This window comes from Taudactylus pleione, unplaced genomic scaffold (assembly GCF_031769625.1).
Source record: "Taudactylus pleione unplaced genomic scaffold, aTauple2 ptg000003l, whole genome shotgun sequence".
In the NCBI taxonomy this organism is placed as follows: Eukaryota; Metazoa; Chordata; class Amphibia; order Anura; family Myobatrachidae; genus Taudactylus; species Taudactylus pleione.
In genome coordinates, this window is record NW_028284406.1 from 1,793,907 (window position 1) to 1,938,085 (window position 144,179).

A 144,179-nucleotide genomic window follows, 5' to 3' on the forward strand; every position below is an offset into this window, starting at 1 on the left:
CAATCTTATATTGTCAGGTTACACTAATTGTTTTTTAGTGTTTTCTTTTGTTTGAGCTATATTTCCTGGAGCACTGTACATGGAAATTCCACCAGGACGTCTTTGAAAGATCATATGGACGCTCTATGAACATTGTTGTTGTGAAGCATTTAAATTAAGAACTGGTGCACTGAAGGCGCCGCTCCTTCATCATTTCCATTATTTCTTAATGATTGTCTGAATAGATCATCCTGTGGAAGGATTGGCAGCCACCTTATAAGGGAGTGTCCTGTATTTATTCTGATTTAGTATTTGATTTATTATTGCATGAGCTTAGTGCGTCACTTACATTACTTATATATATATATATATATATATATAGAGAGAGAGAGAGAGAGAGAGAGAGAGAGAGAGAGAGAGAGAGAGAGAAGTGATGATGGACGGCACTCCGGTATGCCAATAATAAATCAGGCCACTCAATGGTGGTGGTCAATGTTTCAGAGGCGTGACCTCTTTTATCAAGACCTTATAATAAGGTCTTGATAAAAGAGGTCACGCCTCTGAAACGTTGACCACCACCATTGAGTGGCCTGATTTATTATTGGTATACCGGAGTGCCGTCCATCATCACTTCTCTACATTATACCTGTTCCTTATGGAGTACAGCAGGAGGGGCACCCGGACCGTTGAATGTGCTTTTGAGTGCCGGACATCCCAAGTACTATTTATATATATATATATATATATATATATATATATAGCTTTATCCAGTAACTGTTTCTTTTTATATTATATCCGTCTGAAGATAATTACAAAAGATCATATAAAATAAAGTTTGCCCTGCTCACAGGTGGAGCAAGCCTTGGCAAGAAGTCTGATAATTTTAACAAAGGCTTTCCTATGCTTATTTAGAATACAATTGTTAGTTCTTCTTAAACACATCAGCAATGGACACAAGGCAAACAATTGCTAATGTTATTCAAACTTCTGACAATTATTTCTAACTCTACATGCAGAACACTTCAATTGTGCATATCAGTGTCTGGGTTACATTTCAATTGCCACAGACATACTGTATCTGTATGCAGAGCTTCTCAATTTATATGCAAAACACTCACAGTATCTTTGTGTATTTTTAATTTATTTTCTCAGACATACTACTGCTTCTCACACACTTGGCTAAACCTTGAATTTTATATATATATATATATATATATATATACGCATTTGTGCCCATCGGCTTGCTTCCAAAGCAGAGTAGCATCCGACCGATTTTACTCTTTATCAGCCCATAAACGACTAGATCATCAGATAATACTTACAAATGGTCGTAACCAATTATTTGACTTTGACAGAATGAATGGCAAACAACCAGCGTCCACTCGTCTTAGGTGAAAGATATCACAGCTTACGAGGGCCAACTATCCCAGACAAGGGTAAGTGTGATCTTAAAACTTGCAAGGGCCAACTATCCCTTTCAAAGCAAGTGATGTGGACCCAACACCCATGCCAAGGCACCATTCATCCTACTCGGTCAAGAGGTGCCGCTGACCCCAATAGAGTGAAATCAACCTAACCAGTGCATTGAAGGGGTGCGCACCACTCATACTGCCGCAAGATGGATGCTTCAATATTGCCGGTCTTTCCTTGTTATGAAATAAAGCCGACACAAGACACAATAGGGGAGAGTGGGTGGGAGATCAAATTCAAAGAGGCAGATTTACAACAGTAGATTCCCCACACAACCTCCCATAACACGCCCCCCAACCTCTCATCCTCTGCAGCCACTTGCAGATACCTTTCCAATATATGATATACGCATAATATGTATGCACTAATAGGCTAAAGTAAATACTCCTGTATTTACGTTTCCATAGGCTAGATAGGTATCTTAATAAATAGTATATGCCAGTGTTTAGCATGCCTGGGTAACAGAAATTATCCCTGTACTGATAGAGCAGTAGTGATGTGGTGAAGGGTTAATGGGGTTAGCACTATTCACAAGAGATAACAACGCTGCTGCTGTTACCCAATGGCTGGACTCGGTGATATCAAATTAGCCACACCCCTCATTTAGTAGCAGTCTTTGGGCCTGATTCAGGCCCGTTCGCTATCTGCGTACGCTCGCTCCCTGCGTATGCATATATGTCAAAGTGACGCCACGGGAAGCGATCGCTCGCCAGGCATAAGCACGCCCACCATGTCTTAGCGAGCGGCCACTTTATGTATGCATACGCCCAATCGCACAGGCAGAGCCGCCCACCAGCAACATATCATCTCCAGGAAGTGTATTAAACCATTGGTACATCGAGGACCATCAGATGCAAACGCAGTGCTTGCGGTTGCTTTACCCTACCACAAGCAATGTGAGGAAATCAGTGAAAAAAAAAAAGCAAGTGACGTGTACTATGACGCTGTCTGTTAATTATGCACGCCTCGAAAACTGCGTTGAAACAATCAGGCCTGTTTTATCCAACTTTATTAGCCCATATTATACTTGGGCTACATAAAGGTGAAAAAAACGGGTGTTTTCACACCCTTTTCACATTATTTTAGTTTCACATAAATTGACTAAAGGGCAATTGGAGAAGAATTTGTAAAATTCTACTCCAAACCCTAATTATCACATATTTTTAGTAAGCAGATTGCATTTCTCATAATTGTAATGGGAAATGTAATCTGACCAAAGTTACTAAAAATATACTGTGAAAAAATACCGGGGGAAGCCCTGTGATAATAACGCCATCTTCAGATGGCGTTATCCAGGGTTTCCCCTGGTTCCCTGACTCCTGCACTGCCCTAACAGGCGGAGCAGAGCCAGGACTCAGGCCCCAGTGATCAGCTGTGTGGTCTAAAGTTGATTACTGCAAAAAAAGAAAACAATCACTTACCTGCATCCAGGTTGCTCGATGATGTCCTCTAAGGCTCCTGTGCTGTGACCCTGGTCAGCTGCTGCATAGAACAGCCTGGTGCATAGAACAGCTGACCGAGAGCACAGTGCAGGATGGGAGACCAGCTGACCGGAGCCTTGGAGGAAGGACATCCACCGAGCAACAATCACCGGAGGTAAGTGAAAGTGCGCAGGGAAGGGGTTGTATGGTGAGCCGGTCCGCGCATGCGTGACACCTTCTTACTGTATTTTTTGTGAAAAATACAGTGATAAGACTGTGGAGGTGATTCGTAGGGACAGAGGGTCTCATTCAGAGCCGCTCGTAAGTGGCCGCTCGTTCACTCCAAGCGATGTTCGCACATCTGCGCATGTGTATGGGTTTTAGTTAGGAGTGAGCGGGTTCGGATTTCTGAAATCCGAACCCCCCCGAGCCCCCCCGATCCGAGGCCGATTCGAGTCAGGCTCAACTTTTCCCACCTGACTCGGATCTGAAATCGAGGCAAAACGTCATCATACCGCCTTCCATGTCTCGCGGGTTTTGGATCCTATATAAGGTACCCGTGTCGGCGCCATTTTCTCACTCGGCTGTAGACAGTGAAGAGGGAGGGTGGGAGTTAGGGCTGGCTGGGCTGTGTAGTGTAGTGTAGTGCAGAGTAGTGTTGTGCTGTGCTGTGCTGTGCTGCGCTGTGCTGCTGTTGTCCATAGGGGCTGTGTCCACTACTTCAAAGTCCATAGGGGCTGGCTGTGTTGTGCTGTGCTGCTGTTGTCCATAGGGGCTGTGTCCACTACTTCAAAGTCCATAGGGGCTGGCTGGACTGTGTTGTGCAGTCAGTTGTTTATAGGGGCTGTGTCCACTCCAAAGTCCTGTGCAGTGTCCCAGTCCTAAAGGGGTGCTGTAGTGTTGTCCAGGGGGTGCTCTGTCCATCAGGGGTGCTCCCCCCAAGTGCTATAAAAAATATATTTTTTCTGTGTTTGTGAATTGTGTGCACTGTGGCTGCACGTGCATCAACAAAGGAGCAGCGCCAAGCGTGCGTCTGTGTCCCATTAGTAAAGGGCCAGCTGGCTTGTCCGTGCTGTAACCCCCAAAGTACACTCCAAACAAAAAAAATATATACAGTCAGGTCCATAAATATTGGGACATTGACAGAATTTTCATATTTTGGCCTCTATTCACCACCACAATGGCTTTGAAATGAAACAAACACGATTAGATTTAACTGCAGACTTTCAGATTTAATTTGAGGGTACTTACATCAAAATCAGGTGAACGGTGTAGGAATTACAACTGTTTCTGTATGTGCCTCCCTCTTTTTAAGGGGCCAAAAGTAATGGGACAAACTAAACAATCCTAAATCTAACTTTCACTTTTTAATACTTTGTTGCAAATCCTTTGCAGGCAATTACAGCCTGAAGTCTGGAACGCATAGACATCACCATAGATTGTAAGCTTGCAAGCAGGGCCCTCTTACCTCTATGTCTGTCTGTTATTACCCTGTTTTGTTCTATCAATGTTTCCAATTGTAAAGCGCAACGGAATATGCTGCGCTATATAAGAAACTGTTAATAAATAAATAAATAAATAAATCACCAGACGCTGGGTTTCATCCCTGGTGATGCTCTGCCAGGCCTCTACTGCAAATGTCTTCAGCTCTTGCTTGTTCTTGGGCATTTTCCCTTCAGTTTTGTCTTCATCAAGTGAAATGCATACTCAATCAGATTCAGGTCAGGGGATTGACTTGGCCATTGCATAACATTCCACTTTTTAGCCTTAAAAAGCTCTTTGGTTGCTTTTGCAGTATGCTTCGGGTCATTGTCCATCTGCACTGTGAAGCGCCGTCCAGTGAGTTCTGAAACATTTGACTGAATATGAGCATATAATATTGCCCGAAACACTTCAGAATTCATTCTGCTGCTTTTGTCAGCAGTCACATCATCAATAAATACAAGGGAACCAGTTCCATTGGCAGCCATACATGCCCACACCATGACACTACCACCACCATGCTTCACTGATGAGGTGGTATGTTTTGGATTATGAGCAGTTCCTTTCCTTCTCTTCTCTTCCCATCACTCTGTTGATCTTTGTCTCATCTGTCCATAGGATGTTGTTCCAGAACTGTAATGGCTTTTTTAGATGTTTTTTGGCAACTCTAATCTGGTCTTCCTGTTTTTGTGGCTCACCAATGGTTTGCATCTTGTGATGAACCCTCTATATTCACTCTTGTGAAGTCTTCTCTTGTTTGTTGACTTTGACACATATACATCTACCTCCTGGAGAGTGTTCTTGATTTGGCCAACTGTTGTGAAGGGGTTTTTCTTCACCAGGGAAATAATTCTTTTGTCATCCACCACAGTTGTTTTCCGTGGTCTTCCGGGTCTTTTGGTGTTGCTGAGCTCTCCGGTGCGTTCTTTCTTTTTAAGAATGTTCCAAACAGTTGATTTGGCCACACCTAATGTTTTTGCTATCTCTCTGATAGGTTTGTTTTGGTTTTTCAGCCTAATGATGGCTTGCTTCAATGATAGTGACAGCTCTTTGGATCTCATATTGAGAGTTGACAGCAATTGATTCCAAATGCAAATGTCACACCTAGAATCAACTCCAGACCTTTTACCTGCTTAATTGATAATGAAATAACGAGGGAATAGCCCACACCTGTCCATGAAATAGCTTTTGAGTTGATAGTCCCATTACTTTTGGCCCCTTAAAAAGTCGGAGGCACATATTGAAACTGTTGTAATTCCTACACCGTTCACCCGATTTGGATGTAATTACCCTCAAATTAAATCTGAAAGTCCGCATTTAAAGCACATCTTGTTTGTTTCATTTCAAAACCATTGTGGTGGTGAATAGAGACCAAAATCTGAAAATTCTGTCAATGTCCCAATATTTATGGACCTGAATGTATTTTCTGTGTTTGTGAATTGTGTGCGCAGTAGCCGCACATGCATCAACAAAGTAGTGCCAAGCGTGCGCCTGTGTCATAAGTAAAGGGCCGGCTGGCTTGACCGTTAAAGGGTGCTGTAACCCCCAAAGTACACTCCAAACTAAATAAAAAAATATTTTCTGTGTTTGTGAATTGTGTGCGCAGTAGCCGCACGTGCAACAACAAAGTAGTGCCAAGCGTGCGCCTGTGTCATAAGTAAAGGGCCGCTGGCTTGACTGTTAAAGGGTACTGTAACCCCCACAGTACACTCCAAACCAAATAAAAAAATTTTTTCTGTGTTTGTGAATTGTGTGCGCAGTAGCCGCACGTGCATCAACAAAGTAGTGCCAAGCGTGCGCCTGTGTCATAAGTAAAGGGCCGGCTGGCTTGACCATTAAAGGGTGCTGTAACCCCCAAAGTACACTCCAAACCAAATAAAAAAATATTTTCTGTGTTTGTGAATTGTGTGTGCAGTAGCCGCACGTGCATCAACAAAGTAGTGCCAAGCGTGCGCCTGTCTCATAAGTAAAGGGCCGGCTGGCTTGACCGTTAAAGGGTGCTGTAACCCCCAAAGTACACTCCAAACCAAATAAAAAAATATTTTCTGTGTTTGTGAATTGTGTGTGCAGTATCCGCACGTGCATCAACAAAGTAGTGCCAAGCGTGCGCCTGTGTCATAAGTAAAGGGCCAGCTGGCTTGACCGTTAAAGGGTGCTGTAAAACCCAAAGTACACTCCAAACCAAATAAAAAAATATTTTCTGTGTTTGTGAATTCTGTGCGCAGTAGCCCCACGTGCATCAACAAAGTAGTGCCAAATGTGCGCCTGTGTCATAAGTAAAGGGCCGGCTGGCTTGACCATTAAAGGGTGCTGTAACCCCCAAAGTACACTCCAAATGAAATAAAAAAATATTTTCTGTGTTTGTGAATTGTGTGCGCAGTAGCCGCACGTGCATCAACAAAGTAGTGCCAAGCGTGTGCCTGTGTCATAAGTAAAGGGCCGGCTGGCTTGACCGTTAAAGGGTGCTGCAACCCCCAAAGTACACTCCAAACCAAATAAAAAAATATTTTCTGTGTTTGTAAATTGTGTGCGCAGTAGCCGCACGTGCATCAACAAAGTAGTGCCAAGCGTGCGCCTGTCTCATAAGTAAAGGGCCGGCTGGCTTGACCGTTAAAGGGTGCTGTAACCCCCAAAGTACACTCCAAACCAAATAAAAAAATATTTTCTGTGTTTGTGAATTCTGTGCGCAGTAGCCCCACGTGCATCAACAAAGTAGTGCCAAGCGTGCGCCTGTGTCATAAGTAAAGAGCCGGCTGGCTTGACCGTTAAAGGGTGCTGTAACCCCCAAAGTACACTCCAAACAAAATAAAAAAATATTTTCTGTGTTTGTGAATTGTGTGCACTGTGGCTGCACGTGCATCAACAAAGGAGCAGCGCCAATCGTGCGCCTGTGTCCCATAAGTAAAGAGCCGGCTGGCTCATTTCTTAAAGGGTGGTGTAACCCACAAAATGCACTACTCTCCAGCAAAAATAAAAAAATATTTTCTGTGTTTGTGTGCGCCTTAGCCGCATGTATATATCAATATAACATAAATGGAGGACCAAACTTTCTCCGATAAAAATAAAATAGGGAAAGATCAAGAACCACTTCCTCCTAGTGCTGTTGCTGCTGCTGGGAGTTGTTCATCATCCCAGAGAGGAAGTAGGAACACCACTACTTTTACTAAACAATTGACCCTCCAACAGTCCCTAGCGATGAGGATGAAGTACGACAGCATTCATCCTGAACCAAAACGTATAACTGAGGCCTTGACTGCTATGTTGGTGTTAGACGTGCGTCCGGTATCCACAATTAGTGCAGTGGGATTTAGACAATTGATGGAGGTAGTGTGTCCCTGGTTCCAAATCCCGCCTAGATTCCACCTGCATCCTCAAAGCAGCAGCGACAAGCATGCGTCTGTCTGTTAAAGGGTGGTGTAACCCTCAAAGTGCGCTCCACAAACAATAAAAAAATTCTTCTTTTTTTTTCTGTCTTTGTGAATTGTGTGGGCTGTAGCCGCACTTGCATCCTCAAAGCAGCAGCGACAAGCCTGTGTCTGTCTGTTAAAGGGTAATGTAACCCTCAAAGTGCTCCAAAAAATAAAAAACTTTTTTTTAATGTGTTTGTGACTTGTGTGCGATGTAGCCGCACGTGCATCAACACAGTAGCAGCGCCAAGCGTGTGCCTGTGTCATAAGTCAAGGGCCGCTTTGGACATCTGGTCCGGACTGAAGGACGTGCCAACAATTTCTGACAAGTCTACTGTCACTGCATTTGATACTGTCCTCAAAGCAGCAGCGACAAGCATGCGTCTGTCTGTTAAAGGGTGGTGTAAACCTCAAAGTGCGCTCCACAAACAATAAAAAAATTCTTCTTTTTTTTCTGTCTTTGTGAAATGTGTGGGCTGTAGCCACACCTGCATCCTTAAAGCAGCAGCGACAAGCGTGCATCTGTCTGTTAAAGGGTGGTGACACCCTCAAAGTGTGCTCCACAAACAATAAAAATATTCTTCTTTTTTTTTCTGTCTTTGTGAAATGTGTGGGCTGTAGCCACACCTGCATCCTTAAAAAAGCAGCGGCAAGCATGCGTCTGTCTGTTAAAGGGTGGTGTAACCCTCAAAGTGCGCTCCACAAACAATAAAAAAATTCATCTTTTTTTCTGTCTTTGTGAATTGTGTGGGCTGTAGCCGCACTTGCGTCCTCAAAGCAGCAGCGACAAGCGTGCGTCTGTCTGTTAATGGGTGGTGTAACCCTCAAAGTGCTCCAACAAATAAAAAACTATTTTTTTTATGTGTTTGTGACTTGTGTGCGATGTAGCCGCACATGCATCAACACAGTAGCAGCGCCAAGCTTGCGTCTGTGTCATAAGTCAAGGGCCGGTTTGGACATCTGGTCCGGACTGAAGGACGTGCCAATAATTTCTGACAAGTCTACTGTCACTACATATGATACTGTCCTCAAAGCAGCAGCGACAAGCGTGCGTCTGTCTGTTAAAGGGTGGTGTAACCCTCAAAGTGCGCTCCACAAACAATAAAAAAATTCTTTTTTTTTTTTCTTTGTGAAATGTGTGGGTTGTAGCCGCACCTGCATCCTTAAAGCAGCAGCGACAAGCGTGCGTCTGTCTGTTAAAGGGTGGTGACACCCTCAAAGTGTGCTCATAAAAAAATTCTTCTTTTTTTTCTGTCTTTGTGAAATGTGTGGGCTGTAGCCGCACCTGCATCCTTAAAGCAGCAGCGACAAGCGTGTGTCTGTCTGTTAAAGGGTGGTGTAACCCTCAAAGTGCGCTCCACAAACAATAAAAAAATTCTTCTTTTTTTCCAAGCGTGCATCTGTCTGTTAAAGGATTACATCGGTGACAGCATCCAAGTAGGCATGTCAGACAGTCCGTACATGTACTGGCAGGAAAAAGAGGCAATTTGGAGGCCCCTGTACATACTGGCTCTATTTTACCTGAGTTGCTCCCCCCCCCCTCCAGTGTGCCCTCCGAAAGAGTGTTTAGTGCAGCCGGGAACCTTGTCAGCAAAAGGCGTAGGAGGTTGCTTCCACAAAATGTGGAGAAGATGATGTTCATAAAAATGAATTATCAACTTTTCCAGGGAGACCAGCCTCCAGAACGCACAGAGGGACCTGTGGTGGTGGATTCCAGCGGGGACGAATTAATACTCTGTGAGGATGAGGATGTACACAACACTGAAGAGGGTGAGGAATCGGTGAATGAGGAGGATGAGGACGACATCTTGCCTCCGTAGAGCCAGTTTGTGCAGGGCCAGATTAATTGCCAGCTTGTTTTGTGGGGGCCCAAACGAACCAATAATTTCAGCCACAGTCGTGTGGCAGACCCTGGCGCTGAAATTATTGGTTTGTTAAAGTGTGCATGTCCTGTTTATACAACATAAGGGTGGGTGGGAGGGCCCAAGGACAATTCCATCTTGCACCTCTTTTTTTTCTTTGCATTATGTACTGTTTGGGGCCTAGTTTTTCAAACTGCCATCCTGTCTGCCACTGCAGTGTCACTCCTAGATGGGCCACGTGTTTGTGCAGCCCACTCGTGTCGCTTAGCATAGTCATCCATCTACCTCGGTGCAACCTTTTGGACATAAAAACACTATTGTGAGGTGTGAGGTGTTCAGAATAAACTGGAAATTAAGGTTTTTGAGGTTAATAATAGCATAGGAGCAGAAAAATCAACACATTCTGTGATTTTAGCTGTTTTTATGCTTTTTTTAAAAAAAATACAGATCCAAAACACAAAACCCAGAACCCAAAACACCGAAGGGTGGTTTTGGCAAAACCAATCCAGATCCAAAACACGAAGAAAGATCCAGATCCAAAACCAAAACACAAGCCACGAAAAGTGGCCGGTGCACACCCCTAGTTTTAGTACGCATGCGCGAACCAGTCAGTGTGGTCGAAAATCGTGTGCTCGCAAAATAGCGAATGCCTGCTAATTTGAGTGACAGAATGAGGCGTTTGTGGGTGGTAACAGGGGAAGGTGCTTGAAAACGGGGAGTGGAGATCCGAACGCAGGCGTGCCAAATGGTTAAAACGGGCATTTAATGGGAGTGCATAATTAACAAAGCAGCGTCATTGACCACGTCACTTGGTTGTCTTTTAGCCTGAACTGCTCGCATGATTGCGGTAGGAAAATCCAACCACGCCTTTCGATGTACTCGATTAATCAAATAAATAGCGGAGATGACGTAGGATGCGAGCGGCCAGGGGGCGTTTTTTCCTAAATAGCGCATGTTTCGTTCGCTCGTTCAGACATAGAGGCGTCAACAGACCGCAAAGAGCGAGCGCTTAATTTAAATAGCCAGCCCCTTTTTATGAACGAGCGTCCGCAAATAGCGTCCAGCTCTGAATCAGGTCCAGAGCCTTATCGCAAGCTCTGTCCCTACAGGGGAGTTTTGCTAAATCCCTGTGATATTGCCTAAATTCGCAATTTGAATTTAGGTGAAAATATCACACTACAATGGAAGTATGGCTGTTTCAGTATACATAAGAGATTTGTTAGCAGAATATATGCACTGTTGCACCAATCGCCAAGAAATGTCTGTTAATTCTGGGACACATACAGTAAATTGCCAGGCACATGTCGTCATCAAGTTTAGTGTTATTACACTCCCTTAGGGGCTAACATGGCCCAATCCTACACTGCTAAGTAATATAACAGAGGTTTGGGCTAGAACCGAGGGCACATAAACTTCTAGTCAGGGATAGAATGGGTTAATAAAGTTAAAGATGTTTGTGCTTGTTTAACAGTGGGTCGGCAGAGCAGGTTTTCTTATTACATATACACTTGCATTGTGACATTGGGGGTCATTCAGACCCACTCGCGAGCGGCAGAAGGAGGCGTTCCCATGGGAACGCCTACCGTCTGAGTCTGGCCCCACTGACATCACTAGTGATGTCAGTGGGAGTGCTTTTGGCTCTGATAGAGCCAAAATCACTCCAGGACTTGTGGCTGGGAGACCCTACCGCAGGGTCTCCTTCGCAAGTCCGATGGTCGCGATGGTCAAGACCATCGCGACCATCTTTTAGGACGCTCGTATATGCTGTGGGTGGTGACCCACAGCTATACGAGCGTCCAGGAGGACGCTCCATTTTAATGGAGGAGGGCCCTGATTCAGAGCGTGCGCTCTGGTCAGAGCGTTCGGCTCTGAATCAGGCCCATTGTGACTACTCCCCCACAGATGTAAGTCCAATTTCTACATTTACCTTATCCTGAGTTTCCCCTGTCTTATAAAGAGACCTTGAGATGCACAGGATTACCCTAGGAATAAAGAAGGGTTTTTGCAGGGCTGGTTCACTATTTCTTGTTTTGAGATGATTGTTTTGTGAGCTTTGGGTGCGCCCACTCTTACAAGCTGCTTCCCTATGCAGCGCAGATGTTTCATTATATATATACTTGCTTTGTGACCTTTACATCGTTTCACCTGCAGCTATAACGATCTAGTTATATTTTGTCTAACGATAGAAAAACAAGAGGAGATTTGCTTAAATATATGTATGAGGAAGAAGAAACTAATCTAGTTGGAGATGAGAGTCTATGTGGAAATTAGAAAAATCTTTATTAAAAGAAGGAACGGTATGGTGGGAAATCACTGCACTAGAAAGACATCTCAAAGAAAAGATAATTCCTAGAGGTTTACATTTAGATAAAACCCCTTCTTTTGAAGTAGAGACAAATCTGTTTAGAAAGGAATGGTAACACATTTTTGATGTTTGATCCTTTGTTGTAATGGAACACAGAAAGGAATGGTAACACATTTTTGATGTTTGATCCTTTGCTGTAATGGAACACAGAAAGGAATGGTAACACATTTTTGATGTTTGATCCTTTGCTGTAATGGACATTAAAGAAAAAAGTAAAACACTTGAAAGTATCATTCAAGAAATTGAAGTCCTTGAGACTCTCGCTAAACCCTATGAGGACTCAGAGGGTTTTAGAGAGTATGAGACGAAGATATCCCACAAAGTTGAAAAAAATTAAAGGGATCTCATGATCAAAAAAAGAAACAAATTCTTAAGGGATAAATCAGATTATGAGGGTGGGAATGAATATCAACAACAAAAATATGAGGTATTTGAGGAACCTAATTATCCACCTATTGCTAAAACACCTAATTATCACAATATGAGGAATAGAAACTTTAAGAAAGTCACTTATCAAAGACAAAGAGATTATAGCTCGTATAGACCGGAGAGGAGAAATAATTATCATAAATCTAATTGGAGGAGGCCTGAAGATTATGAGGACCGAGAAAAATGTCCAATACATGTTGATAACATCAAAATTAGAAAACATTTAAGCTGCATACACACACGATTTTTTGAACGATTATCGTTAAACGATATTGTTTAACGATAATCGTTTGAAAAAATCGTTCACTCTAGGAGTCAAACGATGAACGATTATCGTTCATGCGCGTTCAAGTTTGTAGTTTGTAGTTCAGTCAGACTTGTCAACCCAACGATTTTCATTAAGGGAATATGCAAAAAATTGTTTGTAGTTCAATAAAATTGTTGATTACACTTTAAAAAATCTGACAGATAATCTGACAGAAAATCGTTCATAAAATCGTTGCTAACAAAATCGTTGTGTGTGTATGCAGCTTTAGATTACCATCATGAGGATAAAAGGGATTATGAATAACACAAGGATGAGACAAGGAGGCACTCACCTTATATAGATAATAGTAGAGAGAGATTCACCAATAATTGGAGAATTTTTTATGGCAGGAACAAAGACAAAGAAGGGACAGGTAACCAATACCCTGATATCTACTAAACTTAAATACAATAAAAGAGGTAGAAGAGCTGCCATATATTGTGGTATGTCAAAGAAAAAAAGATTAAGGGAAAAAAAGAAAAGAAAAGAAAATAATGACAAAGGAATTTATATCCAGACCTCCTTCAAATGTGGAGATATTATTGAGAATAATGCAACCAAGATTTATAATTTGAGTGATTACATGTTAAAAAAGGAAGAAAAATAAATCTTAGAGAGAGGTCTCAAATTTGCCCCCTAAAATAAAATAGACAAATTTGAGGTTTTTGTGGATCTCCAGAAGTTTGTAAGGAAGTTACTGTATGTCTAAAAAAATTCTTTAAAGAAAATTAAAAAGATAACGGGAGTATTCCTATGGGGGAAATTAACACCTACCGAAAAAAATCCACCTTTTTCCCAAAACATAAAAAAGGGTGCTTCATTGAAGCCTTTGAACGGTATGTTAAAGAAGATTTAGAGAAAACCGATTTAAAAATACTAAAGAACAATCTAACGATTGCACAGAGAAAAGCTATAAAATCACTGAAAAATAACACTAAAATAGTGATTAAGCCAGCCGACAAAGACGGAGGAGTAGTGATCCTTAATCAGGATGACTATCACAGGGAAATGATGAACCATCTTAATGATAAGAATAAATACAAAAAATTAAGAGGAGACCCGTCGATTAACATCCAGAAAAAAATTGATGTTTTTCTGAATCTATATACCACTAATTTAGCGATAACTTTAGAAACAGACGGTTACATTAAGATAGTGGATTCCTCAATCCCTGTGATTTATCTGCTACTTAAGATTCATAAAAATCTTGAAAATCCGCTTTGGCGTCCGATGGTGGCAGGTATTAATTGCATTACCTCAAACCTATCCAGTTGTATTCAACCCATGGTGCGCAAAACTAGTTCATATATTAAAGACACCATTGCCGTTATCAATATAATTGAAAAGATTAGCTGGCAGCCCACTTTTACCCTGGTAACTGCGGACATCAAGTCCTTGTATACCATCATACAGCATGCCCAAGGCCTTTCGGCCCTGGATTATTATGTGTCTAAGGAGGAAATAGGTGAGAATCTCAAGAATTTAATTTTAGAAGGTACTGCATTCATTTTAAATAATACATTTTTTTGGTACAATGGTGACTTCTATCTCCAGACAGCTGGATCAGCGATGGGCACTAGGCTGGCACCAAGTTACGCCAATTTATTTATGGCGCACTGGGAAGACGAGACAGTATGGTCTCATCACCAGTGGAGTGCCAGCCTAGTGCTATGGATTAGATATATAGATGACGTGCTGTTTATATGGAGTGGAGATGATAAAAGTCTTGATGAGTTTTGCACATTTCTAAACCAAAATGAACGAAATATTGAACTTTCCTTTAATAGGATTAAAATAGAAGTCACTTTCCTTGACTTGACTATTTATACCAATGAATCAAAACTTTACACTAAGAATTATTCCAAACCTACGGACTGCAACTCCTATATAGACCAAAACAGTAATCATCAAAGGAACTGGATATGCAGCATCCCCAAAAGCCAGTTCCTACGGCTTAGGAGAAATTGCAGTACCTTGGCTACTTATGAAGAACAGGCAAAATGGATGGAACAGCAATTTGCTAACAAAGGATATGACATTACTAATGTTAGGGAAACCAAGAATAAAATTAAAGAAATACAGAGAGACCATATTAAAAAGGAATGAGACCATAGACGATGATCCTAAAAATATGGGTGTATGTTTCATCACCAAATATTCTTCTCAATATAAACAATTGGAATATATAGTGAAGAAACATTGGAAAATTTTAGAAAGAGAGCCCGGACTTAAGGAGTTCATCAAAGAGAAACCAAAATGTATCTATAGCAGTTCAGATAATCTAAAATATCTTTTGGTTACTAGTGCCCTTCCTATAGAAAAAATTAATACGAGAATAATCTCTAAAGGTTTTTATAGATGGGGATGCAATCAGGAAGCCGGCTGACATTATACCAGCAGCCGGCATCCCGACTGTCCTATCCCGGTGAGGGTGAAATGCCCGGCATCTAGATGTAGACGCCGCTCATTTCCCCGACCCTGGGAGACCGGCGCCCGGCATCCTGATCGAAGGGATGCCGGGCACCGCGATTGGACAGCCGCGGGGGGGGGGTAGGTTTAGGGCTCCCGGGGTGGACTTAGGGTTAAGCACCCCCCGGGAGCTTAGGGTTAGGCTGGGGGGTGGGAGGGTTAGGGTTAGGCACCCCCGGGGGGAGGTTAGGATTAGGCACCCCCCCAGGGGACGTAGGTTTAGGCAGCGGGGAAGGGGGGGTTAGGTTTAGGCACTTAGAGGGGGAATTAGGGTTAGGCACTTGGGGGGAGGTTAGGGTTAGGCACCCCTAAGGGAGGGTTAGGGGAGTAGGTTAGGTTAGTTAATAATTACCTAGGGACGATCGGAATTTCCAGCGCTGTCTGGCTGCCACTGCCGGGATCTGTTCCAGTGTTGGGCTGCCGCTGCCGGGTATCAAATGCAGCCGGCGGTATTTCATACCGATTCCTTATAGATGTGGCTCTTGAATGAACACCACAAAAAAATTACTGAATATGCATCAAATCATACTAAAAAAATATATCCTATTAGAGATTTCATCACTTGTGGGACTAAAAATGTGGTGTATCATTTAGAGCATCATTCTGGAGTACAATATGTCGTCAGAACCGGCAGAATGTTGAAGGAACGTCTGTCAGAACATGTCCGCAATATGAAAAAAGGTTATAACCTACACAGCGTGTCACTGCATTTTAAGGATAAGAGTGCAATATAAATAAATTAAAAAGTTTTTGTGGCATAAAAATTAGCAAAGGTAGCTGGCGTACAAAAAATCAAGAGTCACAATTAGCCGAGTTGGAGATGAGGACTATTTATGACTTACATCGTTCGCAACATTAGGTTTAAATATGGATTTTGAAACCAAATGGTTTCTATGATTGTTTTTATAACTGGTTCTAGAATTATTCTGTACTAATCTATTGCTTTTTGTTTTCTCTCTACCTTCATTTCCTCCGATCCCTTTGAGCTTTTTCCCCAATCATATTAGATTCTGTGGATATTTGTGATTTTATATATTTGACACCATATATACATCTGTTGTACATATTTTTATATATTCATTACATTGGAGTGTTTTTCTATATATTCATGTTCATTGTAACAAATAGTTACACTTTTTAATGGATGATTTTAATACACTGCTTCTATATTATATTTTATTGTGGGAGAAAACCCAGTTTTTAAAGTCTGTTACTATTAGATTTGTTGTTCTATACCTCACATCACATGGGGTTAATTGCAAGTCCATTAAGCTCTTGTCACGATCCGGTGTAAGTGTTCCTCTGGAGGACGGTGAGCCGGGAGGTCGGGTGACTAGGGGAGTTACTGGACTAGGTCTCCTAGTTGCGGCTGAACCCAGGTTTGGCTAGACCTGCCCAGAGGCGCGGTCTAACTCACTTGGTGGTTTTCTCCAGTGACCCCTCCAATTGGAATTTGGTTTTCCGCTGCTCCAAGTGAGCAGGTCGCGGCCCTCTGGACAGGTACCTGGGAATGGCAGAAGACCAGAACTATATTACGTGAAGTTATTGCTAGAACACTGGAGATAAACTAGGGATGTGCGCCGGACCATTTTTGCCGGATTTGGATTTGGATTTGGTTCTAATTCATCGTCCGGCTTTGGATTTGGATTTGGATTTGGATTTGCCAAACTGCGGTGACTGGCTTTGGATTTGGATTTGGATTTGGATTTTTTTACAAAAATTTACAAAAAAAGCTAAAATCACATAAATTGGTCTTTTTTTTCTTCCTAGAGTATTATTAACCTCAATAACATTAATTTCCAGTCAATTTAGACCATATCACAGCTTATAATATTGTTTTCAACATTATTGGCCAAAGGTTGCAGTGAGCTGACTGGTTACTAAGCGACAAAGCAGCGGCACAACGACACAGACACCACAGTATAAAGCACATCTATAACACATTGCCACACAGCAGTGGCAGAAATGAAAAGTAGTGCACCCACCCAGTGGGGTACGGCCAGCAGAGTCACAGTACTTGTTTACAAAGTGGGCTACGGCCCTAGGAGTCACAGTGCACAATCTTATTAGCATTACACCGCACATAGGGCCTGATTCACATTACACCATAAAGTAGTGTCTCTTATTTATGTTACGACACACAGTAGTGCCCCTTTTACACAATGCCCACAGTAGTGACCCTTTTACACAATGCCCACAGTAGCGGTGTCCCTTACACAATGTCCCCCAGCAGTGGTGCCCCCTATGCAGTCCCCTTAGTAGTACGGTCCACTATGCAGTGCCCCCAGTTGAATGCTCCCCAGTAGTATGCCCCCCATTAGCAGGCCCCCCCAGTAGTATGTCCCCCATTAGCAGGCCCCCCCAGTAGTATGCCCCCCATTAGCATGCCACCCAGTAGTATGCCCCCCCAGTAGTATGGCTCCCCCAGTAGTAGGCTGCCCCAGTAGCAGGCCCCCCCAGTAGTAGGCTGCTCCAGTAGTAGCCCCCCCTGTAGTATGGGCCCCCCCCTGTAGTATGGCCCCCCCTGTAGTAGGCCCCCCCAGTAGTATGGCCCCCCCCAGTAGCAGGCCCCTCAGTAGTATGGCCCCCCCAGTAGCAGACCCCCCCAGTAGTATAGCCCCCCCCAGTAGCAGGCCCCTCTGTAGTATGGCCCCCCCAGTAGTATAGCCCTGCCCAGTAGCAGACCCCCCCAGTAGTGCAGACCCCCCCAGTAGTATAGCCCCCCCCCCCAGTAGCAGGCCCCTCTGTAGTATGGCCCCCCAATAGTGCAGATCCCCCCCAGTAGTATGGCCCCCCCAGTAGCAGACCCCCCCCAGTAGTATAGCCCCCCCCAGTAGCAGGCCCCTCTGTAGTATGGCCCCCCCAGTAGTATTGCCTCCCCCAGTAGCAGACCCCCCCCCAGTAGTGCAGACCCCCCCCAGTAGTATAGCCCCCCCAGTAGCAGGCCCCTCTGTAGTATGGCCCCCCCAGTAGTATAGCCCCCCCCAGTAGCAGACCCCCCCAGTAGTGCAGACCCCCCCCCCCAGTAGCGCCCCCGGACCTTTGACAAGTAAAAAAATAAAAAAAATAAAACTTACCTGTATCCCCGCTCCCGCGCCGTCCGCTCTGTCACACGCTGAGGAGGGAGCCGGAAGACGGAGCTCATGTGTGAGCTCCAGCCGGCTCCCTCCGTGCAGCAGCCAATGAGAGTCTGTGTGACTCTCATTGGCTGCTGTAACAAACACACAGCTGCCGCTGGCGGCTGTGTGTCTGTGTCTGTGTAGGGCAGAGCGCTATCACTGCGCTCTGCCCTACACGCGAGGAGACCTGATGTCGGATTCTCTAGTGAGAATCCGACATCAGGCGGCCGCCGTTCGGCCCCGAACGGGGATCCGAGTCAGGCGGTGAACACCCGAACAGGGTTCGGGTGGACTCGGATCCCCAATGTTCGGAGCGGTTCGGATTCCACAGAATCCGAACCGCTCATCTCTAAGATAAACTGGAACACAATTAGAAATCCTGATCACCGGCTTGCATGAGATTACTGAGAAATGTACTGAGATTCGCTGAGATAACCAGGAACTGAGTAGCACAGCAGCTCAGGAAGATGTGGACACTGGCAGGTACTGGAGTTTGCTAAATATGCAGGTGCTGGCTGCACAGACAAACACAGAGCAGAATGGACAAAGGCTTATACTGGGAAAACTAGAAATGCTGGTGCAGGCTGCACGGACAAACACAGAGCAGAGTGGACATGGGCTGATACTGGGAAAACTAGAAATGCTGGTGTTGGCTGCACAGACAAACAGAGCAGAGTGGACATGGGCTGATACTGGGAAAACTAGAAATGCTGGTGCTGGACAAAGGCAAAATACTGGGAGAGTGCTGGGAGGTCCAGCTGTGAGCTAACTAGTGATTAGCACAGTGAGACACAGAGAGGTAGACAGGCTGGGAATGCTAAAAGGTGCAGCTGGGAGCTAATAGTAATAGCAGGTAATCTGACACCTCAGTGACACAGGGTAATAGCCACAGAACTAACAGCACTTAACAAGACACACAGACATAGAAAACATGAAAGACAGGATACTGGGAGAGAACTGATCTGAGAATAGCATGGAAGCTAATACAGGAGACTGGAGAACTGTAAGCAGGCTGAAGCAACACGCTGAAGGATTTAGCACAGAGCAACAGTGGGAGTATCACAGGCACTGGAATAACGAAGTTGAACAGCATCTTCCTGAAGTTCTGGGGGTGGATTTATACCCAGGGGTAGTAGATTGTTGGAGCACAGTGTCAGCTGACTGAGATCATGCTACCATTGGTTAGGACTGTCACATGAGAAGAACTGTCATGGTGGCGCCCATGATGGGAACTCCGATCCCCAAAACACACAGCCGACCATGGAAGTCTGCAAAAGCACCTAAGGTAGAATACTCAGCATCTCACCCCTCACTGCACCAGGCGTCTGACCACAAGGAAGTCAGGGGAAGCCGGCACGGAGGTAAGAGATAGCCGATCCTAGGCTGAACCCTGACAGCCCTTTAGAACATTCCCCGGATGGTTAGAAATGAGCATGTGACTGGAGGATACCTGCTTTATATATCGACAACTACAGATATGACAGCACTCCTTGACAAAGAGGGATGGACCCTTGAAACGTGTTGAAGCCGTCAAACCGCGCTCCTTCTATATTCATCTACACAGCATCATCATCGGTGTTTGTTAACCCCTGTTTTCCAGATCTGCAGACTGGTGGAATAGGCTGGGACCCTTTACACCCTGTTTTGGACTTGTTGGTGATGTGGATTTTTTCTTTTGTTTTACCTGACTTTTCATTAAATACTGCTTGCTTGGAAATTAAGATTGTCTCCCTTCCACCATCATGACCGCCTCTATCTGAAAGATACCTTTATGGGAATGCATGAGAGAACGCAGATGTAAGTCCAATTTCTACATTCACCTTATCCTGAGATTTCTCTGTCTTATAAAGAGACCTTGAGATGCACACGTGACAGGATTACTATGTAAGTGTGGTCGGTTCAGTCTGTGATAAAGTGTGAGAGGACTGCACCATCTATTCAGGATTACCCTAGGAGTAAAGAAGGGTAGCTATTGTAATAATGCATATATGTTTGAGAGGTTCTTATCTATATTGGAAGATTTTCATGTTCATACTTCTGGTAGGGCCCGGACCTGGCACCGCCCACCCTTTCTAACATCGCAGCAGCCCAGCACATGCTGCTGTGTGCTGGGCTGCACTGGGAGACTGCTCGGGGCCTGCTAAGCACAGCCACAGCAGTATCCTATGCCTGGGGGGAACGATCCCACTGATCGCGCCCCCCACTATCTATGCGCTGGGCCAAGGGACTCACAGGAAGGAAGGAAGCCTCCAAACGCTTCAGAGGCCAGCGTTCCCAGTGATGCAGTGCGTCATGACATCACCCGCACGCTGAGTAGCCTGTGTGGCCGCGCCTGCTGGATCTAGTTAGATCCGGTCATCGCGGCAGCAGGAACAACAGCCCGGGTGACGGTCGCAATGGATCAGGTAAGTACTGGGGGGGAACTACAGTGGCACTACTTTAAGGGGCACCTATACAGGGGGCTCTGCATGTGGGCACCACTACAGGGGGCATTGCATGTGGGCACCACTACAGGGGACACAGAATATAAGCACTACTACTAGGGGTGTGCACCGGACACTTTTCGTGTTTTGTGTTTTGGTTTTGGATCTGGATCTTTCTTCGTGTTTTGGATCTGGATTGGTTTTGCCAAAACCACCCTTCCGTGTTTTGGGTTCTGGGTTTTGTGTTTTGGATCTGGATTTTTTCTTAAAAAATAAAAAAAAAACGCTAAAATCACATAAATGGGCCTTTTTTTGTTCCTACGCTATTAATAACCCCAATAACATTAATTTCCACTCATTTCCACTCTATTCTGAACACCTCACACCTCACAATATTGTTTTTAGGCCAAAAGGTTGTACCGAGGAAGCTGGATGACTATGCTAAGCGACACAAGGGGGCGGCACAAACACGTGGCCCATCTAGGAGTGGCACTGCAGTGGCAGACAGGAAGCCAATCAGCGTTATGGTGCCCATTTGCATGTAGCACGAACCCGGGAGATCGTGCTACATGTATCTGTGTGATTGGCACAGAGCAATGACAGGTCCGTGAGACCCGTCTGTGCTGCTGTGGTAAAAAAAAAAAAAAAAACCTGTGTAAAAAAAGAAAAAAATGGCGTGCACCCCCCCAAAAAAGAGCAACCAGCCCCGGGCATTAGTAACCCAGTGCTGGGTGTGCTTAAATACAGGGGACAAACGACGTAGGGGTCCCCTGTACTTAAGCACAACCAGCACCGGGCTAGTCAGAACCAGCGCTGGTTGCCAAAATACGGGGGACAAACGACGTAGGGGTCCCTGTATTCTGCGCAACCAGCTCTGGGCTCTGATCCGGTCCTGGTTCTGGAAATATAGGGGACAAAAAATGAGTAGGGTTCCCCTGTATGTTCCAGAACCAGCACTGGACTTTTTCTAGCGGGGGGCTGATGCCACAGCCAGGGGAGCCCTTTCACCGGGCCCCCCAGCCGCAGCATCAACCCTGACCGCTAGTCAGCCCAGGCCGGGGATCCCTGGAGAGCTGGGGACCCCCCCAATAAAGGGGTCACCCTCTCCAGGGCACCCCAGGCCAGGCTGATAGCCCCGGGGCTATCCCCGCCACCCCTGAGTGGCGGTGGTGGTGGCGGGTTGATTGTTGTGGTGTGGTGTAAATAAAGAATATCAAACATTGTCTTTACAAGTAGAACTGCAAGTCCCAGCTAGCCTGCCCCGCATGCTGGTACTTGGAGAACCACAAGTACCAGCATGCAGGGCATTAAGGGCCCACTAGTACCTGTAGTTCACCTGTAAAAAAAATGTTTAAAAAAACACAGGACACACACACCGTGACAGTATAAGTTTATTAAACATACATACACACACACACATGTCACATACTCACCTATGTAACCTGTAGCATCGGTCCACTTGTCCCGGTAAAGTATCCCTAGGGGACCTGTGAAAAAAAACATACTCACCATCTCCTATGCGAGGTTCTGTCCTCTTCGTTCCAAAGTAGGCATCCCCGGACTTGGCAAAAAAAAAAAAAACGAAAACGCGATCCACGAACTTAGTACTGTTCTATAGAACGGTACTTCCCGAATGAGAGCTTAGCGGCGGGGTATCACCATGGAAACCCCGCTGCTAAGCGTTCATTGGCTGAGAGAGGTCATCTCCGTCTCTCAGCCAATGAACGGCTCCCTCCATTGTAGTCAATGGTGGAACCGCAGGGTAAACTTTAATAACCTTGCGGCTCCCCAGCATTGACTACAATGGAGGGAGCCGTTCATTGGCTGAGAGAGACGGGAGATGGCCTCTCTCAGCCAATGAACGCTTAGCAGCGGGGTTTCCATGGTGATACCCCGCCGCTAAGCTCTCATTCGGGAAGTACCGTTCTATAGAACAGTACTAAGTTCGTGGATCGCGTTTTCGTTTTTTTTTTTTTGCCAAGTCCGGGATGCCTACTTTGGAACGAAGAGGACAGAACCTCGCATAGGAGATGGTGAGTATGTTTTTTTTCACAGGTCCGGTAAAGTATCCATAGGGGACCTGTAAAAAAATGTTTAAAAAAAACACAGGACACACACCACCGTGACAGTATACAGTTTATTAAACATACACACACACACACACACACTCACACATGTACACATACTCACCTATGTAACCCTGTAGCATCGGTCCACTTGTCCGGTAAAGTATCCATAGGGGACAAGTGGACCGATGCTACAGGGTTACATAGGTGAGTATGTGTACATGTGTGTGTGTGTGTGTGTATGTTTAATAAACTTATACTGTCACGGTGTGTGTGTCCTGTGTTTTTTTAAACATTTTTTTACAGGTGAACTACAGGTACTAGTGGGCCCTTAATGCCCTGCATGCTGGTACTTGTGGTTCTCCAAGTACCAGCATGCGGGGCAGGCTTGCTGGGACTTGCAGTTCTACTTGTAAAGACAATGTTTGATATTCTTTATTTACACCACACCACACAATCAACCCGCCACCCACCGCCACCAGGGGTGGCGGGGATAGCCCCGGGCTATCAGCCTGGGCCTGGGGTGCCCTGGAGAGGGTGACCCCTTTATTGGGGGGGTCCCCAGCTCTCCAGGGATCCCCGGCCTGGGCTGACTAGCGGTCAGGGCTGATGCTGCGGCTGGGGGGCCCGGTGAAAGGGCTCCCCTGGCTGTGGCATCAGCCCCCCGCTAGAAAAAGTCCAGTGCTGGTTCTGGAACATACAGGGGAACCCTACTCATTTTTTTCCCCTGTATTTCCAGAACCAGGACCGGATCAGAGCCCAGAGCTGGTTGCGCAGAATACGGGGGACCCCTACGTCGTTTGTCCCCCGTATTTTGGCAACCAGCTCTGGTTCTGACTAGCCCGGTGCTGGTTGTGTTTAAGTACAGGGGACCCCTATGTCGTTTGTCCCCTGTATTTAAGCACACCCAGCACTGGGTCACTAATGCCCGGGGCTGGTTGCTCTTTTTTTGGGGGGGGGGCACGCCATTTTTTTCTCTTTTTACACAGGTTTTTTTTTTTTTATTTACCACAGCAGCACAGACGGGTCTCACGGACCCGTTAGTGCTCTGTGTCAATGACACAGATGCAAGTAGCACGGATCTCCTGGTCCGTGCGTGCATCTGTGTCATTGAAATACACAGCAGCACAGACGGGTCTCACTGACCCATCTGTGCTCTGTGTCACTGTCAATCACACAGATGCATGTAGCACGGATCTCACGAGTCCGTGCTACATGCAAATGTGCACCATAATGCTGATTGGCTGAGAGCCGTGACAGACGGCTCTGTCAGCCAATCAGCACTTTGCCCATTAAAGGCAAAGGCATTTTTTTTTAAATGGCCGCTCGAGGCAAAACCTCGAGATCCGACAGCAGATCTCGAGGTTTTGCCTCGGGAGAGGGATCCGGGGCAGACAGGGAGATCCGAGCTTGGGCTCGGATCGCCCCGGATCCCCGAAGTTCGGGTGGGTTCGGTTCTCAGGGAACCGAACCCGCTCATCCCTAACTACTACAGGGGGCATTGCATATGGGCACCACCACAGGGGGCACTGCATATGGGCACCACTACAGGGGGCACTGCATGTGGGCACCACTACAAGGGGCAATGCATATGGGCTCAATTACAGGGGGCACTGCAGATGGGAACCACTACAGGGGACATTGCATATGGCACCACTACAGGGGGCGCTGCATATGGGCACCACTACAGGGGACATTGGATATGGGCACCACTACAGGGGGCACTGCATATGGGCACCACTACAAGGGGCTATGCATATGGGCTCAACTACACAGGGCACTGCAAATGGGAACCACTACAGGGGGCACTGCAAATGGGAACCAATACAGGGGACACTGCATATGGGCACAGCTACATGGGGCATGGCATATGAGCACAGCTACAGGGGCAATGCATATGGGCATAACTAGAGGGGCACTGCATATGGGTACCACTACAAGGGGCTATGCATATGGGCACCACTACAGGAGGCAATGCATATGGGCACCACTATAAGGGGCAATGCATATGGTCTCAACTACAGGGGGCACTGCATATGGGCACCACTATAAGGGGCAATGCATATGGGCTCAACTACACAGGGCACTGCAGATGGGAACCACTGCAGAGGGCACTGCAGATGGGAACCACTACAGGGGGCACTGCATATGGGCACAGCTACATTGGGGATGGCATATGGGCACAGCTACAGGGGGCAATGCATATGGGCACTACAGAGGGCCCTGCATAAGGGCTACTACTACAGGAGCTGACGACTGGAGTGATACAGAACACCATTACCGCAGCTGTAGGCAGTGCTGCACATGTGCTGGTATTACGGATGTAACAGCGCATGCGCAGCACGGGTTACAGCTGCGGTAAGTTAGTGTAGAGAGGGAAAAGTATCCATTTCCCGAAAAGTTGTCGTCACAAAAATGACAGCTTTTCAGAATAGATACTGATGGAGAGGAGGAATGATGAATTCCTCCGGTAATTAGGTAGATCTCCATGCAAGTTCTAAACCTAATTACTTCCAGAGAATTTTATGTGTTAATGAATAGGCCCCTAAGTGAGATGGGAATAACTTTTTAATGCATAACAATTAAAAGTTATATTTTATTATCTTCTACATTACCTTTAATATTTCTTATCCAGGAGTGCGCCACAAAGGGAGTCATCTTTCTCTTTGTGAATATAAACCTCAGGTTACTCAGGATGCCTGGTTAAATCATGCAGCCGGGCCCAGTGAAGCTGCGTCCAAAGACGCAGCCACTGCCTTTGGTGCACCCAGAAAATAGGGCCTGTTCCTGTAATGCTTCCTATCCTCTCCCCAAATGTCAATCATGCTGCAGCGGTGTCAGGCACTGCGAGCAACATCTCAGTCCCAGTTTCACCGACCACTGTCTCACAACTATTTAATAGGTGAATTACACAGGTTCTGTGGCTGGTTGAATTCAAGTCTCCATTCCACTTGGCTTTAATCAGCCACAGAACCTGTGTAATTCATATGTGTCTCTTATTCATACATGCCTACTCTCCCGGAAGTCGCGGGAAGCTCCTGATTTTTCAAGTAAGCCCCCCCACAGCCCTGGCAGAGTCGGGTTCTCCCGGGGAGGAAAAATTAAAGGTAGGCATGTATGCTCTGATAACGCAGGAATATGTGGTCGTACATATTCCTTCAGCAATTCACGAATATATGCATTTTTATGTTCATTTATTTTTCCCTATATTGCAATGTATAATATATAAAAATGTTTAAGATGATATTCAGAATTAGTATAGTTGTGTGAGGTGCAGCTGGGTCGCATTTGTCGAATGGTCTCAGCCCTGGAGAGGATTAAGGCCTACCCTTTCCTCTCTAAAGTAAAACGAGTCCCTGTTGCATTAGTCATTTTTGTTTAATATCTTATCCAAAGGTATCTTAAATGATGTATTAATAAGTATATAGAGATTAGTGTTTATTTCTATGTAGGTGTGATTAACTGCGGAGATATGGATAAGGTAGAACTGGTGAAGCAGCCATTCTTTTTAATGGTTCAGCAATAAACATTTGTAGGTTTAAATCTGTGTCAGTTTTAACATGAGCAAATTAGCAGACAGCCACTCAGATTTTAAAAATAAAGAGGGCTAATCAAGATAGCCTTGGCCTACAAGAAGCAGGAACTAGAAGCTACATGGGAACAGAACAAGACGATAACATTATATTATGGTTAGGACATATAACCAATTAGTGTCTAGCATGTATGAATATTAATTTAATTAATATTCACCATTTTTGTATTGAGGGTATGGACAGATAGTATAAAGTATTGACGAGAGACAGGGGGGGAGATCGGTCAGAGAGCAGCCATAGTACAGGAGAAGGAGCAGGTTGAGAGTCGGGGGTGCTGATACGTATGTATAATTTGGCTGTCTGTTGCCTTGTAAGTCCATGCTAGGCAAAACTTCATGTATAATTAAGAAATTGTCTCTAAGTAAAGCATTTTCATTTATTTTAGAATCTGTATTTGTGTGTATTATTTCTTTCCTTTTTATAATAAGTAAGGTTTATAAATAAATATAAGACAGATCGCGTTATCAGCTCTTATTAAAGGGATGATCTGGCAAGTCTAACTGTGCTACTTACTAAGGCCTGGCAGAGGCTGCACCAGCAGTCATGGATACAGAACAGGGTGAAACTAAAAGTGCCTCTTTTGGCGGGGAGTCCCGCTATTCACATACGGCACCACTGTCCCACATGTAGACCCAGTGGCGGTTCTAGGGGTGGGCTAACAGGGCTGTCGCCCGGGGTGCCGGCCCCTAGAGGGCACCGCTGAGTCCCCAGAAGGTAAAAAAAAATTTAAAATCCCATAATGAAAAAAAAAACAGCGCCGGTCCCCCCCACATTGCCAGGCGCCCGCTGATATTTGTTATCAGCGGGCACCCGGCTCCCTCCCTGCAAAGGCAGTCGAAGCTCACACCAGAGCTCCGGCTCCCGCATACAGCACTATGGGAGGGACGTCATGAAATCATGACATCTCTCCCATAGATCTGTGGGAGGGACATCATGACGTCTCTCTCATAGATCCGCGGTGGAGCCGTGGTCGGACCAGACGGCAGCGGACACAGGAGCGGGGCCTAAGGTAAGTATTGTGTTTATATTTTTTAGTTTTCAGAAGGGAGGCATGGGGGCATTACTACTAGGGTCATGTCTATAAGGGGGCATTACTACTGGGGGCATGTCTATAAGGGCCATTACTAGTGGGGACATGTCTATAGGGGGGCATTACTACTGGGAGCATGTCTATAGGGGGGCATTACTACTGGGAGCATGTCTATAAGGGGGCATTACTACTGGGGGCATGTCTATAAGGGGCATTACTGCTGGGGGCATGTCTATAAGGGGCATGTCTATAGGGGGCATTACTACTGGGAGCATGTCTATAAAGGGGCATTACTAAGGGGGCATGTCTATAGGGGGCATTACTACTGGGAGCATGTCTATAAGGGGACATTTCTACTGGGGGCATTACTACTGAGGGCATGTGTATAAGGGGACATTACTACTGGGGGCATGTCTATAAGGGGGTATTACTACTGGGGACATGTCTATAAGGGGGCATTCCTACTGGGGGCACTACTATAGGGGGCACTAATGGGGGCATTCCAACTTTGGGCACTACTAAAGGGGGCATTCCTACTGTGGGCACCACTATAGGGGGCATTATTACTGTGGGCACTACTAATGTGGGCACTACTACTGTGGGCATTGTATTAGGGGCACTACTACTCAGTACTGTGGGCCTTGTGTATAAGGGGCACTAATTTGGGCATTGTGTAAAAGGGGCACCACTGTGTGTCATAACATGAATAAGGGACTAATGTGTGGCGTAATTAGAATTGGGGATAGTGTATTATAAAGGGAATTACTGCGTGTGGCATAATGTGTTATACAGGGCATTACTGCATGTGGCATAATGTGTTATACAGGCATTACTGCGTGTGGCATAATTTGTTTATAAAGGGCATTACTGCATGTGGCATAATGTATTTATAAAGGGCATTACTGTGTAAGGCGCATTACTGCACATGGCAATTATTCGCCACGAGGGGAGAGCTTGGGGGAAGCCCAGCACCTTCATAAAGTGCTGGGCACGCCCCACAGTTTGATGAATTGGGGGTGTTCCGCAAGGACACGCCCCCTTTCCGGAAGCGCGCGTGCTTTCAGCGCGTGCATAGGAACGTCATCTACAAAAGTTGTTTTTTTTTTTTGGGGGGGGGGCGCAACTGTGAACTTTCGCCCTGAGCTCCACAATGTCTAGAACCGGCCCTGTGTAGACCACAGTGTCCCATGGTGGTGGGGAAGTTTGTGGAGATCACTCTGAATGCTGCTCTGCAAAGCACAGCAGAGCAGCAGGTGAATAGATACAATGTGCTGTGCACAGCATCTCTTCACTGTGAGGGGAGAGCCTGGAGGCAGACCAGCATCTCCGGGAGTGCTGGGCTCGCCTCTGAGTGATGTAAAGAGGGGTGTGCCTTGAGGCCACGCCTATTTACCAATAGGCCATGTCCCCTTTTAGGACACTCCTTTTAGATCCCGAATCTTAAATGACAAATGTTGAGAGGTACAGTATGCCGGTGGCAATGCACAGTACAGCTGCTTGTAATGCCGGGAAGCCACCAGAGGCTTTGTCTGACCCAGCGGCAGCTGCAAACAGCAGGCTCCATATGTGCATTAGAAGCACTCTAGCCCCACAATTCCATTTCCTGGAATCAGTGGTGATGTCATGGCGGGAGGAGCCATAATGCTGTAGCTTCTCTGAGAGACAGACCCTCCTTCTGGACCGGTAAGTGCCCCTGGAGGTGTGACAAATGTTATCTACAGGGGAGGTATATTTATGCAATGGTGGGGGGAAGTGGGGGCTCCAGAGGTGGGGCTGAAGTGCAGTCCACGATTGAAATAGGGGAGCCATACCAACTGCCAGTGAGTCCTGGCTGGCAATGTTTGGCACTGTTTGGTAGAGTAGTTGGTGTGACTCCCCTATTTGAATTTTGGACTGCGCTGCAGCCCCTCCTCTGGAGCCGCCACTGGTGGGGAGTGTATTTGTATTTTTCTGGGGGTGGTCTGTTTTAACTCTGTCTCAGGTGGAGGTGGTGTATGTGGGGATATTAATATTGTGTGTATAGTTTTACTGTATGTGTGTTAGGCAGGGGCGTTTCAAGAGGAAGGGACCCGTGTGCAGTCTCCGTCCGGGGCCCCCTCCTCTCTCTCCAGCAGCCAGAAGCGCACTGAGCACAGAGCCGCAGCAGTAGACTCTGGGCGCTAGTCTGTGCCCAGAGTCTAGAGCGCATGTGCTGGTCACCAGACTGCGCATACGCAAAACACAGGGAAAATGGCCGCTGCATCCATTTTACAGGGATTTTTTACAGTGCTGACACTGGCAGAGACGTGGGACTTTGAAGTGGTAGTATAGTATGGGTGCAGGATGTGTGGTGTGGGCAGGGGCATTTCTAGAGAGGAGGGGGCCCGTGTGCAGTCTCCGACACGGGCCCCCTCCTCTCCACCCGGCGCCCGGCAGCGCACTGAGCTGTGTTCTGCCAGCACCGGAGTTGTAGACTCTGGGCACTAGAGTGTGCCCAGAGTCTATAGTGTATGCACAGGTCACCGGGAAAATGGGCGTGGCGGCCATTTTCCCTGTACTGAGCATGAACAAACGACTTGAAAATGGCCGCGGTGGCCATTTTCCAGTCGTTTTACAGCGCCAGACCCCCGCGCCGATGTGGGACTTTGGAGACATAAGTAATATTATGGGTGCAGGGTGTGCGGTGTGGGGCCCCCCTGGACCCAGGGGCCTGTTTTCCCTGCACACCCTGCACCCATTATAGATACGCCCCTAGGTGTGGGCCCCTCCGGACCCAGGGGTTCGTGTGCACCGCACACTCTGCATCCAATATAAATATGCCCCTGTGGTGAGGGGTATATTCATATTATCCGTGGGTCCCTGATGGTCTCTGAATTATCTGCCAGTCACTACAATACTCTGCATTAAATAATTGTCACTGTAATATACTGTGCATTATATGGCGGTCATTGCAATGCTCTCTGTATAGCATGGTAGTCACTGTAATGCTCTGTGATGGGTAAGATAGGGGCCCATTTATGAATGATCGCATTTTCAATGTGATCTGAGCATGACATTATATTATGTGATTATAACACCAGAATGTATCATCCGGCTTATGCAAAAGGAACCCGTCCCTGTGATGTGCCCGTAGTGCTGTACCGGCTACTGCACATGCGCAGTCCCACTGACTGCACAGGCGCAACCGTCATTGGCGGGGGAGGATTCCTAAGTTTTGCAATGTGTAGCCCATTGGCTAGCTGCAGGGGCGAATATCCGGAATGCATCGCATTCCGGATGTTGGTAAATTTGGCAGGGCAGCATTGCATACGGGGGTATGTACCTACGGGGGAAGCGGCTGCCAGCGGGAATGGAAGGATCGCCGCAGTCTCTCTTTCATACATCTGGGGGAAACTTAACATTTGCAGTTAACCCGCACAAACTGGTGTTTTCGGGGACGAAGCCGCAAATATGCAATGATAAATAGACCCCATAGTCTGTAGTATAGGCAGCACTACTTAGCAATAGACTTTTCAGACAGTTGAACCTACATGTAAAGTGTAGATACCCCAGGACCTCAGAAAAAACATAGCAGGTGCTGGTACCAGGGCCATAACTAGGGGTACTGTATATAGACAACAAAAAAATATAGGACCTGCGCAATGGAACTTAACACATAACGAGGGTGTCACGTATATAATTTAATAAATAACAATTCTAAAAAATTTTACAATACCACACTTACTAAAAAAGAAACTGTAACTAAAAAGGTTCTAATTATAGATAATCACAGAAGTAATGCACATTTAGGTCAGGGACAGTCTAGGAAGGGGGGGGGGTGTCCAGTGTTAGTTTTGAATAAATAATCCACCATAAAGGGATCAAAAAACAAAGTTCCAAAAAGAGAAAGGTGCAATAATCTGCTAAAACAGGGATATCCCTTATTCCAATTTTCAAACACCCATGAGCCAATAGTTAATAGAGTATCATGAAACCATCCAAGGCAATGATATAAAAATTCCTCACTTAGATTAGGAGGTATAAATTTGTTGGTCTGTGGCAATGGGGAGATCTGTCAAGTGATGGCGGGTAGCCGATAACTCACGGTTCCTCCGTATGATCCTGATATTAGCGGCAAGCAGCCTGGCACTTGCTGTGACAAGGAGAAGTGCGCAGAGAGGTAAGCACAGGTGAATATCTAGTCTGTCCGAGCGACCTTGGAATCTGTGCTGGGCGGTTCTCCCACTGATGGCTGTTTAAAAGCTTCTAGGTCAAGATAAAAACAACAATCAGGTTCTCCAGTGTATGGGGTAATTAGGTAGTGGAGCCCTTAATGCGTTTCTCAAAAGTGTGGACTGCACTGCGCTTTCTCTAGACGAGCGGTGCCAGAGCATCTGGCTAGCAGGGTGCTTGGAGTGGCACTCTGCAGACAGAATCTCTGCTGCAGTCCCTAGGAAGCTTCGGATGTGTACACAGGGCCTGCAAAGAGCTGCGGCGGGAATGGTTAACAGGGGGCATGGCCTAATCGTGGGAGGCGTGGCCACATCCCCTTCCCAAAAAAGAAAGTTTTGCCGCGCCGAAGGGTGGCATTCTAAGCCCCCTGAGCCCGGCTCAAAGCCAAGGGGGGCGCGATCAGGGTGATCGCTCCCCCCACATGCATAGGAGACCACTGCAGCTTAGTACATGCTGTGTGCTGGGCTGCTGTGAGAGAGGGGGGGGGGCGGCACCGGACCCGGGCCTCCGCCGGGCCCCTCAGGAAGCCCGGGTAATCTGTACCCGCTCCCCCCCCCTCTCGGTGCTCCTGTGTGTACACCGCAGCCTATACAGCCACCCGAAGCATCCTTAGAATGCTCCGGTAATTACTGCCACTCCTGGCGATGATGGCCCTGTCCTCAGTCAACATGAGATGGCTGGCCACCCAGGTACGGCGCTTACTGGCACCTTAAGGTAACAGGACTAAAAATGGGGTTTTCCCTCACCCTACATATATTTCAATATTTACAATGCTGACAGCTGTATCCAAGCTAGTCCAGGGTGGCCAGTACTACAGCTTCTAATCTCTATCCCTTCTGGAGCCTGGACATAAAATATGACTTAACCTGGTTTTATGCTATAAGTAGAACACTGCATTATTGTTATTTGTATTCTTATTGGCTCTGGAGTGACCTGTGCAATTTTCCTATTCTATTTATGCTCCTCTGGTAGCTAGCCACAAGCAAAAGGTGTAACCTGTGGTCAGGAGGCCCAGAGCACGTGTCCAGCAAGTGGGGTTAAATCAAAGGGAAATTAAAATAAACATTAGGGGCAATATTGACCTGGGGCATGGAGGGTTACATATATTCCAATCAGGGGTTAAAGTGGGCCAGAATGGGGTAGAACTGCGTTCCATCAGTTCTATTTGGAGACGGAACCAGTTCCGCCTCCACCGGCTCACCTTACCCAGCCAGTCAGCATGGCACTGCACAGAGACTCCATTTGCCGGATGCCCGCTAAGATTTGGTTACCAGCGGGCACCCTGGCTCCTTCCCTACAGCAGCAGCCGGAGGCTGGAGTTCACTCCTGAGCTCCGGCTTCTGGCTCCCGCACTATGCGGGAGATGTCATGATGTCTCTCCCTTAGTTCCGAGGAGCTGCCAGTCAGACGGCAGGTAAGTATTGTGATGGGGATTTTTGTGTAAGGGGCACTATTAATGGGGGCACTGCCTAAGGGGTTCCACTCCTGGAGGCACTGCAAAAGGGTGCAGCACCCTGCAGCCACTAGCGCTGAGCATCCAAGGGACGCTATGGCAGGCACCCTGCAGTGCAGTGCTCTACTTACCAGAGCCACCTGCCCCGCCCCCTGGACATGACATCATGACGTCACTTGCAGAGGCCGACATAGAGCCCGGTTACAGCATTGAGGGGTATATTTACTAAAGTGCGGGTTTTTAGAAGTGGAGATGTTGCCCATAGCAGCCAATCAGATTCTAACTATTATATTCTAGAAGGTGAAAGCTAAATGTTAAGTAGACTCTGATTGGTTGCTATGGACAACATCTCCACTAAAAACCCGTACTTTAGTAAATATACTGCTGAGTGTCACTGCAGTGAGGACATTGAAGCTTATATTTTTCTTCTGCATACCAGGGGCATTTCAAGACATGAGGGGGTCCATGTGCTCTTGCTCTTCTGAAAATATGGCACTGGCACAGGCTCTAATAGAGCAGGAAGTTCACTGGGGCTTGAGATGCACGAGACCCTACCAGAAGGGTCTCGTCGCAAGCCCGATGGTCACGATAATCGTGACCATCGCCAGGCCACCCGCTAAAGCTGTGGGTGGTCACCCACAGCATAGCGAGTGGCCTGGAGGCAGGGAAGGGGGGGGGGTAAAAAAAAAATGCCCTGATTCAGAGTGAGCGCTCACAAAGAGCGTCCGGCTCTGAATCAGGGCCTGTGTGCACTGTGCACCCTGCACCCATTATGGATGATATTCAGCCATTGCCTTTTGCTGCCATCATCAAAATGACCTCTAAATCACATAAATTCCAAATAAAGTATTGCACCAGCATACTTTGATTAATGAATAAATTGGTTATGTTACCTTCTAAAGTATGTATATCATATTCATATAGCCGTATAAACAGATAATCTAAATGCAGGTATAAGTAATGTCAGTCTAATAGTGCCTGGGGATAATCATATCACATGTAAACGGCATTTATATAGTATTCATATGATTGTACATGGGTATGCAAATCCCATATGTTTCGGTAGGGATGGTGCTAATTTATATTCCCCTAGAGCACTAGGCAGACACTATACATTTTAACCAAACAATACATAGCATAATTTGTATTATTAACATGAAATACGGATGTACATTGAATAAGCCATCACATGGTCACAACACACAGAGTGGTAATAATAAAGAAAAAAAGAAAGCGAAATGTACAGTATTGCTAGTGTCCGTTCCCCTAAGTCAGCGGGGCAGAGACCGGGCGCCAATGAAGTCCTCATATAGGGATTGTACTAATCTGTATTCCCCTGGAACGTTTAATAGATAGCATACATTGGCCCTGATTCAGAGCCGGACGCTCTGACCAGAGCGCTCGCTCTGAATCAGGGCCCTCCTCCATTAATATGGAGCGTCCTCCTGGACGCTCGTATAGCTGTGGGTCACCACCCACACCATATACGAGCGTGCAAAAAGATGGTCGCGATGGTCTTGACCATCGCGACCATCGGAATTGCGAGGGAAACCCTGCGGTCGGGTTTCCCTGCCGCAAGGCCAGGAGTGATTTTGGCTCTATCAGAGCCAAAATTACTCCCACTGACATCACTAGTGATGTCAGTGGGGCCGGCTTCAGACGGTAGGCGTTCCCATGGGAACGCCTCCGTCTGGCAGGCACGCCCCCAACATCGACAGCACGCCCCCTTTGGTGCGAGACCCGGAGTGATGGAAAGTCCTTCGCTCGCCAGGTCTCGCGCATGCGCACGACGGAGCTCCCTCCGTCGTGCGCATGCGCAGTGGGGACCATCGACCCACTTGCGAGCGTACTGCCGCTCGCGAGTGGGTCTGAATGACCCCCATTGTTGCCAAGTAATATAGTTGTACACAGTGTGTTTTGCTATATTTACAATGGATACAAGTGTGTCTCAAAATCATCACACAGTGATAGTAAAAAAGAGCCAAATAGGTTATTCAAATCTATTCCCCTGAATGATGGGGGAAAGAAAGCTGGGCGTAAATCACGTCCTCATGTGTGCAATGAAAAAATAAACATGAGAAATAACATCAAATCTACCCCAACTAAAAACTGGGGAGTTTACAGCAGTACATCCACTGTGCTGCCAGAATAGTCAGATCATACATGAGCCTGTGTAATCAGATGCCTGCAAGAAAGCATGAGCCATAGGGCAGACAGGTCTCCAAATGATACTATAAGAGATCAGAGTGCTGTATCTCCGTTCATGCGGAGTGTAATAAGCTGAACCGACGCGGCGGCCAGACAGCAAGTGTACATACGTATCGGGGTCACCGTGCGGGGGTCTTGTCCGTGCACTGACCGGACCTCCTGTGCTGCAGAAGGACGGCCGTTTCGCCTGGTTAGTGGCTTGATCACCTCTCCATATATCCATTTATTCTATTAAAATGAGGAGATCCCCAGTTTTTTAATAATTACTAATAAAGGTTACATTTTATTAAATTTGATTTAAGAGTGCCCCAACAACTAGCCCTTCTTGGCTCTTTGGGCCTGATTCAGACCCACTCGCAAGCGGCTGTCCGCTCGCAAGTGGGTCGATGGTGTGCACTGCGCATGCGCACGACGGAGGGAGCTCCGTCGTGCGCATGCGCCAGACGTGACGAGCGAAGGACTTTCCTTCGCTCGTTGTGTCTGATCAAAGGGGGCGTGCTGTCGATGTTGATTGACAGCACGCCCCCTTTGGTGGGCGTGCCGGGGGCGTGCCTCCCAGACGGGGGCGTTCCCAAGGGAACGCCTACCGTCAGAAGCCGGCCCACTGACATCATTAGTGATGTCAGTGGGAGTGATTTTGGCTCTGATAGAGCCAAAATCACCTGGGCCTTGCGGTTGAGAAACTCAACCGCAGGCTCTGGCTCGCAGTGGCGATGGTCGCGATGGTCAAGACCATCGCGGCCAACAACCTGCACGCTCGTATAGGCTGTGGGTGGTGACCCACAGCTATACGAGCGTCCAGGAGGACGGCCCTCATTCAGAACGTGCGCTCTGCTCAGTGCGTCCGGCTCTGAATGAGGGCCTTTGTTGTTTGTACATGTTATATTTTGGGCTTTGGGAGCACCACCAACAACATCCAAATACAAGATGAAATATGGTTGGCTGTAAATAAATGCCGTAATAAGATATGGTTCTGTGCGGCACCAAACCCCCCCTACCAAAATTCCTGTAATAAACCTCTAATCTAATGACCAGATAGCTATATATGGCAAATCATTCAGAGGCATCCTTGTGTAACGCTGCTGTATATACGGTGCTGGAGGCAATCATTGTCCGACAGTACAAATTTGCATCGTTTGCGTTCATTAATTAACGACAATATAAATACATTCCGGACGTATACAATAAGTGATTTATTTCTGTTTGACTTTTAAGAAAAAATAATAGGAGATCAGAAAGGTATCTGCCCTTTAGTTTCGCCTTATAAATAATAAATGCTGAAGGGGGTGTCTGTTTCCTTCTTAGGAGCTTCATTTGTCTAATGATACTGGAGAGAAAGCTCCTGTGTTTGGTTATTTTCAAAAGAGGAGGGTCCAGCCCAGTGACATCAGTTACCTCCTGCTCAGAGTCACCTGAGAGCTGGTCCCAGTAGCTGCTCCCTATCATTCTCCCACCATGAGCCTGGAGAAATGTGAGTTCCTCTAACAATAGCTATAATCAAGCACAGTATTGTATTGTATATTAGTAATATTACATAGATCAGAGCCGTGTCTCTTATGAAACTTATAAATTAATAATGAAGGATAACATTTGGGCAGTTATTGGCCAGATCAATGTATCTGTTTTCTAAGGTGTCAAAGTGAAATTCATCATCCCTTATATTTTGCATTTTATTGTTATTATTTCTATTATATAGTGTAATGTTTGTTATGTAGAACTGTATTCGGTAACCATTTGGAATATAATTAATTCCTGCCCACAGGGCTCATGTTACTAGGGACTAGGGGTGAGCGGGTTCGGATTTCTGAAATCCGAACCCCCCCGAGCCCCCCCGATCCGAGTCCGATCCGAGTCAGGCTCGACTTTTCCCGCCTGACTCGGATCTGAAATCGAGGCAAAACGTCATCTTCCCGCCTTCCGAGTCTCGCGGGTTTTGGATCCTATATAAGGTACACACGTCGGCGCCATTTTCTCACTCGGCTGTGGACAGTGAAGAGGGAGGGTGGGAGTTAGGGCTGTGTAGTGTAGTGTAGTGTAGTGCTGCTGTTGTCCACTACTTCAAAGTCCATAGGGGCTGGCTGTGTTGTGCTGTGCTGCTGTTGTTAATAGGGGCTGTGTCCACTACTTCAAAGTCCATAGGGGCTGGCTGGACTGTGTTGTGCAGTCAGTTCTCCATAGGGGCTGTGTCCACTCCAAAGTCCTGTGCAGTGTCCCAGTCCTAAAGGAGTGCTGTAGTGTTGTCCAGGGGGTGCTCTGTCCATCAGGGGTGCTCCCCCCAAGTGCTAAAAAAATAATATATTTTCTGTGTTTGTGAATTGTGTGCGCAGTAGCCGCACGTGCATCAACAAAGTAGTGCCAAGCGTGCGCCTGTGTCATAAGTAAAGGGCCGGCTGGCTTGACCGTTAAGGGTGCTGTAACCCCCGAAAGTACACTCCAGTCCAAACCAAAAAAAAAATTATTTTCTGTGTTTGTGAATTGTGTGCGCAGTAGCCGCACGTGCATCAACAAAGTAGTGCCAAGCGTGCGCCTGTGTCATAAGTAAAGGGCCGGCTGGCTTGACCGTTAAGGGTGCTGTAACCCCCGAAAGTACACTCCAGTCCAAACCAAAAAAAAAATTATTTTCTGTGTTTGTGAATTGTGTGCGCAGTAGCCGCACGTGCATCAACAAAGTAGTGCCAAGCGTGCGCCTGTGTCATAAGTAAAGGGCCGGCTGGCTTGACCGTTAAGGGTGCTGTAACCCCCGAAAGTACACTCCAGTCCAAACCAAAAAAAAAATTATTTTCTGTGTTTGTGAATTGTGTGCGCAGTAGCCGCACGTGCATCAACAAAGTAGTGCCAAGCGTGCGCCTGTGTCATAAGTAAAGGGCCGGCTGGCTTGACCGTTAAGGGTGCTGTAACCCCCGAAAGTACACTCCAGTCCAAACCAAAAAAAAAATTATTTTCTGTGTTTGTGAATTGTGTGCGCAGTAGCCGCACGTGCATCAACAAAGTAGTGCCAAGCGTGCGCCTGTGTCATAAGTAAAGGGCCGGCTGGCTTGACCGTTAAGGGTGCTGTAACCCCCGAAAGTACACTCCAGTCCAAACCAAAAAAAAAATTATTTTCTGTGTTTGTGAATTGTGTGCGCAGTAGCCACACGTGCATCAACAAAGTAGTGCCAAGCGTGCGCCTGTGTCATAAGTAAAGGGCCGGCTGGCTTGACCGTTAAAGGGTGCTGTAACCCCCGAAAGTACACTCCAGTCCTAACCAAAAAAAAATTATTTTCTGTGTTTGTGAATTGTGTGCGCAGTAGCCGCACGTGCATCAACAAAGTAGTGCCAAGAGTGCGCCTGTGTCATAAGTAAAGGGCCGGCTGGCTTGACCGTTAAGGGTGCTGTAACCCCCGAAAGTACACTCCAGTCCAAACCAAAAAAAAAATTATTTTCTGTGTTTGTGAATTGTGTGCGCAGTAGCCGCACGTGCATCAACAAAGTAGTGCCAAGCGTGCGCCTGTGTCATAAGTAAAGGGCCGGCTGGCTTGACCGTTAAGGGTGCTGTAACCCCCGAAAGTACACTCCAGTCCAAACCAAAAAAAAAATTATTTTCTGTGTTTGTGAATTGTGTGCGCAGTAGCCGCACGTGCATCAACAAAGTAGTGCCAAGCGTGCGCCTGTGTCATAAGTAAAGGGCCGGCTGGCTTGACCGTTAAGGGTGCTGTAACCCCCGAAAGTACACTCCAGTCCAAACCAAAAAAAAAATTATTTTCTGTGTTTGTGAATTGTGTGCGCAGTAGCCGCACGTGCATCAACAAAGTAGTGCCAAGCGTGCGCCTGTGTCATAAGTAAAGGGCCGGCTGGCTTGACCGTTAAGGGTGCTGTAACCCCCGAAAGTACACTCCAGTCCAAACCAAAAAAAAAATTATTTTCTGTGTTTGTGAATTGTGTGCGCAGTAGCCGCACGTGCATCAACAAAGTAGTGCCAAGCGTGCGCCTGTGTCATAAGTAAAGGGCCGGCTGGCTTGACCGTTAAGGGTGCTGTAACCCCCGAAAGTACACTCCAGTCCAAACCAAAAAAAAAATTATTTTCTGTGTTTGTGAATTGTGTGCGCAGTAGCCGCACGTGCATCAACAAAGTAGTGCCAAGCGTGCGCCTGTGTCATAAGTAAAGGGCCGGCTGGCTTGACCGTTAAGGGTGCTGTAACCCCCGAAAGTACACTCCAGTCCAAACCAAAAAAAAAATTATTTTCTGTGTTTGTGAATTGTGTGCGCAGTAGCCGCACGTGCATCAACAAAGTAGTGCCAAGCGTGCGCCTGTGTCATAAGTAAAGGGCCGGCTGGCTTGACCGTTAAGGGTGCTGTAACCCCCGAAAGTACACTCCAGTCCAAACCAAAAAAAAAATTATTTTCTGTGTTTGTGAATTGTGTGCGCAGTAGCCGCACGTGCATCAACAAAGTAGTGCCAAGAGTGCGCCTGTGTCATAAGTAAAGGGCCGGCTGGCTTGACCGTTAAAGGGTGCTGTAACCCCCAAAGTACACTCCAGTCCAAACCAAAAAAAAAATTATTTTCTGTGTTTAGCCGCACGTATATATCAAATCGATATAACATAAATGGAGGACCAAACTTTCTCCGATAAAAATAAAATAGAGAAAGATCAAGAACCACTTCCTCCTAGTGCTGAAGCTGCTGCCACTAGTCATGACATAGACGATAACATGCCATCAACGTCGTCTGCCAAGGCCGATGCCCAATGTCATAGTAGAGGGCACATACAATCCCAAATGGCAAAGTTCAGGAAAATGACCTTGAAAAAGACATTTAAATCAGCTGAAGAGAAACGTAAACTTGCCAATATGCCATTTACGACACGGAGTGGCAAGGAACGGCTAAGGTCGATCCCTAGTATGTTCATGACTAGTGGTTCAGCTTCACATGACGATGGAAGCCCTCCTCCCACTAAAAAAATCAAAAGAGTTAAGCTGGCAAAAGCACAGCGAAGAACTGTGCTTTCTAAGAAGATATCACAAATCCCCAAGGAGAGTCCAAGTGTGGTGGTGGTTGCGATGCCTGACCTTCCCAGCACTGGACGGGAAGAGGTGGCTCTTTCCACCATTTGCACGCCCCCTGCAAGTGCTGAAAGGAGCACCCACAGTCCACTTGCTGATATGCAAATTGAAGATGTCACTGTTGAAGTACAACAGGATGAGGATACTGGTGTAGCTGGCGCTGAGGAGGAAGTTGGCGAGGAGGATTCTGATGGTGATGTGGTTTGTTTAAATCAGGCTCCGGGGGAGACAGTTGTTGTCCGTGGGATGAAAAAGCCCATCACGGTCATGCCTGGGCAGAAGACCAAACATTCCACCTCTTTGGTCTGGCAATATTTCTATCCAAATCCGGACAACAACTGTCTTGCCATATGTACCATATGTAAAGGTGAAATAAGTAGGGGTAGGGACGTCAACCACCTAGGAACATCCTCCCTTATACGGCACCTGCAGCGCGTTCATAAAAAGTTACTGTCAAGTTCAGAAACTTTGGCTAAGACCGTAAGCAGTCCAGGGACACCTAAATCCCGTTGTCCTGTTGTATCCAAGCGCCTGCAAACCACACCGTCAACTCCCTCCTCGTCAATTTCCTCCTTAGTCAGGATCGGAAGTAGTCCTGCAGGCCATGTCACTGGCATGACTGACTCTCCTATCCGGGATTCCTCTGGAGGATCCTGCATTGCTACGCCTACTGCTGCCGCTGCTGCTGTTGCTGCTGCTGGGAGTCGTTCATCATCCCAGAGAGGAAGTAGGAACACCACTACTTTTACTAAACAATTGACCCTCCAACAGTCCTTAGCGAGGAGGATGAAGTACGACAGCAGTCACCCTGAAGCAAAACGTATAACTGAGGCCTTGACTGCTATGTTGGTGTTAGACGTGCGTCCGGTATCCGCCATTAGTGCAGTGGGATTTAGACAATTGATGGAGGTAGTGTGTCCCCGGTTCCAAATCCCGTCTAGATTCCACTTCACTAGGCAGGCGATACCGAGACTGTACAGAAACGTCAGAAAAAGTGTCCTCAGTGTCCTGAAAAATGCCGTTGTACACAATGTCCACTTAACCACGGACATGTGGACAAGTGGAACAGGGCAGACTAAGGACTATATGACTGTGACAGCCCACTGGGTAGATGTATCACCTTATGCAGCAACAGCAGCAGCGTCACCAGTAGCAGCATCTCAGAAACGCCAGCTCGTTACAAGGCAGGCTACGCTGTGTATCACCGGTTTCAGTAAGAGGCACACCGCCGACAACCTCTTAGAGAAACTGAGGGAAATCATCGCCCAGTGGCTTACCCCACTTAGACTCTCCTGGGGATTTGTGATATCTGACAACGCCACCAATATTGTGCGGGCATTACATCTGGGCAAATTCCAGCACGTCCCATGTTTTGCTCACACAATAAACTTGGTGGTGCAGAATTTTCTGAAAAGCGACAGGGGCGTGCAGGAGACGCTTTGGGTGGCCCGAAAAATTTCTGGCCACTTTCGCCATTCAGCGACTGCGTGCCGAAGACTGGAGCGCCAGCAAACACTCTTGAACCTGCCCCGCCATCACCTGAAGCAAGAGGTTGTGACGCGGTGGAACTCAACCCTCTATATGCTTCAGAGGATGGAGGAGCAGCAAAAGGCCATACAAGCCTATACATCCACCTATGACATAGGCAAAGGAGGGGGTATGCACCTGACTCAAGCGCAGTGGAGAATGATTTCCGTGTTGTGCAAGGTTCTCCAGCCCTTCGAACTTGCCACACGTGAAGTCAGTTCAGACACAGCCAGCTTGAGTCAGGTCATTCCGCTCATCAGGCTTTTGCAGAAGCAGCTGGAGAAAGTGAAGGAGGAGCTAAGACGGAGCGATTCCGCTCGGCATGTGGGACTTGTGGATGAAGCCCTTCATTCGCTTTGCCAGGATTCCAGGGTGGTCAATCTGTTGAAATCAGACCACTACATTTTGGCCACCGTGCTTGATCCTAGGTTTAAAGCCTATGTGGTGTCTCTCTTTCCGGCCGACACAAGCCTGCAGAGGTGCAAAGACCTGCTGGTGAACACACTGTCAGCTGAAGCGGAACGTGACACGTCAACGGCTCCTTCTTCATTTTCTCCCGCAACTGGGGCTGCCAGGAAAAAACTTAGGTATCCTAAGCAACCCGCTGGCGGTGATGCAGGGCAGGCAGGACCAAGTTTGGACATCTGGTCCGGACTGAAGGACCTGGCAACAATTTCTGACATGTCTACTGTCACTGCATATGATACTGTCACCATTGACAGAATGGTGGAGGATTACATCGGTGACAGCATCCAAGTAGGCATGTCAGACAGTCCATACCTGTACTGGCAGGAAAAAGAGGCAATTTGGAGGCCCCTGTACAAGCTGGCTCTATTTTACCTGAGTTGCCCCCCCTCCAGTGTGTACTCCGAAAGAGTGTTTAGTGCAGCCGGGAACCTTGTCAGCGAAAGGCGTAGGAGGTTGCTTCCACAGAATGTGGAGAAGATGATGTTCATCAAAATGAATTATCAGCTCTTCCAGGGAGACCAGCCTCCAGAAGGTACAGAGGGACCTGTGGTGGTGGATTCAAGTGGGGACGAGTTAATACTTTGTGAGGATGAGGATGTACACACTGAAGAGGGTGAGGAATCGGTGGATGAGGAGGATGAGGATGACATCTTGCCTCCGTAGAGCCAGTTTGTGCAGGGACACATTAATTGCCAGCTTGTTTTGTGGGGGCCCAAACAAACCAATCATTTCAGCCACAGTTGTGTGGCAGACCCTGGCGCTGAAATGATTGATTTGTTAAAGTGTGCATGTCCTGTTTATACAACATAAGGGTGGGTGGGAGGGCCCAAGGACAATTCCATCTTGCACTTCTTTTTTTTCTATGCATTATGTACAGTTTGGGGCCTAGTTTTTCTAACTGCCATCCTGTCTGCCACTGCAGTGTCACTCCTAGATGGGTCACGTGTTTGTGCCGCCCACTCGTGTCGCTTAGCATAGTCATCCAGCTACCTCGGTGCAACCTTTTGGACATGAAAACACTATTGTGAGGTGTGAGGTGTTCAGAATAGACTGGAAATGAGTGGAAATTAAGGTTATTGAGGTTAATAATAGCATAGGAGCAGAGAAACCAACAAATTCTGTGATTTTAGCTGTTTTTATGCTTTTTAAAAAAAAAATACAGATCCAAAACACAAAACCCAGAACCCAAAACACGGAAGGGTGGTTTTGGCAAAACCAATCCAGATCCAAAACACGAAGAAAGATCCAGATCCAAAACCAAAACACAAAACACGAAAAGTGGCCGGTGCACACCCCTACTAGGGACAATTATACAAAGTCTTGCGTTGCTATTGCAAAGTGTCAGCTCTATGTAACACAGTGCCATGAATATTCACATTTAAGTGTAATTTTCTTTCAACAATTGCCACTGCTATTAATGTGAACGAGTGTTGAGTTATGATGTCGTTGTGGTTTATGTTAAGATTAAGACCAATCGCAACACATAGAGAGAGGCACAAGGGTAGTAAGAAAGATAAGGGTGTAACATATGTCAGACAAGAGGCGATATAATGTATTGTATTGTAGGAACATCATCCGTAGTTCCACCACAATCGCTTGTAAATCTGGACGGACGTATAAATATTTCCTAGTCTGAAATGTGAATTCCCGATGTTTCTGTAATGATGATATAATATAATCTCTATGGAATAATTTGTTTGCAAGAGTATAGGGGAGTATTATTAGTGTTGTAAAATGAAAGCAGTATGTATATGTTTCTTTATTGTTTCTAATTAATGTGTAATTAACTCTGTATTTTTGGAATGATATACACCAGTGTTTCCCAACCCTGGTCCTCAAGGCACGCTAATGATGCATACACACGGTCAGATTTTTCTTCAGATCTGAACGATAACGATTTAAAAAATCGTTCAATAGTTCATATCTGAAGGAAAATCTGACATATCTGACATACCTGTCAGATCTGTCAGGTGAACGATTTGAACGATGCGCGTTCCCGATGGTCAGATAACGATATCTGACATCTGATGTGTTTGCAGTCAGACTTGGACGATTCCATTCATTTTAATGCAGTCAAAAATCGTTAAAATCTTTGGTAAAATCGTTCAATCGTTCATCTGATAGATCTGACAAATCTGACCGTGTGTATGCTCCTTAACACTCCAGTTTTCAAGGATAGCCATACTTAAGCAGAGGTGCCTTAACTAGTGCCTCAGTTATTTTACTTTGTTCTCAAGCATGGATATCCTTAAAACCTGGACTGCTATAGCTCTTTTACACCGCAGCTAAAACCCGGGTTATTGCCAGATTTACCCGGGTTGCTGCTTGGTGTAAAAGGGGCATGTGCTGGCAGAAGAGTTACTCTGCACATAGGTGCAGTGTGAAAGGTGCCAACCCAGTCGGCGGCACAGTGTGAAAGGGGTCTGACCCAGTTTGGAACCATGTTCCAAATCCCAGGTCAGACCCAGGACTTTGGGTGTAAGGGGGTATTAATGTGCCTTTGAGGACCAGGGTTGGGATACACTGTTCTACACTGCAGGTTTCCCTGCTATAGTGCTTCCAGCACTGTCTGTCATAGAGTAGTGGTAATATCTGTATACTTGCCAATGCTTTCTGGCCCCGGATATTGCTGAAACCCAATGTAGGACAGGCCCACCAGAGTATTATAGAAATCACCATTGTGTCCCACAGGGTGAGAGCCATACCTTCTGCCCAGATGGTTCAGAGACCAAGCAGTCAGCTGAGGACACTGGGCCTGATTCAGACTCGCTCGTGAGCGCTATGCGCTTGCAAGCGTGTCGATGGTGGCCCAGTGCACATGCGCACGACGGAGCCGGATCCATCGTGCGCATGCACGAGACCCGGATAGCGACGGGCAAACCGTCGCTCCGGGTCTCGTACCAAAGGGGGCGTGCTGTCGATGTTGAGTGACAGCACCCCCCCTTTGGTGGGCGGGGGCATGGCTGCCCAGACGGAGGCGTTCCCATGGGAATGCCTACCGTCTGGGGCCGGCCCCACTGACATCACAAGTGATGTCAGTGGGAGTGTTTTCGGCTCTGTTAGAGCCGAAAGCACTCTAGGGCTTGCGGCAACGAGACCCTACCACAAGGGTCTCGTCACAAGCCCGATGGTCGCGATGGTCTTGACCATCGTGGCCATCATCCTGGCCGCTCGCTATAGCTGTGGGTGGTCACCCACAACTATGCGAGCGGCCAGGAGGCCGCTCTAAAAAACAGAAGGACGGCCCTGATTCAGAGCGAGCGCTCTGTCAGAGCGTCTGGCTCTGAATCAGGGCCACTGTACATTGTTTCATTCACTTTAAACTTCGCAAAACTGCGCTGGCATCTAGGTTTTTGATGATATGTACTGGTGTCATGCCATATCTCTATTGCTAACCTCCTGGAGGCGTGCCAGGGGCCAGCTATTCCCGCACTATTTTCTGCCTGCACCTGACCCCACATTTTCTCCTCCACAGGCCTGTGTCCTATGGACACTCCTCCTATGTCCTATAGACACTCCTCCTATGTCCTATGGACACTCCTCCTATGTCCTATGGACACTCCTCTTATGTCCTATGGACACTCCTCCTATGTCCTATGGACACTCCTCTTATGTCCTATGGACACTCCTCTGCATGTGGGACAAGGAGTAAATGGAAAGGTACAGTAAGTAAGCCTACATCTTCCTGTCCCTTATCTATCACTCTCTCCTTTCTGTGCCAACATCTGCCAATCTACTGCTCAGGCCAGTCTCTTTGCCGTTTACCTAGCTGTGACAGTCACCCTGCACCATCCTCTTATTGCACCAGTTTTTCTGCACTTCTATAGACTGTTCCAGCCTTTCTGCCCAGCCTTGTCTGCACTAGCCTTCCAGCTATTATCCTGTGTGTGCCAGCCTCTCTGCCAATCCATGTCTGCACTAGTCTTCCAGCTATTATCCAGTATGTGCCAGCCTCTCTGCCAATCCGTGTCTGCACTAGCCTTCCAGCTATTATCCTGTATGTGCCAGCCTCTCTGCCAATCCTTGTCTGCACTAGCCTTCCAGCTATTATCCTGTGTGTGCCAGCCTCTCTACCAATCCATGTCTGCACTAGCATTCCTGCTATTATCCTGTATGTGCCAGCTTTTCTGCCGATCCTTGTCTGCACTAGCCTTCCAGCTATTATCCAGTATGTGCCAGCCTCTCTGCCCATACTTGTCTGCACTAGCCTTCCTGCTATTATCATGTATGTGCCAGCCTCTCTGCCAATCCATGTCTGCACTAGCATTCCTGCTATTATCCTGTATGTGCCAGCTTCTCTGCCCATCCTTGTCTGCACTAGCCTTCCAGCTATTATCCTGTATGTGCCAGCCTCTCTGCCCATCCTTGTCTGCACTAGCCTTCCTGCTATTATCCTATGTGCCAGCCTCTCTCCCCATACTTGTCTGCACTAGCATTCCTGCTAGTATCCTGAATGTGCCAGCTTCTCTGCCCATACTTGCTTGCACTAGCATTCCTGCTATTATCCTGTATGTGCCAATCTCTCTGCCAATCCTTGTCTGCACTAGCATTCCTGCTATTATCTTGTATGTGCCAGCTTCTCTGCCAATCCTTGTCTGCACTAGCCTTCCTGCTATTATCCTGTATGTGCCAGCCTCTCTGCCCATACTTATCTGCACTAGCTTTCCAGCTATTATCCTGTGTGTGCCAGCCTCTCTGCCAATCCATGTCTGCACTAGCATTCCTGTTATTATCCTGTATGTGCCAGCCTCTCTGCCAATCCTTGTCTGCACTAGCATTCCTGTTATTATCCTGTATGTGCCAGCCTCTCTGCCAATCCTTGTCTGCACTAGCATTCCAGCTATTATCCTGTATGTGCCAGCCTCTCTCCCCATCCTTGTCTGCACTAGCCTTCCTGCTATTATCCTGTATGTGCCAGCCTCTTGACCCATACTTGTCTGCACTAGCATTCCTGGTGTTATCCTGTAGGTGCCAGCCTCTCTGCCCATACTTGTCTGCACTAGCATTCCTGCTTGTATCCTGTATGTGCCAGCTTCTCTGCCCATACTTGCTTGCACTAGCATTCCTGCTATTATCCTGTATGTGCCAATCTCTCTGCCAATCCTTGTCTGCACTAGCATTCCTGCTATTATCCTGTATGTGCCAGCTTCTCTGCCCATCCTTGTCTGCACTAGCCTTCCTGCTATTATCCTGTATGTGCCAGCCTCTCTGCCCATACTTATCTGCACTAGCTTTCCTGCTATTATCCTGTATGTGCCAGCCTCTCTGCCCATCCTTGTCTGCACTAGCATTCCTGCTATTATCCTGTATGTGCCAGCTTCTGTGCCCATACTTGTCTGCACTAGCATTCCTGCTATTATCCTGTATGTGCCAGCTTCTCTGCCCATCCTTGTCTGCACTAGCATTCCTGCTATTATCCTGTATGTGCCAGCTTCTCTGCCCATCCTTGTCTGCACTAGCATTCCTGCTATTATGCTGTATGCGCCAGCTTCTCTGCTCATCCTTGTCTGCACTAGCATTCCAGCTATTATCCTGTATGTGCCAGCCTCTCTGCCCATCCTTGTCTGCACTAGCATTCCAGCTATTATCCTGTATGTGCCAGCTTCTCTGCCCATCCTTGTCTGCACTAGCATTCCTGCTATTATCCTGTATGTACCAGCCTCTCTGCCCATCCTTGTCTGCACTAGCTTTCCTGCTATTATTCTGTATATGCCAGCCTCTCTACCAATCCTTGTCTGCACTCAGTGGCGGGCTGGGCCGGGGGGCAGGGTACCATGTGCCCCCCGGGCCGCAGCGTCATGCGGGCCGCAGGCAGTCTGTGTCACTGTGACACAGACTTTACCACGTGTGTAGCGCTGACCAGACGGAGTTCGGTCAGCGCTACACAAGTGACAAACACACAGCCGCCAGCACTGGCAGCTGTATGTTTGTTTTGATCAGCAGCCAATAAGAGTCTGTCAGACTCTCATTAGCTGCCGCTGCACCCACTGCAGGAGCCGCTCCTTCTTCCGGCTCCCGCAGTGGGCAATGGGAGAGGCGTCATGATGTCATATGACGTCTCTCCCATAATGCAGAGCGACCCGGCCCGGCCTGGGAAGGACAGACGGAGGAGCGGATGGCGACGGCGGGAGCGGGGATTCAGGTAAGTGTTTTTTTTTTTTTACTATGTGTGTCTACTGGGGGAGGGGCTTGCACTACAAGGGGGGAACCACTACTGGAGGCACTGCAAGGGGGGACTACTACTAATGGGGGCAATACAAGGGGGGGACTACTACTACTGGGGGCACTACAAGGGGGGGACTACTGGGGGCACTACAAAGGGGGCACCACTACTGGGCATTACAAGAGGGAGGGACTACTACTGGGGGCACTACAAAGGGGGAACCACTACTGGGGGCACTACAAGATGGATGGACAACTACTGGGGGCACTACAAAGGGGGAACCACTACTGGGGGCACTACAAGAGGGAGGGACTACTACTGGGGGCACTATATAAGGAGCACTGCATAGGGGGTACCACTACTGGGGGCACTATATAAGGGGCTTACTACTGGGGGCACAAGGGTCACTGCACAGGGGGGACCACTACTGGGGGCACTGTATAAGGGGAACTGCATAGGGGGGATCACTACTGGGGGCACTACTGGAGGCCTGCATAAGGGGGTCCTCTCCTGGGGCACAGGGGGGCACTGCATATGGGCACCAAGACGGGGCTGTCCCTAATCTTTATTTTTACTTTACATTAATCCCGTATGGACTTGCCTCTTCCTGGAACACTTGAGGGGGGGGTGCAGTAGCACGCACGTTCTTCGGGCACCCTGGCTACACACTACTCCTCTGCCAGGGCAGCCTGCATGTGTTTGCCCCCCAGGCTAAAAGTTGCCAGCCAGCCCCTGTCTGCACTAGCCTTTCTGCTTTTCTCCTGGCTGTTCCAGTCTCTCTGACGGATACACACAATGGACATTGCTCAGATAAAGTTATAGGCTGCTTTGCTTGATAGGGAGGAGACACGAAAAACGCAAAAAATTCCCCCTGCCTAATGCCAACATTCTCTATGTAAATAAAATACAGAGAAGGAGATGTACCAAACCTTCTAAATAGGAAAAGTGGAGAAATTGCCATTAGCAACGAATCAATTATTAGCTATCATTTATCAAGTACATATCTAGAAGCTGATTGGTTGTTATGGTCAACTTCTTCGCTTGTCTCTTTTGGAAGTTTGATGCATCTCACCTAGAAGTTTAGTTACACACACACATTTGCAAATATATTATAAGTAGGGATGGCCATCAGAAGGGGCCCCAGCAGGGTCAATATAGAAGCTGCCATCAGTGCTCTGCATCAATGACATTAAAAAAAACCCATTGATGGTTTCACCCATTGATAGGCATTCCTAATGTGGGGGCGGGAAGGAATGGGGGTGTTCTTGTATGGGCCAATAAGAGAAGGGGCAGGACTGAGTGAAGCACTGGGGGGTCCATAGCTAACCTCCGTGCCCCTGTGACAGACAGAGGAACGAAAGAAAAAACATTGGCAGAGAACCATCGCCAACCTCCGCCATTGATGATAAAACCAGTGGGGAGGGGGCAGGATGGGGGCAGCGCTGCACACCGCACTCCCGCGTCAGCAGTGGCAGCATTGCACAAATCCCAGTAAAAATGGAGCGGCGGCCATTTTCCTGACGATTTGCGCATGCCAAGTGGAAAAATTGCCTTGAAAATGTCCGTCGTGCCATTTTCCCATAGACCTGTGCAGTAGATTCTGGCACAATGCTAGGGTCTGCTCACTTGCGCTGCCTAGAGAGGGTGGAGACTGGACATGGACCCCCCTCCTCTCTTAACACGCCTCTGTTCAGTACCTCTGAAACATATATAACCCAGCAGCAAAATATTTGGAAACACACTTAAATACTATAAAAATATAAAACTTCTGGCGTGAATTTGTAACTTTTAATACTCTGTGGAACATTTTCACGCAGCAAAACAAGCCCTCCAGGGGTGTAGATTTACTAAAGCTTCCAAAAATTAAAAGTGGTGGAGTTGCCCATAGCAACCAATCAGATTCTGTCTATCATTTTCTAGGATGCAATTGAGAAATGATAGATACAATCTGATTGGTTGCTATGGGCAACATCACTATTTTCCATCTTTAGAAGTTTTAGTAAATCTACCCCCTGGTTCAGAACATCACTAGTTGAACCACTATTGTGTATTATTTATTGTAAGCAGAAAATGTTCTCAACTGTAAAAAATATTGTGGTATGTGAATGGGCCAGCCGGGCTCCATGGGCTCACCTACAATTACCATCATTGACAGGCAAGTCATTAATGCTATCTTTAGGTATATATGGATTACTTCTATTTGTGTTTGCTGGTAAACCTCCCCTAGGTCATAGGAGCCTGTGAATATCTGTATAGTTTAAGGGTAATGACTGGAGTTTTATCTTTTTAATCACTAAAACTGTACGCCGCGGGCTAAAGTACATATTTCTGGTCACAATAGCAATATGTGTACATAATTTTGAAGTATTTGCCATTTGAGCGTTTATAGCCATGGGGGAGGGCAGGCTGCTTACTAACTAGACACCCATTCCCTGTGAGAGCTTGTGTTAACAAGCCTTTCTTTCCTGTTGAATTTACCAGTGTGCAGCCTAATAGATGTCTCATTCCTTTTTCTCTATGGGCGGGATGTACTAAAGCAGGGGTCTTCAACCTTTAAGACAGCGTGGGCCACATGAAAACATTTTTTATCGAAGCCCGAGGGCCACTAAGCTATACGCCACACAGTAGCACAATCTTGGTTCACCCGATTCACATTACACCACATCCATTATTCATGTATGACACACGGCAGTGCCCCTTTTACACAATACCCATATTTGTGCCCTTTATACACAATGCCCACAGTTAGTAGTGCCCCTAATACACATAATGTCCACAGTAGTAGTGCCCCTTATATAATGCTCACAGCAGTAGTGCATCTTACACATAATGCCCACAGCATTAGTGCCCCCTATGCAATGCCCACAACAGTAGTACTCCTAACACATAATGCCCACTGTAGTTGTGCCCCTTCTGCATTGCCCCCAGTAGTGTTAGTGCCCCTTATGCATTGCCCCCAGTAGTGTTAGTGCCCCTTATGCCATGACCACAGTGGTAATGCCCCTTATTTAGTGACCCCCAGTAGTGGTACCCCTTATTTAGTGCCCCCTAGTAGTGGTGCCCCTTATGCAGTGCCCCTTATGCAAAGCCCACAGTAGTGGTGCTCCTTATGCAGTGCCCTATATGCAAGTAGTAGTGCCCCCAAAAGCAATGCCCCTTGTAGTGAAGCCACTTACACACACGCCCCCTCTAATACTTACCTTAAGCCCCGCCCCTGCATTTGCTTCCATCCGGTTCACCTGGCTGCTCCTCTGAACTATGGGAGAGATGTCATGCCGTCTACGCACTGCAGGAGTCGGAAGAAGGAGCTCAGGAGTGAGCTCCATCCGCTCGCTCAGGGAGAGAGACTCGTTTGAGATTAAAGACTAATTTTTCAACAAAATCTCAGTGGGCGCCCGGCAAATGGAGCCTGTCGGCGGGCCACGCGTTGAAGACGCCTGTACTAAAGCAGAAAAACTTTTCTGAGTTTTCGACGCATATCCATGTGTACCAAGCTGCGGAATGCGATACATTCAGGAGCTTGGACCCAGTGGGTAACACCATGTATGTACCCGATATGTTGCAGAATGTACGGCATCGCGGATGCGATGCTTAGTACATCCCGTCCTAAATCTTAAATGCATGCATTTTCAAATAGGATTCCCATGGAGAAACATCCTGCAACTGCATTTCCACAGCAGTTGCGAGGAAAAGCCCACGGTAGCTTCTCAAGTAGCGGCTACACAGCTGAAATATCTGACTACATAGTTGCCGACTTTCCTTCCGGGAGGAGGCAGCCAGATCGGCAGGGCAGGGGGCATGGCCAGCAAAAGAGGGCGTGGCCGGAAGAGTGTCTGACGTTTGTAGACGTGACGGGGGTGGGGTCATTCGGCCCTGCCCCGCTACACAATGCCTATATACAGGCATTGTGAAGCAGGGGGCGGGGACAAAATGACGCACTTCAGGGGGGGATCGGCAGCCGCCGGCAGCTACACCTGATCATTGGGAGGCTCCCTACCGAATCGGGAGGGTAGGCAACCATGTCTGACTATCAGGATTGGGATATGTCGCCAGGACAAGGTATGGACCACATGTATCAGCGAATGATGGGACTGATTTAGTACGTGGGAGAAATGCATCAAGTGTATGAAAGTTGCTAAGTCAATGAGGCAAATGTAATAGCCTGCGGGATGCAGGCATCGCTGAGTTCCCGGCAGCCCGATGTTTTAATGGGGCAGTCATTTAAAATGCAAAACCAACATAAGAGACCTCCACCCTGGCACAACACAGAGATGTAGGGAGAACAGATATGTCCCATACGGAGCCTGTAGCTGTGGCAGATGGGAAAGAGACAGACAAGGTAAGGCAGCCTGTGTGTAGAGGTCCGATATATGTTGCCGACATGGGTGTAACTACCATAGGTGCAAGGGGTGCAGCCAGGGCCGCAGAGAGCCTCGGGCACGGGTAAAGGAGGGCGTGTGGCCTAATTGTGAAAAAAGAAAAATGAATCACTTATGCAGCACCGCAAAGCGCGCTGGGGAGGAGGGCGCTGCTAAGCCCGGGCGGGTGCGATCAGTGTGATCGCTCCCCCCCCCCACAGCCATAGGAGACTTCTGCGGCTGCTGCAGCAGCCATGAGCAGTCTCGCACTGTAGCCCAGCACAAGCTGTGTGCTAAGCTGCTGTGAGGGGGGGGGGGGGCGACGCCTGACCCAGGTCCCGCTAGCAAGCTAGCAGGACCGGGTAAACTGTAACCGCCCCCCCTCTCGGTGTCCATGGGTGCAGCTGCAAAGCTTAGTGGTGCCCATCTTCCTTGTCAAAGTTACATGTGTTATAAATGTTTCACCATTGGGTGGCACATAAGGGCCCTCACAAACTTTGAAGGAAAAAAACTGAGCGTGGCGCTTGTCAACAAGCAGCTGTAAAAGGAGGGTGTTAATCTCCTTAATACAAATCAATAGATAAAAAATAAAAAATGTATACAGCGCTAGCGTAAAAGATGTTCTGATAAGTGGGGTTCAGGAAATTACCCTGAATATATACTAGTCTATAACAAATGTATAAGTAACTGGCTTGGTTAAAAAAACATTTATTCCATCACATATAAAACACAATATTAATAAACCGCTCCTAACATCGGAGTAGTTATATGGCTGCACAGATATGATATCACAATTAGGTATAAATCTCAGTCCATTGACTCTGATATCTTACTCATACTGGAGGCACTGATGTGGATAATAAATGTCAGTCTGTAGATTCCGGAAAATAATCCAGTGTTAAAAGAGACGTTACCAATCCTGGTTAGCAAGATGTCCTCGCAGTAATATCCTCCTATGGAAGGTGATTCCAGTGGTGTCTCAGAAAGAAATAGGTGCTGGTCCGGAACCTAAAATTGTGCCTATTACTAGTGACACCTATTTCTTTCTGAGACACCACTGGAATCACCTTCCATAGGAGGATATTACTGCGAGGACATCTTGCTAACCAGGATTGGTAACGTTTCTTTTAACACTGGATTATTTTCCGGAATCTACAGACTGACATTTATTATCCACATCAGTGCCTCCAGTATGAGTAAGATATCAGAGTCAATGGACTGAGATTTATACCTAATTGTGATATCATATCTGTGCAGCCATATAACTACTCCGATGTTAGGAGCGGTTTATTAATATTGTGTTTTATATGTGATGGAATAAATGTTTTTTTAACCAAGCCAGTTACTTATACATTTGTTATAGACTAGTATATATTCAGGGTAATTTCCTGAACCCCACTTATCACAACATCTTTTACGCTAGCCCTCACAAACTTTGTATGGGGCCTTCGAATACCTAGTTATGTCCCTGGTTGCTTATAACTCCTCTTCCCCCCCCCCCCCCCCACAGTCTGTCACCCATGATGAGAGCTCACATTTGCTTAGCACAAAGGATGTTTGCTAGGCAGCAGCACCTGTAGGAAGCTTCCTACATATTATTTGCATTTAGTTTAGGATGCTGTAGTGTAGGGCTTTCTTTCTTTTAGCTTTTATTGTCTGGCACTATCTATATTCTGTGACATAATAGCACAAAAATCTGCATTGAATTTAGTTTTACGGGGATGTGGAGATGCAGAAATAATAACGTTTGACATAACATGTGCATGCTTTGTGTAATTGTGCGGTGCAAGAAAGCTTTTGAACACTAATCAATACTTCCTACCCTCCAACATGAACCCGGCCACCTGTGACACAATGCTCTGCTCCTGGACTAACCACCTAATTAATGATTGCAGACACCTGTGTTGGGCTAGGTAATTGATGAGGCAGGTGTATCACCACAGGTGGCTGTAATCATCAACTAAGAGAGAAGTCCAGAGCTTTATGTACCTAATGGGCCCCATACATCAGAGATGGATTGGCGCTATCCTGGGATCGCAGGGTCGCAGAAATCCAACATGTTGGATTTCGTCGATTTGACGATCGCGATCTAAAAATGATCGCAATCGTCTAATCGGGGACATTTAAAATGTCAAATGCCCGCGAACCGGCGACGGGTCGCAGAACATCGATGGTGGGCAATCCTCATTGGATTCATGGTATATGAAATGAAAAAAAAAATAATAAATTGCAACATATTTTGTACCATTTTTTTTAACAATGCATACTTAGCGCGTATTTTACATATAACTTTATTAGGGACATATCAGTCCCATGAATAATCTACAGTGATGGATAATAAAAGATAAAAAGTAAACATACAAATGGCTACAAAACACACATACAAGATGTAAAACATAAAAGAGCTAATCTGTCCATAAAGAGGGGTAATGGGGCAGCCCCAATGTGTTTCATCCTTCAATGCACAGACATCATCAGGGCTTGCTGCAAACCTTGAAAACGTTGTTTTGACTTTGAAACGTTGACCCTGCTGGGAATCGTTTGAGTGTTTTTGTAAAAGCCCTGAGTGCCGCATCTTCCTGTATGTATACACCTGCTGTAAGGCTTAAGCTGGCCACACATCTAAAGATTATCTGTCCAACCAGCCAATTAGTTGATTGGTTGGAATGAAAATCTGGTAAGGTATACAATTAGCAATTTTCTCCCAAATGCTGTAAAATGGACCAAAACTGTTGTTTGAACAAATAGTTTAGATCAAACATTTAGCAAAAGTTGTCTGTACGACCATTCTCATCTGTTTTCTGGCATTTAGGAGCAAATTGCTGATCATCAGTTACTCCCATACATTACCAGATTTTCATTCCAACCAATCAGCAAGTTGGATGTAAGTTGGTCTAGTGTGTGGCCAGCTTAAGTCTATGATGAGGGCAATGGGGTGAAGTAATTGACTTTGCCTGTGGGTATGTGTGTGTGTATATATATATATATATATATATATATATATACATATATATATAATTATTTTTTTCTTTATCAGCCTTTCAGTTTGACTCAAAATGAAGACCGCTCCATCTTCCAAAGGCAGTTTACATGGGGAGCACCCAGGGGTTCCCAGATGCAGTTCTCAAGGCACCCCAAAGGTTTAGAGATATCCATGGTTGAGCACAGGTGGTTAAATCAAATTCACTGAGGCAATAATTAAATCACCTCTGGTCAAGCATGGATATTCTTAAAACCTGGACTGTTAGGGTTTTTTGATGGCGAGTTTGTGAACCTTTTGGCCTAGGTGGTAAATGGAGCTACAACTGGTCTTTTAATGGATATATAGAGTATTCCAGTTATCCATTTATCTCACTATTCATTTATTTTTCAATCTGTATGACCACATAGTTAGAAGCAGGTCTAGAGGAATTTTCAGCGCACATTCACTGCTCCAGAGAAGAGGCCGCATGGACTCGGGCAAAAGCCACCACTGGCAACATGACCGCGGACAACACTGTGCCGGGCAATAAAACAGCATAACGTCGGAATTCCCCTAGAGCTGTCGTGGTCATCAGCAAGGGAAAATAACCAGCATGGCACATGCCAATTCAGTAGAACTTCAAGGGGTGGGTCAGGGTTTTCACGTCATTACGCCCCACCTACCTGGCAATTCAGGTATTATCTCTCCATCCTGCCCACTTCTCTAGGAAGTGAGCAAGGATGTGAGAGATTCACCCACTCTTCCGGGGGTGACGGGGACTAACTGAAAAATTGTGAGTCTCCCTCACCTTCTGGGAGAGTAGGTAAGTGTGAGGATATGGGGTTCTCTCAATCACCCAGACACTGAGCAGATGAAACCAAAGTGATGGTTTATTTTTCTACAGCACACAGAAGTAGATAATATATAAGGACAAGAGTTAAATACAGTGAACAGGCAATAAACAGGTAGCAGTCCAGATTGGGCCAGTCTCAGCAACATATAACATCCCAGAACAATTCCACTAAATAGCTAGAGATGCACAGTCCCACAGGAGAAACTATCACTGATCACGCAGCAGTGAATAGCATATAAGTCCCCTCAAGCGTTTCCAGGACCCCACACGTAGAAACTATCACAGATCACACAGCAGCGATAGCCCCTAGGTCCAACCAAGTGTTTAGAGGATCCCATACAGTAGAAACTATCACAGAACACACAGCAGTGAATAGCGTATAGGTCCTTGCAGAATTGACAAAGTATAAATCCACACAGAACTGGTGATGCGTTCCACTAGCACCTTGGCAAAGCAAGACCTCTTAGCCAAAGTCAGCGACTAACATCTGCAGCTGCCTTTGGTGACTTCTTTTGAAAGCTTCAAATTTCCAACGATATTGTGACCACCCAGGGGAGTTGCATTGTTCCCTAATTTGTGTGGGTCTCTTATCTCCTACCTCCCCCAGATATTACTTCCCTGATGAACACCTGCTGGGTTGGCTCCACGTAGTCTGCTAGGCTCCAGTGAGGCACATAAGCAGGCAAATGGAAGGAGGTGTAAAACCTGAGCGTCCCCTGCGGAGGTGGAAATTAACGTAGGGGGTCTTTTGTTCTGTGAGATGTTACATTGCTCTACTGGTTATGAACAACACAGACATATGGACAAGGCTAACATCAAGACTTATCCAGTATTAAAAATTACAATTACTTACATTATTACAGTGCATAATATACCCCTGGTACTGCAAAAGTATAAGTCCTGTGAATGAACACACATACACTAGCAGACTGATAGGGGAACACAAAGGGCTAAAAAGTTCATTACTCACTGCAAGGAATGAGATGCTGCAAATACATTTTTAACACAGATCTCATTTCCTCACAGTAAGTATGCCTTAGCAGCTCTACGTGAAGCACAGCTGGTATGGTGCCTAACTGGGGACAGCACAGATAGCATTGCCTCCATGCATCTATGCCAGTGCCAGAGGGACACCAGCACCTGCACAGAAGGTCACCCAGGTTAACTCATATACAATCATCGGAGCAATTGGAAGTGCGCCAGTGTACTCACCTTACAACTGAGGACAAAACAGTAACAAAATGAGACTGTATACTATACAATCGGTAGTAAAATAGCAATATGATATACTAGGATAACCTACATATGTCATTAAACTCACTAACGTGTATTATCGTGTTACCATTTAATAAGCTTCTTAAATACAATGAAACTTAACTTCTAAAAATAAAGACACAGACGACAGTGTTGGCGCTTAAAATTGTTTACCAACAAAAAAGAAAACCGCAGTCTATTTGTCAGTGCACTTTGGGCCAAGTGTGTAAAATATAACTTTTATTAATGTTTATTAAAATAAATGTATAACTCTATGAGACAAAAAGAGGGCTCCAAACGAAATATTAAAAAACTATATGCATAATGATATCTGTATAAATAGAAAGAATCTACTTGTGTGGAAATTAAAAACTAATCCACAGTGTTCCGGCTATAGAAATACTTTAATATTATCTGCCTTGATAAAGCTCCAGCGAAATGCGCGTTGGCGTAACATGATAGTTTCGTTTAGTTAGAGAGCGGTGATTGAACCTGATTGTAATGTGCCAGCGGAGCCGACTGGCCACAACACACTACGCTGGGAATCTGGGTCAGCGCCTATTATGCTGTGAAGATTACATAAATGTTCTCATTTTGTATCTAAAACATTTACACTATGCTGACTGAGATTAATGACAAATGCTAGGTGTGTGTGAAATACATGCAGCGGATGGCAGTGTACTGTGATGATTACGGAGCCAACAACCGCAAGACACCACCTTAAAAACCAGAGCCAGTAGCCACTACAACAGCCACTGTGATAAAAGCACTATATCAATGTCCCCTTTACGTAGGTAAATGAATAACCTCATGCTAACTAAGATTGTCAGCAGCTAGGGTTGTGCATAAATAACATGAAGCCGACAATTATGTATTCAAACTGTAATTACTAAACTTGACGGGAAGCAGTCGGGAAGCCGATGGATTGAATCCCGACCGCCGGCTTCCCGACTGTCCAATCTCGGCAAGGGTTAAATGACAGGTGTCGAGATCCCGACGTCTGTCATTTTACTTATGCCGGGAGCCCGGCATCCCGCTCGAAGGCGCGGACAGCTGCCGGGGGGGGGAGGGTTAGGTTGGCTGTTCCCGGGTGGGACTTAGGGTTAGGCAGCCCCCCGGGGAGGGTAAGGTTTAGGCTAGGGGAAGGGGGAGTTAGGGTCATGCACCCCCAGGGGGAGGTTAGGGTTAGGCACCCCCAGGGGTAGGTTGGGGTTAGGCACCCCTAGGGGGAGGTTGAGGTTAGGCACCCCCAGGGGGAGGTTGGGGTTAGGCCCCACCCCGGGAGACTTAGGTTTAGGCAGCGGGGAAGGGGGGGAGAGGTTTAGGCACTTAGAGGGGGGTTAGGCACCCCTAAAGGAGTGTTAGGGGGGGTTAGGGTCATGCACCCCCGGGGGGAGGTTGGGGTTAGGCACCCCCAGGGGGAGGTTGGGGTTAGGCCCCACCCCGGGAGACTTAGGTTTAGGCAGCGGGGAAGGGGGGGAGAGGTTTAGGCACTTAGAGGGGGGTTAGGCACCCCTAAAGGAGTGTTAGAGGGGGTTAGGTTAGTTTATACTTACCTTTAGCACAGTCGGGATCTTTACCTCTGCCGGGCTTCCGCTGTCGGGATTTGAACTGGCAGCCATAGTGAAAAGCTAGAATAACAGAGCTCATAGCCGTGATATAGTATACTGATAACCTCACATTAACTACAAAAGCCGCAAAATTCAACAAATTTTAATACAGTAATAGTAAGCTGACTACTTTCATTGGATACATAACAATGATTGGGGGGGGGGTGACAAACTGACATTGTAGGCTAGTGAGCCAATCACCTCCTTCCATCATATAAAAACGTTATAAATTACAAAATAAATATATTTGTGATGCAAGTGAATGATTATTGTTTTATTAAGATATATGTTAACACCGTATACCTGCAGGTTCATTGTAATTAATGAAGACTATATACTTCACGCTGATGAACATCTATATCAATAAATGGCTACTGTATGTATAAACCAATACACCTCTTATGAGCATAACAATTCTAGATACAATATAGTGTATAATAATTAGTCACAGTCTATTTATGACAACAGTTTGGCTAGAGAACATAAGGCCCCCATACAGCAGCAATTCTGCAATTTGCATTTGATTTGTGTATAAAAATCTTTCCCTTTTTCAATCGATTGCAGAATTGCTACAATCAATTGCTGATGTATGGGGGCCTTTACTCTAGCTAATGCTGTCAATGATTGATACAAAGTCGATACACATTGTGAGAATTAGAAACATAGTTGTAGAATAAACAGACACATTTAGACTGTGAAAACCATTTATTTATAATATAAGATAACTATACTCAACGCCACCGTGGCTGAATCATAATATTCAGGGATACATAATCAGGGAAACTAGTATGATTATTATTAAATACTAAAAGATAAGGAAACTACTGATAATATTAAAGTATTTCTATAGCCGGAACACAGTGGATATCATTATGCATATAGTTTTTTTTAGATTTTGTTTGGAGCCCTCTTTTTGTCTCATAGTTATATATTTATTTTAATAACTGTTATATTTTACACACTTGGACCAAAGTGCACTGCCAAATAGACTATTTTTTTCTTTTTTGTTGGTAATATTTGACAAGTCAGGCGGTAGCAGATCCCAGAAACAGTTTAGATAAAGGATCAAACTGCATACTTTGGGATTTTTGGACAAACCTATTTATACATATTTAATTCATAATCAGAATGTAAAGCGTCTTGAGCGGAGAACAATCTCTTGATTTGGCTGTTTAAAATTGTTTGTCAAATTTATTTTTGACAAGTCATTAAATTTTAGACTATAAGTTAATAATAATAATAATAATATTGGTGACAGCTCAAAAAGAACGCACAGGATAATAACCATCAAACAGACACACACACACAAGCCAAGCATTGGTGATCAACTCTCCTTTACCTTCAACCCCCGGTCCAGGTGGTTTAGCCATTTCCCGTCCAGGACAATTGGCTGTCGCCTTACTCCACTTCAAGGAGAGCGCACCCACTAAGCTTAACTATTAACATAAACTAACTGAAAGTGCTGTTTTTTTCCACCAAGCGAGGCCTAAACCGATGCGCCGCCACCATAATTCAAGCCAGTAACCAGAAACACCTCAACCAGCAGATAAAAATGCCTTCCAGAAAAATATCCAAGCCCGCAGGACTAAGCTGCATGCCATCTCCACGATACAAATGTGCGTCCCGGAATTGCATCCCCACATGTTCCAGTACACCACCACCATTCTTCAACATGTACCTCACCACTGCAGTATTGACCTTCCTCCTAGCCACATCCAACCACGCACCAGAGCCAGCATTCCTCCAAACACTCCTATGGACAATGAAGGACCACACCAACTTGCAGGAAGGCAGAGCTTCTGCCATCTAATGGAATTCCCTAATGACAACAGAGAGCAAATCCAGGGCAGGGTGCTGACCTAAGCATTCACAGAGAGATGCACTTTATAACACGGAAAGAAAAACACAAACAAAGCAGCCGGAACACAGATACACCATACCGACAAGACATGGAAACGTAGTGTAACAAAGAATGGGGAAGGGGGAACAATGTAGACAACCGGACATGAGGCAAAAAACATAAAAAAAATTGGAGTAAACGAACAATCCTGCCATATCATATAATTCAGAAGCCAATTGGGCCCCCGGGGGAGAATAAAAAATTCCTCAGACTCCCGCTGTAGGTCGGCGAGTGGTAAGGCCTCCGGTGAGGCTACAAAGGAAATATTACGGTGAGCTACGTTGGAACAAAAACAGCTAAACATGGACGAATATAGCATCGGAACACAGCAGGACGCCACCGACCAAGGGACTGGATATCCCAGTCAGATAAGCCAGCAGAAGCTGCCTATGTAGCAGCTCCCATTCTACATGAGTGAATACCGAACTCATCCTAAAGATGCCAAGCAACACTTCAAAACAGGACAAAACTGGTATTTCGTAACTAGAGATCCATCGTCGTGCATCAACCATGCCCTATCCCGATCGCCACGCACTTGCTTAACGGCGCGTGCCAGCACCTCTGGACATACTGCAGGAATGGGATATGGTTGAAGTGAAAGCCATCGCCCTCTACCAGCCTGGTGCATCCCAGAGAACCGTATAAGGCACAGCATTGCGACTGGGCGTACAATTATGTCCGCAATAGTGAGTATTGTGCCAGCCCTTTTAGAGGGGGCAACTAATTCACAGGCCCAAAATGCTCCATGAAAACACCATGGCAAAACCTAAATGAAACAGCAAGCATACAAAAGCTGAAAAGAACAAACTGAAGGGACCACAGCCACCAAGTAAAGCAACATGGTAACCTTAATGGGACGCCTGCAGTCAATCGCTGTAGCGGTCGACCAGAACCAGCTCCTCCAGGTCCCTGACATTATGAAGGACCTGGAGGGGTCGCGCTAGTCATACAATGCAGAGAAAAATTACATGCCTGCTAAATTGCGCCATAACACAGCGAGCTAGCGCCCTTGCGAATACAAGTCCCAAATAAAAGCCAGCATGACTTGCTGCAAGCTCTTACCTGCATGAGCCACCAAAACTCAGAAATTCTCCCATTCCAGCAAACCCCTCTGATAACAACGCAAAGTCCTGGGGGCAATGGCCCACAAAGCTAGTTCCCCCTCACCGGCCTGATGATCTGCCAAACATAAGGAGGACATGGGTCACCGGATAGATTGGCTTAAGGTGCTAATTCCCGAAAACCGAAGCCAGTTGAACCGTAACAGTGCATCCGCAATCCCATTCTGTACACCAGACACATATCTGGCAACAAAATGGACATTAAGCAGCAGGCAACGCAACACAAGTCTTGCAAGCAGACGAACAACCGGAAGAGAGAATGAACTCTGACGGTCAATCGCATGCACTATACCCAGGTTGTCGCACCATAAATTGATACTAGCGGTCCTCAAGCAGTCCTCCCAGAGTTCTAAAGCAACCACAAGGGGGAACAGCTCAAGCAACTGCATGTTCTTAGTGAACCCCTACACAACCCACATCAACAGTCAAGGTGCAGCACACCACAAAAAGTTGAGGTAAGCTCAAAACCCAGTCGCGCCAGCGGCATCAGTAAAAATTGCAGCTGAGTGTTACTGCAGGATGGGGCAGGATAGATACACTCCTTTGAACTGGGAAAGGAACACAGGGCCTGATTCAGAGACGGACGCTATTTGCGCTCGCTCGTTCAGAAAAAGGGGCCGGCTATTTAAATTGAGCGCTCGCTCTTTGCGGTCTGTTGACGCCTCTATGTCTGAGCGAGCGAACGAAACATGCGCTCGCTATTTTGTAAAGACGTCCCTTGGCCGCTCGCATCCTACGTCATCTCCGCTATTTATTTGATTAATCGAGTACATCGAAAGGCATCTGAACTTCTCGCAGTGCTTGTGGTTGGATTTTCCTACCGCAATCATGCGAACAGTTCAGGCTAAGAAACAACCAAGTGACGTGGTCGTTGACGCTGCTTAGTTAATTATGCACACCCTTAAAACGCCCGTTTTGACCGTTTGGCACGCCTGCGTTCGGATCACCACTCCCCGTTTTCAAGCACCTTCCCCTGTTACCACCCACAAACGCCTCATCCTGTCACTCAAATTAGCAGGCACTCGCTATTTTGCGAGCGCTCGATTTCCGACCGCAATGACTGGTTGGCGCATGCGCATTACGACCCATACGCATGCGCAGATGTGCGAACATCGCTCGGAGCGAACGAGCGGCCGCTTACGAGCGGCTCTGAATCAGGCCCACAGTCCAAACTCTCACAAGTCACGCTTGATATCGGACAGATAAACATACAAAATAATGGGGACAGAGGATGCCTGCGATAGACCTTTACAATCTCTGGCAGAAGATCCTACCCAAGGGAATGACCCTGAAGGCAAAGTGAAAAAGCCACAGCATGGACTGCACGGAACGCAGGGTGAATTTACCCATGCCTAACGCAATTACAATAGTCCCACGCAATTTGTCTAAGTTGTCCCGGGAAAATGATAGCAAGCCGCCAAGGTATTGATCTCGATACCCAGGAAGGAGAGCTGCATCACTAGACCTTCCGTTTCTCACTCACAACGGAGGATCCCTGATGATCCAGGGAGGTGTGTAGGGGCTTATTCCTGGGGTCTTCTCCTGGGCAGCAGTGGCCAGGGGTAGCTCTTTTGCGTGGCCCACTGCTGTCCCAGGGCTTCCGGTGTCTTCTCCAACCCCACTCCTGGTGGGAGTTGGTCTGCAGCTCTTCACCCAGAGAGTGGCGAACTGTGTAAGCTCTTTTTCAATGACTGCCGCCCTGCAAGACTTCTGTCATCGTCTTTGTGCTTCTATCTTCGAGAGCTGTTCTCCGCTCCTTCCTGGTCATCAGACTCCTTTCTGCCCCCTCGCGCCGGTGCCAGTGGGCGGTGCGATGGTGCGGAAAGCTGTGATTGGCTCACCACGGCCATCCCCTGCTGGCTGCTGGTCTGTGAGCCCTGATTTGGCTCACAGTCAGCACCAAATTCAAATGGGCATGTGCAGATTGGCGGGGTCTGAATCCTGGTAGATTCAGACCTGCTGCCATCATGCAGATGGAGTAGTGGTGGTAGTCCACCGCCACCTCCATGCCCGCAGCGCTGGCTGGGGGGCAGGATCGCAAATGATCCCGGCCCGCTGCTGCACTTGTACTCCGCCATGAGGGAGAGGGAATGAATATATCTAGACATGCAAATTTTATGTTACAATAAGGATACATTTGTATCCGTAATTGGTTAACTCTGGCTTGGTTTAATTAAATCAGACAATTGTGATTCTGAAAACATGAAACATGATGGTCACTCAGTAGATTTATTTACACCGGATGAATGGTAAACATTAATGATAAATAAACATATAAATACAGATATGAGAGTGTTTGTTCCAAGGGAAAAATACAGGCCTGTAATAGCTTTTGAATAACGAGCACACAGCATTTATACCCCTTATTAGTAATACACTTTATGTATTTATGGGAATTAGATACAACATAACCATTATATTGTAGATCCCCACCCTGTAATTGTGGTGATGACAGCTGCCTAAGGCAATTGTTGCGATATGTGTACTGCATCTGGGATTTACCAGCACCTAGTGGAACATATGTTTTGTTTATATTATTGTTAAGAACTTTGGGACTTCTAATAATATGTCACAGTACAGTGTGGTATACAGTAGGTATTGATTGAGACGATAAACACAATTATTACTTTATAATTATATGACTAACACTGAGGGCCTGATTCAGAGGCGCTCGCAAAAAGCGAGCTCTCACTCTGAATCAGGGCGGGTGCTTGTTATTTTAGTTGCGGCCTCCTGGCCGCTCGCATAGCTGTGGGTGACCACCCACAGCTATTGCGAGCAGCCAGGATGATGGTCGCGATGGTCAAGACCATCGCGACCATCGGGCTTGCGACGAGACCCTTGTGCTAGGGTCTCGTGGCCGCAAGCCCCAGAGAGCTTCTGGCTCTAATAGAGCTCTCTCACTGACATCACTGGTGATGTCAGTGGGGCCGCCCACAAACGGCAGGCGTTCACTTGGGAACGCCTCTGTTTGTGAAGCCACCCCCCCGCCACGCCTACATAACGGGGCGAGCTGTCGATCAACATCGACAGCCACCCCTTTTGTAGTGAGCCACGGAGCAAGTGCTTTTTGCGCTCGCTCCGGGGCTCCCGCACGCCGTGCGTGCGCACTGGGCCACCATCGACCCGCTTGTGAGCGCTATGAATCAGGCCCTGAGTTTTAAATCACAAACACAATTTTATCTAAAAGGAAATATTTTGCTGTTTTTGTACTTTTCTTTGATTTAAATAAAGGTTAAGTTTTATTATTTTTTCTATGGGTCACTGTGAGACAGGAGATGAATCAGAGGTAGTCCAAGAGTGCTCCATTGTAGGAATACTTCATTCTTTGAATGTGATTTATTCTATTCCTGGATGCACCTCCCCTGAAATGGTTGTATAAAATCAAAATTCAGATTTAGGGGAGGACAGTTTGTGAACACAGGTCTGTGCGGATAACTTCTTTTCTTGTTGAATTCCACATCAATCCTATCCAACAAGGATCCCGGGCCAAATGCCTGAACCAGCTACACAGCCGGATCAAGGATTAATACTGCACACGACACCATTCGTGAGGAATAGCGTCATTGACTAAGGATCAATGCGGGTAATACCGATGCTAAATGAGCCTAAATTTTACCTGGTTTCTTTTTGGGCATCACGCACACAAGAGAGAGAACCAGACCAGCCAAAGGAGGAGTCGAGATAGGACCTGCCATCCTAACCAGTTCCACCTCTTTCATGTCTTTTACAAGCACTATGTGCGGCAAAACCGTCCGTTAGAAACCCGGGCCAGAAATCGTCAAACGAAACCCAGCCCAAAGCAAAAACGTAGCCACAGTCCTATGGGAATATAATCAAACCAGCGCCACGTGACTGAGAAGTAAAGTGGCTGCTGCCTTACTTAGACCCTCCTCATGTAGGGGAATGGCCGGTGGTTGGCCCAGATTGTGCACGGGAGCAATCCTTTGCAGGGTGAGGCGCACACATTGAAGGCATGCTGGAACCATTGAAGGCATAGCACCGTCCCGTGTTGAGTGACGTGCCCCCCCCTAAAATGGGGAGTATGCGTCCACTTAGGGGCAAATACTGAAGGGGTGAGGGCCGACTGAAAACCTCCAGCCAAACCTCCACATCCTTGCAGCCAAAACCGATGTTCATCATCTGTCCTCATAGAATGGAACATAGAATTTATCAAATGGAGATACTTGATGACATTCAAGTGTTCCTGAGGGTGGGATTCTAGATAGCATACCACGAATATAAAGAAACCTGCCTGCTAATTATGGTATGAGCAATATGCCTCCTCCCCCATACTGTCGCGTCGCTCAGATGCCCTAAAATCCTTTTGGCTTTGTACGTAAGGCAAAAACATGAACATATTTGGCATTGTGAATACAGTCACAAACCCTCCGACGCACCCCTAGAATTATCGCTGTATTAATTCACAGTGCACCGCTACAACCTCAGATGCCTCCGGGTAAAACAAACTGTTCTCACTAGAAAGGTGTGATCGTCGGGACAGATGATGGGAATGGCGGCAGCGGCGTCGTGAACTCTTCCTGCCCCTATCCCCGAGCTATCATAATCTGAGCTAGGCAAAGAGGGCAAAGAACACACACCCATCTACTACTCCAATGAGCAGGCGCAATGGACTTCAACGGGAGGACCAGAACAATCGACAGCAGCCGACACATTGTTCGACCACAGCAGACTCATCCATCATGGACACCGAAGGGGTACCCGCGGGAACAGCAGCAATACCAGCAGACATAGGGGCTGCAAAAAAACACAACAGGCATAGGTGTAGCGGAAAAGAGGGCGAATGGGGACCTGTATATACAGCGCATTGAGGAGCTGGGCCGCCAAAGGACCCAGCTGTGCAGGAACCTGAGGGGGAAGTGGAAACAACGCCAGCAGTGTAGGCGCAACAGGAGAGACCGCCATTGCGGATAACCAAGTAGTCAATGAGCCAGACAGAGAGGCCAACACACGTGATGCAGTCAATGCCTCAGCAGTGTCAGGGGAACTTAACAGAACCATGGGGGGTGACGAGCCCGGCGCAGGTGGAACTGCAGCAGCCATGTTGGACAGCTGCCTAGGGATAAATCAGGACTGCCAGAGAAACGACGAACGTTATGCCGGGGATAAACCGACACTGTCGAAGCGAGCTCTGAGGGGCCTATAACCTGTGCGGGTGCAGATGCAGCAGCCTGACTGGGCAGAGGGGTTCTAACCCTATGGCCTGCCTGCCTACTCACTTTCTGCCCTAGCCAAGAATGAATTTGGCTGTCGGAACTCGCACAGAGCAATAGTCCCAGACCCCCGCTGCCCACCAGCAACCACTACTTGCTGCACCGGTCTCATAGCCCCTCATAGTCTGGGGCAAAGATGAGATAGTATGGGGCACCAAGGAGGGCTGCACACCGCACCCAGAGCAGGCAGCAGCAGTTCCCCATTCTGATATATGGCGTCCACGAATCGGGGCAAAGCCACGCTCCCTCAGCAGACCCGAATCATAGTGGAGGGGGGTGGAGACAGGCGTGTTAGCGCTGGAGCCTGAAGCAGCAGTGCTGCCAGGCAGGGCATAAGCAGACAGCCGGGCAGGGGGGATCAAGGAGCGATGAGGACGGGACATTGTGCAGCAATAGAGGAAGACAGGGAAAGGAAGGAATGACCGGGATGGAGAGAGGATAGAGGGAAAGTAAAAGGAATATAGGGAATAGAATAAAGAAAAATAGCAGAGAAGAGATCAGGAGAAAGAAGAAACCGCAATAAAGAAATACAAATTAACTGACAAAATGCACTTCCCTGTCCTGGCAGAAAAACTGGAACACAGAGGCAGATGGCACTAAACCTTCTATCATCAGAGGGGTGCCCTGTGTAACACCATGTAATAAAACACCTTCTTAATAAATTATATGAAATAAAGACTGAGATATGAGGTTTGGCAGAATAATTAAATAGCAATTTATTAAAATTATCTAATGAATATTAAATTAATCTAACTGATCGAAAGTATGGTGGCAAAAAAAGGACGGCAACATTCAGCTTACTCCAAACATGCAGCACACAGACATGCAGCACACAGACATGCATACCAGAGGACACCGCCCAAGGTGCACAGCAACCAAGAACTAAACAACTGTCAACAACGGGTGGGTAGCCCTCTAACATGACTACCCACCCAGAAAGGTATGACTCTATCCCCGCAGGGTGATCCAGAGAACTAATAAGTCAATGTAACGCCCTCTAAGGGATGGTATTTGTAAATACACCCCTCTCAGTGTTAGAGCTTGCTTCCTGTTGTAGATATTGCATTCCTGAGACCCTGAGGATCAGTTTTCAGGTAAAGGAGGGGCTGGAGAGATAGACACGCAGGGGTGGGAAGACTGGGTGTGTAGCAGTCAGATAAGAGAAAGGAGGGGGGAGGTAGAACAAAGGAATTGAGAAGAAGACTTTGGGAGAGAGCAGACATTTTTCGGGAGAGTCAGAGCTGGAAGCAGAAATGCAGCCCTCGTGCTCCCCTGGCAGGTGGAGATTGGCGGGGCCGTGGTGGCTACCACAATGCCCATCTAACGCCAAAGGAGAGAGGGGTCTGGAGTGAGACCACTGAGATAAAGTCTGTGAGAGACCACAGAGAAAGAGCTGGAAGGTTGCAATGTGAGCAGCCCAGTGAAGTGTTCAGCACCCATGAGAGGGGTAAGAGATGTCAGTATATGTGTTTGAGAGATGGGGAAGAGGAATTTCCCAGGAGCTTTTACTGTAAAGGTACCAGAGGAGTCCCTTATACATAAAAGCCCCCCAGCAGCCATTAATGGGGGGGTCACTGTGGTAGCAGTGTGGCTATAGGAGCCATCCCTGTAAGAGAGGGATGGGCTGCAGCTGAGAGTGTGATAGCTGCAATAGAAAAGTCTGTATATTGCTGTCCCATGTGAAAGAGAAGGGGAGCAGAGAGAGGCAGACTGTGTATGAGACACTCTGTATGTTGTCTTAGAAGAGACAAAGGAGAGGCAGAGTGCAAATGAAGTTATGTGAGATGTGTGTGAAGCTGTGGGACTACAGGCACCAGCCAGCATAGGGCTAGGTGGACCTGCACGTATGAAGTGGAGAACTACAGGCACCAGCCAGCGAAGGGCCAGGTGGACCTGCATGTATGAAGTGGAGAACTACAGGCACCAGCCAGCATAGGGCCAGGTAGACCTGCATGTATGAAGTGGAGAACTACAGGCACCAGCCAGCGAAGGGCCAGGTGGACCTGCATGTATGAAGTGGGGAACTACAGGCACCAGCCAGTGAAGGGCTAGGTGGACCTGCATGTATGAAGTGGGGAACTACAGGCACCAGCCAGCATAGGGCTAGGTGGACCTGCATGTATGAAGTGGAGAACTGCAGGCACCAGCCAGCATAGGGCTAGGTGGACCTGCATGTATGAAGTGGAGAACTACAGGCACCAGCCAGCATAGGGCTAGGTGGACCTGCATGTATGAAGTGGAGAACTACAGGCACCAGCCAGCGAAGGGCTAGGTGGACCTGCATGTATGAAGTAGAGAATTACAGGCACCAGCCAGCATAGGGCTAGGTGAACCTGCATGTATGAAGTGGAGAACTACAGGCACCAGCCAGCATAGGGCTAGGTGGACCTGCATGTATGAAGTGGAGAACTACAGGCACCAGCCAGCGAAGGGCTAGGTGGACCTGCATGTATGAAGTGGAGAACTGCAGGCACCAGCCAGCATAGGGCCAGGTGGACCTGCATGTATGAAGTGGAGAACTACAGGCACCAGCCAGCGAAGGGCTAGGTGGACCTGCATGTATGAAGTGGAGAACTGCAGGCACCAGCCAGCATAGGGCCAGGTGGACCTGCATGTATGAAGTGGAGAACTACAGGCACCAGCCAGCGAAGGGCCAGGTGGACCTGCATGTATGAAGTGGAGAACTACAGGCACCAGCCAGTGAAGGGCTAGGTGGACCTTCATGTATGAAGTGGAGAACTGCAGGCACCAGCCAACATAGGGCCAGGTGGACCTGCATGTATGAAGTGGAGAACTACAGGCACCAGCCAGCGAAGGGCTAGGTGGACCTGCATGTATGAAGTGGAGAACTACAGGCACCAGCCAGCAAAGGGCCAGGTGGACCTGCATGTATGAAGTGGAGAACTACAGGCACCAGCCAGCAAACGGCCAGGTGGACCTGCATGTATGAAGTGGAAAACTACAGGCACCAGCCAGCAAAGGGCCAGGTGGACCTGCACATATGAAGTGGGGAACTACAGGCACCAGCCAGCAAAGGGCCAGGTGGACCTGTGGGTGTAAAATGCAAAGTATTCATTGTAACTGTGCTTAAAGACTGTGCTGGTGAAGAAGAGTGTGATGTAATGTAACCATATCCATAAGATTGTCCTACACCATCTGACATGCCAAGTATATGAGCTGGAGGGAGAGGAGAAGCTGCTGTAACCATATTCTTGTCCTTTAAAGTCATGTGCAGGCAGAGAGAAATAAAGTGGTTTATTTTTATAAGAGAAGGTCTGGTGCCCAAGTTATTCAAAAGAACTGTTACTGTATGTGTATAGCTATACCTGTATCTATATATGTGTGACTGTTATACAGCATGCATGGGCAGGGACCCCCTTCTCAGGTATTGCCCACTCCCTGGAGAGCTAACCTGAGGCAATAGGAGGTGTATCACTCCAAATTCACCTATGTGCCACACCACACACCGAAGGGAGGTTACATCAACGAAGGTGAGTGCACCCAAAGACTATAAAACTAAAAACTGAATGAGATTTGCGCCCTAAGTGGCGACCTGCCGTTCTTTCCTGCCACTTAAGACAGCTAACTACAAAATCCCACTAAAAAACATAGGGAGGGAGCGTGGGAAGACAGGAACAAAGAGGCTTTGTCTCAGCCCACACAGCCTCATGTATCAAAGTAAATCACATACACCTATCGTAATAGGGCAAATTCAGTCACTGTTTATCTACTTCTCCACACTAGTTACACCTTCACCACTCCCCCCCAAACCAGTCATTGGCTGCCTATCAAAACTAAACTTAAAGGGGAAAATACCAACACCTTATTAAAATGGCAACACTCCAAACACTCGTGGTTTAATGTCCCTCATGCTTAATTGTCAGCCTTCGGGCTAACATTGGTAAAGCCAGATTGAACCGTCCAGTCGCACAGTAATGTTGGCCTGGGGGTCAGTGAGTCGCTTGAGTTTAGAAAGAGAAAAGATGTAAATTGTGTTTCCCCCTCTTAGAGGGGAGGTAATTCGTAGCATAGCTTAGGGAAGATATGTGGTGGTTCTGGCTTTTAAGGATGCCAAAAGAGGTAATGTTTTAAAGAATGCTTCGAAGCTACAGAAAAGTCTTGTTGTCCAAGGCCTTCCATGGAGCAGAAGGAGGTAGGGAAAAGTTACATAAACATGAAAGGCAAGCAGGTAAGGATTGTAGGCAAGAGATGCAGACCTTGCACCCAGCCAGTGGCGGAATTAGCGAGCAGTAGGCCCAGGTGACCCCCCCCTTCCCCATATTAAAGAAAAATGATAGGTGGCTAGTACCTTGTTGCAATGAGTGCCTGTACCCGATCCACAGCAGTATTCTCTGCACATGTGTTTCCCACAAGACCCCTGTGTACCCCAAATGCCCCCAGCGTCTTTTACATGCCCTCCTGTATCTACCTGCAGTGTGTTTCCAGTATGCCTGTCACTTTTTACCTTCCATTGTGGTATATAATGCAACCAGCCCGAGCCTGCGAAAACTATGCTGCAGGGGTCCAGAACTGAGCGGCGGCTTCTGCACTTCGCTGACGTTCCCTAGAGGCTGGTGCCCTTGTGCGTCACATGTGCTCGGACAGCCGTCTAGTCTAGCCGACCCTGCGTGAGAGAAGGGGTAGGGCCTCCCTCCTCTTCTCCGGCTGGACCTTCTCCTGCTTCCTTACAGGCTGGCCCGATGCCGACGTACTATAATGAATCACAGACTTATTTTAGTACTACTGCAGGCCTTTTCATTGCCGCGGCTGCACTGCCGTAAGTTCCACCACTACACACAGAGCAGGGGTTGAACGGAAAGATAAGCAAAGAGCAATAGGGGATAATCCAATTAGTAGCGAGTTTGTTTCTTGAAACTCGCAGACTTCGCATTGAGGCGCGCTCCCGAGAATTCTCCAATTAACAATGCCTAGTCGCACTACTCGCAGCAGAGGGGTGCGATTTGACTGCCAAATGAGATTTGCGTGAGGTGCATGAGAATGTGGTGAGACCATCCTGCCCCCCCCCCCCCCAAAAAAAAATAAAATGGATAATCTTAGCAGGACTGTATACTTCTCAAACAAATGAAACGATAAATGAAAACAAAAAACTAGTAAAAGGGGTGATTTTTGGGTACGTTGAGGGTATCTTAAAAAATTAAAAAATGTTTTATAAAAACAATTCATTTTTTAATAAAAAAACTTTTATAATTAAATTTGGGGTGCCTAAACTAACAAAAAAAGTTGATTTTGGGGTAATTTGAGGACAATTTTTTTTTTGTTTTAACCCCAAAAAATTACATCTAATTATAATTTGAATAATTAAGCTAATTGGAAACTCCAAGGGGTTCAGCACAGTTTCCTAACATTTTAACCTTAAAATAAAGCTTTTCAGTTCCAGCTCTCACCTTTCAGGGAGGTGCGAATGGAAAGATATGAATTCAGGGCCTGATTCAGAACCACTCGTAAGCGGCAGCTCGTTCGCTCCGAGCGATGTTTGCCCAACTGCGCATGCGTATGGATCGTTATACGCATGCGCGAACCAGTCAGTGCGGCCGAAATTCATGTGCTCGCAAAATAGCGAATGCCTGCTAATTTGAGTGACAGGAGGAGACGTATGTGGGTGATAACAGGGGAAGGTGCTTGAAAACGAGTGAAGATCCGATCGCAGGCGTGCTTAAAGGTCAAAACGGGCGTTTTATGGGTGTGCATATTTAAAACAGCAGCGTCATTGACCACGTCACTGGGTTTTTTTTTAGCCAGAACTGCTCGCAAAATTGTGGTAGCAAAAACCAACCACAAGAATAGCGAGCAGTTCATATCCTGTCCGATGTACTCGATTAATCTAATAAATAGCGGACATGACGTAGGATGCGAGCGGCCAGGGGGCGTAGTTTCCCAAAAAACAACCGCAAGTTTTGTTCGCTCATTCAGACCTAGAGGCGTGAACAGACCGCAAACAGAGAACGGTTCATTTGAATAGCCACCCCTATTTTCAGGACGAGCGAGCGCTAATTGCGTCCGGCTCTGAATCAGGCCCTCAGTCTGACTGATTCAGTGCGAGTTCCTAATTGGATTGCAAAATGAATTCGCTTTGCGAATTCGAAGAGGAAATAGCAACTCGTAATTTGCACCTAATTGGATTGACCCCATAGGTTGGTTGTAGTGAGGTTGATAGCCTTGTATGTTAGGAGAAGTATTTATATGGAATCCAGGAAAATTCATGGATCCTATCTAGGGACTGGCAGTGCGGAGGAGCAGCAGGGAGATTGGTCAAGCTGCTGGCATTCAAAATAGATTACAATGGTAAAAAGGCTGTTTAGGCAAAGACCACTAAGGTGATTTTATATTACAGTAATGTTTTGTTAACATCTTTCTAATCATGTTTACAATACATCAGTGTGGATATGATAAATGTCAACACAGAGCATGTTGACATTAAGACCATGTTGACAAAATATACCTAATACAGATAGATAAATGCTGAATGAGCGATTTGTGAAAACCAGGATAGGACTGTTTAATGAAGACCTAGGGAATGTACCGTTTGTACAGGTAGAGATTGGTAGGCTGGGTCAAACCAGGGGCGTATCTATAATGGGTGCGGGGAAATACGGGCCCCTGGGTCCAGGGGGGCCCCGCACCGCACACCCTGCACCCATAATATTATTTACCTCTCCTAAGTCACACGTCGGCGTGCGGCGATGTAAAACGTCTGGAAAATGGCCGCGGCGGCCATTTTCCCGTCGTATGTGCAGTACAGGGAAAATGGCCACCACGGCCATTTTCCCGGTGACCTGTGCATACACTATAGATTCTGGGCACACTCTAGTGTCCAGAGTCTATAACTCCGGTGCTGGCCACGCACAGCTCAGTGCGCTGCCAGCCACCGGGCGGAGAGGAGGGGGCCTGTGTCAGAGACTGCACACGGGCCCCCTCCTCTCTAGAAACACCCCTGAATTAAACACATTAGAGAGATCCAGACGGAATTGAAATGGATAATGGAGTTGAATGTAGCAGTGAGCAAATCACCAATCATCTTGGTCAGCACAGTCGCTGTGGAATGTTGAGTATGGATTCCGGACTGTGGTGGGCTGAATAAGCTCTGTGGGGCGGGTATAGGCAAGTCTTTCAAGCTTGTAGGGAGCTGAGGAATGGGTCAGAAATGTGTTTTTGGGGCCTATTTATTAACATTATTTTTACTAAAATAATTTGAAAATGGGTAATTCACACACTCTTCACATTAATTTAGTATCACATGATTTTACTAAATGGCAGTTGGAGTAGAATTCACTAAATTCTACTCCAAACCTTAATTATCTCATATTTTCAGTAAGCGGATCACATTTCCCATACTTGTTATGGGAATTGTGATCTGCCCAGATCTAATAAAAATAAATTGTGAAAAAATACCAGGGTAAGCCCTGTCATAATAATGCCACCTGGAGATGGTGTTATCCTGGGTTTCCCCCAGTTACCCAACTCCTGCTTTGCTCTGACAGGCAGAGCAGAGCCGGGAGCCGGCCCCTGTGATCAGCTGTGTGGTCTAAATACACCACACGCTGATCACTGCAAAAGAAACAACCACCTGCATCCAGAGACCGGTGATCGGTGCTCCGGTAATGTCCTCTGGGGCTCTGGTCAGTTGGTCTCTGGGCTCCTGCACTGTGACCCTGGTCAGCTGCTGCGTAGAGCAGTTGACCGGGGTCACCATGCAGGAGCCGAGAGACCAACTGACCGGAGCCCCAGATGACATCACTGAAGCACCGATCGCCAATGGAAGCAGTGGCGTAACTATAGACGGTGCAGGGGGTGCTCTTGCTATGGGGACCGGGGGCTTAGGGGGCCCGCCAGCCCAGAAAGCATCCCCTTGCACCCTCTATAGCTGGTGCAACTGGGAACGCTGGTCTCTGAAGCAATCGGAGACTACAGACACCTCTGATCACTGTTCCCAGTGATGCAGTGCCCGGGTGATGTCATCGCGTCCCCCGTGAGGAGTCTGCGCGTTAGATCCAGTCAGCAGCAGGCACAGACACCGGAGTGAAGCTGGAGCGCTGACAAGTGTGAAGACAGGTAAGTACTGCACAGCATACGGGGCATTACCTGGGGCACAGCATTATGGGCATTACCTGGGGCACTGCATAATGGACACTGTATAAGGGGCACTACTGGGGGCATTGCATAAGGGGCTCTAATACAGGGAAGCATTGCAAAATGGGCACCACACTGGGGGCGTTGTATAAAGGGCACTACTACAGGGGGTATTGCATACCTCTGGTTATGCCCCAGAATGGAAGCATTGGCCTACAGCTGCCAGCGGAGACACAGAGGAGGAGGGACAGCCGCATTTTTAAATGGTGCAGGCTGTTGGACGCGCATTCTGCATTACCTGTTACTTCCTGTAGCCAGCAGGCACTTGAACCCAGAGCGGCTTACCAGACCTGTGACCTCCGACCTGCGTCTTCTGCTACTGGCTGTGTCTTTCTCCTTTGTCCATCCATACTAATGGACGTGCCCCTGAGTACCTCCAGCAGTGGAAGAGTGTGTACACCCCATTAAACAGACTGCACCATGTAAATGTTGCTGCCCTCTCCTGGACTTCACCTCTAAGCTCCAGATACAGGGTAATGGGGTTGCTGGGAGGTCATGCCCCTGGGCGCCCTGTCAGAAGTTCCACCACTATACATAGGGGTCAGACTGCAGCAGGGTTGGACTGGCCCACAGGGGTACAGGGGAAATCCCCGGTGGGCCCCACTGCCTGTGGGCCTACCCTCCTCTTCTAGGTGTCAGGATCCAGACCTCAAATTTTTGATTGTTATACTATTAGATGGTCAATTACCTGTAGGAACAGGACCACTGATCAACATGGGGGCTTGGTTCCCTTCTGTAGAAACTACTAGATTTGCTTAATGGTGGCTGGCTACACCCTCTCTGGTGGATTGCCAAATCCCTTAAACATGGGCCCCCTACCACTGCATTTTCCCGGTGGGCCATTTATGCCCCAGTCCGACACTGGACTGCAGTCCCCATTGAGCGTGACTGCTTTTTCTGTGAAGTCTCCTGTCTTTAGGCTTTTTGCCAAAAATGCAATGTCCGCACGATTGGAGTAAAAAAGGGCTTGATACATATGCCCCTGAGTGCCGATCAAGGGGTGTTGGAGCGATAGGGCATAACGTGGTCTAGCATCATGCCCTTGTTGGCACGGCAAAGGACCATGAACAAGATAAAAGCATCTGCCAATAAATGTATCGCCTCTTAGGGCAGCAGGCGTCATACAGCATAAGGACATTGGCATGGAATGCCTGAGTGATGGAGTGCTCTTGTCAGACATGACTAATGGTCGCTTCAATGAATGCATTATAGGTTGCTCTGGACGGAGTCTGGCATTAGTAGGTCGCAAGATAGGGCCTGGGTCCTCAGGAGGCTTGAGACCCTCTAGTGGCGGGGGAAGAGCAGTGCACAAGGAAAAGAAACTGGGGGAACCAGCAGAAGTTTGCAGATTCACCCACGGAGAATTGCTACACATCCTGCTCCAGCTCTGACAGGTTGGGTTTACGGTCTGCGTCCCAGGCGTGGGTGATATGCTCCAGAGGGCTGGTTACCTTGGGGCCATATAAAGCTGCGCACACCTGTAACTGCTGGAAAATTGATAGAAGGCTGTGATTAATTTACATAATGATGTTAATAAATAAAACTGTGACCTCATTTTATGCCTATACACATTTCTCTAAATGATTTATGGTATCTATTTATTAAGAACCCTTCAAAATGTAGTAGTTTTACTACTTGCCCAGCCAGTTTAGTGTTAAAGAGAGACTTGCCTACTTTCCCGGAACGCTCCTGAATCTCTGGTGGAGATCAGAGCCGTCCGATAGAGTATTCATGTGCCCCGGAGCTGCATGTGTCTGCTTGGCGCTGCCCACTTCCTGAGTAAAGTAGGCATTCAGGGCAGCTGATGATGCAATTCACAATGAATCACTTAATGGTAGCTCCACCCAAGTTTTACAATGTCAGTAATCTCGGATATGTATATACTGCAATCGTGCTGTCACGCCCCAACACCACCCACCTATGCCGCGCTGCTCCCCCACCCAGAAAGGGCAGCCAGGAAGTCGGGAAGTATGGCTAAAGAGCACATGGGTGACCTGGCTTACAGACTCTCACGGGTGCACTGAAACTGGAAACCCGGCTTGAGATTCGAGTTCCAGATTCAAAATAAATATATATTGCAGCTTTTTTTTTCTTTAAAAAAAGAAATGAAAATAAAAAAATGTAAAACAGAGCAACGATTACAGATAAATAAATCCTGAAAGAATTGCTCTATTTTAAAAATGAAGCATTTTTTCTTATGGACACCTCCGGCTAATGGCGTCCTGAGATGGCGTTAGCAAATTAATGGAAGACAACTTTGGGGGCGAAAATAATTTACTTAGGAAGGGGCAGCACTTATGTCATGATATACCTGCCTAATTTTTACAACCCAAGGGGCAAGCGCGAGGGTTGTGGTGAGGAGATTTGTGTGATCAATGTCCTGTCCCATTGCTGCAAAACTGTGTTGCTTTACTGGGGAAGTTTACGGTACACGGGAGGCTCATCAACACTTTGGGAGTCTCCTGGACATTACCAGCGTAGGCTTCACAATAAGCGCACAGTGATGCAAGTGTATGCTGTCATTGTAGTTCCACTAGTGTGCTGAAAACATCTCTGGTTAATAACTGTTCGCAATACAGGGGAGATGTATCAAACCTTGGAGAGAGAGAGAGAGTGGAGAAATTGCCCAAAGCATCCAATCCGCTTCTAACTGTCATTTCGAAGACTGTAATAGATAAATGACACTTAGAAGCTGATTGGTAGCTTTGGGAAACTTCTCCACTTTATATTTCTCCAAGGCTTGGTACATCTCCCCCTATGTGTTTAAATATTTAATCTATTTTGATCTGAATACTAAAGAATATTAAGTTTAATTTCAAATTGTCTTGTTATAGGGAGAACCATCTGTCTAAAGAGGCAATGCATTGCTGCACTTTCTGTGATGCTCTGTATATTGCTTTTTTCAATATCTTGGTAAGTAAATACATAACTCAAATAGTCAATTCATTTAGTTTCGCAGCACAATGCAACAACTATGAGGAAAATATATCCCTGTTTAATGTTAGATATTTGTTTTTTTCTGCAAATTACTGAAGTTGTACAGATGCGTCCTTGCACATCTTTGCTGCAGTCGCGCTGTAAAGCCCCTCTCGGCCAGGTCCCGGGCGTTATTTTTGCATTTTTTTCCACCTGAACATGCGGCTAAGTATGCGACACTTGTATATATGTGTGCACCGGAGTCTCTGCATCTGTATACAAATACGAAGTGCTACAATGTATCGGCTGCAGCTTTTTTTTCCATGCAAGTTGCCGATCTTCTTACTACCCCTCAGTGGCGTAACTAGGGCAGGGCGAGCGGGGCACGTGCCCTGGGCACCATAGGACAGGCGGGGTGGGGGGGGGCACCGCCGGACAGTGGTCCGGTCCGTCCTAGTTAGGCAGTGTAGTGCCGACCACAGTGTGTATGGTCAGCACTACACATTTACACAGGACCGGTGCTAGGCTTCCCTGCGCCCAGCGCCGGTCCTGTGCTGCACAGCCAAGCCCCTTCCCCTGAGAGCTTACCCAATAGCGCCAGGAGGAGGGTGTGGGGGGCTCAGGCTGTGCAGTTTAACACACACATCGCCACCAGCACAGCAGCGATTTGTGTGTTAACAGCAGCCAATGAGAGTCAGACAGACTCTCATTGACTGCTGCAGCGCCCACTAAAAAAGAGCCGGGCTGGAGCTCACTCATGAGCTCTGCCTTCCGGCTCCTGCAGTGGGTAATGGGAGTGACGTCATGACGTCTCTCCCATAATGCAGAGCGCACCAGCCCGGAGGACTGACTGGCGACAGCGGGAGCAGTGGCTGGAGCCAGAGCGTGGATTCAGGTAAGTGTATTTTTTTTATTTTATTTTTTAACTTGTGTATCTGCACTACAGGGGGGGTTACTACTGGGTGGGACCTCTACTGGGGGTGAGGCATTACTGGGGACTACAACTGGAGGGGCTACTACTGGGGGCACTGCATCAGGAGGGGGAACCTCTACTGGGAACTACTACTGGGGGGGGGAACTACTGCTGGGAACACTATATAAGGGGCTTACTACTAGGGGACCACTACTGGTGGCACTAAATAGGGAGGACCACTACAGGGGGCACTGGATAGGGGGACCACTACTGGGGGCCTGCATAAGTGGGACCACTACTGGGGGCACTGCATTGGGTGGGGGGACTACTGCTGGGGGCACTATATAAGGGGCTTACTACAAGGGGCACTGCACTGGGGGGGACCACTACTGGGGGCAATAAATAGGGAAGACCACTACAGGTGACACTGTATAAGGGGCACTGGATAGGGGGGATCACTGCTGGGGGCCTGCATAAGGGGGACCACTACATGGGGAACTGCATAAGGGGGAACACTACTGGGGGCACTGAATAAGGGGAACTAATGAGGGGCTGCATAGGGACCACTGCTGGGGGCCAGTGGCGTCCCTCCCTGAGGTGCCACCTGGGACGGGGAGGGATACCTTGTAAGCGGTGAAGCCGTGGTGCCCTGAAAAGGGAGAGTGGCTTCAAAAAGGAGGTGTGGCTTCAGAAAGGGGGCGTGACCTCACGGCCTGAGTCTGGTACCCGGCCCGTGTATCTCTATAGAGTGGTGGGGGGTGCTGGAGGTGTGGGCACTGCAGGCTCTCACTGGGGCCTATTCATCATTACTAAACTTTCCCTGGAGGTAATTAGGTTTAGAGTTCTATCTAATTACCGGAGGAATTCATCATTCCTCCTCTCCATAACTATCTATTCCTAAAAAGCTGTCATTTTTGCAATGACAGCTTTTCAGGAAATAGATAGTTATCCCTGTCTACACTACCTTACCGCAGCTGTAATCAGTGCTGCGCATGCGCTGTTAAATTCGTTAACCCAGCGCATGCGCAGCACTGCTACACATGCGGTAAGTTTGTGTCCCCCCCTCCGCTCACCTGTCCCCCCCTCTCCCCCGCTCACTTCCCCCCCCTTCAGTACTTACCTGTCCGCGCAGCAGCCTCCGGCTCCGTCCTGCTGGTCTGTCACATGGTCTCCCAGCACACCACAGTACAGATTAAAAACTTTTTTTTTTTTTTCTAATCTTTATTTGTGTTTTGCTGGGAGAACACAGTGTCCGACCAGCCTCTGGAGCCAGAGGACGCACCAGACCGCTGGAGGAAGACGCCGGGGGACCTGTCCAGCTGGAAGCAGGTAAGTTTCACCTGCTATTCGCCACCTCACAGTGGCGGATAGTACCTCCATCAAATTCCGAAAATTCATAACTGTTGGAATTTGATGAATACCATAATTTCCACATCCCCATTCTAATGTATGGGGAGTATGGAAATGAACGCAGGGGAACTTAGCACAGGAGATATCACTGATATCTCCTTGCTAAGTGGCTTCATGAATACTAAAATTACGTTATTTAAGGAAAATGTCCTTAAAAACATTCATTTAGTGTTGATGAATAGGCCCCACTGTGACAGGAGCCGAGTGCTAAACTCAATTATACAGTACAGCACCCGGCTCCTGTCACTGAGGGGAAGCCTGCACCTTGGTGTCACCCCTCGGCGGGTGACACCCGGGTGCGGCCCGCACCCCCCTTGTGACGCCACTGCTGGGGGTATTGCATACTGGGGGTACTGTATAAGGGGAACTAATGGAGTTCTGCATAAGAGGGACCACAACTGGGGGCATTGCATACTGGGGGTACTGTATAAGGAGAACCAATGGGGGGGCTTTATAAGGGGGACCACTACGGGGGGTACTGTATAAGGTTCACTACTATGGGCCTGCATAAGAGGGACCAAACTGGTGGCATTGCATACTGGGGGTACTGTATAAGGAGAACCAATGGAGTTCTGCATAAGGGGGACCACTACTGGGGGTACTGTATAAGGGGCACTTCTCTGGTTTAGGTGCATATGGAAAGGAATGTTCAGTGTACCGATAAAGGGGTGTGTGTATTGTTGACATGCCCCATTTTTAAGTGACCACGGCCATTTTTTGCCGTGCGCGCCTTCGCTGCGCCCGCACATAGGGGGGAAACCATTTTTATATTTGCCCTGGTCTCCAAATACCCTGCTTCCCCTTCTGGGAGGGAGCAAATAGATCGGGATGGCGGGGGGGCGTGGTCGGCACAAGGGGACGGGACCGGACAGCTCACTGTCATTTGTGGGCAGAGTGGGGCACACGATTGCTTCATTTTGGCCCCGCCCCCACTGCACAATGCTGATATAACAGGAATTGTAAAGCAGCTGCGGGGGGTTATCGGGTTACTGCGGGGGGAGGCTTGCCTGCCCTTCCGGGGGGCCAGGAGCGGCATCCGATTTTCGGGAGGCTCCTGGACGAATCAGGTGGGTAGGCAAGTATGATACATCGACAGCACGCCCCCTTTGGTACGAGACCCGGAGCGACTGTTTGCCTGTCGCTATCCGGGTTCGCGCATGCGCACGACGGAGCCGGCTCCGTCGTGCGCATGCGCACTGGGCCAACACCGACCCGCTTGCGAGCGCTCAGCACTCACGAACGGGTTTGAATCAGGCCCTCTCTTTGGTATACGTTCTATTAGGAAGGCAGCCCGGCTTTCTGATTTACTTAGTGTGCCCTTCCACATGATTTATATATATATATATATATATATATATACACACACTTTTTTTGCCATAGTACATACAAAAAAGAAGAATCACACTGACAAATGTGTCACGTCCTGTTCTTCTATTCAAGACCCGTGAGTGCCGCCTTGTATGTACTATTTCAGTGGAATTGGTTGTTGAATAAAATCCCAGGAGAGCACCAGGCACTGTATATATTTTGCAACAAGTGGAGTTGCCAGTATTATATATATATATATATTTACACAGTGCTCGAAGTGGGGGTATGGAAATTTGAATGACCCCCCCTCCCCTCGGCCCCTGCTTCCATATCAGCCCCCCCACACACACACACACACACCTCTCCCTGCTGTTCTGGTGATAGTTGCACAAGTTACTTACTGTAGTGAGCCTTATTCAGAGGTGGAGGCAAAACATACAATGTGACTGGAGAAAAATGATCATTTATCAAGCTATTTTGAGTTAGTCATTATCATTAGGCAAATGCTGCTCCCTCTCTATGTAAGTAACAGCATATTATACCACATTGTAGTGCTGCCAGGGATCTGATAGGAGGCGTGGCTCCACTGTGAGCACAAAACTGCTCCAGAAGACCATGCACAACACCTACACATTATTACTAACGTTTATAAGGTGCCACCGTGCCCGCAGCGCCGTACAAGTAGAGCTGTTGGCAGCATGCACAGGACTAGTACCACCTGCGATACTTCCCAGAGCATGCACTCTGTCCACGCTACACACCTGCGTACAGGGTAAACCTAGAAAATAACATTTGCTGTTACATACTATGGGGCCTATTCATCAACACTAAAATAACGTTTTTAAGGACATTTTCCCTATATAACGTTATTTTGGTATTCATGAACAGACTTAACACAGGAGATATCACAGATATCTCCTTGCTAAGTTCCCCTGCGTTAATTTCCACACTCCCCATACATTAGTATGGGGATGTGGAAATTGTGGTATTCATCAAATTCCGAAAATTATCAATTTTCGGAATTTGATGCAGTTACTATTCGCCACTGTGAGGTGGCGAATAGCAGAATCCACTTACCTGTACCAGCATGTGCAGGTCCCCCGACGAGTCCCTCCGGCGCTCTGCTCCGTCCTCAGGCTCCGGAGGCTGGTCGGACATGTGTGCTCCCCAGCAGAGCACAAGAAAGTTTAGAAAAAGAAAAATATATATTTTTTTTCTAATCTGTCATGTGGTCTGCTGGGAAACCACATGACAGACCAGCAGGACGGAGCCGGAGGCTGCTGCGCGGACAGGTAAGTCGGGGGGGGGATTGTGAGCGATGGGGGGAGGGGAGTGGGGCGGGATCGGGGGGGTGCGAAACGCATCTGTAGGCAGTGCTGCGCATGCGCTGGTTTTACAGATGTAACAGCGCATGCGCAGCACTGTTTCCAGATGCGATAAGGTAGTGTAGGCAGGGAAAAGTATCTATTTCCCGAAAAGCTGTCATCGCAAAAATGACAGCTTTTCGGAATAGATGCTTATGGAGAGGTGGAATGATGAATTCCACCTATAATTAGCTAGAATTCCATGAGAGTTCTAAAGCTAATTATCTCCAGAGAATTTTAATGTTTAATGAATAGGCCCCTATATGTACAATGCACAATAGCAGGCTGTAGCATACAGCAAGTAGTGATGATATTACAGTGCTTTTATTGGATTATTTTGTCATTGTCATTTGTCTGTAATATAAACTGAACCTTTCTAATGTTGTTTAGGAACAGATATAAGGACTCAGACTGGCAATCACTTACTATCTTTTCCAGCAAACAGTGAGTACTGTACATACATTGTTGTTAATATTCTCATAACAGCACATTCTGTACAATTATTTTTAGGGAATCTAATAGTCATTTTCTTTCTTCTTCTGTCCCTCTGGGTCATCTTTATAATGGGCAAAAACCCCAATTACTGGTGCTTTTTGCAGAAACTAGGCTATATTTTGGTATTGTCCTATACATCAAAGTGTTACCTCCAGCGATATAGCTGCTCTGACTAAACTGTAGGTGCTTCTGTAGATAAGGAGAACTGTGGGCCTGATTCAGACCCGGTCGCAACGCTGAGCTCTCGCAACCAGGTTGATGGTGGCCCAGAGCGCATGCGCGAAACCCGGATAGCGACGGGCAATCCGTCGCTCCGGGTCTCGTACCAAAGGGGGCATGCTGTCGATGTTGAGTGACAGCACGGTCCCTTTGGGAGGCGTGCTGGGGGCGTGGCTGCCCAGACGGAGGCGTTCCCATGAGAACGCCTACCGTTTGGGGCCGGCCCCACTGACATCACAAGTGATGTCAGTGGAGAGATTCCGGCTCTGTTAGAGCCGAAATCTCTCTGGGGCTTGCGGCAACGAGACCCTACCACAAGGGTCTCGTCGCAAGCCCGATGGTCGCGATGGTCTTGACCATCTCGACCATCTTCCTGGCCGCTCGCTATAGCTGTGGGTGGTCACCCACAGCTATGCGAGCGGCCAGGAGGCCGTTCTAAAAAAAAAAAAAAAAAGACCAGCCCTAATTCAGAGCGAGCGCTCTGTTAGAGCGACCGGCTCTGAATCAGGGCCTGTGTGCAGTCTCCACCATTGGTGCAATGGTGTGAAGGCTCCACCATTTTCCCGGTGATTTTTATACTGCACGTAGCTCTGGAAAAAATGGCGCCAGCCTATAGTCAACAGATGCAGGGTGAGCACGTTATTGATACGGCTCCGTCTGTCACCGACTGTAACCCCCAACTGCAGTAAAATTCACATTTGCATTGAGCAACCTATTTAACAAAGATCACTGCAGTACCTGCACTGATATTTGACGGTTGTTAAATGAATGCCTCATTCATTGTATAAGGGACCCTTTTTTTTTTTTTAATACAAACTAACTTAATATAACTTTAAAGACAATAAATAATGACTATGACCTTGCTTCAGGTATGAAAAAAATAGTAAATTGATGACATTAATAATGTGTCAATTGATATGGAATGTATTTCGTGCAACTGAACACCACCTTTCCAGGTGCAAAGAAAGTTCAAATCGCTCAAAAAGTAAAAGTGCATTAATGCTTATTCACAGCAAAACATAAAAGTGCACCGTGCTTGTGCAAATTCTCCAATATATGTACCTTTTACAACAATAAATACCCCTAACCATAAAAGGTAATATAGTACATGTGCTCGTACCAATGGACTCTTGGTTTCATCCTGACATCCACACTGTCACTCATATAGATTTATGGTGTAAACAAGGGAACATAGGTACCAATGAGAAGTATAATAAAAAGTCACATTTAATAAAAAGAACATCTAAGAACAGAACATAGTGCTTAGCTGGTTCAGGTCACCAATCGCAGGATACAGATTACTCGCAGCGAGAGGGTGTTCAGTTGCACGAAATACAACTATACAGTTATGACATTGATACACTAGATGGCGCTGTTGTTTCAATATTGTTGAAATACCTTTAATCATTAACATGTCATCATTCGACATGGAATAACAATATGGAATAACAATAAGCCAAATAAAAGTTTATACACCCTCAGGGGCGTTTCTAGAGAGGAGGGGGCATGTGTGCAGTTTCCGACACGGGCCCCCTCCTCTCCACCCGGCGGTCGGCAGCACACTGAGCTGTGCGTGGACAGCGCCGGAGTTATAGACTCTGGGCACTAGAGTGTTCCCAGAGTCTATAGTGTATGCACAGGTCCCTGTACTGCGCATGCGCAAACGACGGAAAAATAGCCGCCGTGGCCATTTTCCAGTTTTACAGCGCCGGACCCCCGCGCTGACGTGGGACTTCGGAGAGGTAAGTAATATTATGGGTGCAGGGCCCCCCTGGACCCAGGGGCCCGTGTTCCCCGCACACCCTGCACCCATTATAGATATGCCCCTGTACACCCTAGTATTTACACACGGGCAGATGTTTAGCAGTACATGTACTTGTAGCCAAGCTTTTCCACATGTAACTAAATGGGTGTAACTGGCTGGTGAAGGGGTGTTTGCACCTAGGCTAGGTGTAGTGAGGAAGTGTAGGCACAAGTGAGTACCTGGTAAAGATGGTGACTATTTGAATATGCAAAAAGAGAGACAACGTGCAGAGCATAGATGCACAGTACTTGGTATACTGGTGAATATCCACATTAAGACCCTGATTCAGAGCCGGACGCTCTGACAGAGCGCTCACTCTGAATCAGGGCCGTCCTTCTTAATTTTTAGAGCGGCCTCCTGGCCACTCGTATAGCTGTGGGTGACCACCCACAGCTATAGCGAGCGGCCAGGAAGATGGTCGTGATGGTCAAGACCATCGCGACCATCGGACTTGCGAAGGGACCCTTGTGGTAGGGTCTCATTGCCGCAAGCCCTGGAGTGCTTTCAGCTCTATCAGAGCCGAGAGCACTCCCACTGACATCACTTGTGATGTCAGTGGGGCTGGTCCCAGATGGTAGGCGTTCCCATGGGAATGCCTCCATCTGGGCAGCCATGCCCTTGGCCGCGCCCGCCAAAGGGGGCATGCTGTCACTCACCATCGACAGCACGCCCCCTTTGGTACGAGACCCGGAGTGACGGCTTGCCCGTCGCTATCCGGGCCTCGCGCATGCGCACGACGGAGCCAGCTCCGTTGTGTGCATGCGCACTGGGCCAACATTGACCCGCTTGCGAGCGCTCTGGGTCTGAATCAGGCCCTAAGTTTTGTGCATGCAGTGAGAGCATGTTTGCAGCCAAGTCACGAGCAGCCATGTTATCTAAGTAGCTGGAACTACTTTGAAGTTTAGCGAGGGACCAAGGGAGATTTTACTTCTTGGCCAGGTACCACTTCAATATCCGTATACAAGGCGTGATTCAGGACACAGAGGAGCTGCAACTGCCTAACTGTGTGGAGTTTGTATATTCTCCCTGTTCTTGCGTGGGTTTCCTCCGGGTACTATGGTTTCCTCCCACACTCCAAAATATACTGGTAGGTTATTTGGCTCCAAACATAAATTAATTAGTGTTTATGTGTATGAGCATGTGGTAGGGAATATAGATTGTAAGCTCCACTGGGGCAGGGACTGATGTGAATGGCCAAATATTCTCTGTAAAGCGCTGCGGAATATGTGTGCGCTATATAAATAACTGATGATAATAATAATAATAATAATAACAGTCTCGTTAAACATGGAAAAGACTCTCACATATCTGAGTGATAACCAAAATTCATTGCAACTTTTCAATACAAGAGTAATGTATCCTTAAATGCATCATAACCTGACGCGTTTCACTAGGCAGTTCAGTCAGAAGTAGGGTGCATGTATATTAGCCTTATGAAGTTTCTATATCTGCTCTGACCAATCAAAGTACAGACGTACTTAAAAAAAATGTGCCTTTAAAATCAAACCTATAATAATAAAAAATGTAAATTAAAGTGGCTGAAAGGTAGCAAAAAAGATACACGGGATGCGGAATGTTGACGGTCTAAATACCGGCGCCGAAATCCCGACAGGTCGGGATCCCGGCACCAGCATCCCGAATGGTAACTAGGAACTTCCGCCCTATGCTCCACAATGTCTAGAACCAGCCCTGATTCTGGCTGTCCGGATGCCGCTGTCGGTGTTCTGAACAGCGACATCCCGACACCCGGGATTTCATACCAAAGATATACACAAAACATTACTATCGCTTAGTTATTTGTGTAATTTGCTTTAACATACGCTGGTGGTCATCATCAGCTTCCAAATGCTGCCCCTGTTTGAAGTCGGACCTGGTAATAACAGAGAGGCTGAAAACCTTCTACTACCCGCCCAAGAGCCAGAACTAAATAATGGCATTTCTGATCAAATGATAATAACATAACCTAAAATATGTACTTAAAGGGATAAAACAATCATGTATTAAAATAAAATATAAGATCGTTCTTCCTGTGTTATAGCCATAGCATGATCCTATTTTACAAGCATAGTAGTATGATAATCCAGTAAAAAAAAACCCTCTGTTTAGGAATAGTTTTATTTTTATTTAAAAAAAAAAAAAAAGTATTTATGTTTTTAAACTTTCTTTTTTCAACAAGTCTTTAGTCGGTACATCATAGTGCCGCCTAATGTCAGTTTCAACGATATACACAGTATAACTATAGCAGTATTGATAATCCCATAATTGCTTCTACACAGAATCTCAAATGAAGATTTAACAGAAGAAATTAAATTTCAAAGGTAATATCTATTATATTATATATCACTACTTTGTGTGAGCAGGTGTCCTCACACTTAATACTTTTGGTTGCAGCTGCTGCTATCATCTAGGTTCAGTGACTATGACCCATCTGTACCTGTCATTTTAAAAATGATAATTAATTTCTCTGGCCAGATAGATGTACTAACATGAAATTTGTATCTGTGTAATGCGCCTGCCACTGTATGTAGGGATGTAATATTTAATGTATTGCCTCTGTATTTCGTCTGTAGACACAATACTAGCTCTAGAAGACCGGTTGTAAATTTATTCCAGAATGTAAGGCTTCAGAGGTTAGAGAACAACATTTGCGTCATACCTATAAGCTTTTTTTAAACTTTTTATAAACCTTTTCATCTACATGGAATTCCTAAAGATCATTACCCCTCCCACCCCTTTATTAGCTTATTCTTCTAGGAAAAAATGCTAGAAATAGTCTTTGGCAGTTCTACCTCCAGCCACTAGAGGCCACTACTTTTAACTAAACATTCCCTTAAGCAAGATGGCCAGTATGACCTCTGAAGAACCCATCTTAGTTTCTCTTTGGGGCTATCAATATATATTTCTTGAAAACCTTTTGCATCTGTATTTTGTTTACTTTGCTTCTGCTGATCCTGAACGTTTTAAGCAGATAATCCTGTGTAGTGATCTGGATGGACATTTAATAATAAATTTGACATCATGTCAGACCCCCTCCTCCCCCCACACACCCCTCCCCACATCATGGCCCACTGAGTACAAAATGCTCTGCTCCTGGATTTCCCACCTAGGTTATGATTGCAGTCACCTATGTTGGATGAATTATTGGATGAGAAATGTGTTTCAACACAGGTGACTGCAATCATGTTGAAGTGGGAAGTCCAGAGCCAGAGCATTTTGAACCTGGTGGGTGGGGTCATGTTCGAGGGTCCCATGCTTTATGAATAGTTTCTGCATCGGATTATCCATCGGCAAGCTCTACAGTACTGTGAGAAAAACTGTCAACAAGACAGTATCTTTACAATATATGTATAGCCATAGGTTTATTATTATGCTATCCTTTATAGTATTTTTGTTAGTTTTCTTTCCTTTTTTTATAGCCTGCCGGGATCACTGATGCAACTTCTGTCCATGAAGAGTTTTAGGCTATTTATGAATCAATTCTGCCTTTATAAATAGGTGTTAGCTGCTGTTTTCGCATATGTAAGGTCAGAATTAAGTATCCCTTAAATGTACCAATAAAGAAACCGTCCACCAGCCCTCGCAGCAGCTGTCCATATAGTGTTCTATGGAGATGGTATTTAACAAGATGCAAAAAGCGAAGTTTTGCCGATCTTGCCTGCAGGGCCCGACTGGCCATCTGGCACCTGTCAATTTCCAGAAGGGCCGATGGCCAGATGGGCCTCTCTGGCCATTTGAAAGCCTGGCTGGGCAGTGGAGCTGATCTACTGGCATGCAAGGAGCCGGGGCATGCCACTTCTTTCAGTTAATGGTCATAGCTCTAGAACCAGATGTCTCCCAAATGGCGAATCATTCCGTCAACAAAACCTCGGCTCCAAATAAAGGGGATAACAAAGTGTGATACTTCCCTATTAATCTGTTTGTTATTGAACTATATTTTGGACAAATCAATGTGATTAATTAAATAAAATGGGTAAAAAATGCAGAGACGCAACACAGAGGGGCTGATGCCGGATTGCAAACAAGTTGGAGGTAACTGATCGCACTTTGCGTGTGTGGAACTAAAATCGAATATTCGCCCTCATGCAGAGTGGTACCTCTGCGGCCAGGCTGCCCCTTTTCTGTACACTTGGTTTTATACCAACCATCCGTGGGCACTTGCAGCAGCCCTATCCTTGTTGCAAAAGATACGTCTGAGATTTATGCGTATGCCCAGCTCTGTATAGCCAGCAATTCCGGCAACGCGCCCACAGCAGACATTGCCTATGTGTAAAAAGCACTAATACACCCGTATGGTCTCAAGTAAAGATGCAAATGATTTGCGTAGGAACCTGCACTGCAGTAGTTACACTCGGTCATGTAGTATGCGCTGAACGGTAACACGCAACATGAACAGAATTACATTCAATGCTGCTTCAGCCACAAATGTGTGTTTTCCTGCTTTATGATGGCGGCCGCCTCGCAGACGAGCTCAGAGATGGGCAAAATTTATTCCATTACATTCTGTGCAGGATGTGAGGCCGCCATGATAATGCGAATGGCTCTGTATACATGTGAGACATAAGATTGTGGTTGTGGGGGGAAATAGTCTAATAAGGGTGGGAGGCAGCAGATATTGGAGGTGGTCCTAAATTTAGCAGGAATTAATGTAAAAATCTTATGGAGGGTAGAGGGGTGTGAGTGCATTTAAACTAGGGGTGTGCACCGGCCACTTTTCGTGTTTTGTGTTTTGGTTTTGGATCTGGATCTTTCTTCGTGTTTTGGATCTGGATTGGTTTTGCCAAAACCACCCTTCCGTGTTTTGGGTTCTGGGTTTTGTGTTTTGGATCTGTATTTTTTTGAAAAAAAGCATAAAAACAGCTAAAATCACAGAATTTGTAGGTTTTTCTGCTGCTATGCTATTATTAACCTCAATAACCTTAATTTCCACTCATTTCCAGTCTATTCTGAATACCTCAAACCTCACAATAGTGTTTTTATGTCCAAAAGGTTGCACCGAGGTAGCTGGATGACTATGCTAAGCGACACGAGTGGGCGGCACAAACACGTGACCCATCTAGGCGTGAAACTGCAGTGGCAGACAGGATGGCATTGAAAAACTAGGCCCCAAACTGTACATAATGCAAAGAAAAAAAAGAGGTGCAAGATGGAATTGTCCTTGGGCCCTCCCACCCACCCTTATGTTGTATAAACAGGACATGCACACTTTAACAAACCAATCATTTCAGCGCCAGGGTCTGCCACACAACTGTGGCTGAAATGATTGGTTCGTTTGGGCCCCCACAAAACAAGCTGGCAATTTATCTGTCCCTGCACAAACTGGCTCTACGGAGGCAAGATGTCATCCTCATCCTCCTCATCCACCGATTCCTCACCCTCTTCAGTGTGTACATCCTCATCCTCACAGAGTATTAATTCGTCCCTGCTGGAACCACAGGTCCCTCTGTACGTTCTGGAGGCTGGTCTCCCTGGAAGAGTTGATAATTCATTTTATGAACATCATCTTCTCCACATTTTGTTGAAGCAACCTCCTACGCCTTTCGCTGACAAGGTTCCCGGCTGCACTAAACACTCTTTCGGAGTACACACTGGAGGGGGGGCAACTCAGGTAAAATAGAGCCAGTTTGTACAGGGACCTCCAAATTGCTTCTTTTTCCTGCCAGTACAGGTACGGACTGTCTGACATGCCTACTTGGATGCTGTCACCGATGTAATCCTTTAACAGACAGACGCACGCTTGTCGCTGCTGCTTTGAGGATTCAAGTGCGGCTACAGCCCACACAATTCACAAAGACAGAAAAAAAAAAAGAATATTTTTATTGTTTGTGGAGCACACTTTGAGGGTTACACCACCCTTTAACAGACAGACGCACGCTTGTCGCGCTGCTTTGAGGATGCAAGTGCGGCTACAGCCCACACAATTCACAAAGACAGAAAAAAGAAGAAGAATATTTTTATTGTTTGTGTAGCACACTTTGAGGGTGTCACCACCCTTTAACAGACAGACGCACGCTTGTCGCTGCTGCTTTAAGGATGCAGGTGCGGCTACAGCCCACACATTTCACAAAGACCGAAAAAAAAGAACAATATTTTAATTGTTTGTGTAGCACACTTTGAGGGTGTCACCACCCTTTAACAGACAGACGCACGCTTGTCGCTGCTGCTTTAAGGATGCAGGTGCGGCTACAGCCCACACAATTCACAAAGACAAAAAAGAAGAATATTTTTATTGTTTGTGTAGCACACTTTGAGGGTGTCACCACCCTTTAACAGACAAACGCAAGCTTGTCGCTGCTGCTTTGAGGATGCAAGTGCGGCTACATCGCACACAAGTCACAAACACATTAAAAAAATAGTTTTTTATTTTTTGGAGCACTTTGAGAGTTACACCACCCTTTAACAGACAGACGCACGCTTGTCGCTGCTGCTTTAAGGATGCAGGTGCGGCTACAGCCCACACATTTCACAAAGACCGAAAAAAAAAGAACAATATTTTAATTGTTTGTGTAGAACACTTTGAGGTGTCACCACCCTTTAACAGACAGACAGACGCACGCTTGTCGCTGCTGCTTTAAGGATGCAGGTGCGGCTACAGCCCACACAATTCACATAGACAGAAAAAAGAAGAAGAATATTTTTATTGTTTGTGTAGCACACTTTGAGGGTGTCACCACCCTTTAACAGACAGACGCACGCTTGTCGCTGCTGCTTTAAGGATGCAGGTGCGGCTACAGCCCACACAATTCACATAGACAGAAAAAAGAAGAAGAATATTTTTATTGTTTGTGTAGCACACTTTGAGGGTGTCACCACCCTTTAACAGACAGACGCACGCTTGTCGCTGCTGCTTTAAGGATGCAGGTGCGGCTACGGCCCACACAATTCACATAGACAGAAAAAAGAAGAAGAATATTTTTATTGTTTGTGTAGCACACTTTGAGGGTGTCACCACCCTTTAACAGACAGACGCACGCTTGTCGCTGCTGCTTTAAGGATGCAGGTGCGGCTACAGCCCACACATTTCACAAAGACCAAAAAAAAAAGAACAATATTTTAATTGTTTGTGTAGCACACTTTGAGGGTGTCACCACCCTTTAACAGACAGACGCACGCTTGTCGCTGCTGCTTTAAGGATGCAGGTGCGGCTACAGCCCACACATTTCACAAAGACCGAAAAAAAAGAACAATATTTTAATTGTTTGTGTAGCACACTTTGAGGGTGTCACCACCCTTTAACAGACAGACGCACGCTTGTCGCTGCTGCTTTGAGGATGCAGGTGGAATCTAGACGGGATTTGGAACCGAGGACACACTACCTCCATCAATTGTCTAAATCCCACTGCACTAATGTCGGATACCGGACGCACGTCTAACACCAACATAGCAGTCAAGGCCTCAGTTATACGTTTTGCTTCAGGATGACTGCTGTCGTACTTCATCCTCATCGCTAGGGACTGTTGGAGGGTCAATTGTTTAGTAAAAGTAGTGATGTTCCTACTTCCTCTCTGGGATGATGAACAACTCCCAGCAGCAGCAACAGCACTAGGAGGAAGTGGTTCTTGATCTTTCCCTATTTTATTTTTATCGGAGAAAGTTTGGTCCTCCATTTATGTTATATTGATATATATACGTGCGGCTAAAGCGCACACAAACACAGAAAATATTTTTTATTTTTGCTGGAGAGTAGTGCACTTTGTGGGTTACACCACCCTTTAAGAAATGAGCCAGCCAGCTCTTTACTTATGGGACACAGGCGCACGCTTGGCGCTGCTCCTTTGTTGATGCACGTGCAGCCACAGTGCACACAAGTCACAAACACAGAAAATTTATATTTTTTTGGATTGGAGTGTACTTTGTGGGTTACAGAACCCTTTAACGGTCAAGCCTGCCGGCCCTTTACTTATGACACAGGCGCACGCTTGGCACTACTTTGTTGATGCACGTGCGGCTACTGCGCACACAATTCACAAACACAGAAAATATTTTTTTTTTTGGTTTGGACTGGAGAGTACTTTCGGGGGTTACAGCACCCTTTAACGGTCTAGCCAGCCGGCCCTTTACTTATGACACAGGCGCACGCTTGGCACTACTTTGTTGATGCACGTGCGGCTACTGCGCACACAATTCACAAACACAGAAAATATTTTTTTTTTTGGTTTGGACTGGAGTGTACTTTGGGGGTTACAGCACCCTTTAACGGTCAAGCCAGCCGGCCCTTTACTTATGACACAGGCGCACGCTTGGCACTACTTTGTTGATGCACATGCGGCTACTGCGCACACAATTCACAAACACAGAAAATAATTTTTTTTTTGGTTTGGACTGGAGTGTACTTTGGGGGTTACAGAACCCTTTAACGGTCAAGCCTGCCGGCCCTTTACTTATGACACAGGCGCACGCTTGGCACTACTTTGTTGATGCACGTGCGGCTACTGCGCACACAATTCACAAACACAGAAAATAATTTTTTTTTTGGTTTGGACTGGAGAGTACTTTCGGGGGTTACAGCACCCTTTAACGGTCTAGCCAGCCGGCCCTTTACTTATGACACAGGCGCACGCTTGGCACTACTTTGTTGATGCACGTGCGGCTACTGCGCACACAATTCACAAACACAGAAAATAATTTTTTTTTTGGTTTGGACTGGAGTGTACTTTGGGGGTTACAGCACCCTTTAACGGTCAAGCCAGCCGGCCCTTTACTTATGACACAGGCGCACGCTTGGCACTACTTTGTTGATGCACGTGCGGCTACTGCGCACACAATTCACAAACACAGAAAATATTTTTTTTTTTGGTTTGGACTGGAGTGTACTTTGGGGGTTACAGCACCCTTTAACGGTCAAGCCAGCCGGCCCTTTACTTATGACACAGGCGCACGCTTGGCACTACTTTGTTGATGCACGTGCGGCTACTGCGCACACAATTCACAAACACAGAAAATAATTTTATTTTTGGTTTGGACTGGAGTGTACTTTGGGGGTTACAGCACCCTTTAACGGTCAAGCCAGCCGGCCCTTTACTTATGACACAGGCGCACGCTTGGCACTACTTTGTTGATGCACGTGCGGCTACTGCGCACACAATTCACAAACACAGAAAATAATTTTTTTTTTGGTTTGGACTGGAGTGTACTTTCGGGGGTTACAGCACCCTTAACGGTCAAGCCAGCCGGCCCTTTACTTATGACACAGGCGCACGCTTGGCACTACTTTGTTGATGCACGTGCGGCTACTGCGCACACAATTCACAAACACAGAAAATAATTTTTTTTTTGGTTTGGACTGGAGTGTACTTTGGGGGTTACAGCACCCTTTAACGGTCAAGCCAGCCGGCCCTTTACTTATGACACAGGCGCACGCTTGGCACTACTTTGTTGATGCACGTGCGGCTACTGCGCACACAATTCACAAACACAGAAAATATTTTTTTTTTTGGTTTGGACTGGAGTGTACTTTGGGGGTTACAGCACCCTTTAACGGTCAAGCCAGCCGGCCCTTTACTTATGACACAGGCGCACGCTTGGCACTACTTTGTTGATGCACGTGCGGCTACTGCGCACACAATTCACAAACACAGAAAATAATTTTATTTTTGGTTTGGACTGGAGTGTACTTTGGGGGTTACAGCACCCTTTAACGGTCAAGCCAGCCGGCCCTTTACTTATGACACAGGCGCACGCTTGGCACTACTTTGTTGATGCACGTGCGGCTACTGCGCACACAATTCACAAACACAGAAAATAATTTTTTTTTTGGTTTGGACTGGAGTGTACTTTCGGGGGTTACAGCACCCTTAACGGTCAAGCCAGCCGGCCCTTTACTTATGACACAGGCGCACGCTTGGCACTACTTTGTTGATGCACGTGCGGCTACTGCGCACACAATTCACAAACACAGAAAATAATTTTTTTTTTGGTTTGGACTGGAGTGTACTTTCGGGGGTTACAGCACCCTTAACGGTCAAGCCAGTCGGCCCTTTACTTATGACACAGGCGCACGCTTGGCACTACTTTGTTGATGCACGTGCGGCTACTGCGCACACAATTCACAAACACAGAAAATTATTTTTTTTTTGGTTTGGACTGGAGTGTACTTTGGGGGTTACAGCACCCTTTGACGGTCAAGCCAGCCGGCCCTTTACTTATGACACAGGCGCACGCTTGGCACTACTTTGTTGATGCACATGCGGCTACTGCGCACACAATTCACAAACACAGAAAATAATTTTTTTTTTGGTTTGGACTGGAGTGTACTTTGGGGGTTACAGCACCCTTTAACGGTCAAGCCAGCCGGCCCTTTACTTATGACACAGGCGCACGCTTGGCACTACTTTGTTGATGCACGTGCGGCTACTGCGCACACAATTCACAAACACAGAAAATAATTTTTTTTTTGGTTTGGACTGGAGTGTACTTTCGGGGGTTACAGCACCCTTAACGGTCAAGCCAGCCGGCCCTTTACTTATGACACAGGCGCACGCTTGGCACTACTTTGTTGATGCACGTGCGGCTACTGCGCACACAATTCACAAACACAGAAAATAATTTTTTTTTTGGTTTGGACTGGAGTGTACTTCGGGGGCTACAGCACCCTTAACGGTCAAGCCAGTCGGCCCTTTACTTATGACACAGGCGCACGCTTGGCACTACTTTGTTGATGCACGTGCGGCTACTGCGCACACAATTCACAAACACAGAAAATTATTATTTTTTTGGTTTGGACTGGAGTGTACTTTGGGGGTTACAGCACCCTTTAACGGTCAAGCCAGCCGGCCCTTTACTTATGACACAGGCGCACGCTTGACACTACTTTGTTGATGCACATGCGGCTACTGCGCACACAATTCACAAACACAGAAAATAATTTTTTTTTTGGTTTGGACTGGAGTGTACTTTCGGGGGTTACAGCACCCTTAACGGTCAAGCCAGCCGGCCCTTTACTTATGACACAGGCGCACGCTTGGCACTACTTTGTTGATGCACGTGCGGCTACTGCGCACACAATTCACAAACACAGAAAATAATTTTTTTTTTTGGTTTGGACTGGAGTGTCCTTTCGGGGGTTACAGCACCCTTAACGGTCAAGCCAGCCGGCCCTTTACTTATGACACAGGCGCACGCTTGGCACTACTTTGTTGATGCACGTGCGGCTACTGCGCACACAATTCACAAACACAGAAAATAATTTTTTTTTGGTTTGGACTGGAGTGTACTTTCGGGGGTTACAGCACCCTTTAACGGTCAAGCCAGCCGGCCCTTTACTTATGACACAGGCGCACGCTTGGCACTACTTTGTTGATGCACGTGCGGCTACTGCGCACACAATTCACAAACACAGAAAATATATTATTTTTTTAGCACTTGGGGGGAGCACCCCTGATGGACAGAGCACCCCCTGGACAACACTACAGCACTCCTTTAGGACTGGGACACTGCACAGGACTTTGGAGTGGACACAGCCCCTATGGAGAACTGACTGCACAACACAGTCCAGCCAGCCCCTATGGACTTTGAAGTAGTGGACACAGCCCCTATTAACAACAGCAGCACAGCACAACACAGCCAGCCCCTATGGACTTTGAAGTAGTGGACAACAGCAGCACTACACTACACTACACTACACAGCCCTAACTCCCACCCTCCCTCTTCACTGTCCACAGCCGAGTGAGAAAATGGCGCCGACGCGGGTACCTTATATAGGATCCAAAACCCGCGAGACTCGGAAGGCGGGATGATGACGTTTTGCCTCGATTTCAGATCCGAGTCAGGCGGGAAAAGTCGAGCCTGACTCGGATCGGACTCGGATCAGAAATCCGAACCCGCTCACCCCTAATTTAAACCCAATTTAGGGGTAGACTTTAGGGGTAAAGCTTCTAAAACAGACGTGTTGGTGTTGCTCATAGCAACCAATCAGATTTTGTCTATCATTTCTTGATTGCATTCTAGAAAATTATAGACCCAATCTGATTGGTTATTATGGCAGCACCACCACTTGTCTGTTTTAGAAGTGCACCTACCCCTTTGTCTGTCTAGCGAATAGTTATCTAACATTACTAATAACATTTTCCTTCTGATATTTTTCAGAATGCAATATGACAAACCTGACGCCCTCAAGCCACCGTAAGTATGTGTCTCAGGGTCTAAGAAGTGAGACAGTGCCCTAAATGGGGGCTAGACATTTATTTTTTGTTCTTTTGTGTTGCACCATTTCATGCTGGAAGTAAAGCACCATTTTCATTTACTATTTACCTAAAAGCTGTGTTGGATCCTGATTTAGCACCTTAGACACTGTTCTACAGACACTCTACCAAACTAGTTACCCCAAGTCATCACAAAAACAAACTATACATATATATATATTTATATATATATATATATATAATATATATATATGTATATATATGTATATATATATATATAAATATATATGTGTGTGTGTGTGTATATATATATGTATGTATGTATGTCCAGACAGTTGACACTCACTAAATCTAGATATATCCGCTCTCCGTTTCCTGGTGTACATCCAATATACTAGCATACTTCCACACAAAGGATGGCACTCAGGAAACCAGTGAACAGATGGCAATATTATCCCCTTTAATGTAAGGTCGACGTTTCAAGGCTCAGGGTGTCCTAAAGAAAAGGCTGTGATCATTGAAACGTCGACCTTACATTAAAGGAGATTATATTGCCATTTGTTTACCTGAGTGCCATCCTTATATAATATTAGTGTTTATTTTCAGCAATTGTGTGTTATTTAGGAGAAATATTAATTATGAGGAGAGATATTGGAATGCTTTCGGTCCCTGTGCCCTCATTTAGAGTTGGACGCATTTTGCGTACTATGCTTAGCAAGTCTTTATGTGTGGATGCTCACTAATGTAGAGATGTACTAAGCCCTGGAGAGAGATTAAGTACCAACCAATCAGCTCCTAACTGTCACTTTACAGGCTGTGTTTGAAAAATTACTTTAGGCCGTGATTGGTTGGTACCACCAGAGCAGTATTTGTGCAAGGGGTAATGACAAAAGACCAATGGTACATGGACCTCTAATGAGGAGAAGTAGAGGGGGGGTCAGGGGAGAATGGAGGGTGGTAATTTATACACTGTGGGTCTCATTCAGACCCGCTCACGAGTGCAGGACGCTCGCAAGCGGGTCGATGGTACCCAAATGCGCATGCGCACGACGGAGGGAGCTCCGTATCGCGCATGCGCGAGACCCGAATAACGACGGCCAAGCCGTCGTTATGGGTCTCGCACTAAAGGGGGCGTGCTGTCGATGGTAACTGACAGCACGCCCCCTTTAGTGGGTGTGCCGGGGGCGTGGTTGCCAGACGGAGGCGTTCCCATGGGAACGCCTACCGTCTGGGTCCGGGTCCACTGACATCACTAGTGATGTCAGTGGGAGTGATTTGGGCTCTTATAGAGCCAAAATCACCCCTGGGCTTGCGGCAGCGAGACCCTACCGCAGGGTCTCGTCGCAAGTCCGATGGTCGCGATGGTCTTGACCATCGCGACCATCATCATGGACGCTCGCAAGAGGCCGCTCCATTTTCAGGTAGGAGGGCCCTGATCATGGGCGGATTGGGAACTTAAAGTGGCCCTGGAAAATTCCCCGAAAGTGGCCCTATATGCGCGCGCCCAAAAAGGGGGCGTGGTTTTGTGGCAAGGGGCGTGGCTATATGCTTCCAAGCAAGCATGCATTGTGAATGAGTATTTTCATACCTATATGATTGCTCTGCAATGGGGAGCCTCTGAAGAAATTGATCCTTTCTGGACAGGCAGCGTCTTGAGTCGGTATTCACTGCTCATGCAGGAGATCATATGGTCTGGAAGACACCTGTTTGTGTAGGAAAAAAGCCATCATGTCATCATCATGTAGTGGCTATAAAGTCAATATTCAATAAAGGAAGAGATGGGTACCATGAGATGCTGGAGGACTGGAAGGTGAGTATGGAGAAAGACGGAGCAGTGCGAGAGAGAGAGACAGGGAGCAGTGCGAGAAAGACAGGGAGCAGTGCGAAAGAGAGGGAGACAGGGAGCAGTGCGAGAGAGAGACAGGCAGCAGTGCGAGAGAGAGGGAGACAGGGAGCAGTGCGAGAGAGAGGGAGACTGAGCAGTGCGAGAGAGAGGGAGACAGGGAGCAGTGCGAGAGAGAGACAGGGAGCAGTGCGAAAGAGAGGGAGACAGGGAGCAGTGCGAGAGAGAGACAGGGAGCAGTGCGAAAGAGAGGGAGACAGGGAGAGGTGCGAGAGAGAGACAGGGAGCAGTGCGAAAGAGAGGGAGACAGGGAGCAGTGTGATACAGACAGGGAGCAGTGTGATACAGACAGGGAGCAGTGTGATACAGACAGGGAGCAGTGTGAGAAAGGCAGGGAGCAGTATGAGCACCCCGTTACCTCACTGCGAGACGGGTGAGACATTCTCACGTACTAGCCAACCTCTGATTGGATCAGCTGAGCACGGCACCTAGATCCAGCACTGCAGCTGATCGATCACGGGGACATAGTGCTTCAGGTAGCAGCCCCCTTTATACAGTGCCCCCGGGTAGCAGCCCCCTTTATACAGTGCTCCCAGGTGGCAGCCACCTTTATACAGTGCTCCCAGGTGGCAGACCCTTTATACAGGGCCCCCAGGTAGTAGCCCCCTTTATACAGTGCCCCCAGGTAGGAGACCCCTTTATACAGTGCCCCCAAGTAGGAGACCCCTTTATACAGTACCCCCAGGTAGGAGACCCCTTTATACAGTGCCCCCAGGTAGCAGCCCCCTTTATACAGTGCCCCCAGGTAGTAGACCCCTTTATACAGTGCCCCCAGGTAGCAGCCCCCTTTATACAGTGCCCCCAGGTAGCAGCCCCCTTTATACAGTGCCCCCAGGTAGTAGACCCCTTTATACAGTGTCCCCAGGTAGCTGCTGACAGGCAGCAGCACACAATAAGTGGGCGGGACTTTTGGCAATTGGGCCGGCGGGTGGTCGCCCTTATCGCCCCCCCTCCCTTGGATCCACCGGTGCTGAGGCCGCTGTCACCCGCAGCCCCATTGCCCGCCCCTGGCCACTGCTGCAGCTAGCCAGACTGTCTCCTCTCCACTCTGCCCTCTCCCCAGGCTGTGAAATTAAACTTGACACTTCACAGCCTGGGGAGGAAAGAGTGGAGAGGAGACGATCAGGCTAACAGATTGCCTGCGCAGCCCCCCACTTCCGCCGCAGCTTACCTCCCTTGATGTCCCGCCGCTGGCCGCGGGTCCACGCCACCTTCCTCTATTGAATCCTCCGCGGCGTGTGACGCCGACAGTATGTTGGGTGGGGTTTAGGCTGCCGCGCTGGCCTCTCTTCTTGCGAGAGAGAGAGGCTAGGCCTTAGGCAGGGGCCGCCAGATAAAGCTGACAGGCAGCCGGGTGCTTGTGAAAGCGCAACGCGGGTGACATAAATAAGGGGGCGGGGCCTCACAGAAAAGCGGCCCCACAACCATGCGGCCCACCGGGATTGTTCCCGCAAAAAATACATGCCAATCCGCCCCTGGCCCTGATTCAGAGTGAGCGCTCTGGTCAGAGCGTCCGGCTCTGAATCAGGCCCTGTGTGTGTGCAACAGGGGACTGCATTAAATATTGATGTTGGGGGAGATGTCGTTGTACAGGCTAGGAAGTGAGGATGGTGCAGAGAATGTGCCGGCAGGCAAGCAATGGAGTAGTGGGGTAAGTAATGAAGGGAAGGGTAAAGATGAGAACGTAAGCAGGAGTATGGCGGAGTAATGAGAGTACGGAGGAGTGGTTAGATGGAAGGCATACCTCCCAACTGTCCTGCATTCAGCGGGACAGCCCCGTTTTTCTGGGACTGTCCTGCTGACCAACCCGCGGGCTGCAGTGTCCTGCGGTGGGGGGAAAGTTGGGGTGAGAAAACAATGCTGCTCTGCATAGCAAAGCAGCAGGTAATCAGAGAGAGAATAGATGCAGTGCACATGCGCACAGCATCTATTCTCAGTGCAGGGGGGGTGAAGTCCGTGGCAGCCCAGCATCACAGAGATGCTGGGCACGCCCCTTAATGATGTAAAGTGGGGTGTCATCAGGCCACGCCTCTTTACTAGCAGGTCATGCCCACTTTTTGGACGCGTGCACCTCTGGCTGCAGAAGTCCCGATTCAGATAAGACAAATGTTGGGAGGTATGTGGAAGGCATATAGGTTCTGATTCATTAAGGATCAATATTACGATTTACGCACGCAGATGGGCCATTGTTGCGTACTGTGTATGCATCGCAGAGCCCATGCAGACCCATCACAGAGTGACAGGAAGTGAGTGTTTGGGGGTGGTGACAGGGGATGGTGAGCGAAACGCAGGCGTGCCTGTCCATTTTGAACATCGTTACGGGGGTGTGCATGAATTAGCCACTGCAACGGCATACGCAGCTTATGTACTGACTGTGTGCAATGAGGTTAGCAATTTCTGAGTAAGGTTAGATCTGTTGTAATTGTGCGTGAGGAGCCGAAGTTACGCCATGTTCCCGATGTATACACAGGATTGCAATGTATTACGGATGTGAGATAGCGGTAATGGGCGTCTCTATAGTAGCTTTGCGATTGCAGTCATTACCATATTTTCACAATAGACCTGCGTGCGTAACTGCAATCGCAATAGCGATCACTAATGAATCGGGCCCATAGTATGAGAGGGATTGGACAGGGTAGCTGAATTAGGCAGTACATGGCGGTGGAGGAGGTAACGGTAAATGGTGAGATTTCTAAGCGGGAGTGACAAATGGTGTAAGTATTTGTACAGAATACTGTATTTATTTGGAAGTGGAAAGGTCTTTCATAAACCATGGTGGAGAACACAAGAAATGTCAAAAACTGTTTTAAGTAGCATAGGTTGAATAGGGAAGTGTTGTCTAGGCTATGCACAAATCCAGTCCCTTACTGTAGGTGTAAGTCTAGAACTTTACTAGAACGTTTCTTTTCTCCCTTCATATAGCAGTTTTCCACGGGAGAGTGTTTAAGTCAAGCTACTGTAGACAATAATTCCTAACACACACACAAATAGCAAACACACTAAATATCCATTCAATCCCTTCACTCAGAGCAATAGATACATCCTCCGCAGCTGCTGAAGTATTGGCTCCCTACATTATATGTTTATCCATGAAACCAGATACTGTATATGCAGATATAGGGGGCTGATGTATATAAGAGCTCCTATTCATCTGAGCACTGGGTGTGTCTATAACTTCCCGACAACAGGACCTCTAGCGGCCATCTTATCACGGTAAAGTTGTATCACTTGGTTGTCTCCACCAAGGGTTAAAGCATACTTGCCGACATTTGCCTTTTCCTCACCGGGAGAAGCCAGGGGAGGAGAAGCAGGTGGGAGGTGTTTGGGGCGGACGGGTCACCTCATTAAGCCCACCCCCTCAACAATTTGCCCCGAACGGCACATATTTATAAAAGGGGCCCTGGCCAAATGGTACGATTAATATAGAATTGCATCATTAGGTCAAGCCCCCCTTAACTAGGAAGTGGGCAAAATTTGGGAGAAGTGCCTACCCTTCCAGGGGGTGCAGGGGTTTACCCAAAACATCGTGAGCCTCCTGCGACTTACGGGAGGGTAGGCATGTATGAGTTAAAGTAATTCATAATTGGATATTTTGGTGTTATTCCTACTTTCCAAATAATAATAGGTAAAGAAAGTAGGAAGCAGAATTAGATCAGTAAATAGGATGAACAGTACATTAAACCTACTGTATCTGAACTGACATTTTGATTCTTTTTCTCAGGAGAACAGATGTACTTACGGTAACTCCATGGCTTGCGCCTATTGTTTGGCATGGAACATTTAACAGAGAATGCGCAATTCCATCAGATCAATGTCCGTGTTGGTCTAACTGTGTTCGCTATTAAAAAGTAAGTTATAGGGGTATTGACAGGTAAAAAAGTCAAAATCTTACAATATTATTTTATACATCGATTTCCTCCCCTCTTTTTTCTTTAGAGGATATCCACTTTTGGGTACCACAATATAGCAAATAGGGGAATAGGTCAGGCTCCAGCAAATTCACACCCAGTAATAAGGACCCTGACTTGGTCTCCCCTTTCCTCTGAGAATGCTAAATTGATATCTCTCAAGGGGCTCTATTCAACATATTAATTATTGAGGCCCCAATAATAAACGTTCCTACTCGATGCAAGTGCCGGAGCAATTCACCATTGCTCTGGCGCGGAGACAGCTGAACTGAAAATCGTCTGTTTTTCACTCCTTTCAAGCAGTAAAACTAGTGTGCATGCCTGACCTACAGGTTACACATGCGCACAAGAGCCCCGACGTCTGGCGGAAGGAGCCGGACAGGGGCGGAGGGATCTGAAAGGATCCCTTTTCGCGACCCGGGACTCCTTCCCATAGAGAAGGAGTGGGTAGCGGGAGCACTCGCCATTTGAAGATGGCAAATGCTCCCACAGTCGAGGCCTGAAAATATTGTATTTACGGACCTTGATGAATTCTGTCCCCATACTAGTGCATGTATCTGTAATATCTCCTGCTTTCCCCTTTTGACGAATGGCCTGAAAACTTAATTTCTTAAATTGCAGGTGAAAATATTCATTTTCGTCTGCGTTTATAGAAATGAATCGATGGTGAATAGAGCCTTAGGAGACTTCCAGAAGCTCTGGGCATGCTCAGAATGGCTGGTACAGGTGTATCCATATTGACGTACGGCTAATATAAGTTATGTACAATAAATATTTACTAGAGTGCTTTTAGTGGAAACTAAAAAATAAAAAAGTATAATATATATGGTACTGTAAAGAAATGTATGTATGTACACCATCCCAGAGGGATAAAACATTTAGAATAGTAAAAGTATATGTACTGTATGAGCATGTGAAATAAAACTCATGTGGCAAATGTTGTTAAAACGTGTATTGTAATTCATAACCTATATATTTCATGTATTTGCCTTATGCATGAGGTATGAATGATGTGAATGCTTGTGTGTTTCATGTATTTACATATAGGTGTGTGGGGTACTCCTTTCTGTTGTGAGGGTGTGCCCCAGTATATGGGACACACACACACATAGATCTAGTTTAGAAGAAGGGGGTGGAGTGGTACGGCTGGGAGTGATTTGGTCCTGTCAGGGAAAGAAGGGCCAGAGATGGACAGGTAGGGGAGCTGGCAACAGACTAATGCTGGGTACACACTAAGCCAAGGGTTCCCAAACTTTTTTGAATCACATCACCCTAGAGTATCAGCATTTTTTCCAAGGCACCCCTTGGCCAAAATTCAGCAAAAATGAAGTGTAGTAAAATGTGCTTATGTCACCATTAAGGTGCGTACACACTGGGCAATAAAGTGGACGACTGAACGATAACGATATCATTATCGTTCAGTCGTCCACTTTATCGTCCATTTTTAACCCCAAAAAGATGAACGATAACGACGACGCGCGTTCCCGCAGGTCGTTCGTCATTATCGTTCATCGGGCTGACATGCAGGCCAACCTGACGATCTCGTCAGGTTGCTGCATGTTGGGGAATGGGGGAGAGAGCCCGGCGCTGAACGATATCGTTAATGATATCGTTCAGCGGCTGTGCTCAATGTCATGAGCGACATTGAGCACATCCTGCCGGGGACAACACTACACGATATTGCTCAGGGAGCATATCGTGTAGTGTGTACCCACCAATAGGTTCAGTTATGTGGTGGTTGACAGGGCTGTGCTTCATTTTGTCCACATATTTTTTGATAGGCCGATCACACTGACTAAAAATAACTTTATTTGGTACTAGACCACCAAACCGAGGCACCCCTATAAGTGCCCTGAGGCACCCCAGGGTGCCACGGCACACAGTTTGGGAACCACTGCACTAAGCGATATGTCGCCTGCTCCGGCGGATTGGACCGACACATCGGGCACATCAGCCAGTGTGTACCCACTATGGCACTGACGATGCATGCTCCCACGTGTCATCGGCACATCGTTAGTGAGGGCAATGGCTGCCGAATGCAGCATGGCCCCAGCCGTCATTCCGTCGCTGCCAGCATTGGCAAGTGCCGGCACCCAGCAGGGACTCGTCACTAACGAGGTTGGTATGCACTAGACATCGTCTGGTGTGTACCGGCCTTAACAGTAAGACTAGGGATGGGACATCGAAGGAAAACATTGGGAGTACCAATGTTTTTAACATTGGTCACAAAACATTTAGTTCTAAACATTTTTGTTCTGTAATCTTACCTTTTTCCACTTCTCTATATCCAGCATAAAGGGGGAACCCTTGATACATACCAGCCCTAACGACAGCTAGCCCGTAGTACACACAAGGAGCAGCACAGGTTTTCTAATTTTCTCTAGTCGGTTTAAACATACAATACACTAACATACTTCTGAAATCATCCTTATATTAAGTTTATTTGATGGAGGCTTACCGTATATATACTCCAGTGGTTCAAAACTGCGGCACTCAGAGGATTTACAAAAATGCAAATCTCTGTTTAACTTTTAATATACGTAAAGACGTGGTACATCTTAGGCAGCATACTGCAAGCAGACCCCCCTAAAACATTGGCCTTGGATGGGGTGAAGTATTTGTGCTGCCAAAACGCGGGCATCTAGCACCATAGCTGCTTCAGTGGTTGCCAGGCAACGGCGCGCCAGCTGCGGCCGGTGTTGCTGGAAAACCGTGTGACATAACTTTTTTTTTTTAATAGAACTTTAGAGGGAGGAAATAACTGGTATTGACAATATACTCCTCTGATAACTTCCCAATGTAGTCTTTGATATACAGATGTGTCCACAATCATCCTACCTCCGTGCGCTACAACAAGTCGCGTTAAACATAACACGTGAGAGTCTTGTGACTCGGAAGCGCCGAGTACCTTTTCGAGCATCTTTCTGCCTGCAAAGCGATGCGAATAGAACACAAAGCAGCTTCTGCTGATTAAAATGATATGCGGCACACCTATATTCTGTGTGCGACTGCGGGTGTATCTGCACGCAAAATGCTACGTTACAGCGTCAGCGGCTGTGACATTGTAATATAGCATGCAGATGATGCCTGCTGGGGGGGTTCGTTGAAAAATGGAGACTGTTCACATTTAACATGATTTTTGTTTTATAGTTTACGTGATGTATTAGGTCACCATGATACATCAAGGGACATGTTTACAAGCTCAATTAAATGTATAGTTTATTGTATATTATATTTTATTATGCATTTATTTTTTATGTAGGCTTACTGTAAAAGGCTCCACAGCATAATGATTTCAAAGGGTTTATGAATAATTCTAATGACAGACTATGAAGTTACAGTATGTGAAGGGCATTCATTTGGAGACTTTACCGACTGATTGGTCTCAGCACCCCAAAAGCTTGCTATTCAATTTTTTTTGCTAGCCATTAAATTACCCCTGTCCTATTACTTCTGGCACTGTTTTATGATAATATAAAGATATCCCTTACCACATATTCTCGATCAGTACTGCATTGTTTTTCCCTAAAGCAGAATATCCCAAACTCCGCTACTACAGTCCAGGTTTTTTAAGGATTTTTATGCTTGAGTGCAGATGGTTAAATCAAATTGAGTGATGTACTAATTAAGTCACCTGTGCTCAAGCATAGATATCCTTAAAACGTGGACTGTAATGGTGGAGTTTAGGAACCTGTGCCCTAAAGTCTTACATTATGCATTTTTGTTTTATAATACGTTGTCATTTGATTTTTGTTCTCTTTTTAGATACATAATGTTTTTAAAAACATTAATTGAAACTGCTGAAAAGTTCTTCATGGTGGGCCACACGGTCAATTATTACGTGTTCACCGATCACGCCAACGAGACCTTCAATTTCACCCTTGCCGAGGGGAGACAATTGGTGATTCTGGAGGTACCTGCCTATAAAAGGTGGCAGGATGTTACCATGAGGCGGATGGAGATGATACGAGACTTTTCTAATGAGCGTTTTATCAATGAGGTGGACTTCTTGGTCTGCGTGGACGTAGACATGATTTTCCTCGATGATGTTGGGGTGGAGATCCTAAGTAACGTCTTTGGGGCTTTACATCCCGGCTTCTTTATGGAATCGAATAGGCAGTTTACCTATGAGCGAAGGCCACAATCCATGGCCTACATTCCACTTGAGTTTGGTGACTTTTATTATGCTGGAGGAAATTTTGGGGGTATAATAGATGAGGTCATCAAATTGACAAACTACTGCCACAATGCCATGATGACTGACAAAGAGAATTACATTGAGGCTCTTTGGCATGATGAGAGCTATTTAAACAAATATTTTTTATCCCACAAGCCAACAAAAATCCTCTCTCCCGAATACATCTGGAACAATTATTATGGTTCCCCTGCTGTTGTGAAAACGAAGAGGTTTCTTGGTATAGAGAAAGATTACAATGAAGTCCGGTTCAGACGGGAAATCAATGACCGAGAGATAAACAATGTTTCAAATTCATGACAATGATTTACATTGGGTGCAATGAGGAATTGTACCTTTATGTTCCCATATTAGAACAAAATACTTTTTTTATTTTTATTTATTTCAATGTTTAATTTTAGTTCCCCCTCTCCCTTTATTCCACTCTAATATTACGCCCCATGTCCAAGTTATTTGCACGCTGAGTTCCACCCCTGCTGCTCACCCCTAGTTAAGTTAATGTAAATATTTGGGCGCATTGGGGGTACTTCTAAAATGATTGGACTATCAGGGGCGCCAAGATGGGGCTATTAATTACCTGGGTGTGGACCAGCTACTGGGACACACACACACACAATTGTAGCTTGCAATGCAGATTCGAGACACCAAGCATACTTCTTTACATTTTTTTTTTTTATTCTGGAGGTTGTGGCCATGCCCTCTAGATTTGGCAATGACCCATCTGTACCAGGGCTCCGTTGAGGTCTCAACGGTCCAGTGCACTATACTGTATATGTTTCTTACATTTGATAACATGCTGAACACATGGCGTAATATAAAACTCCCCATAGTCCATGAAAATAGAAGAATAAGGAAACCCAGGTGAATATCAGATCTTTATTCAGCGTTTGCATATATTGTTTGACTATTATCATATTGACATGATTTGTTAAATAAAAAGGAGGACGTACCTACCTCTTATGACATTTTTCAGGTTCATTTTATATTGCGAATTACATATTTTTTAATGGGATGTAGTCAGGAAGCCGACGGTCTAAATGCAGACCGCCGGCTTCCCGACTGTCTAATCCCGGCAAGGTACTAATGACAGGCATCGAAAACCCTACGTTTGTTATTAGACCTACACCGAGAGCCTGACACCCGGCATACCGAACGAAGGCAAGCCAGGCGCGGACAGTCGCAGGGGGGCAAGGTTGGGTTTTATGGCTCCCGGGGGGACTTGGGGTTAGGCAACCCACCCGGGAGGGTTAGGTTTGGGCTAGGGGAAGGGGGAATTAGGCACCCCTGGGAGGAGGTTAGAGTTAGGCACCCCCCCGGAGGCTTAGGTTTAGGCTGCGGGGAAGGGGGTGGTTAGGTTTAGGCACTAGGGGGGAGGTTAGGGTTAGGCACCCCTAAGGGAGTGTTAGGCTAGGGAATTCGGTTAGCGATACTTACCTTAATTAGCGAACGGGATCTTCACCCCTGCCGGGCTTCCCCTGTCGGGATTTGAGCCATTTGGCCGGTGGTAATACCTACTACACCCTTTTTAATAGATTGCTCACTGTAAGTACCGTATTCTGTGATGCTTATCTGGCACATGTTATGGTATAGGATGCTGCTTTACTTTACCATACAGTAAATCTCTAACACAGTAATAATCCCAGGTGACATCCATCTACAGGGCTGTTCAGGTACACCCTTGTTTGCTCCCCCTGGACCCAGTGATCCCTAGGCAGGGGTGCTGAGATGGGCTGGGCGGGTACTGATTACCCAAGCCCAGGCTTGTTGGAGGTGGCCCCTGGGGGATCCTGGACAGCTGCAGAGGGGGGTATTGACCCCCTTTCCAACCAGCTAAGGGGGACAGTGCCTGGGCTTGTGTCCGCTCCTGACAGTCCTGTCCATAGGCCCTCCTCAGGGCACATAAAGGTGAGAAAAAGCAATGCTATTGGTGTGAGAATAAAATGTGCATTTTTTTTCATACTAGTACAGATTTTTTTTTTACCCTCCTGGAATGGCTGGGAGGCTCCTGAACATCGGATGCAGCTCCTGGGCTCCGAGAAAGGCATATATAAAGGGGGTACCAGCGCTAAATAAAGGCTCAGTGCATAAGAAGATGATGGACGGTTTAGTAAATAGGATAAATTAAAATATAATTTAATAAAGTATAATAAATACTTTAAACAGATGGGTTTCACATCTAGCACATTGCGCGATTCAACAGATCACAAGTAGATAAATATATTATAGTATTGAAAAGTAATTGATAAAATTCAGTAAAAATACTGTAAAAGTCCACTTGGAGACAGATATAATAGTCAATAGTTGGATTTAGGGTTCTTTCCGCATTGTCCCAAATGAGAAATGATTAGCAGCAGTGCAACTTTACCAACACATGGCTGAAATAGCTGTCAGGGCGTCCTCTGGCATCCAGCAATAGCGATATATGAGCTGAAGCACGATTCATAAGGGAGCATCCATAGCTGCAAATAATGAAATTCCAAGGGATGGTGGAAGACCAAATTTAGCCTCCAAAAGGTATAAAATCCAAGTGGATGGTGGCACAGTGTCTCTCAACGCGTTTCACTGAGCAATGACCGCTCAGCTTCCTCTAGAGTGTGGGGAGTGGATCAAATTAGTGTCTTTATATATCCACATATAATTTCAGCTCATATATTGCTTGGGAGTTTGGTAACTATGGACCTCATTCAGACCCGCTCGCAAGCGCTGAGCGCTCACAAGCGGGTCAATGTTTAGACCCTGCGCACACGCAGCGTCCGCACTGCGCGTGTGCAAGCCCCGGTGCGAGAGAGAAATTCTCTCGCTCCGGAGCTCACTACAGGTGTGGCGGAGCGTGGCAGGGGGGGTGTTTTCACAAACGGAGGCGTTCCTTAAGGAACACCTGCCGTTTTGTGGGCGGCCGCACTGACATCAGCAGTGATGTCAGTGGGGAGCTTCCTGGGGCTTGCGGTTGCCGAGACCCAACCTTAGGGTCTCGTCGCAAGCCCCGATGGTCGCGATGGTCTTGACCATCGCGACCATCAACCTGGTCAGTCGTAAAAGCTGTGGGAGGTAACCCGCAGCTTAGCTAGCGACCAGGAGGCCGCACTTCAAAATACAAGCGGCCACCCTCTTTCAGAACGAGCGCTCGCATTTTGCGAGCGCCTCTGAATGAGGGCCTATGTCTTAGTAATTTACCTCAGGAGAGGTGACTGAGTTCTGCTCCACTGACTGTAAATGGCACCTGCACCCTAAACATAGCAGAGAACTCTACCTATATAAACTACAGTGCCAGCTTTGCAAGCAGATAAATATTCTGTGGAGATGATACCAACAGTATTACAACTACAAACCTAGGCCCTCATTCAGAGCCATAAGCAAACAGCAGTATGCTCGTTGCGTTCCGATGTTGACTAACCGCGCCTGTGTCACACTGCGCATGTGCGTACGGCAGATTGCAAGTTTTTTTGGTCTCGTTCGTCAAATAGCGTACAGGAAGTGACATGTCAAATGTCATTGACAGAACAGGGTGTTTTTGGGTGTTGACTGGGGTGGAGATGGAAAAACGCAGGCGTGGCGAGGCGTTTTTGGGGCGTACATACATTAGCAGATGTGAGTGTAAAATGTGTACGGACCGACTCATACGTCACTGGATGATCCTCTTTCCCTTCAAAATGCTCGCACAGCTTAGGGTCTGGATTACTCGACCACATTGGCGATGGCCTTCTCCTCCATCCCGGCACTCCTCGATGTTGCTGCGATTAATCGCGGGTGGTCTGAACAGCAATTAGTGGTGGATTGAAAACCGGCTTGGTATGTGTTTTGAAAGTAGTTTTTTGTGTTTGCACAAAAGCGTACGCAGGTGGAAATCATAGCTGCTAATGTGATGATTACACAATCAATTTACGTACATTTGTGGTTGTTTCTTTTGGCCTCAATTTGTTGGTTAGGGCCTATTGTAACAATAATGTCATCATGTTTTTTTTGTTTTTACCTTTTTCTTTTGGCCTGTTGAATTTGCATTGTTATGTTAAATTTGAAACATTCCTTAAAGAGCCCTTTTTTTGGGGGGCATGTAAAATGTGGTTTTTGCCAGTTTGTGCCTTTTGGCCCAGGATTAAATGTAATCCATTTTGACAATAATGTGAGAATACAATGTCAGTTTTTAAAAAAAATTTTATTGCTCAAACAAAAAATTAAAAAAAAAACAATTTGTGGCAAAGTTTTTTTGCAGGGTTCATTCCCAAAGTTACAATAATTGGGCCAACATAAAAGATTTATGAAATGTAGAACACAAAATTAAAAATAATTCACAAGAAAGGAGAGGGAAGTTTTGACCAGAAAGGAATATGAGCCAAGCACAGAAGGAGTGTGGGAAAAGTCGCCATTGCTGTCACCGTTTTTTCACCCGTTTGGCTGGGGGAGGGAGGGCGCCAGACCGGGTCCGGGATGTCATCGGGCTTGCCTGTCCAGAGGCAGATGTTGTGGCCTCTGGACTAGGCACAGAGCTAGGCACATTTGGAGGATTGGCTGATGTTGTGCCAGAGGTGGAGGTTCCTGATGTTCCGGCAGGAAGGGAGGTCGGCTCCACCATGTGCTGGCGAACGAGCTGCTCCAGGGCATTGGCGATGCGGATGTTGGCCCTGGTATTTTCCGCCAGGGCCTGACCAATGGTCACGTTGGCCGCAGCATTTTGCTCCAGGGCCTCAGCCACCCGTAGCAGACTGGCGTCCATCCTCTGCAGAATCTCCGTATGGGAATCCGATTTGAAATTGAGTTCTGTGAGGAGGGCCACTGCCTGCGAGGGGGATTGCCCTGGACTGGCTTCTGCAGGGTCCTCAGCCGGATGTACTGGTTCCTCCCCTGCAGAGCCAGCAGAAATTCGGTGGCCAAGGCTCCCCTCTGGAGCAGACTCATCCGCCTGTGTCTCTGTTAGGAAAAATGAGAAAAGACTCACATTAGAATCTACATATTGGCCCAATAACATTTCAGAGTTGGTGACATCACAAGATTTACCTGGGACAACATGAGGAGCCGCAAAGTCTGGCATGTCCGTATCCATGTTGGACACGCCAAACACCTCCACAGGCTGCACACACCCCTGTGCCAGCTCTTCTAAATCCGTCAACTCCAATGACACAGGGGTGGGACCCCCACCTGTCCCCCTTACATGCCTAGCCATGTCGGCGAGTTTTTACTTTAGGCCATATTTGAAGTCGCCCCATCTGTGGGATAAAATGGGAAGCATTATCCTTTTGTTTAAAATGGGGTTTGTTTATAGGGGGGGCAAGTGTTTACTTACCGCCGTTTGACATCCCAGGCTAGACGGACATAATCACCCACCCTATTGACAGCAACGGCTACCTCTTCCCACATTCTCCACTTCTGGCTTGTACTCATATTCCTGTCTGCCTGTGACAGGATGTCCACACACTTCTGAATCAAAACCTCCATCTCCTTTCTTGTGAAATGTGGCTGCCTTTTTTTTTTGGCAGCTTTGGCCGGAATACTGGGCCCAGCAGCCTCTTCCATGTCATCCTCCTCACCTATTTGTGTAAATATGCAGATTTCTCAAATTCACAACTTGCCCAATCTTATGTTTCAAATTAATCATTGAGACAAAATGCATGAAAGACTTACCGCCTGACTCTTGTCCATTGTTTCCCTGGTCTGTAGCCATGTCTGAGGTCCAAACAAGAAATACACCAGAATTTAAATGTTGTTTCGTGACGTATTTATACATGCGTCCTTATTTTGCGGCCGCATCATTGATTGTGCGTTCCTATGATCCCTCCTTAATTTGTGCGGGAAACGAAACACTATTTATGGCTTGGTGTGTCTCGAGTCGAGGTGGCGTTTTTGGATTGTTGGAGGTTACCTTGGTTGGAGTTTCTTGTTTGCGGATTAAGGAGTTGGCGTTTGGACTTTATTTTGTTTGCTAGATTAGCGTTTTTTTTTTCCGTTCGCTTTTTTTGGGGGGGGGGTTTTGGCCTCGTTTCTTGATTTGGTAAGTTTTGTGAAGTCTAACTTTTGTTCAATTGGTGTCTCATTGTGTTTCTTCTTGTTTTTAATTTTTTGATCCATAATTTCATCTCTTTTAGGTTTTTTTTATTTCGGACCCAAAGACCCAAGAGCAATATATTTGCTCTTGGTAAGTCCATTTTTTAACTTGTATTTGCGAACTAATTAGCGCATTTTTCTCTGTTTGTATAGTGACTTGTATTTGCGAACTAATTTGCGCATTTTTCTATGTTTGTTTATTAACTTGTATTTGCGAACTAATTAGCGCATTTTTCTCTGTTTGTATAGTGACTTGTATTTGCGAACTAATTAGCGCAATTTTCTCTGTTTGTTTATTAACTTGTATTGGCGAACTAATTAGCGCATTTTTCTCTGTTTGTATAGTGACTTGTATTTGCGAACTAATTAGCGCAATTTTCTCTGTTTGTTTATTAACTTGTATTGGCGAACTAATTAGCGCATTTTTAAATGCTTATTAATCCTGTAAAATTGTTTGTGGTTGCCCTTTAGCATTTTTGCCTTACATTTCAACCCATTTTGATGTACTGTGTGCAATGTCGTTTTGCTCTTTGCCCAAATGTGTGTTTCGCCTATTTTATGTTTTGTCTAGCACAAAATTTAGAAACATAAATGCACAGACTAATCTTTTACAAATTAATATTGGGATTATTTTCAGTTTGGACGTATCATGACAATACCCCGGCATGTAAGCAGCAATGGATGGTATCATCAAGCTAAGTTGTTCTTAATTTTCTTTTGGGGTGGGTCCAAAGCCTTACATTCAAATCCTGCCATTTCAGGTTGATCTTGGGCGGATTGTTCTGGCCATGCTCCCGGAAGCCGACCAACCTCAATCTTGTCCCAGGCGTAGGCATCATAGGCGTGCAAGGCCCCAGATATTTCGAACACGTGTCACCCTTTTTGGAATGCCCGATGATGAGGTTTTAAGATGCTACCATCTTCCTCCCAAAATCATCATAGACACTCTCTCATTAATAGAGAGTGATCTTGAGCGGCAAATTGACAGTCCAACAGCAATACCACCACTTACGCAATTTATGGCGGTGTTACATTTCTGTGCCTCAGGATCATTTCAAACAACGGTGGGCATAGTGGCAGGCATCTCACAATCCTCCTTTTCAAGGATCCTGAGGGCAGTGATGGAGGCCCTTTTCAAGCACCTCCATCATTTTATTAAAATGCCTTTGGATATGGGTGCCCTTAGTGTGGCCAAGGCCAATTTTTACCAAATAGCTGGCTTCCCACACATCATAGGGGTTGTGGATGGTACTCACATACCACTTCAGCCTCCAGCACGGCTGGAGGCAATATTTCGCAACCGTAAACACTATCACTCCCTGAATGTAATGGTGGTATGTGATGCCTCCCTCCAGATCCTGTCCCTGAATGCAAAATTACCAGGAAGTGCACATGACTCCTTCGTCATCCGGCAATCAGGGATATGGCACAAATTAAACAACCTACAAGCTGGTGATGCGTGGCTTCTGGGTAAGTGGAGACCTTTAGTACATAACAATGTTAAGCTTGATACACAGTGATCCTGATGTTGTCTATTCTTTTTCACAGGAGACAGTGGATACCCTTGCATGCCCTGGCTGCTCACTCCTTATTTGGCTCCCACACCAGGCCCACAAAGTGAGTTTAATACCGCAATTACAGCCACCAGGCAAGTGGTGGAGCGCTGTATCGGCCTTTTAAAAGGCCGATTCAGATGCTTCCACCGCTCTGGTGGCGAGCTCATGTATTTGCCGGATATGGTTTCGAAAATTGTGGTCCTGTGTGGGATCTTTCACAACATCGCCATAAGGAGTGGTGTTCCAATGCAGCCAGAGGATGCCTTACCTGAGGATGGCCCCCCCGAGGTTGGTCGGAGGTCAGTATGTGGGGGGGCCATACGCGATGATGTGGTGGCCCGATATTTTAGGTAATTATTGACCAAACAACAGTGTGTATACCCAATGTGTTATGGTTTTTTGCCGTTCATCTTTTTTGATATTCTTGCACCATCTTCTGTTTGTTTGCATAATCTTTGCCACTCCCACGATGACTGCTTCCTGCTACCCTTCAAAAACCTTTATGTGGACACTTCTGGAATATATTATGACACCCATATTGCAACGCCATATTTTTGAAATCATGTGGGCATGGACCTTCGTCAACCAGTTCTTGATTTGTTGTGTGTTTGTTTCCTGTTTTTGGTATGTGGTGTATTTCTGATTATCACTGTGTGTTTTGTTTGTGAGTGACCACTTTGTATTTTGATTTCTGTTGTGAATAAATATTTGGAGAGTGTAATTTGTTTCCTTTTTGGGCACGTTAGAAGCAAGTGTAAACAAACTTCCAAACGTTAATTTTACCTAAGGGGTAACCCAGTAATGAAGCAAGTGGAGCTAAAATGTAATATGTTTTCGGGGTACTAACCAACACACCAAGGAATCCTGTACAATCAGTTGCCTTCGTAAGATTGTCCTAAGCAGATTGGCCACCAAATAGGAACCAGAAAAATGTTCTAAACTATCATGTTGTCCACCCCAAAAAAAGAAAATGACATTGGTACTGGGAGGGGTTTCTTGTGCCTGTTTGCCTTCAAAATACAACACACAATCTGTAGTGAGATTCTGTGGCAATCCTTGCTTGAAGAGTCTACTTATGTCAGTGTAAAGAATCTTGGATTTACTAAAAACGCATGAGACAGAGCGTGAATTAAAACTGATTTATTTGTAAACAATTAGAAAAAAAAAACTAATTCCTACGGAGGACCGCCAGATGGTCAAGGCCCTGCAGAAGCCCGGTGACTTGCTCCCGTATACGTTGACAGATTTATGCCCAACGCCTCTGTTCCTCTGTGGGTGACAAAAGTTTGGGGATTAATAAATCAATAATGAAGCAACATTCTAAAAAAACACAAAACAAGCAAACCAAAACTTAAAAGCTTGTGGCCAAAAAAAACATTACACGGATAAAACCCAGCACCCCAAAATGTCCTAGGCCAAAAATACAAGGGCCCTAAAAAAATGCACACAGGTGTGATATGCGTATGGTGAAATCAGCAGGAACAGGTAAAGACAACCCCCAAAAATACCCTAAGGCGACAGAAAGCCAAAACAAATGGGGACGACACATGATTACATACAAACAGTTTGTGGAGCCCAAAATAAAATAAAAAAACATACCGTTCGGCAAAACGCCAGAGCGAGAAGCCACTCCCTGGACCACCTCGGAGGTGGCTACATTCCCCAAACCTAGGGGCAGGGTGTTTGAAGAATCCTGGGAGGGGGTATTTGGAGGAGGGGCGGATGGAGGAGAGGGGGAATTGGGCTGGAGGGGAAGTAGACCAGAAATCTCGGCCACAGGGTCTGGGGAGGAGGGGGTAATTGAGGAATTGGGGGTTGGAGAGAGGGGCCGGGACCGGCGTCTTGTCTGGTGATGACGCCGTAGTCTTTGCTGTGCCCCTAAAAGATGAAAAAAATATTGTGGTTAGTTTCAACAGGAATCAAAAATAAAAAATAAAAAAAACAAAAAATGTACAATGACTGAATAGGACAGACATGAAAACATGCACATGCAGATATGACTACAATGACTAAATAGGACAGACATGAAAACATGCACATGCAGATATGACTACAATGACTAAATAGGACAGACATGAAAACATGCACATGCAGATATGACTACAATGACTAAATAGGACAGACATGAAAACATGCACATGCAGATATGACTACAATGACTAAATAGGACAGACATGAAAACATGCACATGCAGATATGACTACAATGACTAAATAGGACAGACATGAAAACATGCACATGCAGATATGACTACAATTACTAAATAGGACAGACTTGAAAACATGCACACACAGTTAGGGCCCACAAGATAAACTTGAAAACCACAGTCCATAAAACTTACTTTCCTTGATCTGCATGCGAAAGCATGCCAGTAAGCGGGGCGTACGCCGGTGCAGGTCCGACCACCTGCGCTCCAGCTGGCCAATATGTCGGCGTGAGCCGAAGGAGTGCAGGCGGCGACGTACCTCCGCATATGCGGAATGCTTTCGGCTATTTGAGATGGGTGGAGGCTGACTGGTGATCCGCCTGTCCATCACCTCCGTCAGCACCAGCAGTTCGCGCCTGGTGAATGCGGCGGATCTCATGATGGCAATGGTGTTTTTTTAGAAAATTATTTTTAATAAAGCACCCAAAAAAAATTTGATTGGCTAATGTATTTGGGAAATTAACAGGACAAATTCTATTGGTTAGTGTATGAGTCATGTGTTCGACAGGGCCACAAATCTCTTGAGAGTTATGATAGGCTTGATGCTGTGACATGCGTAAGCAAATTTAAATAAAGAAATGAACCACAGAAAATTTGTGGGGATACAAACAAATAGAACAATTGTTTAATTGGGGCTAACATGTCTTTTGAACAATAAAAGCAAAGGTTTCAGCCGTACGTATTCTGCGAGTAAACACAAACACGGACAAGATTAAAGTTTATTGCATTGTGTTGAAAAAAAAAAAACAATTTAGCTAATTGATACATTGATTGGAATGATACGATTGAGGGAGGTAGGCAGAAAAAACGAGCAGGTAATCGGAATCTGACAGGCCCACTTCCGGTTTGTACTTGTGCGTGCGTTCCCTTCAAGCCATTTCGGGGATGTACGCTCGCTATTTGGCACGCTCGTTAGTTAGAGGAGGGGTCGCCTGAGTTTTGGGCGGATTTTTAGCTGCGTACGAAAATACGAGCGAGTGCTTGAATTTAAATATTTTTTTACGTACGCCGAACGTACGTACGCCCACTTGCAAGTGGGTCTGAATCAGGGCCCTAATTAGCAGCTATAGGTGAGGATTACATCTGGCCCAGAAAGTAATTATCTGCATGGAAATGTCTATATTTATATTTGTAGATTTGTAACACACCAAGGTCTTCCCTTTAAAATATATTATTTGCAAGAGAACTCAAAACCGGATTATCATGTGTTATGGATCCCGGGGCAATTTCACAGGACTAATTTATGAGCGCCACCAATAATGAAACAACTAGGTTTAAATCAGGACATGTGAATCCTACAGAATCTAGGGCAGAGTGAAATTAATAGATATTCATTTGCTTAAGTATAATTAGTTCAAATGAATGCTTATTTAAGGATTTGCAATTACATGTTTATGTGTTATATGTAAATTATCTTAACTACCTATGGAAATGCTATAGTACCATTGATGTTATGCATTTTACTGTTTAAACTTGACTAACATTTCCATCATCTAGAGCAGTGGTTCTCAAACTCTGTCCTCAGGACCCCACACAGTTCACATTTTGTAGGTCTCCTAACAGGTGCACAGGTGTATTCATTACTCACTGACACATTTTAAAAGATCCCCAGGTGGAGCTAATTATTTCACTTGGGATTCTGAGGAGACCTGGAAAACATGCACTGTTTGGGGTCCTGAGGACCGAGTTTGAGAACCTGTGATCTAGAGCAGAGGTTCTCAAATTCGGTCCTCAGGACCCCACACAGGTCATGTTTTCCAGGTCACCCAGCAGGTGCACAGGTGTACTCATTACTTACTGACACATTTTAAAAGATCCACAGATGGAGCTAATTATTTCACCTGTGATTCTGTGAGGAGACCTGAAAAACATGCACTGTTTGGGGTCCTGAGGACCAAGTTTGAGAACCTGTGATCTAGAGTCAGAACCGTGGCCTGTTAAATAAACTGAGCTTTTCTAACCCTGTGTGATTCTAAGGTCTGGGGTTGGTTTGTCTTCACCTCTCTGCCAAGGAAGAAAGAGAAAACATCCTTGTTGCAGTGTACCTGTTTCTCAGAACCTACCTAATCCACCGGACATCGATGGTGAGTGTCACCCTATAGTGGGGAAGGGTTTCACACCTATACAATCTTCGGCCCGATCATCCGATTGTATAGGTGTGTATGCAGCATACTTGCCGACTCTTGATTTATTGTTTCCGGGAGCAACCCGGTCATCTCGGCTTCGGTGGGGGCAGGGCCAGGCTAAATGACGCCATTCGTGTAGTTTAGCTACGCCCCCTTCATACAGACCTGCAAATTTGTCCTAAAAGCTCCCCATCCTGCCAGAGTGGGCATGTATGGTATGCAGGAGTTAGCCAATAAACAGCGTATAACTCTCCTGCAAAGATCAGGAGGTTGCATCTTATATGCTGTTTACATATTTGTCGGCCCGACCTCCCGATCCCATAGAAGCCCGTGCACACTGAGCTATTTCTAGCAGTGTGTACAGGGCTTGCAGGGGGTCGTGCTGGTGACACAGCACTTTGCTGATTGAGAACGTTTATCCAACCAGCTGAGTGATCGCATAGGTGTGTACCCAGCCTAAGGCTTGGGTGGAGGCACTATTGCATAACTGTTATTGTAGCCTACCTAACTAGTGATCGTCCAAGGGTGGGTTACACCAATATGAGACTTGCGTAACTACTTCATACAGCACCAAATGCATTAATTACAGACAGCTTGTTGAAGCATAATATTAAGATAAACCGCCCTTTGATCCTTCAGGGTGCAAATCAAGCCTACTGTATAACCTTATATACTCTCTCCAAAATAAATTACACATTATTTTTCAACCTGCATACTATCATTTATAATGAAAACATTAATTATCAAGCATATTCCAATGGACTCTGGGCCTGATTCAGCTTGGATCGCAGTTGCTAATATGCACGCAATCAGCGATTGTTGCGTTCTGCGCATGCATACGCATCGCAGTGCGTGAAATAGCTATTTCGATCGGGAAAGCGATCGCAGCGGCTACGCAGGAAGTGCCATATGTGGGTGGTGACGGGGGGTGGTTCGGCCAAACGCAGACGTGCCAGTGCGTTCACACGCCGTTTCAGGGGCGTGCATAAATTATCCACTGCAAGAGCCATATGCAGTGTGAGGTCTCATGGCGTGCGTGACTGTTAGCAATTCCTGAGCAAGGTCAGGACTTGTGCAACTGTGCGTATGGGTCCGATGGTACTCGATTGTACCGATGGTTTCGCTATTCTGCTATTACGGATGTGCGTATGGTAAAGTGGGCGTCCTTATGTAGTGCTGAGTTTGCATTGCGATAGCAGTGATTGGGCTTGCTATCTCAGTTGAACTGCGTGCGTATGCAATATTGCGATCAGTAGTGAATCAGTCCCTGTGTTATTCATTCCTTTCAGATGAATTTGTGTTGAGATAGAAAATCCCTTTCATTTCCAGCCTGAGCGGTTTGCCAGCCCTGTCTCAGGTCCTGATTCAGAGGCGCTCACTATTTGCGATCGCACGCTCTGAATAAGGGCACATTTAAAAAAAAAAAAATCCGCCTCCAGGCCGCACGCATAGCTGTGAGTGACCAACCAGCGATTATTGCGACCATCGGGCTTGTGACAAGACCCTTGTGGTAGGGTCTCGTCTGCCGCAAGCCAAAGTGAACTTCCTGCTCTAATAGAGCAGGAAGTTCACTACTGACATCACGTGTGATGACAGTAGGGCCGCCCACAAACAGCAGACGCTACTTCGGGAACGCCTCTGTTTGTGCAGCCACCCCCCTGACCTGCCTCCGAAACTGGGCAAGCTGTCAATCAACATCGACAGCCGCCCCGTTTTGCTGCGAGCCCCGAGCGAGTGAAGTTCTCACTCGCTCTGGGCCTCGCGCACGAGCAGTGCGGACGCCACGCGTGTGCACTGCCAGACCATCGACCTGCTTGCGAGCGCTATGCGCTGGCGAGCGGGTCTGAATCAGGCCCTCTGTTCGATGCTGGAATATGTCCTATTATCCTATAATTAAGACTTGCAATGCTGTGTCCAGGGGGTTTAAAATGGTTTCAGCAGGTGATTCACTTCTTTTCAGCACTGCTCTATGAAGAGCCAATGATCTGGTAAGTTTGGACTACATAATAAAGCCCACTCAGGCATATTATAATGTAAATCAAACAAATTTTGTGGAGTAAGATAGTACTGCTCTTATGAGGTTGCTTAAATGCGGATCTCTGTATTAAATAATTCTATTTTGTGCAACACAAACACTTGTAACATCCAAGAGCTCTAGTTCTTGTGGCTGCTTGGCAAAATCTGTGATGTCTGTAAGCATGCACCAAACTATGACCTAAATCACTCCCAGTCCTAAAGCATACTGTAGGTCTCTTGTATTTAAGCCAGTTAAATCTCTATTACTGGCGATGTTAGGCCACAACAGCTTGGTAGCTCTTTGAATACCAGGACTGGGTTAGGTACAGTAAGGGAGGGATGTATCAAAAATCGCATTATGGATGCGATACATCCCACCCCTGTGATGGGTATGGGATTCCGGCGCTCAGGAACCCGGCGGTCAGAATCCCGATGCCAGCAACCCTCCCTATCCTAACCCTCCCTCCCCGGTGCCTGAACCTAAACTTCCCCCTAGTGCCTAAACCTAACCTCCATTTCCTGCACACTAAACCTAACCCTCAGTGCCTAACCCTCCCCCTTGTGTCTAAACCTAACACTAACCCCGCTACTTACCTTCGAGTTTCCAGCGTTCGGATGCTAACGCCATCTTTTCTGACAGGTGTCGTGATTCAGATGCCGGCATTCTGACCGCCGGAATCCCCCCACCACTTATCGCGTACATATTGTGATGACTTGGGGTAATTAGCTTGGTAGAGTATCAGTGGTGCAGTGTTAGGTGCTTTAATCATGGTCCACACACAGCTTTTCAAGTTATAGATAAAAGAAAAATGCTTTACTGTCAGCATATAAAGGAAAATAACAAACACCTAGCCCCCATTCAGGGCACTGACTCACTTCCTCGCCCCTGACTAACCTTGGGCAGCTAGTCTGCAAATAAAATCCAAAGTCTCTCTCTGCTTCCTGCAGAGTAACACTGGGATAGTTAGCCTGGCCTGGCCTGGCCTCTGGCTTCTCAATTGTCAGCTGTCCTGCTTCCTCTAGCACAGTGTTTCCCAACCTCGGTCCTCAAGGCACACTAACAGTCCAGGTTTTAGTGATATCCTTGCTTGAGCACAGATGGTTTAACCAAAATAACTTAGGTACTAATTAAGACACCTTTGCTTAAGTATGGCTATCCTTAAAACCCGGACTGTTAGTGTGCCTTGAGGACCGTGGTTGGGAACCCGTGCTCTAGCAGGTTAACACAGGCTCCAGCCTGGTCTTTAGCTGGCTGGCTGCCACAGCCTCACAGTTGCAGTCTTAACACAGGGACTGATTCACTACAGATCGCAATACTGCGTACACACGCAGTTTAACTGAGATAGCAAGCCAAAGCACTGCGATTGCAATACAATCTCAGCACCACCACGTAAGGACGCCCACTTTACCATATGCGCATCCATAATACTTAGCAGAATAGCAAAACCATTGTTACAATCAAGTACCATCCGACGCATACGCACAATTGCACAAGTCCTGACCTTACTCAGGAAGTGCTATCAGCCACGCACGCTATGAGACCTCACACTGCCTATGGGATTGCAGTGGATAATTTATGCATGCCCCTGCAATGGTGTGCAAATGCATTGGCACTTCTGCGTTCAGCCGACCACCTCCCTGTTATTACCCACAAACGGCAATTCCTGTCAATCACTCTGCGATGGGTCTGCAGTCCCCATCAAAGCGGCTGGTTCGCGCATGCACAGAATGCAACAATCGCCTGATTGCATGCGTATTAGCAATTGCGATCCAAGCTCAATCAGGCACACAGTGTTTTAGAGGTTTAGGGTTCTCCCTAACTCCTGTAGGTCTGAACCCCGGCTTCCTAACCACCAGTTGCTTCCCAGCACACACTTTTCTGCAATTGCAGTCCCACCTGGACTGTCTGACTGCTCCTGCCCCAGCTGGGCTCAGTGCAAAGGGCAGCATCTAGGCATGTTCCCACACTCCCTTTCTACTCTCTGTGGGCAGATCTCTCCTGCCCCAAACAGAATCTACTGCTCATCAGTGCCATCTCTGGTGATCATACCACATATCCCCCTACCCAGCTTGAAACCCCTGGGTTCAGTGACATGGGACGATGCATTCTCATTGCGATGTCCCTCTTCATTCTTCTTATGAGAGCCATCCACCGCATCCAAGATCATCTTTGGTGGCCTCCTTTTCCAAGTTCTGTGGTTTTCTTTTCTTTTAACTTTGTACCTAATTTTATGGTACCACTTGGACTTTCTATATGCAGTATTTGAGGCTCATCCTTGAGTACCACGTCAGACATTAAGAACTTGAAATAATTGTTCCCAAAGTGACACAAGTAATCTTCATTCTTGTGAACTGCATCGAAATTCAGCAAGTTAATTTACTCGGAATCTTCTGATTCAGACAAAGAACAGCTTTTTCTTTGTTTATTTTTCACAGAACAAAGGTTTTCTTGTGTATACCTTTTACAGGCACACTTTTTGGCCAACTTCTGCTTGTCACATCTTTAACCTTCACCCTTGAAGCCCTGTATTGACTATTGGCACACTTCACTGGCAAATCATTTCCTTTCAAAGTGCCACCCTCATTCTGAGAGTCACTAGCATCACAATTTCCAAGCTGTATGTCATCAAAGCATGTACTGGCAGTGCCATCCTCAGATTCCAGACTCTCATGTCCATGTAAGATACTTGAGTGTTTACTCCATTGATCCACAAATTTTATCTCACAACTTTGATGGCCATCTGCCACTTCCATAAGATTCATATCCAAGGGGGGCCCAATTAGTATGATCAACCCCCCCCTACAGGCAGAGGAGTCTGCTGCTGCTCGGCAGCAGCAAGCAGTCTCCCATTGCAGCTCAGCACATAGCAGCTTGTGCTGAGCTGCTGACAGGTAAGAGAGAGGGGTGGAAGGCATCGGACCCGGACCCCCGCCAGGCCCCTCCAACTAGCCCAGGCCTGGAAGATTAGTACCCGCTTCTCCCCTCTCTATGCTCCCCTGGGTGTAACTAGAACTTTGTGGGCCACATAGCAAGATCTCACAAGGGCCCCCCCAGAGGTAAAAAAACACATACATTTGTCCTCACAGACCCCATTCAGATTGTGCCACATAGTGCCCATTCAGGTTATGCCACACAGTAGTACCTCTCATACACATTATGCCACACAGTAGTAGTGCTGCTTATACACCATGCCACACAGTAATGTCCCCTACACTACACCGTAATGCCCCTTATACATTATATGTCTGTGTTATAGTTATTAGATTGCATCCCGAACTTTGTATGTTGTGCATTATATTTTTACTGATCAGTGTTACCAAAATTTGATTGATAGGCACCATTCATTGTAACAGAATTATTTGTACAATGTATGATTTTATATATGTTAAATCTCCTATGGTGCATACAACTATTCAGAGGGGCATATTCAATTGGGGGCGAGAATAGCAAAAACCCCACACCTGCGCGTTTTTTCCTGCAAGTGCAGGATTTTTGTTATTCATTTAGGTGCGTGTTTTTTTATTTGTTTTGAGCGCCGGGAGGTTTTTTTCTCGCACCTCCAGGGCAAATCTGATTTTTTTTCCTAAAATCATTAATTTGGCGAAAAAAAGTGCAGAATTGGGGTTTAGAGGTGCAGGCTTAAAAAAAATAGCCTGCACCCCTGGGAATGTCATTTAAAAATAAACTGTCAAAAAAATTTTTTTTTTAAAATAGGGACACCCCAAAAAAATTAATAAAAGATTTGGGGTGGAAAAAAAAGGGGAAACTGTTTAAAAATAGGGAAATAGGTTCAGGGGTGTTCTGCAAATATGCAGCAGGTGTTTTCTAGAATAGGCTATTAGAGGCCGGTGCATTTTTGACGAATTTTTAAAAAATTACTTTAGGGACTTAAAAATATGCTAGTACCCATTTTCATGTACCCCAAATTTGATGGAACCACTTAAAAAAAATGGAAAAAAAAACCTATGTGCTCTTCTGCATCACTTCTTTAATGTCGGGAAAAACACCTGCCGCGGCTATTTAAAACCCAGACTTTCTTCTGCATGCAAAAACGGGGGGTATCCATAGTGATCCTCCATGTCTGGACATCTTTAGGGGGGACATTAAATATTATTTTTAATAGATCTGAATAAGTTTGTGCCCCCAACAAAAAGAGTTTTCTTCCCTTTCCCTTTCTTATTACTGTAATCTAACTCTAGGGGAGCACCGCCAACTTTATTTGTTGATGGCATCTATTTAATTAATGTTTATGTGGATGCAACACTTATGTTTCCTTGCCATACAACCTGAGAAATTGGCTATATATATTAGTTTAAAACCAGTGCGGAGACACTTTTGCTTTTTCGACTATCTTCAGGGGGTCCCACGCACATTTCCCGAAAATTCACGTATTTTTTGTAGATCCAAAGTCGCCAGGTCCCATTTTCTCTCATTTTAAATTGAATACGCCGATAAAGCGGGCATACGCCCGATACTTTATCCCCAGAAAAGCTCCGAGGTGGAGCGAAAAGTCCAGCATGGACTTTTTGCTCCCTAATTGAATACGGGCCAAAACGTGAGCCACTATATTATCATGACAGCTTGTTTTAGTGAGCTATATATTGTGACTCTGGTTTAGATTGGGAAGACAGCGTCAGTGGCTCTTGCTATTTTATATTATGTCATGGCGTCAGTGATCTGCTGTGCAACTGGGTGATAACTGTCATGCTTGCTTCCTCTATAAAAGAATTGTTTAACAGTCAATTGTTTTTAAAACTACTACTAGTAGTAGTCTTCTTGGTCCTCTTCTGGGATGAAGATCCACCCTTAGCAGCAGCAGCAGCAGGCTTAGTACTCAAGGATTCTTCTGAGGAATCCTCGATAGGGGAGGACCCACTCAGCCATAACAAATTGGATGCAGGACTACTTTATATCATGATTGTGGATATTGATGATGAAGGTGTTAGTGGTGGAGATTGCAGGTGCTTTGATTTAGCAAAGAGAAAGGAGCTAGCTTGTTGTTACTTTTTAGGCAAAAGTTTCTGTTTTTGCCAATAAAATTTCAAGCACGCGCAGATAATGATGTAACAGGGAGATGGTTCCTAGATGGTTAAAGTCATTATCTCTACTTACTGTCATTTACAAATGCTACATGTGGCAAGACAATTGTTGTCCGGATTTGGGTAAAAATATTTTCACACATAACAGGTGGATTTTTTGTCACGACAATGACGTTCTTCTTATCATGAGCAAGAATTGCTTCCACTGGAGCCTCATATACACAAAGAACATCCTCATCATCAATATCCTCATCAGCACCTGCAACAGCTACACAAATATCCCCCTCATCTTGTTGCACTTTGTCAAAGTCAAATATTAAACTGAATGAAGTACAATAAAATTCAACACTTTCTGTAAATTATTATAAATATTTATTTTCATTATAAGTGTAATTTCTGATTTCTATTAAATTTGAATAACTGTATATTGATGTTTAGTCTTATTTTAATCAGCATTTGATATTTATTGTTTTATAGATAAATACTGCATCTCTGCTGTAAATATAAATGTAATATTATTGATGTAATGTTCTAGATCCTTTTAATTGCAGTTAAGCAATGTAATGTGCTGCCCCTGAAGCTCAATATTTCCCCTCACCCATGATACTGTAAAACAAAGGAAATCCAGTATGGGAGAGTCATTGGTGGGTCCCTCAGGCTTTATGAAGATCCAGCCGCACACACAAAGGAGAACCTATCCAACGTGAAGTATACACAGATCCCTGCCTGTACCCAAAGATTTTATTCCCTAAGGACTATTTGAATGTTAACCTTTAAATTGTACTGCAGTGACCTTTGGAAGGCAGTGCATTCAGAATTGAAGCCTTGTGTTGGTGCCAACCATGCAAGCGCATTGTAGGGGCTGTACTCTTTTTTTATTTCTTTGTGCAAATAAATCTTTTGGATTTTGGCACTCCAAGTAAGCTGATCAGACTTCACAATTATTTTACTTTAATAATTGGGGGCTTGTGAAAGGTCTCTCACCAATCTGCGCTCATAGACAAACAGAATTCGGAGTATCAACAGGAGTGGAAGATGCATCACAAAAAAAGGTAAGAACAATTTGTTCTATATCTTAAACCATCTGGGGGTTCATGTCTGGATTGTGGGTCACCTTCAAACCACCACAGCCAAACCACCCCAGGGCACCACACAAAATGATATAAAATTGCAGTGATGTATGAAGTGTTAGGTAAGTGAAAGTGGCTGCATAGTGTTGAAAGTGTTAGAAAAGATGAAAAATAAATGTGTGAAAATGTAACCTAAACAAAAAACAAACACAGAGTGATATAAAGTGTTAAAAATAAGTGTTAAGTGGTGATGCCCCAAAGAGGTCCAGCCAGAGCAGTTCAAGGAGCCCCATGCCCCAAAATTCACCCCATAACTGACTAGCTACATTGTACTAAATGCATGCAGGTCTTACCTGTGGCTTTGTTATACAGACTGCAGTCAGTAAATGATGGGTCCCTAATTAAAAACATCAGAGGCAGGTGGGCGGGGTGCTAGTCCAGATTGAAGGAGTCTCTGCCTTCAAGTGTGTGTATGTGTATATATATATATATATATATATATACACACACATAATATATGAAATATTTTGGGGAAAGGGAGTCCTGGACTGCACACCCTAGCTCTTTCTAATGGGATGTGCTACCTAGCTGAGACTTAATATTACAACATAGAAAAAAAAAAAAAACAGATGTACCATACAACCAATAATAATTATGCATGAATATGCAAGGTTTTTGGCATAACGTTGACCAAAGTTATGAGCTTACCCACCATCATCAAGGTAACCTCATCGGGTAAGTCCATAACTCTATGGGGGTTCATGTCTGGGAAGTGAGGCATCCCCAAAACACCCCAGGGCACCACACAAAATAGCAGTGATGTATGAAGTATTAGGTAAGTGAAAGTGGCAGCTTAGTGTTGAAAGTGTTTGAAAAAAATTAAAAATAAATGTGTGAAAATGTAACATAAACAAAAAACAAACATATACTGAAAGTTTGCTTTATTTTTCGGCAAAACTAAACTGCTTTATAAATTTACACAGCACAAAAAGAAAAAAGTAGTCCAATCGTTTGGATGCACAATAATGTTAATATAGGTGTATAAATGTTAAAACATAACTTTTATTGAATATCAGTAATAAACATATGAAGTGTATTAAATCAACGAAATAAAATGATAGAAATGTAATGAAAACTAAAATAAGAGTGGCTGCAATAATCTGTTTCCCATTAATATTGTGAGACGCTGTATGTGTACATGCTAACTAGTGGATTGCTGCAAAATAGAGTAAAAGCAGAGCTATTAAAATTGCATAAATATAATTCTGCATTTATGTTATTATATTGGAGTTAATTGCAGAGAAGCGCATTAGCATATTATCACTTGTGGTCCTCAATTTATATCGCAACACTGTTGCATATATATTTCTAAAGGGACACAATATGCATATTCATCAAATGAGGTATTGCTACGAATTCAGACCAGGATTGTGTGTCCCATAATATAGTTGCTTGGGACCAGGGGTATTTTGGATAACGGAATATTCCGTATTTTGGAATATGTGCATATCATAATGAAATATCTTAGGAATGGGACCCCGATATGCACACAGAATGCATTTATGTATTATATACACCTTATACACAGCCTGCAGGTAATTTTATACAATATTTTCAATAATTTTGTGGCACAAGCAAAGTTTGTGTACAGAAATTAAATTAATTTATGTTTCATATACACCTTATACACACAGCCTGAAGGTAATTTTATACAATATTTTTAATAGTGTGTGCCTTAGACAAAGTTTGTGTACATTGAACCATCAAAAATAAAAGATTTCATTATCTCAGTCACGCCAAAATTATTCCGTATTTCGGAAAATCCCGTATTTCGGAATATTTGGATATGGGAGACTCAACCTTTAATACATAACAATGGGAAAAGACAAGGGGTGACTGAGATGAATGTGGTTGTCATTTTATTGATTGAATTGGCAAAATCAATTGCTTAAGCAGCATTAAAATGAGTGATAGTGGTAATAAAACACACACACACACCCTCTCTCTCATCTTTCAGAGCTCATTCACTCTTCAATCTCATCTCATCTTTCATATTGTAATTTCTTCATTTTTTCGTTCTTGCTCATCTGGGGTCCCATGATGTGGGCTGCAGGCTTAAAAGTATTGATCAATCCATGAACCAAAACCCCATTATTTATGTATTATTGTGAGTGATGTAACAATGGTGAGTGCTGAGTTTTCTGTTTTTATTTATTTAAGTAATGTGGTCACAAGCCACTTGCACCCCGTCCTGGAAATGGTGAGTGCCGGTTTGCACCCCAAATCTGGGAGTGGCGAGTGCAGTGGATTTCTGACCTTATATATACATATTAATGGTGAGCGGGTTCGGATTTCTGAAATCCGAACCCCCCCGATCCGAGGCCGATCCGAGTCAGTCTCGACATTTCCCGCCTGACTCGGATCTGAAATCGAGGTGAAACGTCATCATCACGCCTTCCGGGTCTCACGGGTTTTGGATTCTATATAAGGTACCCGCGTCGGCGCCATTTTCTCACTCGGCTGTGGACAGAGAAGAGGGAGGGTGGGAGTTAGGGCTGGCTGGGCTGTGTAGTGTAGTGTAGTGCAATGTAGTGTTGTGCTGTGCTGTGCTGTGCTGTGTTGTGCTGCGTTGTGCTGCTGTTGTCCATAGGGGCTATGTCCACTCCTCCAAAGTCAATAGGGGCTGGCTGTGTTGTGCTGTGCTGCTGTTGTCCATAGGGGCTGTGTCCACTCCTCCAAAGTCCATAGGGGCTGGCTGTGTTGTGCTGTGCTGCTGTTGTCTATAGGGGCTGTGTCCACTTCTCCAAAGTCCATAAGGGCTGGCTGTGTTGTGCTGTGCTGCTTTTGGCCATAGGGGCTGTGTCCACTCCTCCAAAGTCCATAGGGGCTGGCTGTACTGTGTTGTGCATTCAGTTGTCCATAGGGGCTGTGTCCACTCCATAGTCCTGTGCAGTGTCCCAGTCCTAAAGGGGTGCTGTAGTGTTGTCCAGGGGGTGCTCTGTCCATCAGGGGTGCTCCCCCAAGTGCAAAAAATAAATATTTTTTCTGCGTTTGTGAATTGTGTGCGCAGTAGCCGCACGTGCATCAACAAAGTAGCACCAAGCATGCGCCTGTGTCATAAGTAAAGGGCCGGCTGGCTTGACCATTAAAGGGTGCTGTAACCCCCAAAGTGCACTCCAAACCAAATAAAACAAATTTCTGTGTTTGCGAATTGTGTGCACTGTGGCTGCACGTGCATCAACAAAGGAGCAGCGCCAAGCGTGTGCCTGTGTCCCATAAGTAAAGGGCCGGCTGGCTTGTCCATTAAAGGGTGCTGTAACCGCCAATGTGCACTCCAAAAAAAAAAAAAATATATATATATATATGTTTGTGTTTGTGAATTGTGTGCGCAGTAGCCGCACGTGCATCAACAAAGTAGCGCCAAGCGTGCGCCTGTGTCATAGGTAAAGGGCCAGCTAGCTTGACCGTTAAAGGGTGCTGTAACCCCCAAAGTGCACTCCAAACCAAATAAAAAAATATTTTCTGTGTTTGTGAATTGTGTGCACTGTGGCTGCACGTGCATCAACAAAGGAGCAGTGCAAAGCGTGCGTCTGTGTCCCATAAGTAAAAGGCCAGCTGGCTTGTCCGTTAAAGGGTGGTGTAACCCTCAAAGTGCGCTCCCCAAAAAATAAAAAATTCTCTTTTTTTTCTGTCTTTGTGAATTGTGTGGGCTGTAACTGCACCTGCATCCTCAAAGCAGCAGCGCCAAGCGTGTGTCTGTCTGTTAACGGGTGGTGTAACCCCCAAAGTGCACTCCAACAAAAATAAAATATTTTCTTCTGTGATTGTGAATTGTCTGCACTGTACGTGCATCCTCAAAGCAGCAGCGCCAAGCGTGCGTCTGTCTGTTAAAGGGTGGTGTAACCCCCAAAGTGCACTCCAACAAAAATAAAACATTTTCTTCTGTGATTGTGATATGTCTGCACTGTACGTGCTTCCTCAAAGCAGCAGCGCCAAGCGTGCGTCTGTCTGCTAAAGGGTGGTGTAACCCCCAAAGTGCGCTCCACAAAGAATAATAAATTCTTCTTTTTTTTTTCTGTCTTTGTGAATTGTGTGGGCTATAGCCGCACCTGTATCCTCAAAGCAGCACCGCCAAGCGTGCGTCTGTCTGTTTGTTAAAGGGTGGTGTAACCCTCAAAGTGCGCTCCACAAAGAATAGAAAATTATTTTTTTTTCTGTCTTTGTGAATTGTGTGCACTGTAGCTGCACGTGCATCAACAACGGAGCAGCACCAAGCGTGCGCCTGTGTCCCATAAGTAAAGAGCCGGCTGGCTCATTTCTTAAAGGGTGGTGTAGCCCACAAAGTGCACTAGTCTCCAGCAAAATTAAAAAATTATTTTCTCTGTTTGTGTGCGCCTTAGCCGCACGTATATATCAATATAACATAAATGGAGGACCAAACTTTCTCTGATAAAAATAAAATAGGGAAAGATCAAGAACCACTTCCTCCTAGTGCTGAAGCTGCTGCCACTAGTCATGACATAGACGATAACATGCCATCAACGTCGTCTGCCAAGGCCGATGCCCAATGTCATAGTAGAGGGCACATAAAATCCCAAATGACAAAGTTCAGGAAAATGACCTTAAAAAAACATTTAAATCATCTGAGGAGAAACGTAAACTTACCAATATGACATTTACGACACGGAGTGGCAAGGAACAGCTAAGGTCTTTCCCTATGTTCATGACTAGTGGTTCAGCTTCACATGACGATGGAAGCCCTCCTCCCGCTAAAAAAATCAAACGACTTAAGCTGACAAAAGCACAGCGAAGAACTGTGCGTTCTAAGAAGATATCACAAATCCCCAAGGAGAGTCCAAGTGTGGTGGCGGTTGCGATGCCTGACCTTCCCAGCACTGGACGGGAAGAGGTGGCTCTTTCCACCATTTGCACGCCCACTGCAAGTGCTGAAAGGAGCACCCACAGTCCACTTGCTGATATGCAAATTGAAGATGTCACTGTTGAAGTACAACAGGATGAGGATACTGGTGTAGCTGGCGCTGAGGATGAAGTTGGTGAGGAGGATTCTGATGGTGATGTGGTTTGTTTAAATCAGGCTCCGGGGGAGACAGTTGTTGTCTGTGGGATGAAAAAGCCCATCACGGTCATGCCTGGGCAGAAGACCAAACATTCCACCTCTTTGGTCTGGCAATATTTCTATCCAAATCCGGACAACAACTGTCTTGCCATATGTACCATATGTGAAGTTGAAATAAGTAGGGGTAGGGACTTTAACCACCTAGGAACATCCTCCCTTATACGGCACCTGCAGCACATTCATAAAAAGTTACTGTGAAGTTCAGAAACCAGAAAATGGCTAAGACCATAAGCAGTCCAGGGACACCTAAATCCCATTGTCCTGTTGTATCCAAGCGCCTGCAAACCACACCGTCAACTCCCTCCTCATCAATTTCCTCCTTAGTCAGGATCAGAAGTAGTCCTGCAGGCCATGTCACTGGCATGACTGACTCTCCTATCCGGGATTCCTCTGGAGGATCCTGCATTGCTACGCCTACTGCTGCCACTGCTGCTGTTGCTGCTGCTGGGAGTCGTTATCATCCCAGAGAGGAAGAAGGAACACCACTACTTTTACTAAACAATTGACCCTCCAACAGTCCTTAGCGAGGAGGATGAAGTACGACAGCAGTCATCCTGAAGCAAAACGTATAACTGAGGCCTTGACTGCTATGTTGGTGTTAGACGTGCATCCGATATCCGCCATTAGTGCAGTGGGATTTAGACAATTGATGGAGGTAGTGTGTCCCCGGTTCCAAATCCCATCTAGATTCCACTTCACTAGGCAGGCGATACCAAGACTGTACAGAAACGTCAGAAAAAGTGTCCTCAGTGTCCTGAAAAATGCAGTTGTACCCAATGTCCACTTAACCACGGACATGTGGACAAGTGGAATAGGGCAGACTAAGGACTATATGACTGTGACAACCCACTGGGTAGATGTATCACCTTATGCAGCAACAACAGCAGCGTCACCAGTAGCAGCATCTCAGAAACGCCAGCTCGTTCCAAGGCAGGCTACACTGTGTATCACCGGTTTCAGTAAGAGGCACACCGCCGACAACCTCTTAGAGAAACTGAGGGAAATCATCATCCAGTGGCTTACCCCACTTAGACTCTCCTGGGGATTTATGATATTTGACAACACCACCAATATTGTGCGGGCATTACATCTGGGCAAATTCCAGCACGTCCCATGTTTTGCTCACACAATAAACTTGGTGATGCAGAATTTTCTGAAAAGCGACAGGGGCGTGCAGGAGACGCTTTGGGTGGGCCGAAAAATTTCTGCCCACTTTCGCCATTCAGCGACTGCGTGCCGAAGACTGGAGCACCAGCAAACACTCTTGAACCTGCCCTGCCATCACCTGAAGCAAGAGGTTGTGACACGGTGGAACTCAACCCTCTATATGCTTCAGAGGATGGAGGAGCAGCAAAAGGCCATTCAAGCCTATACATCCACCTATGACATAGGCAAAGGAGGGGGTATGTACCTGACTCAAGCGCAGTGGAGAATGATTTCCGTGTTGTGCAAGGTTCTCCAGCCCTTCGAAATTGCTACACGTGAAGTCAGTTCAGACACTGCCAGCTTGAGTCAGGCCATTCCCCTCATCAGGCTTTTGCAGAAGCAGCTGGAGTAAGTGAAGGAGGAGCTAAGATGGAGCGATTCCGCTCGGCATGTGGGACTTGTGGATGAAGCCCTTCATTCGCTTTGCCAGGATTCCAGGGTGGTCAATCTGTTGAAATCAGACCACTGTATTTTGGCCACCGTGCTCGATCCTAGGTTTAAAGCCTATGTGGTGTCTCTCTTTCCGGCTGACACAAGCCTGCAGAGGTGCAAAGACCTGCTGGTGAACACACTGTCAGCTGAAGTGGAAGGTGACACGTCAACAGCTCCTTCTTCATTTTCTCCCGCAACTGGGGCTGCCAGGAAAAAACTTAGGTATCCTAAGCAACCCGCTGGTGGTGATGCAGGGCAGGCAGGACCAAGTTTGGACATCTGGTCCAGACTGAAGGACCTCGCAACAATTTCTGACATATCTACTGTCACTGCATATGATACTGTCACCATTGACAGAATGGTGGAGGATTACATCGGTGACAGCATCCAAGTAGGCATGTCAGACAGTCCATACCTGTACTGGCAGGAAAAAGAGGCAATTTGGAGGCTCCTGTACAAACTGGCTCTATTTTACCTGAGTTGCCCCCCTTCCTGTGTGTACTCTAAAAGAGTGTTTAGTGCAGCCGGGAACCTTGTCAGCGAAAGGCGTAGGAGGTTGCTTCCACAAAATGTGGAGTTGATTATGTTCATAAAAATGAATTATCAACTTTTCCAGGGAGACCAGCCTCCAGAACGTAGAGAGGGACCTGTGGGGCAACTTAGGTAAAATAGAGTCAGTTTGTACTGGGGCCTCCAAATTGCCTCTTTTTCCTGCCAGTACAGATACGGATTGTCTGACTTGCCTACTTGGATGCTGTCACCAGGGCCAGGGCCGCCATCAGAAATTGTGGGGCCCGGGATGGACCTAATAGGCAGGCCCCCCCCCAGCCCCCATTAAACAGAGCCTCACCTCACAGCAACCCTGCCCCAGCAATCCCCCCTCTCCTTACAACAAGGGGCCCGCCCACCCACTACTTCACCCCTACCAAATTTAAAGTCACTGATAAGCTCAGCCGGGGGTCTGCTCCAACTAGCGTGCGCCCACCCGCGCCCACTACTATATCCCCTCCTTAGCTCCTTGAGAAAGGCCAACGGGCCGCAACACGTCTGAGACTTCCACACCTGCACCAAAGACTACTTACCTCTGAACTCTTGAACTTTGTTCCACGGATCACCCGCCTGCTCGCACTTCACCAGCAGCACCCAGAATTACATCCGGGTCCCTCATACCCACGAACAGCAACAGCGGCACACCCCCACAGACACCGGCACCTCTCACACACAGCTGCACCCCCACCAGCGTGCAACCCATGCAGCCATGCCAGCATCAGTGTGTGCAACTCCCAAACCAGCGCTGGCCACACACATGTCAATGTGCTGACAATCAGCTAATGTGTACGATTTGCCGTGCACTCTCCGCAGGAGCTCCCCGGCAGTCGTGAGCATGATTTGGTCCAAAATACTGCCAATTTGACTTCCAATCTCACGATCCATCGGATCGTTCAAATCGTGAGTTTCTGTTGGATGAATCTTGACTTTCCCAAAACAAGAGAAGAGGCTCTTCATGATTGGTGGGAAATTTAAATAATAATAACAAAGGGGGTATAAAAAGCAGCCACCATTTTAACCCTGTGCACATTCTGCTCTGCTACTAGTGAGGCTAGGTGTATACCAGCTGAAACCTGTACATTGCTACTGTGCTCTTCTTTGTATTTTGGCTTACCTTTACAAAGTGTCTTCTACCTGCAAGTGTGTGCAACTTCATTCTATCCTGTTCCTGAATTCTGTGTTGATGCATCCCTATCAGTATAAAGTGTTGGTCGCCCCAAGCTGGGGTCCAGTTGATCCAGGAGAGGGCCCAGCGAAGGAGAAGAACATGCAGGACCAAAGAGTGGCTGCAGCAAAGGTATACCTGCTATCACATGTCCCTGCTGATGGAAAACAAGACAATAACCCGGATGACTACCGCAACTACCTGCGCATGGATGACGCCACTTTCCACCAGTTGCTGACTATGGTGACCCCCCCACATAAGGAGGCAAGATACAAGGTGGCGGAGGGCAATCCCTGCTGAAGAGAGGCTGGTGGCTACCCTGAGGTACCTGGCTACAAGAAGGTCATTTGAAGACCTGAAGTTTGGGACCCTCATCTCACCTCAGTCCTTGAGCGTCATCACTCCAGAGACCTGCAAGGCTGTCATCAAAGTGCTGCAGTACCAGTAGTGCAAGGTAAGAAATAAAAACACACTACACATTTGTTTCTTGTGAAAGAAAAAAAGTAGTTGTTTTTTTTCTTTGTTTTTTTTTTCAATTTAACTCTTTATATAACTGCCCCAGCCAATAAGGCTGCATTAACAAAACTGTGCTGCATAGCAGTCATGAACATTTGAGTTGCAAGAACATTACACCACGTAATTTTAAATATATTACATAAACATGTGTATAAACAGTACAAAACAGCATTATCACCAAATTTTATCAATCCCAATAGGTAGCCTGCTGTATGTTGTATGGCGGGTCAGACACCAGATTGAACAAGCCAATACACACATGGCACAAGTACAGATTGTGGTCCTGGCTTCCAGCAATCTGTACTCGCGCCATGTGTATAGTGACCTTGTCCAATTAGTGTCATCACCACCGTATAGCATACAGCCTGCACCTATTGGGAGTGATTAAATTTGGTGATAATACAGAAAAAGAATAAAAAAAATAAAATTAAGAGTAACGCAGCAAATCCTCCTCTGACTCCAGCAGTGCATTGTAAACGCTCCTGCTTGTGGTTGGGGTGCTGGGTGGGGGAGTAATCTCCAACTGGGCTGGGGGGGGGGCTGACATAGGCATTTGGAGCAGGGGAATAAAGCACAGGATCAGTAATTTAGGTGGAGTTGTGCAAATTACTGTTGGATGGAATGAGAAGCTCATAGTCAAGCCTATTGAAATTTTTGGAAGTTGCCGCATCCATTTTTCTCATATGACTATTAATGTGAGCAGTAGAGTCATCAATATCATCAGGGGCTTTTTGAAGGATGCTTTCTGCTTTTTGCAGAAACAACTCCTCCTATTCTCTGTGCTTTTGCTTTTTTTGGGGGGTAACACCGAGGAGGATGATGCTCCTGGTTCAATGGGTGTGGTAATTGTGGTGATGTTTTCCACCTTGCTGTCCCCAATCAAAGTTAGGTCCGGCGTGGTGGACAAATCAGGATCTTGGGTGGGAGTCTTTATAGGAAAAAAAGAAAAAACAATATTAAAGTCATGTTTTTATAAAAACTTATTTTTCTATTTTTCCATTTTCCTAACACCGTGGAAGAGTGGAAGAGCATCGCTGAAGATTTTAAACAATGTTGGAATTTCCATAACTGTGGAGGAGCCATCGATGGAAAACACATCTGCATCCACCCACCGGATCATATTACTACAACTACAAAGGCTTCTTCAGCATCATTCTCATGGCAGTGGTGAATGCCAACTATGAATTTTTGTTTGTGGAAGTCGGTAAGAATGGCCGTGCTTCAGATGGTAGGTTCTTCAAACAGACTGCTTTCTACCAGAGTTGACCAACAAAACCCTCCACTTGCCTCACTAGACGAGACAAAGCACGGCCTAAATTATGTTTTCATCGCAGATGAGGCTTTTGCATTACATGAACATGTGATGAAGTAATTTGCACAGATGGGCCTGACCAGAGAGAAGAGGATCAACAACTATTGTCTATCCCGGGCACGGCGCATTGTGGAAAATGCATTTGGAATACTCAGCAACTGGTTCCGCATTTTTCACACCACAAGAAACCTACGTGTGGAGAAGATAGACTGGGTCGTGATGCCGTGCTGTGTGCTTCATAACTTTCTGCGAAGGAAAACTACCCAACGAGGACCAGTCCCAGCTAGAACAGAAGATGTAGGAGCTCTGGAGGATATTGCCCAGTTTACATCAATGTCTGCACCAACAAATGCAACAACATCAATAGCACGTGCCAAAAAAGTGAGGGAGGAGTATATGGCCTATTTCAATGTACCAGGTGCGGTGCCATGGCAGGAGGGCTGTCTGTGGGATAAATGACTTTAGTGGACAACTGTGCTTGAGCAACAAAAAAAATAAAGGTTTTGCTTTATGAACTGTGTCTCTACTTCCCAAAAAATCCTCAGACGGTGCAATCACTTCTGCCGCCTTCTGTTCTCCCTCTAGCTCAGCCATCAGGACCACTGACTGGCGTTGTGGTTCTTTTTCGCTTATGAAACTTATAAGGTCATAGTACCAGAGTGTTGGCTAGTACACGTCATCACTGCCTGCTCCAGAACTTTTGGAGTCATCAACTTTTTCGCTTTTCTTTTATATACACGGTATGCAGGTTCTGTATTTTGTGCCATACTTCTTTAAGGTCAGCATCCACAATGAACCTTTTTGTGTACTCCAACAAGACCCATAAAGCTGCCAAATTTGCCAACTTGTGGTGGTACTGTCGACAGGATATCCACCATAGACACTCCTTTTCCTTGAGGATCTTTAGGAATCCAGTTACAAACTCTCATTCACTATCCACAGACATTGCTAGGAGGAAAAAATGAGGACATTTTACTAATCTACAAATGTGAATTGTTTTGTACACATTTAATGTATATTTTTACATTTTTCAAGTTTTTTGTATATTTTATTTGTTTTTGTGTTTGTTATTGTATTTTATTCTGTGTTTTTAAATGTATTTTAACATGTTTTTTTCCAGGGATGTTTTGTGTTTTTTGTCTATGTATTTTAACATGTTTTTCTTCCAGGAATGTAATGTCTATTTATATGTATAGTAATATGTTTTATTTTTGTTGTTGCAATATATTTGTTTATGTTGGTGACATACATTGGTTTATGGTGGTATATTCAAACATCATAAACTAATGTATCATAGCAACAAAAACAAATTTTATATATGTAATGATGTTGTTGTAATGTTTTAATATTTGTTGTTGAACTACATTTTTTTTAATCAAATAATACAATTTTTGAGTGATTTTTTATTGTGAGGTAATTTTATAGGTGTCACATGACAATTGTGGGTAGGTGGGTGGCACACATTGGTGAGCAGTGGGAGGTTAATGCATGGCCCAGCCACCACCCGCCTCATTCCAGAGGGCGGTGGCTGGGTCATGCATTTAGAAGTGGCTGGCACACATTGGTGGGCAGTGGGGTTGCATTAAGTACCAATACTCACCAAACTGCTGTAATCCACACTTCTCTGTGCAAGCTCTCTCTTGCTTCCTTCTTGTAGCCACAATGCTGCAGACGATGACATTTGGGTCGTGTACAGGGTCCTGTCAGTCAAATTCCACAAAGTACAGTCAAAGCCGGATGGTTGGCTGAGACCTAAATTGTAAAATTAATATCTGAATATGCCATGTTTGCATTGTCTGCACGATGCCATCTGGCATAGTCAGTATAATATCATTGTGAACAGTGCTATTTTAGCGTTGTGTATATCTACCATGTTACTACACACTGTTAAAATCTTTATATAATAAATGCGCATGAATACAAATATATAAATATATTTTTAAAGACTTCATATATTCAGTGATGACAGATGAGTCTTGTGGACATGTTTGTGACAAATAATTAAGAATACACAAAGATACTGTGAGTGTTTGCTCCGCATACAGATACAGTGTGTCTGTGACAATTGAAGTATAACACAGACACTGATATGCTCAGAAGGAGTGTTCTGAATGTTGATTTGGAAACAATGGTCAGACATTTAGCTATCGTTAACAATTGTAGGCCTTGTGTCGAATACTGATGTGGTTAAGCAGAACTAGCATTTGTATTCTGGATAAACATAGGAAAGCCTTTTGTTAATATTATCAGACTGTGTGCCAAACTTGCTCCATCAACCATCAATGAACAGGAAAAACTCCATTGTCTGTAATTTTTTAGCTCAGACAGAAGTAATATTGATAATAGCCAGTGACTGTTTGAAGCTGTGTGTATATATTAGGGGTGAGCGGGTTCGGATTTCTGAAATCCGAACCCCCCCAAGCCCCCCCAATCTGAGGCCGATCCGAGTCAGGCTCAACTTTTCCCGCCTGACTCGGATCTGAAATCGAGGCAAAACCTCATCATCCCGCCTTCCGGGTCTCGCGGGTTTTGGATCCTATATAAGGTACCCGCGTCGGCGCCATTTTCTCACTCGGCTGTGGACAGTGAAGAGGGAGGGTGGGAGTTAGGGCTGGCTGGGCTGTGTAGTGTAGTGAAGTGTAGTGCAGTGTAGTGTTGTGCTGTGCTGCGCTGTGCTGCTGTTGTCCATAGGGGCTGTGTCCACTCCTCCAAAGTCCATAGCGGCTGGCTGTGTTGTGCTGTGCTGCTGTTGTCCATAGGGGCTGTGTCCACTCCTCCAAAGTCCATAGGGGCTGGCTGTGTTGTGCTGTGCTGCTGTTGCCCATAGGGGCTGTGTCCACTCCTCCAAAATCCATAGGGGCTGGCTGTGTTGTGCTGTGCTGCTGTTGTCCATAGGGGCTGTGTCCACTCCTCCAAAGTCCATAGGGACTGGCTGGACTGTGTTGTGCAGTCAGTTGTCCATAGGGGCTGTGTCCACTCCAAAATCCTGTGCAGAGTCCCAGTCCTAAAGGGGTGCTGTAGTGTTGTCCAGGGGGTGCTCTGTCCATCAGGGGTGCTCCCCCCAAGTGCAAAAAAATAAATATTTTCTGTGTTGTGAATTGTGTGTGCAGTAGCCAGCTGGATTGACCGCTCAAGGGTGCTGTAACCCCCAAAGTACACTCCAAACAAAATAAAAAAATATTTTCTGCGTTTGTGAATTGTGTGGGCTGTAGCTGCACGTGCATCAACAAAGGAGCAGCGCCAAGCGTGCGCCTGTGTCCCATAAGTAAAGGGCCGGCTGGCTCATTTCTTAAAGGGTGGTGTAACCCACAAAGTGCACTACTCTCCAGCAAAAATAAAAAAATATTTTCTCTGTTTGTGTGCGCCTTAGCCGCACGTATATATCAATATAACATAAAAGGAGGACCAAACTTTCTCAGATGAAAATAAAATAGGGAAAGATCAAGAACCACTTCCTCCTAGTGCTGTTGCTGCTGCTGGGAGTTGTTCATCATCCCAGAGAGGAAGTAGGAACACCACTACTTTTACTAAACAATTGACCCTCCAACAGTCTCTAGCGAGGAGGATGAAGTACGACAGCAGTCATACTGAAGCAAAACGTATAACTGAGGCCTTGACTGCTATGTTGGTGTTAGACATGCGTCCGGTATCTGCCATTAGTGCAGTGGGATTTAGACAATTGATGGAGGTAGTGTGTCCCCGGTTCCAAATCCCATCTAGATTCCACCTGCATCCTCAAAGCAGCAGCGACAAGCATGCGTCTGTCTGTTAAAGGGTGGTGTAACCCTCAAAGCGTGCTCCACAAACAATAAAAAAATTATTTTTTTATCTGCATTTGTGAAATGTGTGGGCTGTAGCCGCACCTGCATCCTTAAAGCAGCAGCGACAAGCATGCGTCTGTCTGTTAAAGGGTGGTGTAACACTCAAAGTGCGCTCCACAAAAAATAAAAAATTCTTTTTTTTTCTGTCTTTGTGAATTGTGTGGGCTGTAGCGGCACCAGGATCCTCAAAGCAGCAGCGACAAGCATGCGTCTTTCTGTTAAAGGGTGGTGTTACCCCCAAAGTGCGCTCCAACAAAATAAAATAATCTTCTTTTTTTCTGTGTTTGTGTGTGAAATGTATGCGCAGTAGCCGCACCTGCATCCTCAAAGCAGCAGCGACAAGCATGCGTCTGTCTGTTAAAGGATTACATCAGTGACAGCATCCAAGTAGGCATGTCAGACAGTCTGTACCTGTACTGGCAGGAAAAAGAGGCAATTTGGAGGTCCCTGTACAAACTGGCTCTATTTTACCTGAGTTGCCCCCCCCTCCAGTGTGTACTCCGAAAGAGTGTTTAGTGCAGCCGGGAACCTTGTCAGCAAAAGGCGTAGGAGGTTGCTTCCACAAAATGTGGAGAAGATGATGTTCATAAAATTGAATTATCAACTCTTCCAGGGAGACCAGCCTCCAGAACGTACAGAGGGACCTGTGGTTGTGGATTCCAGCGGGGACGAATTAATACTCTGTGAGGATGAGGATGTACACAACACTGAAGAGGGTGAGGAATCGGTGTACAGGGGCCTCCAAATTGCCTCTTTTACCTGCCAGTACAAGTACAGACTGTCTGACATCCCTACTTGGATGCTGTCACCAATGTATTCCTCCACCATTCTGTCAGTGGTGACAGTATCATATGCAGTGACAGTAGACATGTCAGAAATTGTTGGCACGTCCTTCAGTCCGGACCAGATGTCCAAACCAGCCCTTGACTTATGACACGGGTGCACGCTTGGTGCTGCTACTTTGTTGATGCACGTGCGGCTACAGCACACACAAGTCACAAACACAGAAAAAAAATTTTTTTTTTTTTTTTGGAGCACTTATTGGACATAGGCGCATGCTTGGCGCTGCTCCTTTGTTGATGCACGTGCGGCTACTGCGCATACATTTCGCACACAAACACAGAAAAAAAAGAATTGTTTATTTTTTGTGGAGAGCACTTTGGGGGTTACACCACCCTTTAACAGACGAGCCTGCTGGCCCTTGATTTATGACAGGCACACGCTGATGCACGTGCGGCTACTGCGCACTCAATTCACAAAGACAGAAAATATTTTATTATATTTTTTTGGCGTGCACTATGGGTTACACCACCCTTTAACAGACGAGCCAGCCGGCCCTTGATTTATGACAGGCGCACGCTGATGCACGTGCGGCTACTGCGCACTCAATTCACAAAGACAGAAAATATTTCATTAATTTTTTTGGGCGTGCACTATGGGTTACATCACCCTTTAACAGACGAGCCAGCTGGCCCTTGATTCATGACAGGCGCATGCTGATGCACGT

General features: G+C 46.3%; 1 protein-coding gene across 2 annotated transcripts; it reads left to right on the top strand.

Moving 5' to 3' along the window:
- The first annotated feature begins 19,505 nt into the window (after nt 1-19,505).
- Nucleotides 19,506-109,398, top strand: LOC148543426 (histo-blood group ABO system transferase-like). Of its 2 annotated transcripts, XM_088452575.1 has the most exons (6): nt 19,506-20,107; nt 78,747-78,825; nt 84,214-84,267; nt 98,423-98,458; nt 104,103-104,229; nt 108,055-109,398. In XM_088452575.1, the coding sequence occupies exons 5-6, from the start codon at nt 104,153-104,155 to the stop codon at nt 108,782-108,784; spliced, it is 807 nt and encodes a 268-aa protein (XP_088308701.1). In that variant the 5' UTR covers nt 19,506-20,107; nt 78,747-78,825; nt 84,214-84,267; nt 98,423-98,458; nt 104,103-104,152; the 3' UTR covers nt 108,785-109,398. The 2 variants fall into 2 exon arrangements, with proteins under 2 accessions (XP_088308701.1, XP_088309230.1); XM_088453104.1 differs by lacking the exon at nt 98,423-98,458.
- The last annotated feature ends 34,781 nt before the right edge of the window (nt 109,399-144,179 follow it).

Bases quoted from the DNA above. Each gene is read 5' to 3' on its own strand.
- LOC148543426 (XM_088452575.1), top strand. From the start codon at position 104,153: ATGGAACATTTAACAGAGAATGCGCAATTCCATCAGATCAATGTCCGT. The intron at 104,230-108,054 runs GTAAGTTATAGG...TTCTCTTTTTAG, and splicing joins ACTGTGTTCGCTATTAAAAA to ATACATAATGTTTTTAAAAA.